Raw genomic sequence first — 131,238 nt, forward strand, 5'->3', positions numbered from 1 at the left:
GTTTCAACTCCAGACCCAGAGAAGCAGCAAGGCCCTGGCTGACATGAGGACCAGCTGCAATGATTAATGTCCTCTGAAAGGACACACCTGGAAAGCTGATGAATATTCTACTGAGATCCACCCTGAGACCTCCAGATCAAAGATCAAGACCAAGGACTCAGCTCGAGTTCTCGCCATTCTCTCTCTCTCTCTCTCTCTCTCTCTCTCTCTCTCTCTCTCTTTCTCTCTCCCTCCTCTCTCTCTCATGCCTTTTCTCCTCCTTTCTTCCCTTTCTTTTGCCTCTGTAACTGGTTTCTTCTACCTCTGTGACTTTCTAAATAAACTTTTGCTTGTATTTGAGTCTTGGCTCTGAATTCTTTCTTAGCCAAACTCAAGGACAGGGGTCTAACATCTGGTGCCAGTTCACCTTTAACAATCCTGCAACAAAAGAAGGAGAGACTAACCTTAGTCTAACTGTAGACATTCTGTTGACAATCTCCTGATGAGCAAAATCTTGGCAATGGCGACGAGCTTCACTAAAGTCCTGAGGTCTGGCTCCATCTGCCCTTAGCCAAGAGGAGAGACTGAGAGAGAGAAAGCAGCCCTGACAGCCCGAAGCTGGCCTGCTGCTGTCATCGAGGCCTTGGTGTTGATGGGAACTGGTATGACACTTGCAGCTGGACTGTTTTTCCTTTTGATGAACACATTTTTGCAGACCACCAACATCCAGAGACAAGGCTACGCTATGACTGTGAGGGATTAAGATAAAAATATGACCACTCTGTCATCATGTCTGAACACAGACAAAAGAACGTTCTCCCAACAACAGAAATGACCAACTACCCCCATCCTGGTAACTTAATTCACTTCTGCTTCTTTATCAATTGTAGCTTTAGTCTTGCTCCTTCCTTCCCACTTTTAGATAAATATTTCTAAGATATTAAATCATAGAACTCTCCTGACTTCCTCACAACATCAAAACCAGAGCAAAGCCCCTTTTCTTGAATTCTTCCCAGAAACCTAACACAAGCTCAAGTCCTGTAAGAAGCCATTTCTTTATTTAAAACATATTTTTATTGATTTCAGAGAGGAAGGGGAGAGAGAGAGAGAGAGAAACATCAATGATGAGAGGGAATCATTGATCGGCTGCCTTCTGCACACCCCCCACTGGGGATTGAGCCCACTACCTGGGCATGTGCTCTGACTGGGAATCAAAACGTGACGTCCTGGTTCATAGGTGGATACTCAAACACTGAGCTATGCCGGCTGGGTAAGAAGTCATTTATAAAATTCTCTTACTGAGATGCCCCCCAGTTTCCCATAATGTGTGGTCACCTTTATTGCAATGAGTCAATAAGCCCAGCTTTGTTCAATTATTGCTGTGTTCTTGGTAGCCTTTTATGGGAGGGCATTAACACTGGAAATTGGATTTTTTTTTTCACTGAAAGATACTGATTTTTTTAAAGTTGACTCCAAACAAGTTTTAAACACTCTGAAATGATATAAAACAGGCCCACAGGTTTGATTTGGCCTGAGAGCTGCCAGTGTGCAGCCTTTTGGTCGGATGAGTTCCCTGTTAGATGAAAAGGTTACTTCTGTTATGAATGGTTAACTGTTAAGTATCTAAACTGAACCAAGGATTAGAACACATTCTCACATGTATTGTTTTATTTAATGTCCTTTGCTACTTAAGTCATTCGGAACCCTAAACGCTATTCATGCTGTGCCATTCGCCAGGTTGCCTGCTGCATGTTTGTCTATAAGGTCAAAGTCCTATGGCAGGATGCTGCTGATGTATACCCATTTCCTTCTCACTGTGAGTCTGTAGCCATGGGAACTGTGATAAGTACACAATAACACCTTCAGAAACAAGTCCTCAGGGGTCAAAGTTTATTTTAATGAAGCTGGCCTGATCACAGAGGAGTCTGGGGGACTCTGGCTCCTCAGCACTGTGCTGCCTCTGACTTGAAGCTGGCGCTGGAGGGGCGGTCAGTGGAGCTGTCTCAGGTACCGGGTTTTACTGGGAGCCGGGGCTCGGTCTCTGAGCGCTTTGTGAGTTCTGCCAGTGTGTGGATTGAGCCTAGCGTAGTAAGGACTCTAGCATTACCCAGGATGTTGGCTCGGATACCTTTCAGAACCCTCTGGCTCTGGAATCATAGGAGCTAAGGCCCCCATTCTCTGACAGCTGCCTTGGCCTGTGACGATGGGAGAGAAGAGGAAAAGCTTTAGGTTAAGTGATGGCACTTATACCTCACCAATTCCCTTCCCTTCCTGCATCCCTGCCATTTCCCACACGATGGCCTTCGCTCAAAAAGCCCAGACATCTTTGCCTCTGATGGCCTGAGGTGATCCCTGGGAACCCTTATGCCCACCAAGCCCCTTTCCTCTGCTCTTCGGGCCAAGGTTTCCTTTCTTCCTCCCTCCCTCCATCCCCTCCCCCTCACCTGAGAATATTTTTCCCATTGCTTTTCAGAGAGAGTGGAAGGGAGGGTGGAGGGGGGGACAGAAGAGGAGAGAGAGAGAGAGAGATCGATGTGAGAGCGAAATATCATCTGGTTGCCTCTCACACGCACCCCAACCAGGGGTGGCGAGCAAACCGAAACCCGGGTACGTGCCCTTGACCAGGAACCAAACCTGGGACCCTTTGGTGCTCAGACCGACGCTCTCACCATTGAGCCACACCAGCCAGGGCAGGCCAAGGTTTCTTCCTCAGTTTCCCTGCATGATGAAACAGTTTCCCTAGGACTGGAGCTATCCCTGACCCTTTGGCATCCCAGACTCCCCTGGCCAATGCGGCCCTTGGAATCTAAACAGTCTTCCTATGCTCATGTCAGGCTGGGCCTTGCTGGAGAAGAAACTGATTCCTCAGAACCCCCATTCCGAATATAGCCTCTATAGGGAATCTCTGACTGCTTCTCATGTACTCTGTGGATCTTACGTAACAGCCTGAATCAACATGCTTTGGACACAGTCTAGTGGGCCACAGCCACATCGGTCAAGGAATTGCTCTGTGGCAAGATCAGGTTCCCATTCCAGGTTTCTAGTCCCGGTCTTGTCCCCTTTCTCACCTGACCATACTCCTGAGTTCCCAGGATGCCTCTCTGACCAAGCCACTCATTTTAAAAGAGGTGGTCAAAAAAGATAGATGAGAGAGAAAGAGAGACAGAGAAAGACAGACAGAGAGAAACACAGAGACAGAGAGAAATTGAGGACAGAGGTCCTAAAAAAGATCTGACATTACCCTGGCCCATGTTGCTCGGTGGTTAGAGTATTGGCCCACGCACCAGAGTCCAGGGTTCGATTCCTGGTCAAGGGCAACTACCTAGGTTGCAGGTTCCATCCCATGCTCCATCGGGATGTATGTGGAAGACAACCAGTCGATGTTTCTCTCTCTCTCCTCTCTCTCTCTCTTTCTCTCTTTTTCCCTCCCTCCCTTCCTCTCTTTCTAAAAAATAAAAATAAAATTAATAAATATATCCTCAGGTGAGGAATAAAAAATTAATAAAGTGACCTGTCTCTTATTCCCTACATCTTCATATTCATTTCCTCCATATCCATTGCAAAGTTATTTGTCTACATTTCTCATTACAATGGAAGCTCTATGAGGTATGGAACATTCTCCATTATAATCCCAGCATCCAAGCGCACAGAGTTGCTCTGTGAATATTTGTTGAATGAATACAGGTGGAAAAGGAGAGAAGGATGATTGAGGAAGCACTGAGGAGATAAGAGGGGGTCTGAAGCGCAGTGAAAGAATTGGCCATGAGCTGGAGGAGGGACATGTGGCAAGGAGGAAAGTTTGGATATGTGTATGAAATGTGTCCGTGAGGTGCAGGGTGTGTGGCAAGGGCAGGAATTGAAAGGATTTCATGGGTGATGGACTCTTTCTGGTGAGGTCATCTGCTGACAGTTCAGATGGAAGTGTCAGAGGTTGGGTAAAGGATTTGAGGAGAATGGCAGAGACTTAGAACAGTTGCTGAGGGGAATGGGAGAAGAAACTCGCCGACATTTTGACACTACCACGTGCCAGGTACCTTGTTGAGTGTTGAGGTTATAGAGATGAGGAGGATGTGACACAGTCTTTGCCTTTCAGGAATTCACAATCCAAAGAAGAGAGACTTTCTACAAGAAAGTTAAAATGCAGGGTGCTCTGTACTGAAATGGATGGAGTGTTGCAAAGACATGATGGGGGAGGAGGTTCAATTCTGAGAGTGGGGGAAAACATAAGAGGCTGTGACCTTTGAGGTTGGTCTTGAAGAAAGACAAAGTGTGCACAGGTAGAAGTCAGTAAGTGAGTCTCACAAAGAGGAGAGTACTACCTAAAAATATGGTGGTGTTGCCCAGCTGGCGGGCTTCAGTGGTCGACCTATGAACCAGGAGGTCACATGCTGGGTTGTGGGCTCAGTCCCCAAAAGGGGGTGTGCCAGAGGCAGCCGATCAATGATTCTCTCTCATCATTGATGTTTCTCTCTCTCTCTCTCTCTCTCTCTCTCTCTCTCTCTCTCTCTCTCCCTCCCTCTCCTCTCTCTCTCTCTCTCTCCCTCCCCCCTCCCTTCTTCTCTGAAATCAATAAAAAATATATTAAAAAAAATAAAATATGGTGGTGTGGAATAGCTAGAATTGAAAGACATTTATGTGGCTGGAGTGAAAAATGATGCTGGAAAGGAGGATTGAGGCTAGGTTGTAAGGCTCTAATATGTACCAGAAATTAGGACTTTCTCCCAAAGTTAACAGAAGTCTTTAGTAGAACAGCAGAATCTTGAGAGCAGTCTTTCAGGAGGCTACCTCAGGAGGCAACGTGGATGATGAGCTGAAGGGAAGAGAAACTGGAGTCAGTGAGAAGGGTCAGGAGACAGCTGCAATCGCCCTGGTGAGAGATGAGAGCCTGAGGCCATCAGAAGCGGCAGGCAAGGGAGGAGAGAAAGGCTTCCAAAGACAGTGCTGATGTTGGATGGGATGTGGCTGGGAAGGGAGAGGGTGGAGCCCAGGCTGACAGGGTTCCTGCTTGGGAGACTGGTTGGATGGTGATACTGTTACCTGAGGTGAAGATACTTTAACAGGAGTATATATTAAGGAAAAGTAATAAACTCATTTTTAAAAATTATGGTAAAAATAAATAAATAAAAATTGTGGTAAATTACATATAACATATAATTTACCATTTAAAATAGTATAATTTAATGGCATTAGGTACATTTAGAATGTTGTGCAATCATCACCTCTATCTATTTCCATTATATACAAATCCTCACCTGAGGATATGCTTACTGATTTTGGAGAGGGTGGGGGGAGGAGGAGGAGAGAGAGAGAGAAATTAGTCATCTTCCGCATGTGCCCCAACCAGGAATTAAACCCACAACCTAGGTATGGGCCCTGACCAGGATTGGAATCTATGGGGCACATGCAGGAGGCAACCAGTTGATGTGTCTCTCTCACATCGATGTTCTCTCTCTCTCTCTCTCTCTCTCTCTCTCTCTCTCTCTCTCTCTCTCTCCTTCCTTTTGTCCCTTCCACTCTCCCTAAAAAACTCAATGGTAACGATATCCTTGGGTGAGAATTAACCAAAAAAAAAAAAATCTATTTTTCAATTATAGTTGGCATACAATATTATTAGTTGCAGGCCTATAACATAGTGATTAAACATTTATATACCTAATATCTAACTATTATTAAAGAACTGTTTTTTCCTCTCTTCAACTTTTTTCTATTTTTGCTTCATATATTTTGGGGCTCTATCGTTAGGTATGTATAATGCTTATAATTTTAATATTTTCATGATGAATTGACCCTTTCATCAATATATAATTCCTTCTTTGTCTCTTGGAACAATTTTTGACTCAAAGTTTATTTTGTCTGTTATTAGCACAACCACCCCTCTTCTCTTTTGGTTACTATTTGCATAGAATATCTTTTTTTCTATCCTTTTACTTTCAACCTCTCTGTGCCTTTGGATCTAAAATGAATCTCTTGTGAACAGCATATAGATGTTTCCTTTTTCAAATCCATTTCACCACACTCTGCCTTTTAATTGGAGAGTTTAATCCATTTACATTTGAAGTAATTACTGATATGGAAGGACTTACTTCTGCTATTTGTTTTTGGTTTTTTCTATCTGTCATATCCTCATTCCTCCATTATTATGTTTTTTGTGTTTGTTTGTTTTTTATTAATATATTTTATTGATTTTTCACAGAGAGGAAGGGAGAGGGATAGAGAGTTAGAAACATCGATGAGAGAGAAACATCAATCAGCTGCCTCCTTCACACCCCTTACTAGGGATGTGCCCACAACCAAGGTACATGCTCTTGACTGGAATCGAACCTGGGACCCTTGAGTCCACAGGCTGACGCTCTATCCACTAAGCCAAACCGGTTAGGGCTATTTTTAATGTTTATTTGATTTTTTTAGAAATGTACCATTAAAAAATATTTTGTTAATCCTCACCTGAGGATATTGTTTCATTAATTTTTAGAGAGTGGAGGGGGAGAAACAGAGAGAGAGAAACATTGATGTGAGAGAGACACATCTATTGGTTGCCTCCCACACAGAGGATTGAACCTGCAACTGAGGTATGTGTCCTGGATCAGAATCGAACCTGGACCCTTCAGTCCATGGGCCAACGCTCTATCCACTGAGCCAAACTGGCTAGGGCAATAATGTACCATTTTGATTCCCTTTTCATTTTTCTGCATATTTTATCATTATTTTCTGATTGGTTACCTTCAGAAATATAATTATCACCTCAAAATAATAACAATCTATTTTTAATTAACATCAACTTGGCTTCAATACTATACAAAAACTCTGTTCCTATACAGCACTGTCCCTCCCCTTTTATATTGTTATTGTCACAAATTATATCTTTATACATTGTGTGTTGATTAAAACAGATCTATAATTATTTTTTTATGCATTTGTCTTTTAAATCCTATAGAAAAAACAAGAGTTACAAAATCTAAAATACAATACTGACTTTTATATTTTACCTATGTAGTTACCTTTATAAGTATTCTTCATTTCTTCATAAATTTCAAGTAAAAGTGCCCCTTTACTTAAGCCTGAAGGACTCCCTTTAGCATTTCTTGTAGGGCAAGTCTACTGGTAATTAAACTCTCTCAGCTTTTGTTTATGTGGGAATCTCAATTTCTCCTTTATTATTGGACAATTTTGCGAGCTATAGAATTCTTGGTTGACAGAGTTTTCTTTCTGCACTTATGTTATCCCACTGACTTCTGACCACCGTGACTTCTGATGAAATATTGGCATTTTTCTTATTTAAAAATCCCTTGTACATTACAAGTTACTTCTCTTTTGCTGCTTTCCAGGTTTTCTGTTTAGTTTTGGGTTCTGACAGTTTGTTTATAATGTGTCAGTGTGGGTCTCTGAATTTATCCTACTTGGAGTTTATACTATTTGAAGTTTGTTGAGCTTCTTGTACCTTTACTCCTTTTTTTTTTTTAATTGATTCAGAGAGGAAGGGAGAGGAAGAGAGAGACATCAAAGATGAGAGAGAATCATCAATTGGCTGTTGTGCCCTTTGATGCACAGAAGTTTTAAATTTTGATGTAGTGCAATTTATCTATTTTATCCTTTTGTTGCCTGTGTTTTTGGTGTCATATCCAAGAAATCATTGCCAGATCCAATGTCATAGAGGTTTCCCCCTACGTTTTCTTCTAAAAGTTTGATAGTTTCAGCTCTTACATTTAATTCTTGCATGAATTTTGAATTAACTTTTGTATATGTTGTAAAGGTAAGGGTTAAACTTCATTCTTTTGTACACGGATATGCAGTTTTCCCAACACCATTTGTTGAGTAAGACTGCTTTTTCCCCACAGAATGGCACCCTTGTCAAATGTCACTTGACCATATATGCGAGGACGAGGATAAACTCAGTCCCCAGAAGGGCCTGGTTTGTGCAGCGGCAAACAGTCAGGGTTTGAATACAGGTTCCCGGCTCTCTGCGCCCTGTTATTTCACCTAAGACGGACCTCGGCAGTTCTTAACTCTAAACTGTGGGCAGAACTGAGATGAGATGGTATCTATGGCAGCTTGTAGGACCCATACATGAAGGGGTCACTAAAAGCCAGGGCCGACCAGACGTGAGGAGGGCAAATATAATTATTAGGCTGCAGAGAAGGGACCCCGCCCGCCCGGAAGGCCAGCGTCCTGGGCTGGCCCCTCCCCGGGGCGGACCCGAGTCCTCACCGGAGCCTGGGCGTGGCTGGGCTGTGCCACTGGCGCGGGGGGGGAGCCGGGCGGCGGGAAAACGCAGGCGACCAGAACCGCGATGGAGCGCCCTCACGGCCTCCGCGGAGCGGGGTTCACCGTCCTAGCAATGCCTTCAGGCTTCGTTCCCCGGCCGCCTTCCTGTCGCTCACCTCCCGCGGGGCTCATTCCTCCCCTTCGCCCCTTCATTGCATTTCCTCTTGGTACATCCCTACCCGGATTTGAGGCGAGGCGGCTGCCCGCGTGGGCTCTGCGCATGCGAATCCCCGCCGCGGGGGTTGGGGGGAGCGCGGACCCCGCCCTTTCACGGCTCCACGCGTGACGTCGCGGGGGGCCCGGGCCTCCGCCGGCTCGGAGCGGTGAGAGCGGGCGGCGGGCGACCCGGCGCTGCTAGACCCGGAAGGGATGCGCGTGTCGAGTTCCTGCAGGGGCGCTGGGGAAGGGGAGGCCCGGGGCACGGTCAGCCCGACCCGCAGGCTCTGCCCTCTCCCTTCCTGCTTCCCCCCTTTCCCAGCGAGCCGGGCGGGAGGCCGGGCAGGGGCTGAGCCCTGACACCTGCGGTTTCCTGGCGCGCTCCTCCGCCCACAGCCCCTTTGCAGATGCTCCTGTGCACCAGGCGGTCGCTTCTCGCCTGGGAAGGAGCACTCCGCTTGGAAGCGGGAGTCGGGCTTCCGACCTTGGCCCTGCCGTTCCTATGTGAAAGTCCACAAGCCCCAGTGTCTGCCTTGCCTCACCTTTTCTGAAGATAAATAGGACACAGAAAAAAATAGGAAAGAAATGGACATTTGTTGAGTTCCTGCATGGCCAAGTATTACGCGCAAACCGCTTTATCTGCCACGTTTAGTCCTGGTTACATGGGTCAGAACTCCCATTTCACATATCCTTAACCTCCCCAAGTTAGGCTGATTTTTCTCACACAGCCACGGAAGGGCAGAGGAGGATTCAAGCTGGGCAGTTGAACTTCAAAGTGGGTTTCTTTTCGTCAGACACTTCCTTTGGGCTATTGGCTGTTCTGCAGCCAAACCCTAGGCCCAGAGCAGCTGTTTCCTGAATTTCCACTTTTAAGAATTCTCCTTCTCGAGTTCCCTTTTCCAGTACAGTATGCTCTCCACTTCCGCCCTGATTATTTCAGAGGTGGAAATGCAGCAGACATTTGTTGAGTGGTGCAGGGAGGTGGACACTTGGCGTCAAGAGCCTTGGATTGTTGCCCTGGCTCTGCCTCTGTCTGTGGTCGCGGGCACGGCCCTTGTCTTCTTGGTGCTTTAGCTTCCCTTTGAGTAAAAATGGGTAAGTGCCTTCTGACTGGCAGGCTCTTGTCCAGTTCTCCCTTCCTGTCCTCCAGCAGGTTTTCCGTGGAGGCCCAGACCCCTCTGCTCCCCATGGGCAGCTGTCAGGCAGGGCACAACCTGCATCTCTGTCTGGCCCACCACCCGCCTCTGGTCTGTGCCACTTTGATCCTGCTGCTTCTTGGCCTTTCTGGCCTGGGCCTTGGTGGCTTCCTCCTCACTCACAGGACTGGTCTGCGCAGCCCTGACATCCCTCAGGTGAGTACCCTCCTGCTCACCTGCCCCACGTAGGCCTGCTCTTGCTGCCAACCTCTCACCTCTCTCCCACCTTCCTTTTGCACACAGGACTGGGTCTCCTTCTTGAGGTCTTTTGGCCAGCTGACCCTGTGCCCTACGACTGCGACAGTCACAGGGACGTGGCATGGGTCCCACGTTGTGGGCTTGCTGACCACCTTGAACTTCGGAGATGGTCCAGACAGGAACAAGACCCAGACATTTCAAGCCACGGTTCGGGGTAGTCAGATGGGATTGAAAGGTGAGATGGAGGACTGTGGGGGTTGGACGTCAGAACACTCAGGGTGGGGCCTGCCTCTGAACTCACCAACCCGGTGACTTCGGCACATCCCTCAGTCACTTCTGCTGTCGTAAGGACTAGGTACTTCCAGTGAAAACGATGCCCACTGGGTAGGTTCTCTATAAATGTTCTCTCTCCTCTTCTAGCTCTGGGATTCTTTGATTCTATCCTTGGAGGTGTGATGAGATGGGCTCGATTTGGCCTAATGTTCTTTGTCATCCCTCTTCATGCCTCCAGCCTTCTCATAGAGGCAGCTTTTTCCTCAGGGACGTCTAAGAAGCATGTTCTGTTCAGTTAAACTAATGTCTTTAGTGCCTGCTATGTGTGTAACACAGCTCTGTGTGCTGTGGAGGATACAGAAAAAAATTAGACATCATCCAGAGCACTTAAAGTCTGCTGGGAAAATAGTGAGTGAGAGTGAGTCGGTGGGTTCCATTCATTCCTGTGTGAGATTTGGCCTCAGGTTCCTTATCTAAAAAATTGGGAGATGGCCCGACTGGTGTGGCTCAGTGGTTGAGTGTCGACCTATGAGCCAGGAGGTCACAGTTCATCACACCGCACAGTTCAATTCCCCGTCTGGGTCAGGGCACATGCAGGTTGCTGGCTTGATCCCCAGTAGCGGGCATGCAGGAGGCAGCCGATCAATGATTCTCTCTCATCCTTGACATTTCTATTTCTCTCTTTCCCATCCTCTCTGAAATCAATAAAAATATATTAAAAAATAAATAAATAAAATAGAAAATTGGTCGATGTGTTTCTCTCACATCGATATTTCTCTCTGTCTTTCCCTCTTCCACTCTCTAAAATTCAATTGGGGGAAAAATATCCTCGGGTGAGGATTAAAATAAATAAATAAATAAATGGGAGTGACTTCTGAGGTCCTTTTCAACACTGTTATTCTAAGATTCTCCTATGAATAACATATGTGTGTATATATGTGGGGTAGGTCTTTGTATGTCTCCATATACATCCGTGTGATCAAAGAGCAAGAATAAAGGAATGTATCTGACACATAATAGTATTATTGAGAAATGAATTCGCATGCCATAAAATTCATTTCAAATGTTCAATTAAATGATTTTTCACATATTCACAAAAGTGTGCAGCCATCATCACAATTTTAGAACATTTTCATTACCAGATAAATTTTGTACCCATTAGCAGTCATTCTCCTTTTTCTCCTAACCTCCCAACTCTAGGCAACCACTAATCTACTTACTGTCTCTGTAGATTTGCTTATTCTGGACATTTCATATAATAATGGTCTTTTGTGACTGGCTTCTTTCACTTAGCATTATGTTGTAGTATATAGCAGTACTTAGTTCGCTTAACAGTATTCACTATGACTATTACACATTTTATTTGTGCATTCATCATTTAATTGACATTTGGGTTGTTTCCACTTTTTGACTTATGAACAATGCTGCTGTGACAGCCGTGTGCAAGTTTCTGTGTGATCGTATATTTTTATTTCTCTTGAGTATATAATCAGGAGTGGAATTGCTGGGTCATATGGTAACTGTTTAATCTTTTGAGGAACTGCCAGAGTATTTTCAAAGTGGCTCTGCCATTTTATACTCCATCAGCAGAGTATGATGGTTCCATTTCTCCACATCTTTTCCAACACTTGCTATTATCTGTCTTTTTTATTATAGCTCTCCTAATCAATGTGAAGTAGTGTCTCACTGTAATTGTGATTTGCATTTTCCTGGTGGCTAATGATATTGAGAATTTTTTCATGTGTTTATTGGCCATTGGCATATTTTTGGAGAAATATATATTCAGAGTCTGTGCTCATTTTTAAAATTGGGTAATTTGTCTTTTAATTTAGTTGTAAGCATTCTTTATATTTTCTAGATACAAGTCTCTTATCTGATGTGTGATTTGCAAATATTTTCTCCCTTTCTCTGTTTTTTTTTTTTCACTTTGTTGATGGTATTCTTTGAAGCACAAACATTTTTGACTTAGATGAATTCCAGCTTATCTTTTTTTTTCTATTGTTGCTTGTGGTAGTAGCATATCTAAGAAGAATTTGCTTAACCCAAGTTCCCTAAGGTTTACTTCTATTTTTTTCTTCTAAGAATTTTATAGTTTTAGCTTTTATATTTATATCTACGATCCTTTTTAAAAATTGTTATTTTTCCTTTTTTAAAAAATTTTGTTTTGTTTTTTGGATCCTTTATTTTTTTAAATTCTCACCTGAGGATATGCTCATTGATCCTAGGGAGAGGGGAAGGGAGAGAGAGAAACATCAATGTGAGAGAGAACATCAACCAGTTGCCCTCCGAACGTGCCCCAATGGGGGATTAAACCCAGGTATGTGCCCTGACTGGGAATCAAACCCACAACCTTTTGATATATAGGACGACACTCCAACCAATTGAGCTACACCAGTCAGTGTTCTATGATCCACTTAGAGTTAATTTTTGTGTATGGTGTGAGGATGGGTCCAATTTCATTCTTTTGCAGGTGGTCTCATCATGTTTTATTGAAAAGACTATTATTTCCCTATTGAGTAGTCGTAGTACCCTTTCTTGACCATATGCCCTGGCCAGGTGGCTCAGTTGGTTGGAGCATTCTTCTGTACACGAAAAGGGTTGCAGGATTGATTCCAGGTCAAAACACATACATAGGTTATGGGTTCAATCCTGGTCAGGGTGCATACAGGAGGCGACCAATCGATGTTTCTCTCTCTCTCCCTTCCTCTCTCTAAAAATCAATAAAAACTTCTTCTTGGGTGAGGATTAAAAAAAAATCAGTTGACCATAGATGTATGAGTTTATTTCTGGACTCTCAGTTCTATTCCATGATCTATATGTCTATCCTTATGTTAGTACCACACTGTTTTGATCATTATAGCTTTGTAGTAAGTTTTGAAATCAGAAAATATGAGTCCTCCAACTTTGTTCTTTTTAAAGATTGTTTTGGCTATTCTGGGTCCTTTGAATTTCCATATGAAATTTTGGATCAGCTTGTCAATTTTTGTTTCTGCAAAGAAGCCTATTAAAAAAAATAATGGCTAGAAACAAAGTAATAATATTAAAGATTACTTTGGACAAATTTTTTTTTTTTAATTATAAAAACAGCTCTGTACGCCCCGGCTGGTGGTTCAGTGGTCAGCGTGCCGCCCTCGGACGGAAACAAATTTTAAAATGAATACCTACTGGAAATCAATAAAAACATTTAATGAATGAATAAATAAGTAAATAAATAAGTAAAATGAACACTTACTATGTACCAAGCATGGGAAATACAGAGATTTGTAAGACATGGACCCTCGTTTTAAGTTGTTCACCATCTAGCAAGGATACAGATGTGAACATCTATATATATAAAAGCCTAACATGCTAAGTGTCTGACCATTCGACCCTTCGACCGGTCACTATGACACGCACTGACCACCAGGGGGCAGAAGCTGCGACCAGTAGATTAGCTTGCTGCTGGAGTCCGGCTTATCGGGACTGGGTGAGATGGGCCAGACATGCCCTGGAGCCCTCCTACAGTCCCTCCTTGACCTCTAAAATATTTCTTCTAATTAATTTCCTTTCAGTGTGCACAAATCCATGCACCGGGCCTCTAGTAAATAAATAACTTTCAATGTGTGAAGTAGAACACAAGGTACAGTGGGAGTACTCAGAGTCTATCAAGCCTGGATGGTGAAGGCAGGCTTTTCCAAGGATACAGTGCCTGAGCTGAGGTTTGTGGCAGGCCTATAAGGATGTCCTTCCAGCCAGAGAGAAGAGCATATGCAGAGACATACAGTTGGGGACCATGATGGCATGTTCAGAAGCTTCCAAGGGTTCAGTTTGGCTGGTACAGGGGAAGGATTACTGAGTGTGTGGCAGGTAATGAGCCTGAAGAAGCATTCAGAATCCCATGGAGGGGCTCATGTGCCAAGCCAAGGCAGTTCGTCTTTAGTACATTGGGCAAACTCAAAGATTTTAATCAGGAAAATGAGATTTTGTTTTTGTGTTCTTTTAAAAAGATAACACTTTTTGGCTGACTGCCAAGAAGGAATGTGTCCAGATTCAGGAAGACCAGTTGGGAGGTGATTGCAATAAAAAGATGATGAGAAAAACTGAGCTAAGACAGTGCTGTGAAAGAAGGGGACTGATTTGAGAGAGATGTTAGAAGTGTGAGATTGACAGGACTGGGTGACTGATTTGATCTGGGGAACACAGAAGAAAGGGGAGTTCCCTTATAGAATTTATATGTACATTTCTCAATTGTAATTACGATGTATATACTGGTTTGTATTTCTCTTTTTTCACTTATGACATTGTGTTTTTTGTATTAGTGCAAAAAACAAAAGCATTATTATTTTAATGGTGTAAAGTGATTCATTTAGTGGTAAGGCCATCACTTGTTAATGCTTTCCCTATTGTTAAACATCTCTGTTGTTTCCTATTTTTTGGCATTTTAAAAATGAAATCACAATAAATATTTGGTATGTATTTTTCTTTTGAATCTGTCCTTAGGAATAATTTCTACAAGTGGTATTACTGAGTCAAGGAATATGGACCCTCCTCCCTTTTTTACCTTGAATACTCTCTTCAATAGAAGTATACAAAGCAGATGTAAAAGTCATCCTAACTCCCCTGTAAAGTTAACAGTTTGGTAGGCATCTTCTTAGTCCCTCCCTGTACCATTTAAAATTGTGACAGATATAGCCAAATTGTCTCCTAAAAGATGTCACAAATTGAGAGTGGCCATTTTTCCAAATCTTCAATAACTCTTATCCTTCTTTTTCATTTTTACCAATTTTTAAAAATATATATTTTATTGATTTTTTACAGAGAAGGGAGAGGGATAGAGAGTTAGAAAATTCCATGAGAGAGAAACATCGATCAGCTGCCTCCTGCACACCTCCTACTGAGAATGTGCCCGCAACCAAGGTACATGCCCTTGACTGGAATCAAACCCGGGACCTTTCAGTCCACAGGCTGACGCTCTATCCACTGAGCCAAACCGGTTAGGGCATCCTTTTTACCAATTTAATGGGCAAAGAAATTACTTGTTTTAATTTACTTTGTCCTGATTACTAGTGAGGTTGCACATCTTCTTTCAAGTTTATTTACCATTTTCATGTTTTCTCTGAACTTCCTATTTACTTTCTTTGCTTATTTTTCGTTGTCTTTATCTTCTTGATTTTTAGGTCTTTACGTATTCTGGATAGTAAACCTTTGGCCAATTAAATCTACTATAGGTATTTTTAACCAGTCTGTTTCTTGTGTGTGTTTTTTAAAAAATATTTTTTATTGATTTCAGAGAGGAAGAGAGAGGGGGAGAGAGAGAGAAACATCAATGAGAGAGAATCGTTGACTGGCTGCCTCCTGCACACCCCCTACAGGGGATGGAGCTCACAACCTGGGCATATGCCCTTGACTGGAATTGAACCCGGCCCGGGACCCTTCAGTCTGCAGGCTGATGCTCTATCTACTGAGCCAAACCAGCTAGGGCTCGTGTGTGTGTGTGTGTGTGTGTGTGTGTGTGTGTGTGTGTGTTTTAATATGGAACACTTCACGAATTTGCGTGTCATCCTTACCCAGGGGCCATGCTAATCTTCTCTGTATCGTTCTAATTTTAGTATATGTGCTGCCAAGTGAGCACTCTTGTGTTTTTTTAAAAACTTATCATTCATTATATAGAAGTCTTCAATTTGTTATGAGGTTAAGTTTATTGCTTTTGTTTTTTACTCAGGCTTTTAGATTTTGTGACATTTTTAGCAAGGGTTTCCCAACTTTAATATATATTTTTTTTTATTGATTTTTTTACAGAGAGGAAGGGAGAGGGATAGAGAGCTAGAAACGTCGATGAGAGAGAAACATTGACCAGCTGCCTCCTGCACACCCCCTACCGGGGATGGGCCGCAACCAAGGTACATGCCCTTGACCGGAATCGAACCTGGGACCTTCCAGTCCGCAGACCGACGCTCTATCCACTGAGCCAAACCGGTTTCGGCGGTTTCCCAACTTTAAAATTAGAAAATATTCTTCCATATTTTCTTTTAATACTTACTTAGGTTTTTGTTTTGTTTTAATTAGTTTGTTTGTATAGGTATTTAATATATCTGGACTTAATTTTATAGTGTGAGATAAGAGTCTAACCTTTTTCACAAATGGAATTGTCCCAAGGCCATTGACTGAATAGGCTATTTTCCCACTAATTTGAAATGGGATGTGAACCTTTTCTGTTGTGTTGTTAGTCTTTACCTGAGGATATTTTTTCCAATGATTTTTAGAACGATTGGAATTGGGGGGGGGGGGGCGGGGAGAAACATCAATGTGAGAGAGACACATGGATTGGTTGCCTCCTGCACATACCCCAACCGGGGCCGGGGAATCAAACCTGCAGCCCAAGTATGTACCCTTGACTGGGAATCGATCCCATGACTCTTGTATGTGGTATGACGCTCTAACCACTGAGAAACACAAGCCAGGGCCGGATGTAAACCTTTTAATGGATTTTCATACCTAGTGGAAAATTGCTTTCTTAAAAAAGGATGAACTAGTTTATACAAACTGACATTGACAATGTGTATCTATCCCAGGTTCACTGCAACCTTGTAAATATTGATGTGTTTGTTTTGTTGGTTATAAGCTAATTTCAGTTAATTTTTGTTTATATTAGTACCTAGTTATTTTCATTTTTAAATGATGTAAATGATGGTGTATAGAGTACTTTATTGTATAGAACCAGTGCTAAAACACCTGGAACTGTAGGAAGCCTTTGAAATGAACAGAAGTCTGAAAAGGGATGGTTCCCACCTGACCCTTCATTTTCTTCCATCTCCTCTCCCACGCTTCTCATAGGATCTTCTGCAGGAGAGCTGGTCCTCATTACAGCCAGGGTGACCACTGAAAGGACCCCAGGAATCTGCCTGTATTTTAGTGCTGTCCCAGGACTCCTGCCCTCCAGCCAGCCACCCATATCCTGCTCAGAGGAAGGAGTAGGAAATGCCACCCTGAGCCCTAGGATGGCTGAGGACTGTGTCGGGGTCTGGAGCCAGGAAGGCCTTGTGCTCACCAAACTGCTCACCTCGGTAAGAGCTTCAGGTTGTCAGGGTTTCATAGACTTCCATGCTGCGCGCTGTATCTTGAAGGCAATTTTTTTTTAGAGAGAGGAAGGGTGAGAGAGAGACACAGCGATTGGTTGCCTCCTCTATGGGTCCCAGTCAGGATCAAACTTGAACCTGCGATCTTCTGGTGCAAGGGAGGATGCTCCAACTAACTGAGCCACACCAGCCAGGGCTGGAAGGCGATTTTACCTGGTAGATAAAACATAGGCCTTGTAATACTGACTGGGAGGCTGTGCCCTTGAACAAGCACCCAAGTCTCTCTGAGCCTCAGCTTCCTCGTCTGTAAAATGGAAAGCATGATACCGTCGCCTAATTCCAACAAATAAATGAGAATGAATGTAAAGTACTTAGTACAATGTCTGGTACATAATAGAAATTTGATAAATGACAGCTATTACTATTAACTATGTCTTTAAATAACAATAAAACATGACCTCTACCTCAGAGGAATACAGAAACTGGACAAGAGGCAGAATAAATTAATTGTTAGCCTAGAGAGATGAGCAAAGCATTATTCAAACAGCTTAAGGAGCAATTGACTCTAACTTGAACATTTTTAGAGAGTGTTAAGAAAGGGAATTGCGTACACTAGTTTATAACATACAGAGTGCCTTCGGATTCATTATCTCATTTAAAATACCCTTTTGAGGTAGCTGTTATCCCATTTTACAGATGAGGAAACAGGTTCAGGGAGAGGGAATGAATTGCCCAAGGCCACACAACTACTTACGCAGCAGATGCAGGATTTCAACCTAGGCTTTCCGACTCTAAGTCCCAGGCTTGTTCTGCCCTGTCAGAGTGATTGATCCCTGAAGAATGAGGAATATTTGGGCAGATAATGCACTAGAGGGGGTTCAAGAAAAAGAAATACATTCCAGGCATAAGGGACCAGCATGAGCACAGGCCTAAAGATTGAAAAGTGACGAGGACTGAGGAATGACTTGGGGGAAGAGGCAGGAGAGATGCAGGAGCCTGACCACGAGGCACTGCAATGCCAGGCTAAGATGCTATGACCTGACACTGCAGGCCATGGGGCCACTGGTGCTGGATGGAAGAGACTGGCCGAGTGGAGGAGAGAGAACAGTGAGGAGGCTGCTGCATACTCTTCCCTCACATTTGCAAACACCCTGGTGAGGAGCATCACCTGGGAGCTTGGAATCAGAGATCTTGGTTTCCAGACCTGGCCCTGCTTGCATGTTTTTAAAATGTGCATAATAGTGAAATCTCATAGAGTCATTATTAGGGGGTTCAGTGTTGGGCAAGAAAGCAGTTTGTAGACCATGGAGACAACTAGCTTGTATAGAAATAAGTTTCCCTTTTAGTTGCTCCCTGGATGTGGAGGGCCCTTTCCTCCATGGAGGCTTCTCTCCATAGCCTTGGGCTGGGGGTAAGATGTCTTCCTAAGGGAAGATTTCTCTGTCTTCCCTCTGTCTCATTCATTTCTCCTTCCCTCCCTGTGCCCACCCCTAGGAGGAGCTGGCTCTGTGTGGCTCCAGGCTGCTTGTTTTGGGCTCCTTCCTGCTTCTCTTCTGTGGCCTTCTTTGCTTTTTTACTGCTGTGTGTTTCCACCCTCGTCGGGAGTCCTACTGGTCTAGAACCCGGCTCTGAGAGCACCAGTCTGGTTCCTGTCTTGTTCTCAGGTAAGGTTCTTTGCCCCAGTCCCGTGAGACTAGGGGATGGGGTGGGAGTGGGAATTGTAACTGAGACAGAGTCATTCCTAAACAATATGATTTGGTTTTACTTATTTTTGAACTTTATATAGATGGAATCATACATATTCTTTTGTGACTTCTTTCCATTAACAGTTCGATATTAAGATTTACCCATAGATCTGGTTCACATCCAAGAAGCTTTTTGGTAACAATGGTGAATTAAGAGGGTTCAGATTTGATGATGTGTCCTGGATACGAATAATGTTAGTCTTGATTTTGTGCTGAAATTCTGATATCCAGTTTTATGACTCAAATTTTGTACAAGTCGTCTTGAACAGCTCAAAGAATTGATTGATGATGTCTGTTACTAGGCACATACCATGTGCCCATGCACTTTCTCTTTTCCGTTAGCCATCATTGCCTTTAGAGAAAGTTGATTCTGCTAACAGAAACTTTCGAGGGACACAGCCTCACAAAAGTAGCAGTGAATGGGAAACATATTGGCTAACTAGTTTGTGTATCAGCTCATTGAGGAAAAAAATATTTCTGTAAAATATTCTCACCCTGTTAGGTGGTTCTCATACAATTTGAGAGTCATATATTCTGCATCCAGTTCTTAAACTGTTCTCAGCTTCAGCTGGCTGCTGTGCCTTAGGACATAACCGTGGAACTAGTAGAAACAGTGTAAGCCCAGGGAAGGGCCAGAGGAACTGAACATTCCAGCTCAACTTTGCTTACTTTGCTTAGGGCTGTGCCTGACTGCTTCAGCCACCTACTTGAGACAGGAATGAGGCACCCGCGATGCCAGGCTAAGACGCTCTGACTTGACACTTGCAGGCCATGGGGCCACTGGTGCTGAGTGGAAGAGACTGGCTGAGTGGAGGAGAGAGACCAGGCCTTTCTGAGATCTGAGCAGCCTGGAAAAGGGATACTTCCTGGGGTCCGCAGGCCATCCCCATTGGGAGGAGTGCTTGTACCTATCTCTAGTTGTCACTTACTCAGTTCTTTCCTCAATTTCTGCAGCAATTCCAGAGCTTCCCCCAAGGGCTCTCTCACCTGCTCTGTTTTTTTTATTTTCTTTCTCTCCAGGTGTGAATCAACTTCTTGGGCCTTGGTTCTGAGTTGGAAGAGATATTACAGAAAGTGGAGAGCAAAAATGTGGGGGGAAATAAAAGGATTTTTTAAAATTTATTTTTTTGCTCAATGCTGCCCAGTGTGTTTATTGGGAATTAGATGAGGTGGGAATTTTAAGAGTTGGTTTGGGAGGTTTAGGGGGTTTTTCCTTGTTGATTCTTAGTTTAGGATACAGGTTGTCATAGGGCCTGGGTTACTGCAGCTATTCCCAGGGTTGTACCTTGGCTTTGGAAAACACCTGGTTTTGATCCCAGCTCTGCCACCTTGTGCCTATGAAATAATTTCAGCTAGTTGAGAGAGTCAGGCGGGTTTAATCATGTAAAAGGCCTGTTTGCTGAAAGGATTTGACAGACTACCCACCAAAGACTCCTCGAACTTGGTAGCCCCTGGCCAGGCTGTCTGGTTACTAACCTGAGCAGCCCATATTCCCGCCTTTTCCGCGCCGCACACCAACCTTCCTTTACTCCTCCCAGGATCTAGCCTGCACGCAGGCGCCGATCACGGCTTTTTCCTTCCGCCCGCGCCCCCTCAAAGCTTCCCCTAGCAACAAGCTCGGGCTCACCGCTAAGGTGGGGCGAACGCATGCGCCGCAGCCCGCTCCACCGCCAGTTGTCGGAAAGCGCGCTGGACTCCACCCTCTCCGAGTCTAACCCTTCTCCCCGCCTCCCACCCGGGTCCGCGTGGCGGGGCGCGTGCGCACTCTGGCTCCAGAGCTGCCTATCTTCCAGGCCGCGGCGGTCAGGAGAGAGGGGCGGGGCCCCAAAGGAAACGGCCCCGCCCTCTTTGGCCGGGCGTCCCTACGGCGCCTGCGCGCTCCCGCCCGGTCTCCATCTTGGAATTGGGAGGAAGAGGGAGAGGGAGACCGGGACGAGACCTGGGTTGTGGTGCGGCGAGAAGCTGAGACAGAAGAGGAGAGGGAGAGAGGGTGCCGGGAGTGCCCCTAGCTACAGTCTTTCGGCTACCCTCAGGAGAGAGGAGGAGAAGGGGAGGAGGCCGGGGCGGGAGTGGGGCTGTCACCCTCCGACCCTGACGTGAGAGGGGCCATTTGGCCGGACGTCCTAGGGGTGGGCGCCCTGTCGGCGGCCGGAGACCTGGGGCTCTGGTGCTTCAGTCCTGAATTTCCGGGCTTGACCCCTCGTTTCTCAAATACCCGGGTATTAGCCCCACAGATTGCAGATATCCGCGACTTGGGTCCCAACCTCTCTAAACCTGGGTTCTTATTTTACAGGGTTTCATATATCTGGGGTTCAGGGCCCTGCGTGCACCAGTATCCGGGGTTTATTCCCCACGCGTTGGTATATCAGGTTAGCTTCCCCCGTTCAGATATCTGGGGTTCAGACCCCACAATCAGAAATCCGGGACTCCGCAGCTGTCGCCCTCGAGGAGGAGGACTGGACCGCGAGGTCAGATCAGGCTGTCACCCCTTCCCCTCCAGGGGAGGCTTCCCGGGCCCGCCCCTCGGGGAGGGAGAAAGCCGAGGAAGAGGTGGCAAGGGGAAAGGCCTCCTTGCCCCTCTCCCAGCTTGGCAGAGCCGCTGGAGGACCCCAGGAGGAGTCGGAAGCGCTGGGGCACCATAGTGACCCCTACCAGGTGAGACACGGGGTGCAGGGACGCGGGTCCCTGTGTCTAGTATTGAGAAGAAAGGGTGCTCCTTTCTCAGCAGCTGGGCCTGGGTAGGCCCTCACCTCAGGATGGGGGAGCCCAGCTGGGCCAGTGGTCAGCCTCTGACTAGCCTTGCCTTCTGCTGCCACCCTCTTCCCCTTTCTGGTCCCTTCATTATGTCTGTTTGATGGGGGACCTCAGGTGACAGGGTCTCTGATGTCACCAGGCTTCACGCCCTAGGTGTGGGAGCTAATCAGATGGGTTTGCACCCTTCTGATCTCCCCCGTTAACTTTGCTCCTCACAAATACCTCTTCTCCATTATTATAACCCTTTTAACTGGTTGATCGGGGGCGTTGATCCCCATGGTAGGTCTGCTTTTCCGTTTTTTAGGCATGGCCTGGTTGGGTCTCTTGTCCTTTCAAGGAAGTGTGTGTGTGTGTGTGCATTTGTGTTTGGCGGTGCCTGGCAGTATTTCTCCAAGCTATATCGTATAAATCTCATACATTTGTCAGCGATCTATCATTAACAAAGTGTTTTACACCCATTCTCTCATGTGACCCCCCCTTCGCCCTTTTAAAAAATATTTATGTTTTTATTGATTTTGAGAGAGAGAGAAAGGGAGAAGGAGAGAGAAAAACACCGATGTGAGAGCAAAGCACATGAGAGGGAAGCATCTATAGGCTGCCTCCTGTATGCCCCCCCCCCGCCCCTCCACAGGGTATTGAGCCACAACCAGGGCATGTGCCCTGTCCAGGAGTTAAACCGGCAACCTTTCGTTTCCACACTGGCTGGGGCCCCCTTTGTCCTTTTATTGCTATCTCCCCATTTTACAGTTGAGAATATTAAGGCCCAGAGAGGTTGCCCAAGGTCACTCAGTGGCAGAATCAGGATTTGAGTTGTGGTAAGATTTAAGAATGGGAGGAAGGAGAGTTTCCTTTTATAGGAGGGCTATCCTCGGAAGCTTTTCCAGACGGGAGGCTCTGGCTCCTGCCTTCTGCCTCATGGGTTTTTCTCTCCACTCTGACCTTCATCTTTACTGTGATCCCAGCCTTTGGCCTACGTTCCTGAGAAATGATAGCTACAGTGGTGTCTCTTAATAGTTAAAGCCAGGCTGCTGGGGTAGGATGTCCCCAAAGTATTAAAACCTTGTGGTGACCCTGGAGGCATGAAAGGAAAAATCCATATGCCAAATGTCTGCATAGTGTTCCTAAGTATGGGACCTCCTTAAAAATTTCACAACAGCCCTATGCTATAATTCATTTTGCTGAAAAGACCAAGTATAAGGAACTTACCAAAGCCCTGTTGCTGTACATTGAGGATGAAATGTACCACTGGTAGTGTAGGGATAGACATTCTTGGATTTCCTCATCTGCAGAATGGGGCTCATTTAGAAGGTGGTTATGATTTAGCACAGATCTTGGTAGTCGTTCGAATGTTCGGTGTTATTTGAGGAAGAGGCCCCATGTCATGTGGCCTAGGGTTCTGTGTTGGCATTCTTGGTTGAGAGCTGGTAAAGAGGTCAAGAAGATTCCTTTGGCAAGTTTTGAGCTCCTGCCTTTGTGTGTGGTTATGCGGTTGGGGTGAGGGGTGCTTGGCAGGAGAATGGAGAAAGGGCCTGCTTTGAGCAGCCTGGGAGCTGCTGAGGGCAATCAGTCAGTCAGTCTCCCAGGCTATTCTGAACCCTCTGCACCCTGGGGACCCTCTAGAGTGAGCTGGGCTTGCTCCTTGCCCACCAGCTTCCAGTTGAGCTGAGGAGACAAAATTAACAACACAATAGGAAACAATGCACGACGATATAATTACATGCTAGATTGGTAGGCTCTTTACGGAGCTAGAACTCTGCCCTGGGAGTCCAGCTCTTCTGAAGGCTCCTTTGTGCCTGAATTCCAACAAGTGCTTAGTCAGGAGTTTGGCCTGGAATCCCCTTGTGGGTGTGGGGGGTCTTGGCTTTGATGCTGGAGTTTCTCTGGATGTTTGGCTGGGTGCTCTAGCAGTTCTCCCTAAGCACCCAGTGATCAAGGAAAGCTTCCTGTAGGAGGGGGCTGAGCTTGTACTGAGTTGCTGAGAGAGTAATGGGCACACATGCCTGACTGGAGAGGAGAAGGTCCTGTTCTCTGACCTTGGAGAAGTCCTCTTTCCTTCCTATGCCTCAGTGACCTCATCTGTGAAATGGTGATCATGATCCTGCCCTGCTTATTTCACAGTGCTGTTTTGAAAGCACAGTGGTAGAAGACCAATTTTGGGAGTCATTTAACCTTCCTGAGCCTGTTTCCTCATCTGCAAAATGAGGGTACTAGTAATAGCCTCATAAGGTTGCGTGTGGTGAGGATTGAAAGAGGTAATGCATGTAAGGTGTTGCTACACATGCTTAATAAATGTTATTTGTACACCGTAAATGCCCTGTATCTTGTGTGTGATGCTTATGCAGTTGGGCTGGACAAAAAAGGCAGCCCAGATCACAGAGAGGCCCCCAAAGCCAGATGCCATTTCTCTCCCTGTCCTTCCTACCTTAGATCTCCCTGCCAGAGTCCCTAGCCCTTTTGAGAATGAGTCTTCTGGCCCCTCTGGGCCAGTACCCACTTCTAACAATGGCCGGATTTCCACTGCCTCCGGCCTGGCCATTTCCTGCTCTCTTTCAGAGTGTGAGAGGTTGAGGGAGGAGGGGGCCTCTAAGAGGAATGGGAAGGTGCCTGGAAATTTGGATTGTGGGACTTGTGGGACAGGACACTTGGGGATTTGGGGATCTGGCTGGGAGGCAGAATCTTTTATTCTTGAAGGAGGAAGTAGGGGTTATAGGGAAATGGAACTTGTTGAGGTCTGAGGAGGGTGGGAAGAATGCTTAGCTCCCAGTCTTCCTAGCTGTTTTAGGGACTCTGGCCCTGTGGCCCATGCTTTGATTCCCAGGGCAAGTTCTTGTTTTTTGTTTTTTTTTATTTTGAGCTTTGATGTTGTTCCTAATCTCCCCATACCCTTCCTCACCAGTGCCTCCCCCTCAACAGGGAACTAGGGAAGGAGAAGGCAGAAACTTGAGGGGCCCCTTCCTTCTCTGAGAGCCCCACCCTTGGTCCCATTTCCATTCTCCAGGACAGGCCCCACTCTCAGGGCCCTCAGGGGCCACCATGCCAGCTGGGAGCCGGGCTGGGAGCCTGAAGGACCCTGATGTGGCTGAGCTCTTTTTCAAGGATGACCCTGAAAAGCTCTTCTCTGACCTTCGGGAAATTGGCCACGGCAGCTTTGGAGCTGTGTACTTTGTGAGTTGGGGCTTGGGAGGGTAGGGCAGGGATGGGGACTGCATTCTCCCCCCCCTGTGGACCTCCACCTTCTGGTCTGATCCTCTAGGCCCGGGATGTCCGGAATAATGAGGTGGTGGCCATCAAGAAGATGTCCTACAGTGGGAAGCAGTCTAATGAGGTGGGTCAGACTTAACAAGAACGGGTCGGGGGTAGGAGACCCATATCAAGATGCAGACTGAGTAAGTCTCTCCTCCCCCTGACGCCTCCCAGAAGTGGCAGGACATCATCAAGGAGGTTCGGTTCCTACAGAAGCTGCGGCATCCCAATACCATTCAGTACCGGGGCTGTTACCTGAGGGAACACACAGCTTGGGTGAGCTGGCCCCCTGTCTCTGGCCTGATCTTTGCCCCCTCTCAGACCCATCCTTATCTTGGTCTAGTCTCTTAGGTGGGCTCTATTCGGAGTGCTGGTGTGGGGATCTTGGGAAGGAGTGAGTCTCTCCCAACCTTTTTATTTCTCAGACAAAGCCATGAGCAGCAGAGTCTGCCCAGAAGGAGAGGCTGGTTTGAAGGGTGACATAGACTATTAGCAGTTGGAACAAGGGCACATGGGTTGGAAGAGCTGGAGATTGGAGCTTTGAAGGGATCGAGGTGGGAGAGGCTCTGACTCTAGGGACTCTTCCACCACCCCCTCATTTTCTCAGTTGTCCTTCCTCCCTGTCATTACCCTCGGGGCATTGCCTGAGTGGAGGATAGAGCAAGGAAGCTCTCTATTTTGGATCTCTGCCCAAGAGAGATGGGCCAGGGGTGGCCAGTTCTGCTGATCTCTGACCCTTGACCCTTCCTTAGCTGGTGATGGAGTATTGCCTGGGCTCAGCTTCTGACCTTCTAGAAGGTAAGTAACTGTCCAACAAGTGGAAGAAGGGAGAAGAGCAGAGAAGCTGTAGGGGAAGGGTTAAGGGAAACTTGTTCCAGTCCCACCCTTGGGCTCCCTCAGCTTGATGTTTTTCCTCACTCCCTAGTGCATAAGAAGCCCCTTCAGGAGGTGGAGATTGCAGCTGTGACCCACGGGGCCCTTCAGGGCCTGGCTTACCTGCATTCCCACAACATGATCCATAGGTACAAGCAGCACTGATGATGGCTGGGAGGGTGGCGGAGTGCTCGCTACACCGCTCTGCATTTAGCTGGGCTACAGCCTTCTTGGAACTTGGTGCTGTAGCCCCCACTCAGCCTTCCTAAGAGGCATGTCTTGTTCCTGTGCTTTGCTTCTTTGGCAGGGATGTGAAGGCTGGAAACATCCTGCTATCAGAGCCGGGCTTGGTGAAGCTGGGGGACTTCGGCTCCGCATCCATCATGGCACCTGCCAACTCCTTTGTGGGCACCCCGTACTGGTGAGTGGGAGTGGTGGTGATTGGAGAGAGCTGCCAGAAAGTTGGGAGCAGGAGTTGGCAGGGTCTGGGCAGGTAATTAGCCTCTTTCGTCTGAACTCCCAGGATGGCTCCGGAGGTGATCCTGGCAATGGATGAAGGGCAGTATGATGGCAAGGTGGATGTCTGGTCATTGGGGATAACGTGCATCGAGCTGGGTAAGGACAACCTCCACTCTGCCCCCTCCATCCTCTTTTCCCTTCATTTCCTTCTCCTTCTCTTATTATCCCCACACCATACCATCCTTTGAGGTTTCCAGGCTTCTGTTCATTTTGACTCTACCCTTGATCTCCAATATAGGCAGCTGTCAAATTCTGCCAATTTTTTATTTGTTTTATTTTTGTTAATCCTCACCCAAGGATATTTTTCCATTGATTTTTATTTTTGTTTTTTTAATTTTTATTATTTTTTTAATCAGAGAGGAAGGGAGAGGGAGAGAGAAATAGAAACATCAATGATGAGAGAATCATTGATCAGCTGCCTCCTGCACGTCCCCCACTGGGGATCGAACCCACAACCTGGGCATGTGCCCTTGACCGGAATCGAACCCATGACCTTTCAGTCCGCAGGCCGATGTTCTATCCACTGAGCCAAACCGGCAAGTGCTCCATGGATTTTTAGAGCGTGGAAGGGAGAGGGAGAGACAGAGAAACGTCGATTTGAGAGAGACACATCAATTGGTTGCCTCCTGCACACACCTCAACCTGGGCCAGGGAACCTGCAACCGCTATACATGCCCTTGACCAGATCGAATCTGGGACCCTTCAGTCCGTGAGCTGATACTCTGTCCACTGAGCAAAACTGGCTCAGGCAAATTCTGCCAGTTTTTATACCTAAAGATTTCATAGCATTCATCTCTTCCTGTCTAATACTCTAGTTCTAAACTTTTTTTTTTAGCACAGACTGTGGACCATGTGTGTGCTAGTAGGTTCTTGGGGGTATAGCAGTGAATAAGTCTCCTGCCTTCATGGAATTTATATTCAAGTTGGGGCAACAGGCATATTTTCTTTCAATGTAATAAGAGCTGAATTGGGGGAGTTAAAGGAATAGTACAACTCTAAAACAAGGGATGTGACCTAGTTCAGAGGCTGAGGAAGGTCTTCCTGTAGCAGAAATATATCAATGGCGTCACAAGGCAAATAATAGTTAGCTGTTTGAAGACTGTAGGGAAGAGCATTCCAGACAGGTGAGAGCAGGCATGGGAAGCTGACACTAGTTTCAGTTATCCTATATAATAAAAGGGTAATGTGCAAATGGACCCTAACGGCCGAATGACTGGTCGCTATGACGCACACTGACCACCAGGAGGCAGATGCTCAATACAGGAGCTGCCCTCACAGGGGGAACACTGCTCAACCAGAAGCTGGCTCATGGCTGGCCAGCGCAGTGGTGGTGGCGGGAGCCTCTCCTGCCTCCGTGGCAGTGCTAAGGATGTCTGACTAACGGCAGGTGGACATCCCCCGAGGGCTCCCGGACTGTGAGAGGGATGTCTGACTACCAGCTTAGGCCCGATCCTGCAGGGAGTGGGCCTAAGCCGGCAGGTGGACATTCCCCAAGGGCTCCTGGACTGCAAGAGGGTGCAGGCCAGGCTGAGGGACCCCCTAGTTTGGAATAATGCAGTAAAGAGCAGTAAGTGATATGGATAGAGAGTTAGGCTCAAGTGAGTTCATAAGGTCTTGAAGCCATGTCAAGGTTCTCATCTTTGTCAGCCTGCACTATTGAAACAACTATTTAATGAGATAATGTTTTGTAAGACCTCCAACAGGGTGACAAACATGGACTAGTCCCAAGAAAGAGATGCTGTTGCCCTAGCAGGTTTGGCTCAGTGGATAGAGCATCGGCCCATGGACTGAAGGGTCGTGGCTTTGATTCCAGTCAAGGGCACGTACCTGGGTTGCAGGCTCAATCCCCGGCTCTGGTAGGGACCCATGTGGGAGGCAACCAATCAATATGTCTCTCTCATATTGATGTTTCTCTCTCTCTGTCTCTCCCCTCCCTTCCACTGTAAAAATCAGTGGGAAAATATCCTTCGGTGAGGATTAACAAACAGAAAAAAGAAAGAAAGATGCTGTTAGTAACTCTTACAAGCAACTTCTTGCAGTGATCTTTCCTACTGCCATTCTCTCCTACTACAGTCTCTCTTATGTCACAGAGATCTGCTTAAGCTCTGCTGTTTCACTTTCTTTCTCAGAGCCAGCAGTGGCTCTCTGTTGCTTTCAAGACCGAAGTCATATCCATCTTTTCTTACACCAAGCTAAATACTGCTTCCTAAAGCCTGGCTTTCGTCTTCAGGAGCTCCACCCCTGTGTGCCATGAACTTTTCCACTTTCTTGCCTTGATTTCTTTTGTGTCCCCTGCCCAAGGGCAGAAATTTGTACATGTCCATCTCTGCATGTCTACATTTACCATTTGAGGCCGCAACCAGACAGGTTATACAAATATTTGAAGCAGGCCGGGAATAAGAAAAATATAGAGCTGTCCATTTTATTCCTAGTTTTGGTAGAGACATAGGTACAGAGAAATACTTCTCTACGATTAAAAAAAAAATTACAAACACACATCAATCTTGATGATAAATGGCAACTGATAATCAGGATCAGAAAAGCAAACTGGAAGTTTGGCAAACTGGAGATTGCTATTGCTTTTCTCCAGCCCATTGTTATGCAAGAATATAGGTTCTAATTCACCAGATCTAAGTTTTTAAGATAAACTGGAGATTTAGATTATTATTATTTGTTATGTGGAATTTAATTTAAAAATCACTATGTGAGCCAAAAGCATAAACAACATAAGACATTTGACTGAGCTACTTGGAGCTCCTGGCTTGCAATTTCTCATCTAAGGTCTGCTCCAATATCCCCTTTTCCAAAAGACCTTCCCTGAATCCCCTGCAGATATACCAGTGGGAAGGCCCACCTCACACCAGCTTCCCAGCCATTTGCCTATCTTCCTCTTGTGCCAGTTAACAGTTTGAACTTGATATTATTTGTCCAGCCCTATTTAGTCTTGCTGTCAGACTGAAGTTCGTTGAGGACAGGACCTATTTCTTGTTTTCCTTTACCTTCCCCATAACACTTAGCGAGGTTTTTGCTCTCATTTGGCACCTAATAAATATTAATTTGGCTGATAACTTTCTTCTGCCTTCTTTGGTGCTTTTGCATATGTTATTTTTTTTATGTCTACTTCACCTTGTGCAGGTGAAAAGACGGTGTTGCATTTCCCAGAGGGAATACATTGAGATTATGTGAATTGCTCAGAGTCATGCAGCCAAGAAGTAAGGGAGCTGGAATGTGAACCCAAATCTTCGGATTTCCGTTCCAGTCTCCTCTACCCACTGCCATCTCTCACTTTCTCCCACTTGACCTTTCTTTGTAGCGGAACGGAAACCACCACTGTTTAACATGAATGCGATGAGTGCCTTATACCACATTGCACAGAATGAGTCCCCTGTGCTCCAGTCAGGACACTGGTAAGGGCTTGGATCCCTGGGCCCAGGGGTTAGGCCATAGGGTAAGGCTGCCTGACTCATCCCTTTCCCACCCCTCCCTCACCCTCCTGTGACTACTAGGTCTGAGTACTTCCGGAATTTTGTCGATTCCTGTCTTCAGAAAATCCCTCAAGACAGACCAACCTCAGAGGTTCTTCTGAAGGTGAGGACTCACTGGCCTAGGATTCTTCTAGAACTGTAGCTTGTTTAAGCTACAAGAAACCCCTCAATGAAATTAGTGATTCCCACCAAAAACTTCATTTATGAATTCCCACCCCCTCCCTGTTAGATTTTGTCTACCAGACTGCCTTTATTAAGTAATAATTTGTTTTCCCATCTTTTATTAATCAAAGATGTATATAATTGTGAGCCAGGACTTCTGGTCAGCATGCAATAACCAGGGTTACCACACTGATCTGATGTAAATCAAGCCAAAAGCCTGTGTAGCCTTGTCATGGGTAAATGTATGATTTCCCTTAGGTGTTTTTTGACTTAGCAAAAGTAGAGGGGCCCCTATTCCCTTCACAGACCCATGGGGGCCTAAGGAGCCCTAGTTGGGAACTGACATAGATTGTCTAGTTTGACAGTTGTTTTGTAATTGTGGGATACCTTATGAGGCCCAGAGAGGCCTCATGACATGTCCACGGACATGCAGCACTTTGATAGAGGACCTGGACTGGAATCCAGATGTGACTGGTCTTGCCCGTCGGCCATTGGTGAAGGAATAAGAGACTGGGGAGATTGGGTGGTGAAAATTAATGTGGGAGAAAGTGTTGGGACAAGGCCAGCATCCACCCATGAGGACATGGGTCCCAGGGGACTGCCTCAGGCTAGAGGGAATGCCAGCACTCATAGGATATTGAGGGTCGTAGGGGTGCTTGGCAGCAAGCCTCAGTGCTCTCTTTCCCCAGCACCGCTTTGTGCTCCGGGAGCGGCCACCCACAGTCATTATGGACCTAATTCAGAGGACCAAGGACGCTGTGCGGGAGCTGGACAACCTGCAGTACCGCAAGATGAAGAAGATTCTATTCCAAGAGGCACCCAATGGCCCTGGTGCTGAAGCCCCAGAGGAGGAGGAGGTGACCCAGCTTGCCCTGCCACCCTTTACCACCATGTTGTACTTGCCTCCTAGCAGCTGCTTGGCCCCCTTACCCATCCCTCCTCACACCCACTGTCTCCTTGTGCTACCTTCATGTACACACCCCTTGTTCTTCCCCCTTCCCTGCCCAACAGCCTACGCCCTGTCTACAGGAGGCGGAGCCCTACATGCACCGAGCTGGGACGCTGACCAGTCTAGAGAGTAGCCACTCAGTGCCCAGCATGTCCATCAGCGCCTCTAGTCAGAGCAGCTCAGTCAACAGCCTAGCAGATGCTTCAGACAATGAGGAGGAAGAAGAGGAAGAGGAGGAGGAGGAGGAAGAGGAGGAAGGCCCTGAAGCCCGGGAGATGGCCATGATGCAGGAAGGGGAACACACAGTCACCTCCCACAGTTCCATCATCCACCGGCTGCCGGTATGCAGCTCGCCCTGAGTAGGCCTGACAGTGGAAAGGCCCAGCCCCAGCTCTTCTGCTCAGGCATCGTCTGGGCTCCCTTCTCTCCCTCCCAAGCATGACTGCCTCCTCTCTAAATCTGACTGGGTCTCCAAGGAACTCCCTTTGGGCCCAGTGGCCTCTGAGCCTGTATATCCTTTCCACCTTCCCTCTAGGGCTCTGACAACCTATATGATGACCCCTACCAGCCAGAGCTGACCCAGGGCCCTCTCCAGCAGCCTGCAGCCCCAGCTCCCACTTCTACCACTTCTTCTGCCCGCCGCCGGGCCTACTGCCGCAACCGGGACCACTTTGCCACCATCCGTACTGCTTCCCTGGTAAGTGCATCCATTCTCCCTTGGGCCACAGGTCCCAATCATCTAAGTCCAGAAATGATTTCCTCCTTGTGGCACATGGTTAAGTTCAAATTCTACCCTCACTTTTGGTAGCTGTCTCTTGCCTTTTCTTCACTTCAACCTCCAGGGGATTGGCCACATTGGGTATTCCTAGCTTGGCAAACTCTTATTCCATTTTTGTGGCTGGACTTAAATTGTGTTTCCTCGGGTGCCTTGCCAGGACCCTGGCCAATTGGGTGCTCCTGAACAGCATTATGACAGATGTGCTGGATTCTGTGTTTGTGGAGGGCTAGGGTAGTGTTCAGGTATCTGCCTCATACCAGTGATTGGTTCTCAGGTTCACGTACATGCCTATATTTAATCCAGCTCCTCTGGGAGGGAGCCAGTGTGATCCCATTTGAGAGGTGAGGCAGCCATGACTCAGGGCCTGCTTGCCTAAGGCACTTATCCTAGCATTGTTGGTGGTTGTCAAATTCTGTAAGCAGCATTGGTCCTTTTCTAACATTAACTCATAGCAGTGGTTTTCTCAGTTGACAGGGAAAAGTGGGTAGACATTTAGATTACATACCTGCTTAGCTGCAAGCACCAACAACCCCCTTACTTGGTCTAGTGGTCTCTGCATGTGGTTGGTTCTGTTAGGTCAACTCTTCAAATCCTGTGATGCTTGGTTCTTTGTGATACCGTGCAGAGAAATCTGTGACTTCCAGGGTATTGGCCACCTGGACAATGGACCTGAGCTCAAACCTCAGTTGAGGACATCCAGTCCCAAGTGTTCTTGTTATTCCAACATCTCATGGCCCAGATCCAGTTCTGAACTTGGGCTATAATGATCCTCAGTGTTTGCTGAAGGAGAACAAAGCCAATACTTAGTGATTCACAGTGTTCTAGACACTAGTACATACTAGTATGTATCAAAGTTAATCTCCACAGCCCTCTATGAGGAGGTATTATGGCCCCATTTAATAGACGAGGAAACCAAGGTTTAGCAACCTTAACTTGCATGAGGTCACATGGTTAGTAAGTGGCAGAGCTGGGACATGGACCCAGGTCTCTATGATTACTCTCTTTTTGTTGTTATTAATCCTCACCCTGAGGATATTTTTCCATTTATTTTTAGAGAGAGTGGAAGGGAGGGGAAGAGACAGAGAGAGAAAAACATTGATGTGAGAGAGACACATCAATTGGTTGCCTCCTGCACTCACCCTGAGCAAGGCCAGGGATCGAGCCCGCAACCTAGGAATGCATCCTTGATCAGAATCGAACCCAGGACCCTTCAGTTCACAGGCCAACGCTCTGTCTACTGAGCCAAACTTGCCTGGGCTGTATGATTACTCTTTTGAACTAATTTGAATTGTCCTACTTTTACACCTCTTATTATCTCATCAACCTGTGAAGTTAATTATATTTTCATTATCCAGTTGAGGTGGCAGGCTCAGAGAGGTTATGTGTGAGGAAGGTACCAAATGTGAGAATTAAACCCACGTGTCTAAAGCCCATGTTCTTTCTTCATAGAGCATGAAGACTGTGTGTGCTAATAAAATGGGGGCCAAGGCTGAGCCTTGCTTCTCATCCTCTCTCCCGCCCCAGGTCAGCCGTCAGATCCAGGAGCATGAGCAGGACTCAGCTCTGAGGGAGCAGCTAAGTGGCTATAAGCGGATGCGACGGCAGCACCAGAAACAGCTGTTGGCCCTGGAGTCACGGCTGAGGGGTGAACGCGAGGAGCATAGTGCACGGCTGCAGCGAGAGCTTGAGGCACAGCGAGCTGGCTTCGGGGCTGAGGCAGAAAAGCTGTCACGGCGGCACCAGGCCATCGGTGAGAAGGAGGCACGAGCTGCCCAGGCTGAGGAACGAAAGTTTCAGCAGCACATCCTTGGGCAGCAGAAGAAGGAGCTGGCTGCCCTGCTGGAGGCGCAGAAGCGAACCTACAAACTTCGGAAGGAGCAACTAAAGGAGGTGGGATAGGCTCCAGCAGTGGAGTGGATAGGGCCTGGTGGTAAGCGAGGCAGTCCCTAACTGCCCTGCTCTCCCCACTGCCCAGGAGCTTCAGGAGAACCCCAGCACACCCAAGCGGGAGAAGGCTGAGTGGCTTCTGCGGCAGAAGGAGCAGCTACAGCAGTGCCAGGCGGAAGAGGAGGCAGGGCTGCTACGGAGGCAGCGCCAGTACTTTGAGTTGCAGTGTCGCCAGTATAAGCGCAAAATGCTGCTGGCTCGTCATAGCCTGGACCAGGATCTGCTGCGAGAGGTGGGTCACCCCATTCCCCTCCCAGATCCCAGACATCCTTTAAAAAAAAAATATATATAGATATAGATAGATTGATTTCAGAGAGGAAGGGAAGGGGAGAGAAAAATAGAAACATCAATGATGAATCATTGATTGGCTGCCTCCTGCATGCCTCATACTGGGAATGGAGCCCACAACCCAGGCATGTGCCATGACTGGGAATCGAACCTCAACCTCCTGGTTCACAGGTCAGTGCTCAACCACTGAGCCATGCTGGCCCGGCCCAGACATCCTTTTTCACTTGCCTCACTTGTAGTTGTCTTTCCCCTCAGCCCACCTTCATGTTATGGTTCTGCTTCTCTTGAACACCCCTTTTGCTTCTCATGCCCACCAGAAAGACCCTGCTAGAGTTCCCTTAGAATTCTATTCCCAGACCAGCCAGGAGTTTGGCTCCCTTATATCCCACCCTCAGCTCCTTCTGCCAAAGAGTTTTGGGGCTCTCACACCAACTAGGTTTCCTAACTGGACTCGGCCCTGCCTCTCTTCTGCTTCAGGACTTGAACAAGAAACAAACACAGAAGGACTTGGAGTGTGCATTGCTGCTGCGGCAGCACGAGGCCACACGGGAGCTTGAGCTAAGACAGCTCCAGGCTGTACAGCGCACAAGGGCAGAGCTCACCCGCCTGCAGCACCAGACAGAGCTGGGCAACCAGCTGGAGTACAACAAGCGGCGTGAGCAAGAGTTGCGGCAGAAGCATGCAGCCCAGGTTCGCCAGCAGCCCAAGAGCCTCAAAGTACGTGCAGGCCAGCGTCCCCCGGCCCTCCCGCTCCCCATTCCTGGGGCTCTGGGACCACCCAGCACAGGCACCCCTAGAGAAGAGCATCCCTGCTCATCTGGCCAGGAGGCAGTCTTTGACCAAAGAATTCTGGGAGAGGAGGAGCAAGCAATTCCAGAGAGAAGGATTCTGGGAGAGGAAGGGGCCACCTTGGAACCAGAGGAGCAGAGGATTTTGGGGGAAGAATCAGGAACCCCTAGTCCCAGTCCACAAAAACATAGGTGTTTGGTTGATGAGGAAGTTTGGGGTCTTACTGAGGAGGAGATAGAGGAGCTAGGAGTCCCATCCCTGACACCTCAGGAGAGGAACATTGTGGGCCAGGAGTTGGCTGAGGCATGGAGGTTGTGGGAGAAGGAGGATAGGAGCCTCCTGGATGAGGAATTTGAGCTTGGCTGGGTCCAGGGCCCAGCTCTGACCCCAGTCCCTGAGGAGGAGGAAGAGGAAGAAGAGGAGGAGGGGGCTCCAATTAGGACTCCGAGGGATCCTGGAGATGGCTGTCCCTCACCAGACATCCCCCCTGAACCCCCTCCAACATATCTGAGACCTGGCCCTGCTAGCCAGTTCCCTGGACTCCTGTCCCATGGCCTCCTGGCCGGCCTCTCTTTTGCAGTGGGGTCCTCCTCTGGCCTCCTGCCCCTACTACTTCTGCTGCTGCTCCCACTGCTGGCGGCCCAGGGTGGGGGTGGCCTGCAGGCCTCGCTGCTAGCCCTTGAGGTGGGGCTGGTGGGCCTGGGGGCCTCCTACCTACTTCTTTGTACAGCTCTGCATCTGCCCCCCAGTCTGTTCTTACTCCTTGCCCAGGCCACTGCACTGGGGGCTATCCTGGGTCTGAGCTGGTGCCGGGGCCTTATAGGTGTCCCTCTGGGCCTTGTGGCCGCCTGGCTGCTAGCCTGGCCAGGCCTGGTTCTACCACTGGCAGCTATGGCAGCTGGGGGCAAATGGGTGCGGCAGCAGGGACCTCAGATTCGCCGGGGCATCTCTCGGCTCTGGTTACGGGCTCTGCTGCGCCTATCCCCCATGGCCTTTAGGGCCCTACAGGGCTGTGGGGCTGTGGGGGACCGGGGTCTGTTTGCCCTCTACCCCAAGACCAACAAGGATGGCTTCCGCAGTCGACTGCCTGTCCCTGGGCCTCGGCGGAGTAATTCCCGGGCTTCCCGACACCCACTAGCCCTATTGGCAAGGTTTTGGGCCCTGTGTAAGGGCTGGAACTGGCACCTGGCACGGGCCAGCCAGGGTTTGGCCTCCCGCTTACCTCCCTGGGCTATCCACACACTGGCCAGCTGGGGCCTCCTTCGGGTTGAACGGCCCAGCCGTATTCCCCGACTGCTACCACGCAGCCAGCGCAGGCTAGGGCCCCCTGCCTCCCACCAACCACCACCAGGGACTCTAGCTGGGCGGAAATCCCGAACCCGTCAGTCCCGGGCCCTGCCTCCCTGGAGGTGACCAACTCTGGTGTTTCATCAGCCCGAATCTAGAGCATTGAGCACTTTATCTCCCACTACTCAGCGAAGATTCTGCAGTCCCAGTCCTCCCTTTCACCCCTCCTTCCTCGGTGTGCTCCCCCCACCCCCAACCCTTGGACCTCTAGACAGGCAGCCCCCTCCACTAGAGCTCAGAAGTTACACTTTGTGTTCTCCTGAAGCTCCTCCCCGCCCTAAGTTATTGCTGTTCTCCGGCTGTGTGTGTGCTCATCCTCACCCTCATCGACTCAGGCCTGGGGCCAGGTGTGGTGGTGGGTGGAAAGAGTCATGTGTTTTTTTTTCTCTCTTTGATTTTGTTTTTCTGTCTCCCTTCCAACCTATCCCCTTTCCCCATCAAAAAAAGAAAAAGACAAACACAAATAAAATATCTAAGCGGAACTATACCTTTGGCCCAGGCTGCCTCTGTCTGCTTTGTCCTGCCGCCTAGCCTCCCTGGTATGCCCCAATCCAGACCCTTGGCCCCCAGTCCCATGACCTCTTCACCTCCATCTACGTTATCTCAACCCCTTTCATTCCTCAGCCTCATCCTCTCTGCCGTCATAACTTTATTGCATCATGACCACCACCAGCTTGGGGGTCTGGACCTCTTTGAGCTTTGACATATCTTATGCCCACAGTTCCCATTTGTGGATTCCTTACGAGACTCCTTAGGTTCTGGGTCCTTTTGTCCTCATCCCCTGCTTTGTCTCCCAACCTGTTCCCTTTCTGGGAGCTGAATTTCTCTCCTGACATCAGGCATTATCCTAGAGGGCTGGGGGATGGAACTGGAAGCCTTGAATAGTAGGGGATGGTGAGTTTGGGGGCCAAGCAAGAGAGTATGGGGGCCGTGGAAATGGGATTGGTTGTGGGCGTGGAATGGGAGCTGAGTGCGTAAGGGGCTGTCTGGAATGTGGGCATCTGGCCAGGGTGGCAGCTGTTGGCCCATTGAACTTGTCAGGCCCTTTCTGGCCACTTCTTTGCCCCTTTGCCTTATGTGGCCTGAGATGGGGCCACCTCTTCTCCATTTCTCAGCTCGGTGGCTGTCCTTCCCTCCTTCCCACCCAGAGGCACTGAACCTGGGCCTTCCTCTGTCTTTAGCTGTGTTGCTCTGTTCCATGGGTGTGTTGTGTGATTTGGTTTTCTCACTCTTGTGTACATTCTGTATCTGCTCACATGCTTCTATCTCTAGGTCATGTTTTCTCTCTGCATGGTCAAAGCTTCTTGTATGCCCTCAGTACTCTAAAGATTCTCAGTTCCCTGTCCATGAACTCTCCTGCTGTTTCTCGTGAGTTTTCCACCCAACTCTGTGAACATGCTCTTGGAACCTTGTTTTCTTTGCATCTCTTGCCCATTGAGAATCTTCCTGATCTCTCTCAACACAATCCCATCTCTCCGTGTCTGTCTGTATACAGTTCCCCCCGCCCCCTCTGTCTAACATGTTTTCTGTTTCTCTCCCTCTCCCTGTCTCTGTTTCTGTCTCTTCCTCTCTCTTTCCCCCTTCTCCCCTGATTGTTCCTCCTCCTCCTGTTCCTCTTCCTCCTGTTCTTCCTCTTCCTCCTCTCCCTCTTCCTCTCCCCTGCCCCCATTTCCCCTCGGTCCATCCACTGCATAGTCTAAGGAGCTGCAGATCAAGAAGCAGTTCCAGGAGACGTGTAAGATCCAGACTCGGCAGTACAAGGCTCTGCGGGCACACTTGCTGGAGACTACGCCTAAAGCTCAGCACAAGAGCCTCCTTAAGCGGCTCAAAGAAGAACAGACCCGAAAGCTGGCAATCCTAGCCGAGCAATACGACCAGTCCATCTCAGAGATGCTCAGCTCACAGGCGGTGAGGCCTGGGGTCCAGAGAGGGAGCATGGTGGAGATTGGCCATGGTTTCCCACTTGGTTATGGGCAGTGAAAGCAGGGGAGGGGGTGGATAGAGAAGGGGCTTTTTGTTCCTGGGAAACCTCAGTTACCTCCCACTGTTAGTATTCTCTGCAATTGTTTTATTCTTTCGCTTGAGTATTTTCTTAAGGTCTTAACAAAGCCAGCCTGCCTATTCTACCAAGAACTACCAAGGAAAGTGTGGCTGTAATTTTTCCTTGAGCCTGAGTTAGTTTAATGTATGAATAGCAAATCAAAATGTTTGTAGCCCTCAGGCCAATTTTCTGACTTCTGGAGGATTTTGAAGGTTGCTGTCTAAAAGTGATCACACATAAGTAACATGGAATGGGTCACTTAAAATATACACATGGTGTAAAAAGTAACACTATTCATTGCCATTTTTTCACCCAATCCCACTTCTCAGAATTATTAATAATTCATTGTATTAGATTATTTCCTATGCATATTGGAAAGTTACATAAAATTTTGAAACAAGAATGGAATCATACTTTACATACTATTCTTTAACTTCTTTTTCCACCTAATATTTCTTGGACCTCTTCCCATGTCAGTACACATATCTCATTTTTTTAACAGCATAGAATTTTCCATGGTATAAATATACCATAATTTATTTAACCCATCCCTTATTGGTGGACATTTAGGTTGTTTCCAGTATATTGCTATTACAACGCTTCAGTGAACACCTTCGAGCACATGTGCAAGTATACCTTGGGGATAAATTCCTGGAAGTGTAATTGCTGTGTCACAGGGTATGACGACCTTTCATTTTGGTAGATGTTGACACTGGCTGCTTCTTGAAACCTTAGGGCCCAGGCCTACCTGGGGCAGGGGAGGATTGTGGGGGTTGGGGAGGAGGCCCCTAAAATTAGTTCTTCCTATTTTCCAGCTGCGGCTTGATGAGACCCAAGAGGCAGAGTTCCAAGCCCTTCGGCAGCAGCTTCAACAGGAACTGGAGCTACTCAATGCTTATCAGAGTAAGATCAAGATTCGCACGGAGAGTCAACACGAGAGGGAGTTGCGAGAGCTGGAACAGAGAGTAGCTCTGAGGCGGGCACTGCTAGAGCAGCGGGTAAGAGGGCTTGGCCTCCAGGATGGGGTGGGCAGCCCCCCCCCCCCTGCCCCGAACCCTCACTGGACTCTCTAATCTCTTCTGGGTGTTCCAGGTGGAAGAGGAGCTGCTAGCCCTGCAAACAGGGCGTTCTGAACGAATCCGGAGTTTGCTTGAGCGGCAGGCCCGTGAGATCGAGGCTTTCGATGCTGAGAGCATGAGGCTGGGTTTCTCCAGTATGGCTCTGGGGGGCATCCCAGCCGAGGCTGCTGCCCAGGGCTATCCCGCTCCACCCCCTGCCCCTGCCTGGCCCTCCCGCCCTGTTCCCCGTTCAGGGGCACACTGGAGCCATGGCCCTCCTCCACCTGGCATGCCCCCCCCAGCCTGGCGTCAGCCTTCTCTGCTGGCTCCCCCAGGTCCCCCAAACTGGCTGGGGCCCCCAGCACAGAGTGGGACACCCCGTGGTGGAGCCCTGCTACTGCTAAGAAACAGCCCCCAGCCCCTGCGACGGGCAGCCTCGGGGGGCAGTGGCAGTGACAATGTGGGCCCACCTGCTGCCGCAGTGCCTGGGCCTCTGAGCCGCAGCACCAGTGTCGCTTCCCACATCCTCAATGGCTCCTCCCACTTCTATTCCTGAAGTGCAAGGTGGATAAGCAGATGGAGGGGCAGGGGCAAGGGTGGGTGGAGCCTGATTCTGGAGGGCTTATAAGCTTGAGGCCCACCCAAGGGTGGGGGACAGGATGATAGTTCCAGCTCTCCTCAAACCTCCTCATCTCATGAGCTTCTTGGGCTGGCCAGTGGCCCAGGGTCAGCTTGGGCATAGGTTCCTCAAGGCTGACTAGGAGCCCCTGCCTCCCCACCATGGTGCCAGGGTCTCTCTCCACCACCGCCTTGGAAAAGGAGGGAGATGTGTGTGTCAAATATTCATCTAGTCCCCTGGGGGAGGGGAAGGGTGGGTCTAGATATATTCAGAGAACTAAACTCCCTGCATTGGGGCCATGGATTGGGGACGCCAGGCCCCCGCAGACCTGGGATGTGACAGAGCAAGTCTGGGGGTCTGGGGTGGGGAGTACGGGAGGAAAGGGCCTTCTTAGTAAGAAGGATAAGGATGGGGTCTTGGGGTCAGGATGCCTGGGTCTCTCCATTCCCCTGTTGCCGTCTGAAGTCCTGTGCCGTCTTGTCTTTTTTTTTTTTTTTTTTAATTGAGATCAGAGCTGGGGCAGGGGAACAAGGGAAGGACCTTGGAAGGGGCTGCTCCCAGGTCTGGGGGCAGTCATGGGAGCCCCTCCCAGCTACGGGGCTGGCACAGAGCCCCAGGGCAAGCTTTTAATAAACTGTTGGTTATTCTAACAGACGCCAGGACTCCTGCTTCCTAAGCTGTGTACTAAGGACTGTTCAGTGGCAGGCGATAATGTTACTTGTGTTTAAAAAGAGGATTTACTGGGCTGTAGACCTAAAAATGCAGTGTTTTTAATGACTTCGGCCATCACTAGATCCAGAGCCTTAGATGGGTCATTAGACTCTGACCTCTGCTTCCCTTTGCTTTGGCTCCAAAGATTTTTAGAAGGTTCACTTCCTGCTCAAGCTCCTAGCAGCTCCAGGCTTACATCTGACCAGCAGCTTCAACAGCAGGAATCCCAGCAAATCTCTGAAGTGGCCTCACTGGCTCCATCTACAGCCAGAGGCCTGGCATGGCGCTCTGACTGGTAAGGTGTAGGTCCGATACCCCCTGCCCCTAGAATGCTGAGTTGGCCCATAGACCAAGGGGCTGTTTTTATAAAGGGGAAGGAAGACATAAACACCAGCTGTCTCCAAGTTATTTCATTTTGTGCTTCACACTCTTAAAGCCAGTTTTTCAGAGTCCTTCCACCAAGACCCGAGGATCAGAGGCACACTAGTCAGACTGGAGGAAGGAGATTAGGAGCCACACTCTGCTAATAGAGCCTGGTGGCAGACTGGATGGCAGGGTCTAAAAGCTGGGACTTCTTTGGAGAACCTGAGGGAAATTAAAGGGAACTAGACGGGGTGGGTGGGAGGACAGTGGCCACTTCTCAACCTCCTGGCCCAAAGTAGAGGGGGGCTGAGTGTGGGGGACTAGTTTTGATGAGGTGATTCAAACACTCCTTTATTGAGTCTTAAAAAATAAACTGTAAGCACTTTAAACTGAGAACATGAACCAGAAATAGGATCCCAGCAATTGTACCTGGGGGTTTCAAGTCTGAAGAAAGGTGCTTCTCTTTGGGCACAGAGTTTGGGTTGGCCGGGGGTGCTATATACGTGTGCTTTCTACAAGTGTATAAAGTTCCTCCTGGTAGATGGGGGAGCCTAGTTACTCTCGCCGTCGCTGCTGATGATGCCACGCATATGAGACCAGTCTGGGCGTGGGGGACAGTGGCGCTCTTCCTCCGAGTCCAGGGTCCGGCGGTATAGCTCCCCGGGGGCGGCTGACTCTGAAGGGTTCCAGGCCGTGCGTCTCCGTGGCCGACCTGGAGGAAGACGTAGCTGAGTTGTCTGAGGAAGACCAAACCCCATCTGTTCCTGGGCAGGGGAAGAAGCCCCTCACCTGAACAGCTGATGATGTTAGTAACGTCCAAGGATGCCACCTCGGCTGCCTCCTCACGCTGCTCCTTCAGAGCCCGACACTTCTCTAAAGAAGGGTTACCTGGGGCAGAAGAGGCTTGTGATCCTCTCTCCCCAGCAGCCAAGGACCTCTCCTGCAGCCCCAGGGCACACCCGGCCTAACCCTTCATGCCCAGAGCTTCCAGCTCTGCCCGGAGGACACACAGGCGCTCCTTGCGCGAGCGGCAGGAGCCCAGCAGCTTCTTGTAGTTGCGATGGGCACCACAGGCCCGGATGTAGCGCTTTAGTCTCATCACTGCAGGGTGGTCCTCATCACGATGACCAGCCTGGCAAGAAAAGACAACAGCTGAAGGTCAGGTCTTCTGGGTCTGACTCTAGGTCTCCCTCTTAATTGTGGCCTCCCACTCCATCTTCACCCTCACCTTCCTGCCTTTGGGTTCCGGGCTGCCATTTGCAGAAGAGGAGGAAGAGCTTCGTGGCCTGCTTTTCTGGGAGCTCTTCCTGTACGAGCGGTTCTTCCTCTCCCCCTTGAGGGTCCCCCCTGCCTCACTGTCACTCACCTCCCTCTCTGAGTCACTTGCCTCACCGTTGGTTGTCTTTCTACTTTCTACTTCGGCTGACTTTCCCATGCCTTTAGTAGCTGGTTTCGACTTCCTCCAGCTGTCTTCCCCATCCTCCTCGCTGCTGCCACTCTGCCTTTGGCCACCATCCCACTGGGTCCTGTCCTTGCCCTTCCTCTGCACTAGGGGCTCTTCATCTTCCCCACTGTTCTCTCCACTGCCTGCTACTGCCCTTTCCTTCTCCTCCTCTCTGGCCCCCCCGTCTCCCAGCACTTTTGCTGCCAGGTTTTTCTGCTTACTGCTCCTGTCCTCCCAAGCTGACTTTTTCCCTCCACTGTTTGGAGCTCTGGGTTTCCAATCCTCCTCTCTGCTCTCTTTCTTGTCTAGGGTCTCCTCCCCCTCGCTCTCTGTTTCACTTTCCTGGTGTCTTTTAGCTCTTTTGTTTTCCATCCTGTGGGCAAGTTCTTCCTCACTGTCCTCACTCTCCTCCATGGCCTGCTTCCTACTGGCTAAAATCTTGCCTGGTACCTGCCTGTTCTTAATTGTGGCCTCCCACCCCATCTTCACCCTCACCTTCCTGCCTTTGGGTTCCGGGCTGCCATTTGCAGAAGAGGAGGAAGAGCTTCGTGGCCTGCTTTTCTGGGAGCTCTTCCTGTACGAGCGGTTCTTCCTCTCCCCCTTGAGGGTCCCCCCTGCCTCACTGTCACTCACCTCCCTCTCTGAGTCACTTGCCTCACCGTTGGTTGTCTTTCTACTTTCTACTTCGGCTGACTTTCCCATGCCTTTAGTAGCTGGTTTCAACTTCCTCCAGCTGTCTTCCCCATCCTCCTCGCTGCTGCCACTCTGCCTTTTGCCACCATCCCACTGGGTCCTGTCTTTTGTCACACGTTTCTTCCTAGGCCTGCCTTTGGACTCCTTCTCCTTATTCCCTTCCTCACTGCTCTCTTCTTTCCAGACCTTACTTGTTCTAGCAGAGCTCTCCTCCTCCTCCCAGCTCTCCTTCACGGCCTCCTTCTCTAATCCAGTCTTGTATGCAGCAAGGTCCCTCTGCTGTTCTTCCTCATCGCTGCTCTCAATTGCTCTTTTTGAGGCCCGCTTTGGACTCTCCTCTGTGGGACTGACTACTGCCCCCATCCCATTCTTTGCTGGGTGGCTGAAGCAGTCTGGACTGGAGGCTGCAGCACTGGGCTCTGGAATGTGGAGAGAAGAGAAGGTTGGGACAGGTTCCTCCTGCCCCTTTTCCCTCCACTTGGGATAGGTTGTCTCAAACCCTGCTTTGACAGATGAATGGAGAGACAGCAGGAAACAGCCATCAGTCCACCCTGTTCCTGGTTCCCGACTCACTGGCCTTACGACCTCATCCAATGCCTTGGGACATAGTACATGCACAGTAAATACTTTCTGAATGAACCAACTATGCAGAAGGCACTAACCTGAATCCGAATTCAAACGGAACCTTTTTCTCTCTGGGTCACTGCAGGAGGTAGGGGGCCTCTTTGCCTTCTTGGCAAGGTCTAGTCCTCTGGCACCCGCTTCATCCACCTGTTTGTGCATCAAGAGGGCAAAACGTGTATCAAGGTGATGCTCTGCCACACCCCTTCTCTGGCCCCTATTCCTCGGCAACAAGCCCTCCTCCCGCGGCGGGGGTTCGCCCACACCTGCATCTTCAGTAGTTCCTCCTCCACGAGCCGCTTCAGTGCCTGCTTCTCCTTGGGATCCAGGTGGTCGCTGCCGGTGTGAGCCAAGAACCTTCGCCGCACGATGGAGTGGGTGAGCGTGCTGCGGAGAGAGATGTCAAGGGGGAGTCCCCGGCCCGGCCCTGCCCTTTTCAACCCCAACCCCAACCTCCAGTGCACCTGAGGTCCGGACGGCCCCGGAAGAAGCTACGGGTAAACTCCCGCATCTCGTTCTCCCGCGCCATTTTGCTCGATTGGGATTGGTGGCCCCCGCCTTTTTTCTTCTCGGCCTCCGTTAGCGCGTTTGACAGGAACGTGCGCACGCGCAGTGTAGTGGCGTTGTAAGGCGAGGGACCGTTGGGTGTCGGTTGTAGGACGCCTGGACCGAGGGCTTTGCCAGACAAAACTTGATTTCCCGGCAGTTGGAGGGTCTCGCGGCTCCTCCCTTGTTTTAGAACCGATCGTTTTTTAAAAATTCTCAATAGAAACTGTTTCGGCGCGGCAACCTTTGCGTGTACGTAATCAATCCGCGACGCCTCCGTCCGTGGTCTCGGGCCAGCTAGGCCGCTGTGACTTCGAAAGACAGAAGAAAAGGGACATCTCTCCTGAAAACTAGGACTCCCCGGGGGAAGAGTCTTGTGCCTTCCAATCTCTGAGCACGTATAGAATCAATAAGGGCGAACCTCCGGCGTCCGCCATCTTTGTGACATCATCAAGTTGCGGCGACACCATCTTTAGCGTAGTCCCTGGAAGCAAAGTTCCTTTCCGGGTATTCCCTGAGAGGGCAACTGGGGTGGTAACGAAAACTGGGCGCGGGGTACGCCGGGAATTGTAGTCCCAGCAGGCACTACAATTACTTAGTCTCCGGAAGTGGAGGTTTGAGGCGGGGCTGAGCGCTGTTAGGGTAGCGGGACTTCAGTGCTGGGGCGCCGCTCCCGGGGCCGGTCATGAACGGGCCGGCGGACGGCGAAGTGGACTACAAGAAGAAATACCGAAACCTGAAACGGAAGCTCAAGTTCCTCATCTACGTGAGTGATGGGTGAGGAGGTGGGGGGTGAGGCCTGTCGCTGGTAGGACCGCAGTTTACCCACGAGTAAAGGGAGTGGGGTGAGCTGTCGCCAGGTTCCGGGCCCCTTTCCGGGCCACCGTTGGCTCAGCGCGCACCTTGACTGTGATACAGGAACACGAGTGCTTTCAGGAGGAACTGAGGAAGGCACAGAGGAAATTGCTGAAGGTGTCCCGGGACAAGAGGTGAGACACGCTGGGTGGGAGAAGGGAGCCCTGCGGGTGCTGAGGTCCCTGTGGATGTACACATTCGGACCCTGTTACAGGAATAGGGCCACACGTGCATGGTGCCTGCCTTGGGGCTGTTGCTAGGTTCCAGCGGACCAGCTAGAGGGGACAAGGGCCAGGACAACATTGCTGAGGTAGCAATCAACACTCTTGTTCTCCCCGCCTCTTTCCTCAGTTTCCTCCTAGACCGACTCCTGCAGTACGAGAACGTGGATGAAGACTCGTCGGGTGAGCATGAATGACGGGTGGAGGACATGGTTCCTGGCGCTTCAGCAGGCTAACTGGGCCCCTGCTTTTAGGCTGGGGAGGCGATACGGCTGCCAGTGGTTCTAAGCCTAGTTGCTTGCCCTCCACCTCTACTGTTCTTCCACCCGAGCATTTACTGAACATCTGTGTTTTAGGCACTGTGCTTTGGAGATACTGTGGTGACCAAGATGGATGAAGTCTCTTGGAATTTTTATTCTAGTTGGGGATAATAAGTAAGCAAGAAATTAAAATGTTAGATTTGAAAGGAATAAAATCAGGCTAGAGCAGGGATGATAAACTTTTTCTGTAAAGGACCAATTAAATATTTTAGGCTTTGCAGAACATACAGTCTTTGTCACAGCTTCTTAGTTCTGCTGTTGTAGTGCAAAAGCAGCCAAAGGTGATATATAAATAAATGAGCATGGCTGTGTTTCAGTAAAACTTTATTTATGGACAATGAAATTTGAATTTCATATCATAAAATATTTTTTGTCCCTTCACCCCCAACCATTTAAAAATATAAAAGCCATTCTTGGTTTGCAGACCATATAAAAGCAGATGGCAGGCGATGTCTCAACAGTGTGTCCAAGAAAGGCCCTTTTTAGGAAGTAGTGTTGGAGCTAGGACCTAAGTAAGAAGAAAAAAAAACAACAATCTTAGAAGGTATGAATGAGAGGTTTCCAGGCAGAGAGAATAACAAAATGCAAATACTCTGAGGTAACAGAAGAGTCTGAAGAGCAGAAAGGCTAAAGCATATAAAGCCGTGTTTTCAAACTTTATTTATTTTTATTTATTTTTATTAATTTCAGAGAGGAAGGAAGAGGGAGAGAGATGGAAATGTCCACGATGAGAGAGAATCATGGATTGGCTGCCTCCTGCAAATCCCCCACTGGGGTTCGAGCTCACAACCCGGGCATGTGCCCTTGATCGGAATTGAACCTGGAACCTTTCATTTCGCAGGCCAACGCTCTGTCTACTGAGCCAAACCAGTTAGGCCTGTTTTCAAACTTTTTAAAGCACTATTTACAATCAATAATATATTTTACATCATGAACAAGTCTCTACTTAAACACTTATAAAACAAAATCTAGTGAAACAGTGTTAAGATCACTATACACATTTTTTCTGACACTTTTTAGATTTTTTTTTTCATTGAATGCTGATTGCAAACAAATAAAATGACTTCATGACCTATTAATGAGTTGAGACCCACAGTTTGAAAAGCCCTAGAGTGGCATTTGTGCCTCTGTTCCAGGATGGGACCCTCAGAAGCCATGTCACATACAATCACCTCTCTCTGTGGTCCCTTTAAACATTGATCTAGAGCAGGGTCAGCAGATGACATTCAGCCAGACTGCTTGTTTTTGTAAAAACTTTATTGAAACACAGAGCACCATTCATCTACATATTATGGGAGGACAGTAGATGATAAATGAGGTCAGAGAAGTAGGTAGAAGCCAGCTCATCTAGGTCATGGCAAAAACATTTGGCTTTTATTCTGGCTTTGCCTGCTGTTCCTTCCCTCAGGTATTCCAATTAACTTCCTGATCAAGAGGAGTTTCAGGGTAGGAAGCAAGAAAGCATGTTCATGGTCAGAGTGTGATAAATCTGAAGGGCATGAGCTGCACACACATAAGCCCCACTTGTATCCTGGAGAATTCCACAGTCTGGTCAGGGAAATATCCACACGTGATACATTTTAGCACAGTGTAAGGAGAACCATGACATGTGAGAGGAGAATTTTGGAACAGCCAGTGATGAACTGGGCCTGAAGGATTTTGGAAGACTTCTCAGAGAGGTGTCATTAAATCACACTTATTTTTTTTTTTCAGTTACAATTGACATACAATATTATATTAGTTTCAGGAGTACAATAGTAATTAGACATGTATATTAATTTGCTTCTTAAAGGATATATCTCGGCCGAGAAATTGAGAAAGGCACATATCATATGTTAGCAGTTATTTGTCAAAGAGTGATGGACCTTGTAGGTAGAGGCACAGACTGGGAAGTAAGTGGTTTTTTATTAAATTGGCTGGCATGATGTGAAGAGTATAGTTTGGTTGGGAGCTCAGAAAGGTGGGTTGAGGCCACAGTAAGCATTTCAGATATGATCTGGTTTTAGGTCGCTCTGGAGTTGGAGTGGCCAGTGTGCTGCAGGAGAGGTGAGACTGCTTAGGTGGTTTTGACACCACAGGGCAGTGGCTTGGTCTTGAGGCAGTTAGAATGGGGGGCAGTGGATGAAGATAGAAATTTGAGAGATGGGTTAACAGGACCCTGGATCATAGGGAGTGGAGCAGAGGCGGGAGCTGAAAGCAGCTGAGAGGTGAATAAGGAGAGGGTGGCGTGAGTTGGCCAGGGAGTCAGAGACCTGGGTTCAAGTTCAGCCCCACACCTTACTCTTAACCTCAGTAACCTCATCCAAAAAATGGAGGTGAGGCCCTCACCTTCCTTCTTGGATGGTTTGAAGACAAGGAGGGGCGGTGAATGCAAGGTGCCTGGTCAGAGTCTGGCAGGTAGGAAGTGCTTGACAAAAGTGTTACCGTGGAGGAGCCCGGCAGGACGTGTTTGTGGAAGTCAGTTGTAAAGGACCTTTTAAAAAGTTGGAGAGTCTGTGGGCTCCCCAGAATAGCACATGCGCACCAGCTGAAGAGTCAGCTTCCCTGAAGCCCTTCCACAGAGTCGAGATTATACCCTCTGGGGTGGACAGGAACCCTCCCCGCTGACCAGCTCTCCCCGTCACAGACTCAGATGCCACTGCGTCTTCAGATAACAGTGAGACAGAGGGGACACCCAAGTTGTCAGACACGCCAGCCCCCAAGAGGTGAGAAGAAGCCATCATTCTCTGGGGGTGAGGGGTGGAGGGTGGGGGAGCACCTGGGCCTCCTAGCTTCCTCTGACCCCTCCCCTATCCTTTCTCCAGGAAAAGAAGCCCTCCGATGGGGGGTGCCCCCTCTCCCTCCAGCCTCTCTCTGCCTCCTTCAACAGGGTTTCCCCTTCAGGCCTCCGGGGCCCCTTCCCCGTACCTGAGCTCGGTGAGTTGGGGCTCAGGGATGGGAAATGGTAACTAAGATGCCTGGGAAGAAGGTGGGCATCATTTGGGTAGAGGGGCCGGGCCTCGGGGTGAAACTGGTCCAGCTCTGGGGACATCACTCTGGGTGTGGCCAGCAAGCATCCCTTGGAGGGGTGTGAGTCCTGGCTGCCTGGTTCTCTGGTGTCGGAGTGGGGACAGATGTGACTGAGGAGAGCAGACCCCAGGACGAAGTCCTGCTGCTGTCCCATCCCCTTCTGTTCTCAGAAGCCACACTCATCATCATCTCTTGTTTTTCCATTCTTCTTCCTGTTTACATTTTTCCCCTTCACCCCCCACCCATCCATTCCATTTCCCATCTCCATCCCCCCACTCCCACCTGCAGCTGGCTTCCCCCCCCTACCCCCCATTCCCTTCTGACTACCTGGCCCTGCAGCTGCCCGAGCCCAGCCCCCTGAGGCCCAAGCGGGAGAAACGGCCCCGCCTGCCCCGGAAACTCAAGGTACCCAGTTCGGGGGATGTTAGGGAGGGGCCAGAATGGCAGGAGGATAGCCGTTAGAGGGAGGCTCAAGACAGAGGCTGGGGGCCCGTTCAAGAATTTTGAAGGATTGATTTGGGGCTGCTAGGGGCCCAGCCCAGGGCTCAGTACTGAGGGATATGGGTCAGAGAAACACTGGCTCACAGGCTCGATGTGGAGGTAAATCAGGGTAGGACCAGCCTGGGGGACTCAGAGTAAAGAGTCCTGCCCTTAGACTGCTGCAGTGGGGCTGGGGCCAGGCTCATCTTCACAGCTGCTCTGTGGTGCCCGGCAGCCCCAGAGGGAGGGAGGGAGTTGTGGGATCTAGAATCCAGTCAAGGCTGCACCAATTGAAACCATGGGACCTTGAGCAGGGGTCTTTCACCCTCCGAGTCTCAGATTCTGTGTCTGTAAAGTGAGCAATCAAAATACATGTAATCAACAAGTGTTTACTGAGTGGCTGCTATGCACCAGGCACTGTTCTAGGTGCTGCTGCTGAAGTGGTGAACAAAACACAAAACTCTGCCTGCAGGAGCTCGTATTTTAGCAAAATAGGCAGAAAATAAAATAAATAAGTATCAGTGCAGGAAGATGGAGTCAGGTAAAGCGGATGGGAAGCAGCAGAGTAGATAGGCACTGATATTTATGGTTATTTGGCAGAGACTTCACCGAAATGAGAGCAAGCGATGTGGCTCTCTGGCAAAGTGTTTCAATCAGGAAGACTAACCAGTGCAAAGGCCCTGGGGTAGGAGTGTGTGTGTGCATATTTGGCTGTTCAAGGACCAGGAAGGAGTCAGTGTGATCGGATGAAAGTAAGAGGGAGAGAATGATCAGAGAGCAGGTCAGAGAAATGACGGGTAAAATTGTGTAAGGCCTTGTAGGTGTGTAAAGACTTTGGCTTGTACTATGAATGAATAGGGAGTCTTTGGAGAGATTGGGCAGAGGGAGAATCTGATCCGATTTACATGTTAACAAGATGGCTGGCACTGCTGTGTGGAGAATAGACTGGAGAGGGGAGGAGAGAAGGAGGGGATCTGGTCAGGATGGAAATGGGGAGACCAGTGAGGAGGCCGCTGTAGTAAACCAGATAGCAGTGGAGAGGGTCTATTGCAAAGAAAGAGCCACAGGAAGACCAGTGTGGGCTGTGGGAGAGACGAGGAGTTTGGTTTTGGACATGTTGAGATACTGTCTGGAAATGCCAACAGGACAGCTGGGTGATGAGCCTGGGGCTCATGGGGTATGTACGGGAAGTCGTCAGCACGGAAGTGGATGCGATCAGCAAGGGAGCGTGTGGGTGGAGAAGAGGAGAGGTCTGCGCACTTAGCTCCAGGAGACGAGGACACGGGAGGCACAGTGCCGCCCAGCTCTGAGTCAAAGTGGAATAGGCACCAGGCTGGACAGCTCTCAAGTCGGGTGGACTTTTGACTCAAGGTTCTGGAACCAGAAGTGAAATGGGATGACGTGCTTGTGGTGCTGGGTGTGCGTTCTAGAGTTCACACCCAGGAGTAAGTGGCAGAGTTCTCCCAGCTCTGCCACTTGCTCCTTGTGTAACCTCAGCCCTTAAGCCTGAAAAATGGGTAGTAATGGGTGATACCCTGACCCTCCACCCTACTTAGCAAGGATTTTGTTTCTGGCCTGTAGGGCAGGATGGTAGAGATGGTAAGGGTCAGCAAAGCCGGGGGCCCATGGGCAGAGGTGTGGTGTGGCATGGGCTTGGTAGTGTGAGGCTCTCTGAGGTGTTGGTCCTAAAGTAGAGAAGTTTTGGGGAGCTGAGGTGTAGACACTCAGGAGAGAAAATATTGGTTGGGAGAGAGGCCCAAATCCGTGGCTGTGCTTGGGGAAGGGGTAATCAGGGAAGGCCTCAAAGAAGAGGTGACACTTGAGCCCAGGGTGAGAGAGATTTGGGTCTTACAGGCTGAGGCGGTGGTGGAAGGAAGACAGAGGACATGGCCGAGTGTTGTTTGGGCAAGAGCAGGAGGGATGAGAAGGAACAAGTTGAAAAGAAAAGTAGGATTGGGGGGCGTGGGGGAAGAAGGCCTTGACGCCCAGAGTCTGGCGGGTCTGTGAAGGGAGTGGGGGTCGTTGAGGCTTCTGAGTGACGTGGCGTGAGGAGGGAACGCTGTGAAGACAAGCAGGTCAGTTGAGAGCCTGGGCTTCAGTCAGGCTCGGCTGGGTTTGGATCCCAGCTCCTCCATGTGACCTTGGGCATGTCCTTTCGCTCTCCGAGCTTCAGCTTGCTTCTCATGGGGTCATTGGGTCGCTGTCACGTTAACATGAGTTAAGGGAAAGAAAGCTTAGCCCGGTGCCTGGTCCATAGTAGCCACAGGTAAACGTTAGCGGCTGTTGGTCACCTGAGGAGGCCGTTGAGTGAGTCTAAGCAGGTGAGGAAGTGGGAACTGGAGTGGGGATCAGAGGAGGGGGACAGTCCTCAGGTCGCTGTTTTTTTCAGCCATTTATGTGTCTGCTCCTGTGTGTGCACATGGGCGCCTGGTACTGGATACGAGGGTGCTATTCAGTGCTTGGCCTCCTGTCATCAGTCCTGGCAGGCACCTGTGCCCTGAGGTGCTGACCCCGATTAAAAACCCACTCTGGCCCTCCACGCCACCGGGAGCAGCTGTGAGGGTAGGCCATGCGGCTGAATGGGTTAAAACAATTAGAAGGGCCACCGTGAAGACCACACGTAAGCATTTGCTGCCACCCCCAACCCAGGGCCAGATTGGCCCCTGCCCAGTGGGGACCTGGCAGCCTGTTTTCTCCTCTGGGCCGTGACCTCTCCTCCCTTCCGGGAGATCAGAATGGTCAGAGAGCATTCATGGGACTCACTATCAGCATGCGCTCAGCATGCGCTCAGGCAGGGCGTGAAGCCCACGGAGCTCTCTGGGGGGAAGATTGTAAGGACCTGGCAGGAATGGGGCTGGAGGGTTGGGCAGGACAGAGGCCACTTCCCAGCCTCAGAGGACACAGCAGGACTTTTGACAAATAGAAAAGGACACTGCAGGTGGAAGGACCGCCCGCCCGTCTCAGGCATGCAGCACTGCCTGTCCTGAGGGCAGCAAGGAGCCTGAGGCCGTCAAGTGGAGGAGTGACACGCTCAGGTTTGTGTTTTAGAGAGCTCACTCTGGCTGCAGTGTGGAGGAGGAGCTGGAGCTGGAGCTGGGAGAGGCTGAAGGCAGGGAGTCCAGTTAGGAGGCTGGTACCGTAGTCCAGGTGAGCTGAGAGGAGGGCTTGGCCTAGGCCAGTGACTGCGGGGATCCCAAGGAGGGGCCATCCCAGATATAAGAGGCCTCACATAGCAGGGGTGAAGACCTAGGACACCCCCCTCCCCCCCCACCGAACCAGTGAGTCCCACCATAGGAGGAGAGAGAGAAGGCCAGTGGTGGCCAGTGGTATCAGGTACCTAGAGGCAGGCAGGCAGGTCCAGGCTGGCTCTGACTGCTGTGCCATCACAGGGGCTGCCGAGGTGCCTCCCTGGTGAGGCAGGGCCCAGCCTTTCCCTCCTGGTTTCCTGTAAGCCCCACCCGCCCTCATCACTGCCTCCATCACTACTACCCCTTACCCCCGGGCATTTGCTAGTTTGAGACTCTGAAGTGGCTACCGGTAGGGTAGGCCCCTGATTCCAGCATGGCTGGCCTGGCTGTGTCCAATACCCCTTGAATGAGCCTTTGCCCCTCCCCACCCCCCAGAACTGCCTTAAGGGGCAGTGCCAGCCTCCTGGAGGTCCCATTCCTTCCTGACAGCCCCTCCCTGTGTTTCTTCCCCCCCTGCTGCAGATGGCGGTGGGACCCCCTGACTGCCCTGTGGGAGGGCCGCTGACCTTTCCCAGCCGGGGTTCTGGGGCTGGGGTGGGGGCAGCCCTGGCCCCACTGCCTCCCCCTAAGATGCCCCCCCCTACGATCCTGAGTGCAGTCCCTCGGCAGATGTTCAGCGATGCAGGCAGCGGGGATGATGCCCTGGATGGAGATGATGACCTGGTGATCGACATCCCGGAGTGACCCCCTCTGCCCGAGCCCCTGTCCAGCCCCCTGTGCCAGCACATGAGCCCCAGCTTCCACAGAGACATTTATTGACGCCCAGTTGCCATGCTGCGGCCACTGACACAATCAGAACAGGCGTAAACATGCACAAAATGTCCCCTGGAAAGAGGGCCCTCACCAGGGAGGGCAGGAGGCTGCCCTCACATCCCGGCCCCATCCTGGGGACAGTGATTTGAATGAGTGGCTGGGAACATCTGCCACCCCTCGGAGAGGCCGAGACCCTGCGGTGCCTCCCCCTTCCGTTTAAAAGGGCAGCTGTACAGGGCTAGATGTTTTGTTTTTAAACGAAGATTCTGTATTAAAGGAGTGGCTCTTTTTTGCTTTTTGTCCTTTTCTTTTTTGGAAACTTCTCTTTCGAACCCCCCCTAATCCGACCTCCTCCCTGTGGTGGAGGGGACGGGCAGCCTGGAGAGGCCAGAGAGAAGCAGCGGCTGGGCCTGGGGCAGGGGCCCTGCAGGACGCCCCCTGCAGGTGTGCACAGGATGGTGGTTTGCATATTTGCATGTAGTAGCGAGTCAGGCAGGAGGAAGTTTGCATATGTGAATACACATCTCCACAGTCCCTCACAGAAGACAGACCCACAGTCACAGAGAGAGATTCTCACGAAATAAGACAGGTAGTGCGGGGCGGGGCGGGACATCCACCCCGTGTAAACGTGCAACACACTCGTGCGAAGGTTGGGTACTGGACCCAGCCCTGAGGGCCCTGTGCTGGCAGCTGCTCGCCTAGCTCAGGCTGAGGGCAGAGCCCCGGCGGCAGGGGGCAGCTCGCTGGTCAAGGTGTGCCAGCGCTCCAGGGCTGTGTCTGGCTGCTGCAGACAGTCATTCCAGTGCTTTCGGGCCTCTCCCCGGGCACCAGGGCCCAGGGACACGCCACCTGGGGAGCAGGAGAGGCAAAATCAGGGCCCTGCTCGCTGCCAGTCTGCCCTCCTGCACCACCCAGCGGGCTCCTCCCTCACCAATGAAGTCGTTGGATTTGCCAATGTCATAGTCCCAGACGGTGACTTCCAGAGTCTTGGTGGCCAGAGCTGAGAGTTCCATCTCATAGAAAAACTCCTGGGACAGGGCGAGCCACACCTTCCATGAGGCATTGCCCGCCCCCCTGCCCCCCCCCCCCTGCCCCTTGTGATCTCTGGTCCCTTCCCCATTTACCTCATTAAATTCCGGGTTGAGAGTCTTCTTCTTCACGCCTGTTTTGTGCTTGGATTTCTTATCCACGTCTGGCCTCAGGTACCTGCCAAGGAGGGGGGGCAGGGGCGGAGGAGGAGGGTGGTCAGGGATAGGCCAGAGAAGGACGGGGCAGAGGTCAGGCTCCCTGGGGAGGGGGGCGAAGGGAGGGCAGGGTGGGCCTCGGCAGGGGGAGGGCTCACGTCTTGACATAGGGGTCAGAGTAGCCATTGACGTCCATGGCAGCCAGGTGGGCACAGCGTAAGATGCCCACCAGGAGCCCCCGGCGTGGAGAGCTATAGCTGAGGCTCAGCAGGATGCGCCCTCGTTCTTCCAGCAGCCCCGGGCCCTGCTCCGCCGGCTCCAGCTTCGGGGCAGACACAGAGGTCAGCCTGCACCCTCCCACCTCCCACCCGACGTCCCCGTGAGGTGCCTTACCTCCTTCAAGTAACAGGATATGCCCCTCAGCGCTGCCGACATGGAAGAGGGTGACGCCAGCTGAGAGGGCAAAGAGAAGGTTCTGGAAACCTGGCCTCCCCAGGACCCCCTCCCCTTAGCGCCCTACAGCCCCATACCGACCGGGACCTGGCGCTCAAGGCAGATATTAAAATGCTTCTTCTGTGAAGGCTTGAGGCGGCGGAGGGGTACTCGGATCTCTCCGATGAACTCGTTGTGGCTCAGCTTGTCCTCATCACACACGGAGATCCTGCAGGGAAACCAAGGTCAGTGCCCCTGGGGTCCCTGGGCCCCACTCCAGTGAGCAAGTGCCTCCGAGGGAGCCATGGGCACCTGAGCTGGTCCCGCTCTGCCTTCAGTACTCCACCCCTCGTCTGTGAAATGGGCTGGCACCTGAGGAGGGTGTATTGCTTTGCCCTGTTCCTCTCCCCTCCCTCTACATTGCCCAGACTGTCCCTGGTCCATCGGGGTCTGCTCAGCGACTTCCGGAGCCTTCACAAATCTTGGGGACCCGCCCTATCCCTGCTTCTGGGCCTGTGGGCAGGATCCTGCTGAATGTGCGTAGGGTGTGCATTGGTGGGTGTGGTCACCAACTCCGGATGTAAGGAGCCTTGGGCAGTTGGACAGGCATCCCCTCCCTCAGAGCTCCTGTCCTGTTCCGCATGGAGCAGGGAGCCGGCCTGGGAGAGACTTGTGAGACAGAGATAATCAGTGTGTTTATTTCTGTCATCAGCCCCTGCACTTCCTCCTGCTGTGACACTCTTGGGTAGCTGTCATGTAGGAATGTTCAATTCCCAGCTCTGCCACTTACTAGCAACCGCGTGAGCTTGGGCAAGTCAACCTCCTGACGCCTCAGTTCTCATCTATAAAACGAAGCTTACACTCACCCACCTCCGAAAGCTACTATAGGATCAAGTGAAACGAAGAAATGTAAACATGCGTAGCCCAGGGCTGGCTACCACGGAGCACCCGAGAGCGATGCAGTCCTCGTTCTCTGGCATCTGAAATAGGGGCCAGCCTTTCTGGTTTCTGCCTCTGCCCTCCCTCCAGTCCACCTCATGCACAACAAGGTGCTCTCTCCCAAACACAGCCCTGCCTGGCCAGCGTCGCTCAGTGGTTGAGCGTCAACCTATGAACCAGGAGGTCACAGTTCAATTCCTGGTCAGGGCGCATGCCCGGGTTGTGGGCTTCATCCCCAGTAGGGGGCGTGCAGGAGGCAGCCGATCAATGATTCTCTCGCTCATTGATATTTCCATCTCTCCCTCTCTTTTCTCTCTGAAGTCAATAAAAATAATAAATTGATAAATAAACATCTAAAATTTTAAAAAATAAAACACAGCCCTTGACTATGCCCCTGCCCTGATGCAAACTCTGCCATGACTCCCTATTGCCCAAGAATAAAGGAACGTTCTAGAAACCTAGGTTTTGCTGCCCTTCATTCCCTGTCAGGGACTGCTCTCCGCGTAACACCTCAGAGATGACAGGGCAAGTTTCCTATCCCTTAAGGCTTCGTTCCTTAGAGATGTTCGGGGGACAGAGACGACAGACTGGGCAGACCTCCGCTGCACGGGTCTGACGGGAAAGGGCTGTCGGGGACCAGGGAGCGCTTTCAGGGGGAGGCAGGGCCTCAAACAATGCGTGGAGGTTAGGGTGGCGGGAAGAGAAGCAGGGAGCGCTTTCCTGGTAGAAGAGACGATAGGCAAAGGATGAGAGTAATGAACGGGCGGTCAGAAGAGGGCAGTCTGCTGGAGGCAGCAGGAGATACTTGGGGTAGGAATGCCAGGGAGAGTTTTGGCCTGCTGCCAAAGGGGATGGGGTGCCACTGGTTGTACGTGAGCATCTGAAGGGGCTTCATGGGAAGTAAATCAACCAAGGAAGGTTCCAATGACAGCTGCCCCGGGGGGGGGGGGGGTGCTGAGCTGGAACCCTCACCTGAGCACCTTGTGGCTGATGTCATCATCCGTGATTCCACTGTACGTCAGGTCCTCATTCCACACGGGATTCAGAGTGTTCCTCTGAGTCTTCGTTTTTAGCTTATTGGCCTGCGGTGAGGGGGCGAAGGGTTCTCAGTACATGTTCCCTAGACCCACAGAGGCTGAAAGCAAGGGGAGGCTGGGGACAGACCCAGAGGCTGCGTCACACTGGGGGCGGGAGGGCGCTATTACCTTGCAGGCTCCAGGCAGCAGGTGCACCTTGACGTAGGGGTCGGCCAGGCCATTGAAATCCATGGGCTTGAGGCCCTGGCGAGGGGGGGAGGAAAGAGCGGTGAGCTCCCAGCCCTCCCTCAGCAGACTGGGTCCTTGGGGTGTGGAGAGCCAAGGAGAAGGGGACTTGGGTGGGGGCGTGGAGAAGGGAAGGAGGGATGGAAACCCATCCCTCCCAGGTGGGAGGCAAACAGGGTTGAGGCTTGGGCGGGAGGGAGTGCCCACCTTGGCCCTGAGGATGCTACAGTGCAAAGAGCAGGAGGCCTGGTCATAGAGAAGGTCAAACTCCAGCGTGCCCAGGGTGGCTGGAGGAGAGAAGCAGCGTGAGTCCGTGTGTAAGACAGGTGTGCGAGCGCGGTGGCGGGCCGGCCGGCGTGCTGGCTGTGAAGGTGTGTGCATGTCGGCCTGCCAGCCTGTGTGTTGGGTTCCTGGTTCGGCTGCAACTGGGCTGTGTGGGAGGTTGTCTCAGGAGAAATATTGAATATTGAGCCTTGCTAAAGCTGTAATCTCCACACTGACTGCAGCTGTTGTGGCTGTGCCCATTGCCTCCCCCACACACCCAGCGTTGCCCCATCCCTTCCCACAAGCCTGGGGGCCCCCAGTACCACCCTGGGCCCTTTGAGCCCCCAGACTCACTGGCGTCATCCGAGTCATAGCTGTCCACCTCAGCTCCATCCTCGGGCGTGGTGGCCCCAAGGAGGGCTGCAGGGGGGGCCAGGGCCAGGGGGGCCAGCCGAGCAGGGGCCTCCCCAAAGCCCCCTCCACCACCGCCCCCTTCAGGTCCTGGTCCCCGGCGGGGGAAGTAGTCGGAGATTTGGCGGATGGGCCGGATGGGCCCGGGGCACACGTTGATGGCCATGTGCTCCTGGATGTTGATGGTCATGCGATCGCCCCTGCGGCCCCTCATGCAGCGCCCGTGTCTGGGGGAGGGAGGTTCCGGCGTGAGCCACTCCTCATACCTGTGGGCTGCTGGCTGCAGGCAGCACCCTCCCAGCCTGTGGCTCCCTGTCTCGGTGTGGAGGGAGGTCAGCCTGTGCCAGCTGATGGCCGGGGTCCTTGCTCCACAGGCTGGCCTGCTAACTCCCTCCCCCAGAAGTCCTGGCCCCACCTCAGCCTTGCCCACTTACCGCTGTCCCTTTGTCATCTTCCCAGCTCCTGCCCCTCATTCTGGGCTTCCGTCTGCCCCTGGGCCTGCCTACTCCCCGAAGCCACCCCTAGGTCTCCTCTGTCTCCCCGGGGCTCTGTCCATCCTTCTGCAGCAGGCGCTTGTCTAGTCCGGGTGTCACCCACTCCTCGAGCCCGGGGTCAGCCTGCCTGCCGGTCCCGCCCTGCAGCCCAAGCTGGGCCCCTTCCTCAGATGCCTCCTCCTCACATTGGCGCTCCAGGGGCGCCAGCAATTGCAGCCTCGAGCGGGCTGCCCCCCACCCCCACCCCGTAGGCACCCGCAGGCAAACGCACACACCCTCACCCTCACCGGCCCCCCGCGACCCAGCCCCCGGCACCTGTCTCTGCGCCTCCAACAGGTGCCCGAGCACCGGGGGGACGGCGGGTGGAGGCCGGGCGGCGGCGGTTCCCAGGGTGGCAGCAGGAAGAGCGCGGAGTCCGGCTGTGCGCGCCGAGCGGGAGGAGAGCCGGGGAAGTGCGGGAGGAGGGGGTGAGCGCCGGGGAGGCGGGAGGCTGCGGGCGCCGGCGCCGGGGGCGGGGAGGGGCGGACGGGGCTGGGAGGCAGCGGGACGCTCCCGCCGCCAGCCGCGCACACTTGGGGAGGCACCCGAGTGCACACAGTCACGAGCGCGCAGGCTGGCCCGCATCTTGCACAGGCACTGCCGCCCACACGCTCGTGCCCACGTGCGCACTTACACAAGCACCGACCGGCCGCGCGCCGACACACTCACCGGGAAACTTCGCGCGCGCGCACCCGCAAACACACGGGCTCCTGGCGCCGCCGGGACCAACTGTGAGGCGGCCCGGCGCTCCCAACTCCTCCCGACACCCGCTCCCGCCCGCGGCCCGCGCGGAGCCCACGGCGCCCACTCCCTCGCTTTCTCCTTCCTTCCCTCCGGAGTCTCCCGGACCCGCCACCCGCCTAGTTGCCATGGCGACGCGGGCTCTCTCCCCGGGTCCGCGGAGCACCCTCACGCCCCTCCCCCGCAGAGGTGCGGCGGAGGGAGAAGGCCCTCCGCTCCCGCATCCTTGGGGGCGGGGCCTGAGGGATGGGGCCTGGAGGTCCGCAGTGACCCAGGGTCCCGCCGGGCGAGGAGGTCTGATCGGCCGGCGGTCGCTGGCCTGGGATCTGGGGGTCCGGAGCCCCGCTGGGGAGTTCCAGTCCGAGGGAGGAGTCGGGGTCTGAGGCTGTGGTCTCCCACGCCGCCTCGCCTGGGCTGCTCGGGTGTCTCTGCTGTGACCCCCTCCACCCCCCGGGGCGCGTCCCTCTCTCAGGGAAGGCGTCCCCTTTGGAAATGCACCGCCCGCGCCGGCCCTCTACCCGCGCCAGTTCCGTGCGCAGGGGCCTGGGGTTCGCTGCGAACCCCCGGAGCGGAGCGCTGCAGTCTCTCCTCAGCCGCTGCCTCTCTCACCTGAACCCTGCCACCTGCCGGCCTCACTCCAGCTTTCATCTTTGCCCCAAACTTGCCATCCCCCCAAGTCAAAGTCCTCCCAGTGGCTTCCACGGCCCTTCAGTCCAAGACCCCGACTCCTGGGATCTCACCGCGGGCTCCTCTCGGGGCTCGGGAATGTTGCGTGCAGTTTCTAGAACCCACCTGGCTCTCTCCGGCCACCGGACCTGGCCCGTGGGAGCCCTCTGCTGGGGGGCTGCCCCTCCCTCCAGGGGCCATTCTGACCCACCGCTTCCTGGGAGCCTTCGGGGACATCCCCTCTGCCCAGCGGCCTGTGCCAGCCCAGGCTCGGTTCGGCTCTGGGACACGGCGTGTCCTGCCTGCTTACATCCCCTCCCCCCCCCCACACACACACACACTAAGCTGCTGGGCCGGCCACTAAGTTGGCATCACTAAATGTTGTGATTTAAAAGAGAAATGTGGCTGCACAACAGTGTGAACTGTCTGCTTGAAAATGGTTAAGATCCCCTGTGATGTGGCCTTTGTCGGTTTGGCTCAGTGGCTAGCGCTTTGCCCTGTGGGCCAAAGGGTCCCGGGTTCGATTCCAATCAAGGGCCCATACCTTGGTTTCAGGCTTCTCCCTGGCCGGCATGCAGGAGGCAGCCAATCAATGTGTTTCTCTCACACCGATCTCTCTCCCACTCTCCCCAAAAACCAATGGAAAAGTATCCTCAGGTGAGGATTAACAACAAAAGATCTATGTGATGTGTGTGTTTTAAACACGCAATTTTTAAAAAGAGAGAAAAACAGTCAAACTAGAGAGACAGCACTTGTCATCTATCAAATCACGAAAGTCAAAGCACCGGCTAACAGAGTGTTGATGAGGCCGTGGGTGGAGGCCAGTCGGAGGGTGGCACCAAAAGGACACATACATAGACTATTTGACCCAGAAATGCCACTTCTAGGATTTTGTCATATATATACATGCTGGTCCCATGAGCAAAATAATAGAAACTCAAGGTTATTTGCAACGGCAAAGGATTCGGAACAACCTAAATGTCCATGAGTAGGGGCCGGTTCAGTCCGCTATGACACAGTTTCACACAATGAAATAGAATGCAGCCATGGCAAAGAAAGAGGCCCTTTCTGTGCTTGTACAGAATCACCTTCACAGTCTCAGGTTAACTGGGAAGAGTAAGGTACAGGAGAGCACGTGTGGGATGCTTCCATTTGAGGGGGGTTGTATGTGTTTGTTTATTTGTGCATAAATTATCTCTAGGAGGCGGCACAAGAAAGGGGTAACTGTAGTGCCCTCTGAGGAGGAAGCTGCGAGGCAGGGTAAGGCAAGAATAGGAGTTATTTCCAACGTATATCCTGTTATGGCTTTCGAGTTCTGTACCATGTGCATATGCTTCCTATTCAAATGCATTAAAAGAATATATTTCCAAGTAAAGGCAACCATTAGGTTTCCTCAGGGCTCTCCAGGGTAAGGAAGGAGACGGGGCTAAGGGAGATGCCACCATCCAGCCCGAGCTGGTGGGCTGGGCTCGGGGCAGACCTGGGCCTGCAGTGAGGGGAGGGGCCCTGCATCCATCCGCCACTGCGGTCTTCTCAAGGGGTTAGTGCAGGCCCAGCAGAGAGCCTTGTTGAAGGACTGAGCCCTGATTTGTCAAGAGGTGGGAAGGCTTTTCATCTATCCATTAAGTGAATAAATACTTATCGAATAGCTACTATTTATTGTGGTGCTGTGACTATGACCAGGATCAATCGCCTCTGGCCTCACAGCCTGGTGGAGAGGCAGACAGTACGCAGACAAGGCCCTGCCGCGAGACCGATGCGGTGACTGGGGCCGGTCACACGGTGTGGGAGCCCAGGTGCACTCCCCCGGGAAGTGTTGTCTCAGCCACGGCCGGCCGGGAAGATGAGAAGGAGTTAGCCCGGCCAAGCGTGGAGCAAGAGTGCCCCAGGCAGAGGTTCGTGCCGAGGCTGCAGGGTGCCAAGGAAGGGAGAGCCTGGAAAGATCCAGGGCTGGGCACGTCTCGAAGGCCAGGTAAGTTCAGAGTTCACACAGGAGCCCCGGAAGCCCCCGGAGGGCTTTAAGTAGAGGATGTGTGTTTCCCGGTTGGTTCTCCCTGGGGAAGAGTGAACAGAGGGAGATCGACCGGTGCACAGGCTGTTGCCACAAGCTGGGTGAGACGTGGGGTTGGCTTCAATGAGGGGGGCAGGGCTTCAGGGGGGAGGAAGTGGGTGGGTTGAGATTTATCTTGGAAATCAAGCCAACAGGTCTTGAGCATGGGTTTGTCAGAAGAGAGGCAAGGAGGGATCTGAGATGACCCCTGGGCTTTTGTGTTGAGCAGAGGAACCCTGGGACGCTGGCCGCAGTGGAGAGGAGGAGCAGGTTTGGGGTAGGAGAATCAAGAGCTCCACTTGAGACCCATTGAATCGGAGGTGTTTGGGGGCCTACAGAGGCAGGAAGCAGGAAATCGGGTAGAGGAATCTGGAGCTCCGAGGAGAGGGCTGGGCTGGAAATATACATTTGTGAGTCATCTGCATATAGATGGTATTTAAAGCCGTGAGGCTGGATGAGATCACCTAGGGGACAGAGTATAGATAGCAAAGAGAAGGTCCAAGACTGAGTGGGTTAGAGAACAAGGAGTCCCGGAAATCAGTGAGCGTGGCCGGAGCTTGGAGGCAGGTTCTCGATGCTGAGAGGCAGGCAGGACGGATTAGAGAAGTAACCATTAGGTGTGGCAAGTTATGAGGTCATTGGTGGACCTGGCAAAAGTGGTTTCAGTGGAGTGGTGGGGACAAAGAAAGGCTGGAAGGCGTTGAAAAATACATTCAACGTGAAGGAGTAGAGACAGCAAGGATAGCCAGCCCCTTAGGGGTTGTCTGTGCTCTAATGATGTGCACCCCTGAGTTCCTCCCCTGTGCGCCCTGAAGGCAGGCAGCGAGGCCTGTCGGTTTTATCTAAGCCACAAATGGAGCCCAGCACATAGAGGAGCTGATACATGTATTTAATCATTGGATGGGTGAATGGATGGATAATTCACTGCTTGGGTCGAAAGGGCCTTTTCGGGGAGAGAGGGCAGCTGTATTCTTCTGAGGCAATTGAGGAAACTGCAAAATCCACTGCAAAAGCTGAAGGCTCTGAGCCCCTTTTCTCCCCGCTAAACCCCAGGAGCAGCTGCACATGGGGCCCAGCGCCAGGAACCAGGTTGAGTCCCTGCTGCCCCTTACATGCCTGTGACTGGGTAACTCACTTCCTCTTTCTTAGAAGAGATAAGTGTGGGGAGAAGAGGCCCCTACAGGAGGCCCCCAAGGTGTTAGTTTCCCTCCTCTTCCCCCCTTTTCTCTCTGGGCTTTTTTTTTTTTTTTTTTTTTTCTTATTTAGGAAGCAGAACATGGCAAGTGCCTCCTAGTGTTGCTGTGAGGAGAATGAGTGGGCAGTCCATGAGGGCAGGAGAGATGAGGGTGGGGACCCAGTGGAGGAGGGAGCAGACCTCACACATGAACAGGCATCTGTGTAATAAAACCAAGGAGACTCTGAAGTGTCCTTGGGCTTGGGTAGGGCGGGACATATCTGTGACAGACAGTCCCTACCTGCCAATCAGAGGGGAGCTAACTCTTTGAAGCCGACTAGGGCCTAACAGCGTGAAGGTGGCTGTTGGGAAGTAACAAATAAAAGAAGGTTGGGGACAAGAAAGGGAAAATGGGATGGCCCTTGAGGGAGACCGCCCAGAGAGGGGAGCCCCCAAAAGCTCTGTGCATGACGGAGAGAGCTGCCTCGGGAGATGGTCCAAGGGACCGACAACCCCATGCCTGCCATTCCCCCTGCAATGCTTTCTCCTGAAGCGTCTGAGGCAACCTGTGGGAAGAGGGTGGTGACGGGCCTGGAGTCGGGGAGGTGTGTCTTCCGGGAGAAGAGGGAAAACTGGCAGGCAGGCGTGGACAATGCTGCCACCTAGTGGGGATCTCCTATGATTTCTCCTGGTTCCTCGGCTGAGCGCTAAGTGACAGGGTTTGGATGGGGGACATGCCTGTGCTCCTGAATTTGGGGATGCAAGGCCAGGGGAGGCCTCGGGAAGGAAAACGCACACCCCTGGGAAGTGTGCGCTGCCCACATTACTTTGCCCATCTGTGCCTTGGCTCCCTCCTCTGTGTAGTGAAGACAGTAGTACCTACTTCGTAGGGCTGTGATGGTGAGAGGAGTCCATCTATGGAAAGTGCTTGGCGTGGTAATAAATGCCCAGTAAGTGGTGGCTGATCCAAGGGGAACTGAACGTGGGTAGCCTTGCCCCCTTCTTTACAGAAAAACCTGCTCCTTCTCTACAAACACGGTGTCCTTAGCCCCACCAAGGCACTCCCGTTTCCACATTCTGGGGCTGCCACTGTTTACCCCAAGGGATGGGGGGCTCCTTGGGTCCCAACCTCTCCCCTGCTGATTCCAGGGTGGTTGGGGAAGGGTTCCAAGCCCCAGCACTTTCTCTCTCCCCTCACCCCAGAGTGTGTGGTCATAAGGGCTCCGGGCTGTGACATCATAGAGCCCCCGTTACAGGAGTGGAGAGGCCATGAGCCTGTGGCAGTGGGCGAGGGTGTGGGTGTGGCTGGTTGGGCTGGGGGCCATTGAAACAGGTGGGGAGTGGTGCTGGGAGCTGTGGGAAGGAGGAAAGCTTGGGGGGAGGGGGTCCATGCCCCCTCAGGGGCTGGGAGGCCAAGCTTCGGCCTTTCTCTCTGCTCTCCACACTTCTCTCCCATCCACCCCCTCCAGCGTGGGCCTTCTTGTGGAGAGGTCAGCTGATCTGTGCGAAGTTCCGGGAACAAAATTGAGCCCCTCCACAGCCACTCGAAGGCTGTGTGGCCTGGCAGCCCTGGGTCTGCCTCTGCCGCTTGGGGTGGGCGGGGTCTGCTTGGCTCTTGTCACAGACGTTGCCGTGGCCCGCAGCACCCAGCCCGGGCAGCGCCGAGACCTGGGCCCCGGGAGCAGAGGCTCCGCTCTTCCTAGACAGACCTGACTTCTTCGATTACCCAGACTCCGACCAAGCCAGGCACCTGGCCGTGGCCCGGTTTATCGGAGAGAAACCTGTCATCTTTGTTAAGTCAGGTAGGAAGAGCCGGGGAAGGGGCCGCCTCCTTGCCAGAGCCTGGAGAGCTGGCTCGGAGATGAGCCCGGACCGCCTCCCCTGCCTCGTCTCGCAGGTTCCAACCCCAAGCTCTTCCATCACATCCTGGTGGGCATCCTGGCAGCGGCCTTCTTCTTCCTCCTTTTCAAGTTCTGCACACACATGTAAGGCTGCCCCTCACTCCAGCCCCCCCCCCCCCCCGCCGGCTTCCTTGGGGAGGCCTCCCACCTCTGACCTCCATGCCTCCTAGGAGCTGCCAGAAAGGGGCCTGAAGAGCCAGCCGGGGCCCTGGACGCCGGGCTGAGTGCTCAGACCCACCCTCCTCCCCTGCTGAGGAATAAACGTTTTGCTTTTTTCTTCTGACTGCTCAGTGACCAGCCGGGGGCCTGCCCTGTCCTGTGGTCATTCTTGCTGTCTGTCCCCAGCCTCCCACCCCACCCGCCCCCCACCTCAAAAACTGGGCCAGGAGGCCGGCGGCGTTCACGCAGATCGTCTTTATTAGCGGTCTGTAAAGCACCTCCCAGGGTCCCCGACCCCAGACTGGAGGAAGCCTTGAGGGGTCTGTAGCACCAGGGACATGCCAGGGCCTGAGGGCAAGTGTGCAGCCTAAGGGGGGAGGAACGCCCCTCACCTGCCCGGGATGCTCAGCGCTGGGAAGGCTGGGGGATAGCAGCCACCCGCCCCCAACAGACTAGTTAGAATTTGGGTGAATAAATAAGATCCCTCAGGCTGGCCTCCCTGGAGGGGAGCTGGGGGCCACCAGCCCTGAGCAGAGCCGCCCAGAGCCGGGAGCTGGGAGGAGCTGCAGCTGGGGTGGGGTGGCCTTGGCAGCAGGGCCTCCCCCACATTCTGATTCCTGGTCCCCTCGAGTCTCCATCAGCCTCCCCACAGCCCTCAAGCCTTAAAAGGAGGGGAAGTGGTGCCCCTTCCTGTGCCCTTCGCTCTTCAGGGCCCAGCGTTGTGGTCAGAGAGGGGGCTCTGCAGGGGGGGCCAGGCCCTCTCCCTGCCCCTGAGCCCTGCGGGTCTGCGCCCACCCTTCGGAGTCCGCCGTCAGTCCTGGGCTGCCGGGCTCCTGGCTCCACACCCCTCGCAGCAGCCCCAGAGCCCCGTCCCCGGGGGCAGGGGTGGGGCTGGCGAAGGGGCGGGCGGGGTCCTCTGGCCCCACCTCACTCGCGGGCCGGCGAGGGCGAGGGCGACGGGGAGCTGCGGGGCCAGAAGAGGCGGAAAGCCCCGCGGCAGATGAGGAAGAACCAGTAGAGCTGCGGGGCGAGCAGCAGCGCGGCGCCCAGGTTGACGTGCGCCGGGAGGGCGCGGGGCACGGCGAGCAGCGGCAGGCCGGCGTGCCGCCCGTAGGCCCAGTACAGGTAGGGGAAGAGCAGCACCCGGCAGCACAGGAAGCTGAGCAGCATCAGGGCCCCGTTCACCTTGTGCAGCAGCGTGTGCTGCCGCTTGTACTGCGGGCGGGAGGCCGGGTGAGGGCGGGCTGTCTCCGCCCACAGCCCCGCCCCTGGCCCGCCGGCCCCGCCCTCTGCCCACCCGGCCCCGCCCCTGGCCCACCGGCCCCGCCCTCTGCCCGCCCGGCCCCGCCCCTGGCCCGCCGGGCCCCGCCCTCTGCCCGCCCGGCCCCGCCCTCTGCCGGCCCGGCTCCGCCCCTGGCCCGCCCGGCCCCGCCCTCTGCCCGCGTCCGGACTCCGCGCCGGTCCTTTAACGACCCCCTGCGGGTCCGTGCAGGCGCCCGCCCTCCCCGCGCCCTCCCCGCGGCTCGCACAGCCTCAGGCGTCCTCTCACCTGGATGAGGATCTTGCCAAGGCAGACGAAGGGTGTGCTGACCTCGGCCATGAGCAGGCAGCCCAGGAAGTAGTCCCCCTTGCCCTGGCGCCACACCTGAGAGGAGAGGAAGGAAGCACGGCCTCGCCCTGGGCGCGTGGGCAGCGCCTGCTCCCCCTCCACCGCCTTTCAGAAGCTTCCTGCCGAGAGCCTGCACCCGCCCTCACCGCATCCGCAGTCTTGTAGGTGAGACGGTGCGCGGTGGGTTACACATGAGGAAACTGAGGCTCAGACACCGGCAGCCGCAGCAGCTCCAAGCCCCACCGCGGGGCGGGGCCCCGCCAGGCCGGCTGACCCAGGCCCTCTTGCTGCCGGGGGCCGGGCCGGAGCTCAGTACTCCCGCCTGGGGCCCTCCACCCTGGGCCTGCCCGCGCTGGAACCGGGCCCGGGCCCCAGGCTCCCCGCAGTGCGGCGTGCCCCGGACCGGACTCACCACGGAGAGCGGGAAGCACACCAGCACCATGACGGCGTGGTGCAGCACCATGAGGAACTCCTTGTGCAGGTAGCCGCGCGCCACGGCCCAGGTGCTGCTGCCTGCGGCGCGGGCCTCGCCTTCGTCCCCTCCGTGCCCCTTGACCTGGTGCTTGTGCCAGTGGCAGAGAAACATGGCGTAGATGTCGTAGATGAAGTAGGGCACTGCGAACTGTGTGTAGGCAGAGGAAAGCCAGTGTCTGCGGGGCAGAGAGAGGAGGAGGTGTCGGGAGGAAAGGGCACGGCCGCCGCCGGCCGCCGGGGCTGATGCTGGATGCAGCCTGTGAGCCAGACCTCCAGTGCTCGTCACACCCCGAGGCGGGCGTGGGCGCTCAGACTGCACGACGGAACCAGGTCAGAGGGCGGAAACTGCTGGAAGCCATGCCGTCCCGGCTGGAAAGCAGCAGTGATGAGATTCAAACCCAGACTGACTTCAAAACGCATCAATTTTTCATATTCATTCATTCATTCATTCATTCATTCATTCGTTCATTCATCTCTCTCTGCAATATGGTGGGAGAAGAAGGGCAAGAGAGAAAGAGCAGAGGCAGAGAGAAAACAAGCTCAGGCAAGATGTGAAAGGCACCGGCGGTGAGGGCAATAGCGGGCGAGAGCGATGGGAGACCATCTTGGCTGGCACTGGCTAGGTGACCTGCAGGCACCATCCTAATGTTCTAAGCCTTTACGTGCACAACTTACTCCCCCACAAAAGTCCTCTCAAAGGGTGTGAGGTTATCCCCTCCATTTTACCAGGGAAACTGAGCGGCTAGGTGACCTGGCCGAGGAACAAACTTAAGTCTGGCTCCACAGGCCTCCCTCGCAGCCCGCTGTGGCCTGGAAGACTCGAAGCAAGCCTGGCAGACAGGCCCCGGGCACTGTCTCTGCTCCCTGCCCTCCTGAGTGTGGCCTGAGGTCCTGTTTTCTCAGGGACAGCTGGGCACCATGGAGAGAACGCTGAGCAAAAGGAGCGAGAGCAGAGCAAGTTCTATGCACTCTGAGAGTAAACAAAAATGAAAAGTGCATAATATGCAACTCTGCATTTTTCTGCTGGAGTCAGTGCACTGAGCCTTTCTCTTGGGCCCTACAGAACCGTGACAGGCCCGAGGCGGGGGTGGGAGGTCAGGGGGAACTGGCCCAGCTCAGTGGAGGGACAAAGCCAAGTCAGCCAAGAAAAGACACAGAACAGGGCTGAGACCAACTGTGAGGAGCTGCTGCAGGGGAGGGAGGGAGACCTGGAAGTAGACTGGGAGGTCGGTGGGGGTGGGCTCGAGCTGGAGGCAGAATGTAAGCCCTGGGGGAGCGAGATCTGGGGGAGGCCGGCCGGAAGGGAACAGGCGGCCCATGCCAGCAGCGTGATTTCAGGAAAAGAGAGGCTGAGACCCTTGTGGGAGCGTGACCAGGAGGGAGAGAGAAGGAGCAGCTTAGTGACGGAAGGCAGAACGTGGAAAGGAGTCCAGCAGCTGAGAGAAGTTAGAGCCGGAACGGCCAGGAGAACCGGCTGCAGCGGACATGGTAGGGGGCGGGACCACTGGCTTTTAGGGGAACTAAGACCACCCCCCAGTCCCTGGGCAGCAGCGTGAAGCTTTACACCCAGAACCACCCTCTAAGCAATTAGGTGCCAGAATAGGAACAGCTGTGGCCCCTAGATTAGCCCTGATCCTCCTCTTCTACCTGAGGATTAAAAGGGGCGGGAGGAGAGGGAAGCGGAAGGTGACCTCTGCTGGGAGGCGAGAGGAGGAAGTGTGTGGGGCTCCAGGCTCATTTTGGACTTAGGGATGGAGAAGAGGGGGCGAGGGCAAGAAGAAGCTCAGTCACCTGGGTGGAGTCTGAAGAAAGAGTTTGGTATCCAGTGTATGTGAGCCAGAACTGCGCTAGGCACTTACACACACAACTCAACTCCTCCCAGCTGCCTTTCTACGCCGGGATGTACCTCCATCCACAGATGAGGAAACTCATCTGCTGGGAAAGATGGGGCACCCCTAATTCAGGCTCAAACAGACAATGTCCTTGGGGCTCGACAGCCACCACAGAAAGGAGGCAGGGCCCGAAGTGAAGCTGGGACGTCGTCAGCACCCTTCCAGGCAACTCTAGCGCAGCCCGTGGGTCACCCAGCGCTGGCCCGTCAGCACCATGGACAGGGGCCCTCTCCTTCCCACTCAGCCCCACCTCTCAGGCCTGGGCTTTGGCAAGCACCAGGCACTGCAGCAGCTGACAGTGCCAAATTTTGACCTACACACACACACACACACACACACACACACACACACACACACACACACACACACACCACTAGTGGCCTTGTTTTTGTCATCTCTCTTCTCTCCCTCATGCATGAAGCTGGGGCTGGATCCCTGGCTTCTGGGAGGAGGTGAGGTGTGAGCCCAGCATGAAGAAGGCACCCCAGTTAGCTGCTGGTTGGAGACAGGGTCTGAAGGGTGTAGGGTGGGAGGAGGTAGGGGGGAACCTATGATAGAGAGGCTGGGAAGCCCAGGAGCTGCTTCTGGAATCCTGTTTGATCCCGATTCCTTCTCCGGCTGGTTCTGACCTTTAAGGACAGGACGTGGATAAATTTATCCCTGGGTGTTGAGTTGCAGCTGTTGCAGTTAACTTGCTCAGGCCCAGCGAGGGCTTGGGGACCACTGAAGGAGCCCCCTATCAGATCTCAGGGGTCACACACACACACAGGATGCTGGAACTTGGGCAAAGGGGCCCCGGGCACTTACTGGTCATCAATGATGTGCTTGCAGGAGGTGGAGACGATGTAGCCAGCGGTGGAGGCCATGACAGCTTGGACAGAGGACACCAGCCTGGGGAGGGAGAAGCGGCAGCGGTAGCGGGAGCGGACACACCCCTGGGCTTCTCCCCTTTACTGTCCAGTTACGACGCCTTGGACGTGGTTACCTCTCAGGTCCCTCCCTGCCCACCTTCTCCCAGAGCTGCCTGTCCCAGGGCTCAGCGCCACCACCTCAGCTCCTGCCTTTGCCCAGCTGCCACTCCTCGGTTCCTCCCATTCCTGGCTGCCAGCTTCCTTCCCTGGGCTGTGAACACAGAGTTGTCTTCCTCCCAGGACACCAGGGAGGTCAACCCTGGGGTGAGGCAATGCTGAGAATGTGTGGCTGACAACAATGCCCCTTCCTGGGTGGGCGGGGGGGGGGGGAGAGGAGGGACTGCACAGGGTGGCAAGGGGAAGCCCTGGGCCTGTACTTGCACCATCAGCTGCCCCGTCATCATACTGGTCATCAACTAGTCCCTCAGTGACCCCAGATTCCCCCGGCCACTTTCCTACTGTACCCTTAACTGCCACCATGCTCCCCCCCCAGCTCTGGCCCTTAGTCCAGGGCTGTATAGAGTTCTACCTTTCATTTGTCTGTCCCTTGTCCCCCCATGTGTTACACATGCCCCGAGTAACACACAGCTCTGTGGCCCTGGCCTCAGTCCCTAATATCCTGTAGATGTTATAGTCACATGCCAATCCTGTTGAGGAGCTTGGGAGGGTGAGTGAGGAAAGGAAGCAAAGCAGTCTGAATGCGAGTAGACCAGATGGCTGGGTTTGGATGAGGTCTCCTGGGACAGAGAGTAAGGTAGTGAGGAGGGAAGGAAGCTTGGAGGTACAGCCCACTGACCCCTCCGGGAGCCCCCAGATCCCACCAGGCCAAGGGTCCAAGGAAGGACGGGTTCATTCATCCTCACGAAGCCTGAGGAGGGGAGAGGGGCTGAGGGGGCGGGATGCGGTTTACCTGGCTGAGACAATGACCGCGTCGGCCTCCTCCCAGCGCAGCTGGGGCAACCGCTGGAGCGTGTTCTTGGAGAGGAGGAAGAGTCCGGGGAACACCACCCCCCCAGCCACCAGGGTCAGCATGGTGGCTCGGGCCTCGGGCAGGGAGAAGAGCAGTGGGGAAGGGATGGGGAGATGGAGCTGAAGGGAGTTAGAGGTGGAGAAAAGACAAAAAGCCAGAGGGGGGAGAGAGAGGGAGAGGGGCACAAAGGGGCAGGGCAGGAAGGGATGGGGCAGGGGAGTCAGGCCGAGGCAGGAGGAAGGGAGTCAGGTTAGATGGGGAAAGGGGTGAGACCGGGAGAGGGAGGATCCCAGAAAGGGAGCAGGAGAAAGCCAGCCAGAGGGAGGGAGGGAGATGAGGGAGGACTTGGTAAGAGGACAGAGAGGGAGAGGTAGTGGAGGAGCAGGAAGATGCGGGTGGGGGAGGGGAGGGAGAGACAAGGCAGGTGGGAGGGGGGGCTTACGTGGAGAGGCTGGGAGGGCCCGAGGAGGCGGGGTGGGGGGTGAGGGGTGGGACCGTGGGGCCAGCCCTGAAAGGCAGGGCGGGAGGGTGGGAGGGAAGAGAGACAGAGGAGCGGCGGGGCAAGTGGTCAGCGGTCAGCACGGCTCTCCCGCCTCTCGCTGCCGCCACAGTCCCCCGCTGCCCCGCACTGACGCTGCATGGGGCATAACAGAGTGTCCATGCCCAGCCCCCTGCCCCCTCGGTGGGAGGGGGAGGGGGAGGGTAAGTCACCAGCTGGGGGAGGGCGGGGGAGGGGTGGGGAAATGATGGCACCGACCAGACACCAAGAAACCGGACCTGCAGTGGCGTCTCCCCATGCAGCTCTGAGCCACAGCCGCGGCTGCGACAGAGATGGGGGGAGCAAAGAACAAGGGAGGGGGAGGCCCTTAAAGAGACAGCAGCTGCGGGCACAGGGGGCTGCCGCGGACTAGGGCCAGGGGAGGAGAGGCTCTCCTCTTGGGGGAAGAGGTGGCCCAGGGCTTCCTTGGCCAGCTGGGCTGGGGGGGCTCTGAGCCCCCAGATGGGCCTGACCGTGCTTCCCACCAGCATTTTGCAAATGCCACCCAACACGTGTTCCTCAATGGCTGTTGGGGGCCCAGCTTAGGGGGCCCACTCCGGGAGGGGACAGAGGATGCCCTGGGGGAGGGAGCAGGAGAAAGTGGTGCGTCTTGCTGTCCCTGGAGCATTATTCTAAGGAACGGATAGGAATAAAAACACTCCACACAGGTCAAGAAATGGTCCCTAGGCCATCGGTGATCCTCCCCAGACACACAGGAAGGAAAGAGGCAGGAACCCTTTCCTACGAGGTGTCAGAGGCTGCAGGTGTGAAGAGGGAGGAGAAATGCTGCCTCTCAGAAAACCCACCTGAAGCCCTAGGATGCTCCGCCCTCTAATCACTGGTCACTCTTTTTCTCTAGGTTTATTCTGCCTCTTCCTCTGCGACTTCACAGAACAGCCACGCTGCCGAGTCGGAAAGGACCTGGGATTGGCTGATTCAAGCCCCTCACTCAACCATAAGGAACCCGGGGCCTAGTGACTTGGCCAAGGTCAGGCCGCAGGTCAGAAGCCCAGCCAGAACCAGACCGCTTTCTGCCTTCTGCCTTCCCACCACACACCCAACAGTCCTGTGGACTTCTGCATGACGTGGGACCTGCTACCCGAACCTTTGCTCTCCAGGCCTGCCCTGTAAGGTACACCTCAATAAGCAACCCTACAATTTGCCTTTTGCCTGTCCAAAGCCCGTTCCACCCCGCCCTCCCACCCAAGAGTCAAAGAGCTGGGATTTGCTATTGCACGCTGCCCCCTAGTGGCGAGCTGCAGGAACAGACCCTAAGAGGTGTCTGGCCTTGGCAGGAACCAGGGACAATTTTACAAACAACAGTGGTCGCAGCTTCCTGACCTCAGGGCTTCGCTTAAGGGGACCCAACTTGGAGAACGTTTACTGTGTGCTCAGCACTCGGCAAGGTGATCTACGGCATTCTTACTCCATCTTCCCGGATGGTAGTACCCTTGTTTTACAGACAAGAAACTAGGTTTAGAGATTTAAAAACAAAAAACAAAAACACACACACACACAAAAAAAAAAAGAAAAACTTGCCCAAGACAAAACAGAATTGGCAAAGCTGGATTTCAAACCTGTGTTTACACAACTCCAAAGGGAAAGAATGGCAAAGCTACACACAGGTGCAGAGCTGGGGGAGGGTGGGCAATGGCCAGCAGCCGAGGACCACAAGCCTGGTCACGGAGGCGCGGCTTCACGCGCGCTGGTGTGGGGTAAAGAGGGCAGCGACGGTTTTCTGTCTTCCAGGAACTCACCTAGACGCCAGGTCAGTTCCGCCCTGCTGCCCCCTCTCCCTCCAACCTCAGGTTTGATGACAGCTCGCGTGTATATTACGCTTTGTCAAACAGGCCACAAATTCACAGCACAAGGGCCCAACCCAGCCTGCAGACGTGTTCTGTTTGGCCAGTATGGTATTGCCGACACAGTAATTTCTGAAGTTCTAAGTTATTTGTCAGTGTTTGAAAATTAGGAGATTTCACCTAAACATTCAACTTCTTTTAAGAAAGAATCAGAAGATCAGACAACGTTGGGCCCACATTTTAACTCCATAATGTTTGGTTGGAGCCGAGCAGCTGCTGCCCCCCTTTAATAAATGAACACGCGTCCTCCCTCCAACTCCGGAAGTCCCAACGAAAGTCCCTCTGTTACTTGCAGGAGGCTGCAACCCTTCCTTTAGACACATGATTCATCTGACCCTCCATGTCTCCATGAAGAATGGAAGGTGGTTATTTTTTTAAAATATGTTTTTATTGATTTCAGAGAGGAAGGGAGAGGGAGAGAGAGATAGAAACATCAATGATGAGAGGGAATCATCTATTGGCTGCCTCCTGCACGCCCCCGATTGCGGATCAAGCCCAGGACCCTGGCATGTGTCCTGTCAGGGAATCGAACCTGTGACCTCCTGGTTCATAGGTCGATGCTCACCAGCTGGGCGAAGGTGGGTATTCTTATTAAACCCATTTACAAATGAGGACTCCAAAGTTCAGAGATGCTGAGTGACTTGCAAAATCTTCCCCAGCCAGTGTCTTTTGACTGTTGAATCTCCCCACCCCTCCACACACACACACACACACACACACACACACACACACACGCACACTCTGCTTCTGCTCTCACCACTGACCCTTCCTGGACGCAGGAGGCCAGCTGCAGGAGCCCTGGCCCCCGGAAGGATGCCCTCACCCTGTCCTCTTACTTGGATGCCACCAAAACGGCCTCTGGTCTGGGCATCTGCAGGTCGGAGTGGTTCTGCAGGCCCCAGCAGAGGAGGGCGAAGACCAGCGGGAAGAAGATGCAGCCCACCACGAAGAGCAGGGGCATGCCTGTCTGCGGGGAGAAGGCGAGAAAAGCTGCCATGAGAACGCCGCAGCATCGTGTCCGCAGGCTCAGCGCTCCCCGGCACCTCAGGAGCTCTAACGGCCATGGACTCCCTGCCTCGGTGACCATCAGAAGCCACCGGCATAGCTCCTCCCTAACCTCTGGGATCCACATTGTCCTTTAAAGACCTCTCACTCAAGGCAACTGGACATGCTATTTTTGGTTATCAACCCAATCCCAACAATGTCATTTTTCCTATAAACCCTGAAGCTGATCTGTACCTCCTAGTCCATCTCACACCGTAAATGTCTCGTCTCTTTCTCCTTCGACCCTGACGATGTGGGTCGTCTCCCTCAGCTCCACCCAGGCCATCCCAGCCTCTGCCCCCTCCAAGCTCTCCATGCACCTCACCCTTCTCCTAGGGCTAGGCCCTCCCTGCTGAGGGGCGAGGTGGAAGCTAGAGAGGGAGGCTGTCTCTCATCAGCACCCAGAACTCGAACAAAAGAGGGGTGGTGGTGTTCAAATTATAAAGATATTTGAAATTTAAAAGTAACAGAAAAAAAAAAAAAACCCAAAGCATTATCCCACTAAAAACAATAACCCTGAAAACATATATATTTACATATATGTGATTTTTGTCTGGAAAAGCTTCCTCTCCCATCCACTCCAGGGAGAGGAGGAGTGGGGAAGTCCCAAAGGGGATGCAAGCAGTCAGGGCCTGCCACCCTGCACCCCTTCAGCGTCTTTGAGGGGACTCCTCAGGATGCAAGGAAGTGTCAAAACTGCAAAGGCCGGAGGGAGAGACCGCTCTGCTGAGGCCGTTGGAGAGGGCGGGAGCGTCCTGCTCCCATCAGTGGGCTAGTGCACCTGATACCTGCGTGCGCCCTATGATAGCTTCCTAGAGGGGGGCCTGCTCTGGCGGGAGTGGGGGAGAGGAGGGGAGAGCTTTCTCTGGCAGAATTGGCCAGCTGCATCTCAGGGGCGGAGCTGAAAGCGGAGAAAGGAAGAGGAAGGAGGGCAAAATAAGAACAGCGAAAGGAGCAAAACAGAACCAGAGGCGTGGATACTTAGAACAGACTGGCCGCGGTGGGGGGAGGGGGTGGATGAAAGGAGGGGAAGAACATATATGCAGAGTCCATGTTCACCGACAGCAGTGTGGTGAGGGCCAGAGGGGGGTGCTGGATGGAGTGGGGGGAGGGAGGGGGGATGTCTGTAACAGTGTCAACAATTTAAAAAAAAGGATAGCATAAGTAGTTGTTGCTTTAAAGGATAGTATAGGGCGCTCTGGCTGGGTAGCTCAGTTGGTTAGAGCATCGTCCCGATTTGCCAAGGTTTCGGGTTCGATCCCGGACCCGGAATAAAAGGCAGAAGAGGACCATAGTTGATTTAGCTGCAGTGTCTGGTGGGGGACCACCTGACCTTCAGGTTCGGAGTCCACAGCAATAGCAGAAACATTCTGTACGGCTCCATTTGGACGAAGTTCAAAACAGGCAAAACACCTCCATGAAAAATCAGAAGCGATTGAAGTTGGAGGAAGTTGTTGACTGAGAGGAGACTCAGGGGAGCCTTCTGAGCCCCAAATAAAAGAATGTCCTTATATTGATCACTGGTGTATACGCATGTAAACGTTCTCAAGAAATACTCTTTCTTAAAATATATATTTTTTTATTGATTTCAGAGAGGAAGGGAGAGAGAGAGCTAGAAACATCAGCTGCCTCCTGCACGCCCCTACTGGGGATCAAGCCCACAACCCAGGCATGTGCCCTTGACCGGAATCGAACCTGGGACCCTTCAGTCCGCAGGCTGACACTCCATCCACTGAGCCAAACCGGGTAGGGCAGACTCTTATAATTTGTGCGCTTTATTTAAATGAAGCTAGAATTTTAAAAATGGTAAACAAACATAGGTTCTTCCTTTCCCGGAATGTTGGTGGGCCCATCTCTGTGAGCCTCAATTCTTCCTGTGAAGCTGGGAAAGTAAAAATACCAGCTCCCTAAATGCTACCTATGTAACATTTACTAGGGGCCAGACACTGCTCTAGGGGGCCAGACATTGTCATTTCCTCAAAACAGCATTGAGGGTAAGGATTATTATTGTGCCCATTTTACAGATGAGAAAACAGAGGCATGGAGAGGTTTGGTACCTTATTTCGGTTAAACTATCAGGAAGTGAATGAGGTAGGTTTTTTTCCCCCCGTTCCACCAATACATAGAGAACGTATTAGTCTCTATAATGTTAAGCAGATATAGAACACTCATAAATTCATTTTTCTATAGGGTCTGAACATTTAAATAAAAAGAAACAAAACACCATTGAATGTAATTTGGACATATCAGTCACATTTTCATAGCTCATTTCTGTTAATAGTTCTTGCTTCCTTAGCTATTCCATTTTTCTTTTTCTGGATAGTCTTCTGAAAATTAAAGGTTAAAATAAGATTGTTGAAGATGAGGCCCCTGGTTGCCTAACAAGTATCCATTCTCATCGTCTTTCTTATTTTGTTGGGGAATAAATGTGCCTATTTAAAAAAAAACAAACTATATTTCCCAGCTTCCTTTGCAGTTAGAGGTCTGGCCAATATGATGTAAGCAAAAGTCATTATGTGGGATTATGAGGAGAGCTTTCTGAGAGGGAGTCAATGCAGTCACAAAGAACTATGGGTAGTGCTTAAACTGAGGTTTGAAACCAGGCATGGTCTGGCGTCGGTCTGGAGTTATCTTCCCAGCTCCTGTGCAGGCTCACTGCGAGGATTAAATAGAAATAGTGTATAAAGCCCTAGGCGGTTTGGCTTAGTGGATAGAGCGTCAGCCTGGGGACTGAAGGGTCCCAGGTTCAATTCCAGTCAAGGGCACATGCCCGGGGTTTCGGGCTCGATCCCCAGTAGGGGGCGTGCAGGAGGCAGTCAATCAATGGTTCTCTCTCATCATTGATGTTTCTCTCTCCCTTCTCTCTGAAATCAATAAAAATATATTTTCAAAAAATAGTGTGTATAAACTACTTTGCACAGGTCTGTTAGCTACTATTATTATGAGCACTTGCAGTACACAAGGCACTGAAATACTAATATGCTTTGCAGACATTCTCTCATTTTTAAAAAATAATATTTTTTACTGATTTCGGAGAGGAAGAGAGAGAGATAGAAACATCAATAATGAGAGAGAATCATTGACCAAGCTCCCTCCTGCACGCCCCCTACTGGGGATTGAGCCCGGAACCTGGCATGTGCCCTGACCGGGAATTGAACCGTGACCCCTGGTTCATAGGTGGATGCTTAACCACTGAGCCACTCGGGCTGGGTGAGTTTCTCTCATTTAAGGATCATTACAATCTTACAAATACTCTCCCCATTTTAAAGCTGAGAAAACTGAGGCTCAGGGAAGTGAAATGACTTGCCCCCGGCTGCATCGTAAGCCGCAGAGCTAGGACTCTGGGTCAACATGACTGCTGCCTTCTGAGTTGGGAGAAGAGAGGAGAGGAAGACGGGGGGAAGCAGAGGAAGGGGTGAAGAGCAGCAAGTGGGAGACATTGCCCCTCTGGTGCTGAGGGACAGCCATGCTCCTCTGGCCTGTAGCTTACCCTGGAAGAGAGAACGAGAAAGGGAAGGGTCCTGGGCCAGGAGCTGGTGAAGGTCAGGCCCCAGTGTCATTAGAATCTGGACTCTCCTACGTGTCCTTCCTTCGTTAGTAATTTCTTCTAACAGTCCAGGGCTGCATGGCTTGTCTAAGAGATAAAGGATCGGGGAGAAAAAGGAAGTTGCTTAGAGCACTGGCCTTTAACTTTTTTAACAGTAACCACCAAGAGATACGTTTTACTTCTTTTTTTTATATATATATATATATTATATTTTTTTTTATTGATTTCAGAGAGGAAGGGAGAGGGAGAGGGAGAGAAACAGCCACGATGAGAGAGAATCACTGATTGGCTGCCTCCTGCACGCCCCCCACTGGGGATCGAGCCCACAACCCGGGCATGTGCCCTTGACCGGGAATCGAACCCGGGACCCTTCAGTCCACAGGCTGATGCTCTATCCACTGAGCCACACCAGCCAGGGCACGTTTTACTTCTTGACTCAGCACGTGCACACACACGCGAACTGAACCCAAACTCCCTCCCCTGCTCATTGGTCCTGTGCAGGGCACTGTGGCATTTTCTGCATCGGTTTAATCTCCCCAAATTCTGGCCATGCCCCGGGATGCCAATTTCACAAACCATTGTGAGTAATGACCCAAGTTGGGAAAACCTTGGTTTCTCAGCTTTTTTTCATTAGTGCTCTCCTAAGGAGCCTGTTTTAGATATTTTGTTTCCTAATCGCCACTCTTTGTGAAATTCTGATAACAGATATGCTGCATATCTGTGCTTTAATATAAAAAAGTAAGATTTTTTTTTTTGCCCTCCAATTTTTGCCCCCTTGGGGGCAATGTTATTACCCCTGTTGAGAATGCATTAGAGACATCATAACAACTCATTTTCTGAGCTTTTACACACCATCCCAACATCCAATGAGATTGTGTTAATCCCATTCTACAGATGAATAAGCCAAGGCCGAGAGGTCACATGAATGATTGCGGGTGGAAATGGCTGATAAGTGGACTGGGAATGCAGAGACCCCCTGAGATCCTAGTGTTTTCTGTGTGTTGTGGTTTTCTTCCCTGTTTGACCTAATAATAACGAACATTTATACAGCACTTACTAATGTCAGTCATACATCAACGCCCTTTACGTATATGAACTAATGTAACCTCACTAGGTAAGGGGGAGATGCCATTATTACTTCCCTTTACAGGTGAGGGAGTTGAGGCACAGAGAGGCTGTGTGATGCCCAGTCACACAGGTAGTACATGGCAGAGCTGGGATTGTACTTGCTTTCAAGCATGTACTTTTTTTTTTATTATTTAAGAGAGGAAGGGAGAGGGAGATAGAAACATCAATGATGAGAGGATCATTGATTGGCTGCCTCCTGCACGCCCCCCACTGGGAATCAAGCCCACAACCCGGGCCTGTGCCCCCGACCGGAATCAAACCCGGGACCCTTCAGTCCGCAGGCAGTCGCTCTATCCACTGAGCCACACCAGCCGGGGCTTATCCATGTACTTAAAAGGAAACCTTTATCACTATAGAAACTAGAAAGCCATTATCACTCGTTCTAAACAGACCGCAACAAAACATCAATGAGGTGAAAAAACTGCTCTAACATCCCAGCTCGATGCTATCGCCTGCTCCGATCTGAGCTGGAGGCCGGCTCGCTCTGAAAGGACAGGCGAGATCCGCCTGGACGGAGAGGTGCGGAGGCTCCTGGCAGCGCCGCGGCCTCCTCCCGGAACAGGCGGAGGTGCTGGGCAAGAGCCACTTCCTCGTGTGCATGTGTGCGGCCTGCGGCTCCGAGTTCCCCTCAAATAAACCCAAGACGGTGTGCACGCCACACACCGCGACCCCTGATCTGGGCGGTCCAGGCGAGTCCCAGCACCCCCGGGGGAGGGCCCAGGGGTGCAGCCACCTGCTTCCGAAGGCAGCACCCTCAGGGGGCAGCGTGGGTGGCCCTCACCGCCCCGGGCCATGCTGGTGCCGCTCGCCTGGCGGAGGCCCACCTTCCCGCGCGGCCGCTCCCGGGCGGGGCTCTGACCCCCACGCTGTCCTGTCCGCACAGACCTGCTCACGGCCCCGCCACACCACCCGCCTGGGCCCAGGCTCACCGTCTGCTGCCGCTTCAGGCTCCTCCGCCGCAGGCTGCCTGCTCCATCCTCTCTGAGGTGTGAGGAGTGACATCGCAGGCTGTGAATAAGTAACAACCAGCAGTCCGAGTGACCTGTTTCCCACCTGATACCCAGCGAAGGGTCCAGTTGCCCGGGCTCTGGGGAGCGTCCTGGGCCGCGCCGGCACATTTATTATTTACTGCTTTACTGGACCGGCCCCGGGTCGGTGCCGCGCCACCCTTTGGCTGCACCACGGACAAGCTGAGGGGCACAGCAGGTCAGCTGGAGTCAGAAAACTACGTGTCCAGGCCCGTTTTTTGTCTCATTGATTGTGTGGCCTTGGTCAAGCGTCAGACCTCTCTGAGCCTCCGCTGTGCACACACACGGCCCCACCGCCCGGGCTCAAACACCACCGCCGCCACCCGCTGGCCCGGAGAACGTGTGCACGTGATTTAACGCCTCTGCGCCTGGGGTTCTCACCTACAAAATGGGGCAAGAGCAATACCTCCACATCCGGCTGCTGGGATGACTGAGGGTGATGTTAAGAACTGTCATTGTTGCCGAAACCGGTTTGGCTCAGTGGATAGAGCGTCGGCCTGCGTACTGAGGGGTCCCAGGTTCCATTCCGGTCAAGGGCATGTACCTTGGTTGCGGGCACATCCCCGGTAGGGAGTGTGCAGAAGGCAGCTGGTCGATGTTTCTCTCTCATCGATATTTCTAACTCTCTATCTCTCTCCCTTCCTCTCTGTAAAAAAATCGATAAAATATATTAAAAAAAAAAAAAAGAGTTGTCATTGTGCCAGGCCAGCGTGGCTCAGTGGTTGAGCATCGACCTACGAACCAGGAGGTCACAGATCCATTTGTGGTCAGGGCACATGCCCAGGTTGCAGGCTCGATCCCAGTGGGGTGCGTGCAGGAGGCAGCCAATCAATGATTCTCTCTCACCATTAATGTTTCTCTCTCTCTCTCCCTCTCCTTTCCTCTCTGAAATCAATAAAAAAATATTTTTAAAAAGAGTTGTTATCATTATATTTTTAAACGAGCCCTTGTTCTATGCCAGATATTCTGCCCACCTTTCCTTCATGGCCACAATGAGGCCTGGCAGCCTCCATGTAATCCCTGCTGAGGAAGACTGAGGCTTAGTGACCTCCGTGGCTAGTGACCTCCGTGGACTTGCCCAATGTCACACAGATGCGTAGTGGCAGAACTAGAATTCAAATCTACATCTTCCCACTTTTAAAATCCCGTCTCAACTGGGTCAGAATGCTTTTCCATCCAGAAAATGAAAAAAAAAAAAAGAAAAAAAAAGGTGTCTGCCACTCGGGTGTGCTGTCAGGATTAAATAAAATCAAGTCTGTGGAGAGGCCTGTGCTGCCGCTTGCTCAGCTCAGCTCAGCTCAGCTTCTTATTCCCACAGGGTCATTTCCTAAGCACAGGGCTTTCGTTTTCATAATGAGGAGGCTGCTGAACCTCCTCTTCAACTCCAGGAGGCAATGCTGTCTGAGGCCCACAGAGGGGAGGCAATGCTGTCTGAGGCCCACAGAGGGGAGGCAATGCTGTCTGAGGCCCACAGAGGGGAGGCAATGCTGTCTGAGGCCCACAGAGGGGAGGCAATGCTGTCTGAGGCCCACAGAGGGGCTGGAAGTGTGAGATCCAATCAGAGCTGCCGGGTACCCTTCGCACAACCAAGCCCAGGCCTGCCAAGGCTTCTTTCCTCGCTGGCTTCCTTTGCGTCTGGGGTCTCCCACTCACCCCTCCTCTTTCCCAGGGGCAGGCAAAGCCCCCCGTGCTGAGAGCTGACAGCTCCAGCTTTGCACGGTAGGTACAGGGAGAACACATGGTTAGCCAGCTATTGTGAGGCCAGTGTCTTCTGGCCGCCAGCAAATGGTGTGATGTGGGAAGAGTGGAGCCCTGGCAGAGTGGGGTGCCCACATCACTCCTCCTATTGGCTTGGCACCGTCCACCCTCCTGCATAATGGATGAGCCCATGGTAGGAACAGAATACCGTCAGCGTGAGCCCGGCCACTGCGGGCCGTACAAGTGTCCGGAGGCCCTGCCAAGGCTCACGTCTCTGGGTTGGCAGGAGCTGAAGAGGAGAAGGGAGCATGTGTCACCTGAGGCCTTTCTGGGGCTGGCCTCGACTTGGGCCTCGGGATTCTGCAAAGAAGGTGGGGGCCGACCAGAAGACAGCCTCCAGAAGGCAACCTGGCCAGGCCCGCATGGCTCAGTGGTTGAGCGTCGGCCTATGAACCAAGAGATCACGGTTCGATTTCAGGTCAGGGCATATGCTTGGATTGCAGGCTCAGTCCCCAAGTGTGGGGCATGCAGGGGACAGCCAATCAATGATTCTCTCTCATCATTGATGATTCTATCTCTTTCTCCCTCTCCCTTCCTCTCTGAAACCAATTAAAAATGCACGCCGAAACCGGTTTGGCTCAGTGGATAGAGCATCGGCCTGCGGACTCAAGGGTCCCAGGTTCGATTCCGGTCAAGGGCATGTACGTTGGTTGCGGGCACATCCCCAGTAGGGGGTGTGCAAGAGGCAGCTGATCGATGTTTCTAACTCTCTATCCCTCTCTCTTCCTCTCTGTAAAAAATCAATAAAATATATTTTTTAAAAAATTGCACACACACACACACACACACACACACATATATATATACTAGAGGCTTGATGCACGAAATTCATGCATGGGTAGGGTCCCTAGGCCTGGCCGGCGATCAGGGCCAATCTGTGGGGGTGATCGGGGGTCCCCGGCTGGCACCTGCCTTGGCCAGGCTAGTGCTGCCTGCTCCAGTGGGGCGGTCGGGGGCCGGCGCTGGCCTGCTCGCCAGCCAGTGCTGCTCTCCCCCCACCCATCACCCTGCCGCCACTGCTGCTGATCGCCTCCCTCTGTGGGTCAACTGGCAGGGTGATTGGGGGCCCCCCCCCCCCCCCCCCCGCTGGCACCTGCCTTGGCTGGCCTGGGGCCTGCGGGCTGGAGGCAGCTCCTGCATTGAGCGTCTGCCCCCTGGTGGTCAGTGCGTGTCATAGCGACCGGTTGTTCCACTGTTCGGTGGATTTGCATATTAAGCTTTTATTATAAAGGATATTTTAAAAGAAGGCAATCTGACTCTGCCTTAGAATCAATGATGATGACGTTGGGACAGCTAGACTCCAGTTTTCTGAGCTTGAAGCCCCTTCTAAGGGGCTCAGGGTGGCATCAAGGAGCACCTCATGTGGTTGAAGATGAGATTTGGGGCTGAGGGCCAGGAACCCTGGCAATTTCTGTGGCTGCCTCATGGTGTAGGCAAGCCCCAGGGGCAGCAGCTGGGATGAGGTGCACCTGGATGGAGAACATGGGCACAAGCAGGCATTTGGCAACATGCTTTCAGGGGAAATGGCAAGCCTGGGCGTAGAACCGAAAAGGTCAGGGATGACAGCAGGAGGTCTGCGTGCCTCGGCTCCCTGACGGCCACGGAACTAGGGCAGCTGGGTAACAACACTTCGTGGGTGGATACAGTTGGATTCCATTCATTCACAGAATCAGGCATTTTCACTGGAGACCCCCAAGACCAGGCCAAGTGCTAGGGCTTGGGACACGGAGACAAATCAGACCCAGGTACTCACAGTGTAACTGGGGAGCCAGGCACCGGGGTGGAGGACTCAAATACCTTGTGGTAAAGTGATAGGCAGGTATATGGTGCCCAAAGCGGCCACCTCTGCTGAGGTTGGCAGGAAGACCTCCCTGGGGCAAAATTGAACTGAGGCTTGAAGGACGAAGACGGAGTTCAGCAGAAGGGGAACGCGGAGGGTGCGGTTCTAGCAGAGGGAACAGCATCTGCAAAGGCGTGGAGCTGTGAGACCCTGAGCACGGGCTCAGGAACCCTGACAGACCCTATGATGGAACCTTGAAGGAACTGATGGGGCACAAAACAGTCTTATTTGTTTCCATATTATCTGACCCCCCCCCCTCCCCCAGGAGGAGGGATGTAAGCAACACAAGGGGAGGGAGTTGTCTGCCTCCCCGCGGCTGGAGGCCCAGAGCCCAGCGCAGTGCTTGTCCCAGTGGCGTGTGCTTGAGAATGAGTCAGCCAGAGACGGCAGGACCCAGCCTGGAAGGGGTTGACAGTCAGCAAAAGCATTTGGGCTTTATCCTGGAGTCAGTCGGGAGCCTTCCCAGGTTTAAAAATAGAAAAGGAACAAGATCTGCTGCGGTGGAAGGAAATCACTTTGACAATGATGTGACGGTTCAAGAAATCAGATTATGAAGTCTTTTTTTTAAAAAAAAACCATATACTTTTATTGATTTCAGAGAGGAAGGGAGAGGGAGAGAGACAGAAACATCAATGATGAGAGAGAATCATGGATCGGCTGCCTCCTGCACGCCCCACACTGGGGATCGAGCCTGCAACCCCGGGCCTGTGCCCCTACAGGGAATCGAACTGTGACCTCCTGGTTCATAGGTCGATGCTCAACCCCTGAGCCACGCCACCTGAGCAGATTGTGAAGTCTTCAATTAGGGGACTGTCGATAAAGACGGTGGGGTCCGGTTGAAAAAGTATTGAGAGTAATTCCAGACAATGAACAAGTAGCTTTGATTTTACAGTGTCCCTGTGAGGTAGGTGGCTCCCCTTGTACAGAGGAGGAAATGGACTCGGCGAGGCCCAGCGACTTGACCAAAGTCACACAGCAAGTTGGTGTTGTAGCCGAGGGGACCCAGCATATGAAATATGAAGGGGATGTGTCCTGGAGGTCAGGGCGCAGGCAAGAACCAAACAATAAATAATAAATGGAACAAGAAATCTCTCTCTCTCTCTGTCTCTCTCTCTCTCTCTCTCTCTCTCTCTCTCTCTCTCTCTCTCTCTCTCTCTCTCTCTCTCTCTCTCTCTCTCTCTCTCTCTCTCTCTCTCTCTCTCTCTCTCATCAATTAAAAAAAAAGCTGCTAACCTCAGAAAATCAGCGGCAGAAGCGAAGCGGGAAGAAGAAAGTTTGGGTCTCGGCAGCCGCCGTAGAAGCAGCGCGCTGTTTCCATGGCAACAGTAGGAAGCCCGGGAGGTTTGTGGACTGTGCGGGCCCCGCGGCCCATTGTACCCATCGCGGCGCGGAACCCGTGAACGGTCCGCGGCGCCGAGGGTGCAGGTGAAGCCGGTGGTGGATGGAGGGGCCTGGGGTGTGGGGACAGCAGAGGGGTGTGGCCTGGGTCGGGGTGGGGCCTGCGAGGGACGTGCCGCCCCGAATCCCGGGGTCCCATCTCCACTGTGCGGACCGGGGCCATCGCTGGGCCTGTTTCCCGAACGGGAAGCGGGAGGAAGGGAGTGGGCACCCAGTCCCGTGGCCCCGCTCGGCCTCTGAGGGGGACGCTCTCTCCTTTGCAGCTCCTGAGCCGACGCGCTGTCCTGCCCCATGGACGTGAGTCCCAGGCCCCTGACCCCCTCAGCGCCCCAAACTCCTCCAGACGTTGCCGGCCTTCTGGCCGGACTGGAGAGGAGGCTCTCTACTCTACATAAACCCTTCCAGCTCAGGACCAGAGCTCTGAGCAAGAATGCCAGGGAGGGGGGCTTCCCCTGGAGGGCAACATGAAGTTTGCCGAGTAACCACGGAGAAAAGGCATCGCCGGCGGAGGGAACAGTAGGGGTAGAGACCCGGGGGTGAGAGAGGACAGGGCTTTGGGGGACTGCTGGGACTTAAGTACGGCTGGAGAGTAGAGAGGGAAGGCGGGGTGGATGGGGCTAGACCCGGGCTTTTGTCTCAGATAAGTTTGGACTCGGTCACTGAGGGCCGTGAATGGATGGTAAGGAGGATGGAACACACCCACACACCGGGACAACTGCTGTGGGAGGGGCAACATGGCAGCCTGGAGGACAGCTACGGGCAGTAATGTTGGCTGAGGGCTGGTAAAGGATCCGGGACAGCAGGTCCATCAGGGGAGACCTTCTGAAAGGGAGTTCAGTCAGTCTTGGCGAAGTCTAGAATGACCAACAAGCCCCGTGTGGTGCTGAAATGGGGACGACAGGGGAAAAGGAGGTTTGGGGGACAAGAATGTGTGTCCTATCGACTCACCCCACCATCTGGTGGCTGTTCCTCCCCCGTTCCCGGCCACCTCCGTGTCCCTCCTGGTATTTCTGTGTCCCTGCAGCCTCTCCTACCTCCTTGTCACCCCTTCCTCCTGTACTCATCCAGGCCTCCTCTAGCCCTTGGAATCCCACCCCGGCTCCCGTCGGCAGTCCTTCCCTGCTGCTCCCCATCCCCGCCATCGTCTTCATCGCTGTGGGCGTCTATTTGTTGCTGCTAGGCCTAGTGCTGCTGACTAGGCACTGCCTGCTGGTGAGGAGCCTCGTGGGGGCTGCAGGGTGGGCTGTGGAAGAGGAACCCGGTTAACCTGTGCCCTCGTCTGCAGGCCCTTACTCGGAGACTCCTTCGCCACATGGTCCCCCCACCTATCCCTTCCCTGGGACCAGAGTTCCTCCTCTGCTGTCTCCTGCCGAACCTTCTCCTGCCCCTCTCCCCAAAACTGTATCTTGGCTGTCCCTCCCTGCCTCCTGGGCCAGATCCTGAGCCCTGCCATTTCCTAGGCCCAAGGCTGCTGCACCGATTGCAGCTCCCCCTGCAGGAAGCAAGGCGCCTCCAGGCCCCAGGACTGTTGCTGGACCTGTGCAGAAGCCTGCGACTTCCCTCTGCCTAGCCCAGCTCACTACCTGGATGCCTGCTGCCCCCAGCCCACCGAAGCTGTGAGTTCTCACACTGACCCCTCACCCCCTGAGCTGGATCTAGGCACCATCGGTACACTGATTTTTGTTGTTGTTGTTCAACATTTATTATTCAGCACAATTCCAGTACTGGGTCGGGTGGAAACAGCCAAAAACAACATAAACAACATATCAGATCATTTCTAGTGATGAAACCTGCTTGGAAAAAGGAAAGCAGGGTATCAGCTGGAGAAAGGTGATGTGTGTAACATGTAGAGCATACAGTCACCTCTGAAAATGGTAATGGAAAGAAAAAACATCCTCTCACAGAGCTCATCCTGTTCATTGAGTGAATACTACGTTCCATTATTATTTTCTCAACAACACTGGGAGCTGGGTATTTTATAAAACTGCATATATTTTTCTTCTGATCACAAAAAGCATTGATTATAAAGTGTGCATGTCAAAACACATAGAAAATATAAGGTACTTTATAAACCAGCTCTCTAACCAAGGTTGCTGTTTTGTATATGACCCTCATATATAGTACTAACATACAGTATTATCACTGCTGTATTTTGCTATTATTTGGTAAAAATGGGTCATAACACATATATCATCACAACTGCTACTTACTCTTTTTTAAAAATATATTTTTTAATTGATTTCAGAGAGGAAGGGAGAGGGAGAGAGATATAGAAACATCAATGTTGAGAGAGAATCATTTATTGGCTGCCTCCTGCATGCCCCCCACTGGGGACCCAGCCTGCAACCCTGGCATGTGCCCTGACCGGAATTGAACTGTGACTTCCTAGTTCATAGGTCAACGCTCAACCACTGAACCACACCGGCCGGGCAAAGTACCCTTTTTAACTAACGTCACACCTCGGTCACCTATCTGTGCCCGTGCACGTAGGCAGGTAAGTATTTGTATCCCCCCTTTGCAGGGGAAAATTGGCCTAGGGAAGTTTAGCCAGTTCTCCAATCTCCCACAGTAGAGTCTTGCATAGCAAGTTGTTCCATAGTGAGTGAGAGTCCTCAGGGCGAAGCCTGGCTTGCAGGGGACAGGCCATTTTGGCATTTGTGTAACTGACCACCTTCCAGGCAATAATTATTTGCGGCTCAGAGATTTAGACAATAAAGCTCCTGCCTTTGAAGAGGTGACCTTCCTTAGGAGGGACGAGTGAGGCTAGAAGACGGAGCAGATTCATAACTTGGACTGACTGTAGTTGGTGCATTGAAGTCTCGGTTCTTCCGTTTCCTTAGGAACAGTAACAATCACAAATATTACCAAGTTCTCGCCTACATCACAGCTGTTGAAACTGCAGCTTACAGAAGCTTGAGTGACTGAGCCAGGACAGAAACCTAGATTTCTGTTACCAAGTGTCTAATTCATTCATTATTTATTCACTTAACCAAAGATTTATGGAGTCATTGTTGAGGCCCTGAGCTGGGCCCTAAGGGCTCAGTGGAAACAGGGTAGACATGGTCCCAGCCCTCACAGGGCTTCATTCTGGTGAAGGCCAGAGAGAAGTAAGTAGGCAGCTAAACAGAGTGTGAGAAACGGTGACGCATGCAGGGGCTGGTTCTCAGCCCTGTCTGTGATCAGAAGCAGGCATCAGAAAGGTCTAGGATTGGATTGATTGGAGTTTGTGACTTTAAAAAAAAATACATATTTTATTGACTTAGAGAGGAAGGGAGAGGGAGAGAGATAGAAATATCAATGATGAGAGAAACTCATTGATCGGCTGCCTCCTGCATGCTCCCAACTTGGGATTGAGCCCACAACCTGGGTATGTGCCCTGTGACTGGGAATCGAACTATGATCTCCTGGTTCATAGGTCAACGCTCAACCACTGAGCAACACCAGCTGGGCAGAGTTTGTGAATTTTTAACAAGTTCTCGCATGATCCTGCCCCACCTACCAGGGTACAGAGCTGCTGTGACAAGAACAGCTCCCTTTACTGGGTGCTCACTGAGCATCAGGCGTTGTGCTTCGTTCTTTCCACCGATTCCTCACGATGATCTTAAGAAGTGGGCTCGGAGACGAGGAAGCTGAGGCTCAAAACATGAATTAGCCAAGCCTGGGCCTGAACTAGACTCAAGGCTGAGCCTGGGCTCTAACCAGTAAAGGTGGCTGGCCTTCTCTACATCAAAACAAATGAAATAGTGACAAACTCGGAGCCTAGAGAAACACAGGGTTAACAGTCTGTGGGGCTCTTGTTTAATGTACTTAAACAGCAGATTCTTTCCAGAAGCCACCTGGCTGCCTGTGAGAGCCGAGAAATGCATTAGCCAGTTTTTAATGACTAGACCCAATGGACAGAGCCAGAAATGCTTTTAATACCCTCTTCCCTGAAATGCGGACAGGGGAGCCTCTCTCGCCACCAATTTTGTGCACAGAATGACAGTGTGGTCCTCCAAAATCCCAGAGCTGACTTCATCCCTAGACTGGGACTCCCCAGATACACCCCAAACCACACCCTCACCACACACGGCGAAACCACTTTGCTCTCTGTCCCTTCCACCGGACACTTCTAGCCTCCTCCTTGGGAGCCAATTCTAGTGGCAGTAGCTCCAGCCCAATTCAGCCCCCTCTGCCTGGAGACACGAGGTCCCTTCTCACAGGCGCCCCTAGTGATACCTGATAGTACCAGCCATCCGGCACCGCACCCCAAAACCTCAGCTGTTCAAAAGGTCATTCTCCTATTCCTGGCTTGGCCCAGTGTCTGATCGGTGCAACTGTGACTGTCACTAGCTCTGCCTTAGGACTCAAGATGCCAATTTCTGTCACACAACCTGTGCGTGTCCTACCCCAGCCACTTGGCCTGACTCCACTCAGTGCCCGAAGCAGTCTCAGATCCTCTCTGCCCCAGGACAGGAGAGGAGTCGGCTGTCCTCCCTTGCTGTCTCTAGGACATGCTGTTCCTATTCCCCTAGAGACAGACCTTCTGTTTCCCTGGGAACTGGGAAGCTCTTCTCCTTTGCCTACAGAGGGAGAAAGCATGTGCTTTGGTTTACCCATTCATCCCAGTCATCGTGAGCGTGAGTCCCCGTGCCAGCTCCACGGAGACAGGAGGTGACAGTCCCTGTCCTTGCAAACCCAGAGAGAAGCTGATATTCCCGACCCTGGGAGGCAGTGGGTCTGGGGGGATCTAAGGACAGGAAGCAGGCAGGCAGGTGTATCCCAGCAGCATTCCCTAGATGTATTCCTTTGGGCAACCACTCCACTCTCGGAGCCTCCATTTCCTCTTTTGTAAAGAGGCTCCCCTACTCAAGGTTCTGATGATTAGGAGATATAACTTTTTGAGACATTAAAAATTTCAAATATGCAAATTACCATTATTAAAGAACACTAGATTTTAAAACTCATTCATGAATGCAGTCTGTGCCTTGCACAGAGTAGGTGCTCAGAAACGATGAATGAGATCCTGCAGTTTGGTCTCATGCCAGGGAAGAAATCCACAAAAGCAACAAGTCATTTCCATCATGGACAGAAAATGCGCGTGTGCTTTCCCTGTCTACTGACTCAATTGCACTGGGCCACAAAAATGTAGTAGAACCATCACTGAGCTGAACATTGGGACACCGGAATTCTAGCATGGGACCAGGCCAGTAGCTCTCTGGTCCTCAGTCTCCTCGCCTATAAAATGGGGAGAGAGAGAGAACCCCCCGAATAATTTCTTCCAGCTCCTGAACTCAGTTGTTTGGAACATTGCCTCCTTGCTGATTTCTCAACAGCACGGATTTGGTTCGTCCCCAGGAATGGTGGATGGTACTCTGTTCCACTGGGCAAGTGGACTTCCCAGGCCTCTGCTTCCTTCTCCCCTGAGAGGGAGACAGCCGCAGGCTCTGGTCCCCTTGCTCCTGCCCGCCTCCTTCACCCCTTCCTCCTCTCCCTCAGGGTTGGGCCCCTCGCTGCCCTCGTTGCTGCCCACTCTGCGACTGTGCCTGTGCGTGCCAACTTCCTGACTGCCAGAGCCTCAACTGCCTCTGCTTTGAGATCAAGCTCCGATGAGGACCCAAGTCCCTGCCCTTTGGGGAGTGGCCAGCCCCCAGGGCCCACATGCCCTCTTCCCTGAGGGGCCTCAGGCCACTGGAACCACGGATGGACTGCCTGGCTCACTGGCCTGGGAACCAGCAGTGGAGAACTTGGCTCTCAACAGAGCAAGACTTGGGGAGCCACTGGCCGGCTAGACTGCAGTTCCTTCGCAGGGACAACGGAAAGAGGGGCTGGTGCCCTGGCAGGTGCCCCACCCTCCTCTTTCCCTCCCCAGTAAACGCATGCTAACCATGGGTGGAACTTGGACCTAAGTATCAGGATACAGGGTACCCCAGCATGCTCAGTCCATGGGCTCTTGGTTATTTTGGGGTGTGGGGATAGCACCTGCACCTGCACACCCTCTAAAGAAATGGGCTCCAGAGAATCCTAGCAGCTCCCATCGGAGCCCAGCGGGGGGAGAGGGGTCAGAGGAGGAGGCAGGGAAGGCCACATGATCTGAGTCCCCTTTCCCCTCTTCCCCACAGATCCCTGCCCAAAGATTTATTTCCCCTTTGAGGGCCTGAGTCCGGATTTCCAAGGAAGAAATTTCCTCTGAAGTAGGGTGAGTGGGCAGGGGCCCTCCCCACGGCCTTAAAATAGGGCAGGCCCACAGCTCACTCCCCGCTTCTCACACTTGGGGCCCCACGCTGGCCTGAATGTCAGGAGCTTCAGGTTTCCCTAAATATAGGTCCCTGCCCGTGGGGAGGAAAGGGCAGGGGTCATTGGAGAAGGTTGGGGACATGGGCGGGGGAGGGCAGGAGCTGCTTTATAACCCAGCCCCATGCCGCCTGGCTCACTCGCTGCTGACCAGGCTCTGCCCGCTTCTCCGGCCTCCTCCAGGTGGGCGCCAGCAGGAAGGAGCTGGGGTGGGGGAGGGCTGGAGGCGTCCGAATTAGGGAAGACCTAGGATGGGGGCGCGGAATGTATCTGGGAGGCCGATCGCGTGGGACAGATTTTATTCTGACGTCAGTCCGCGGGACAAGTGTCGCAGGGGCTCAGACTTGCGTGGGCCGGAGTGCAGCCGGCCCCTGTGCTCGTGGTCCTGCTTGGCGCGGTGCCCGGGGCTTCGGGCGGGTCGGCGCCGGCGCTGGCCGGCGTGAGGGCGAGGCTGGCCCCGCGGCCTCGGGAGCCTGCGTGCACCATGGGGCGTGTCGCCCAGAACCGCTGCCTCCTCGCCTCGCCCCCTGGCAGCCCGCTGCCTCCTCGCGTCCGCTTGCCACCCTTTCCGCCGCCGCTGCCGCTTACACTCGGGCCAGCGACACCGGGAGGGGCGGCCCGCTGCCTCGGAGCCATCGGGCAGGCGTGGCCGCCAGACCCCGCCTGAGCTGGGGACTCGGTGACGGTGTGCCGCCCGTGCCCCGCGCAGGCCGGAAGCTGGGGCTGGGCCGGGCCTGGGAGGGAAGCGGAGCTCCGGGCTTCTCGGGCTCCTCCACCCGCGCCCCGCCACCCCCACCCCCAGCCACATCCCCCCGGTGCCCCAAACCAGCTGAGTCACGGCGCCCGGGGCGCGCCAGGCGGGAGGAAAGGGGGAGGGAGGGACGGGACCGCGGGATGTGGCCCGAGTCACGTCCGAGGAGGAGGGGGGAGGGGTCGTGCTCTCGCTGCCGCGTCGCCGCCCGAGAGCCGCCCCTGGGCTTTGCCTTTGGGGCGGCCGCTGCCACAGTCACTCGCCTGCCATTGGCCGCCCGGGCGCCTGCCGCCCCGGCAAAGGGAACGAACCGCGCGGAGGGTGGAGCGGTGCCCTTATAAGGCCGGCACCGCCCGCTCCCTCCGGTGCCGCCCACTCGGGAGCTAAGCAGACGGCGTTCCTCTTGGAATGCGCCGCAGAACCCGCCGGTAGTGACGGCCTCCGCGTTCGCTCCTTCTGCCCGCCCGCCCGCCGCCCGCCGCCGCCGCCCCGCCAAACCCGGCCCTCCTGTGCCAGGTGAGCGCGCCTCGCCACGTGCGAAGGCCTGAGAGCACGGAGAGGGGGCCTGGGGTCCGGCGGAGCCCGCCGCCCCGGGTCCTGGCATCTCCTCCATCACCACCACCGCACCCGCCAGCCCCCAGCCCCGGCTCCCAGCCCTCTCCGTGGCGCTCGCCCGGTTACTGCGCAATGCGGCGGCTCCGCGCGCTGAGTCATGGCGGGGGAGGAAGCAGGCCAGATGAAGGGCCATTCCCCCTCCCTTTTCTTGCCCGGACCCCTAGTGCAAAGGCTTATGGCCCCTTTGCCTCTGCAGGGGGCCCAAGAGGCAGCGAGGGTTAGGGGCCGGGTCGTAGACGGCGTCAGGGTTCCCTAAGGCGGGCGGTGGGCCCTGCCCGGGAGACAGGCGCCCCTGGCGAGGAGGGGCAGCCCCTGGCAGCACCTCTTGCCCTATTAACGCCTTCCCTATCTTTTCTTATCGGGTGACCTTGATTCTGAGCCTGGAACAGCTGCAGCCCGGCGAGCAGACGGGAGCCTTTTTCAGGGGCAGGGGTGGGGCGCTTGCCTCTCCACGCGCTTACCCTGCATGAGCAGTGAGATCGGCAAAACTCTCCCTTTCCTCCGCCTCGGCCCGGGCTTCCTCTGCCGCCCTTTCCTGGCCTCCTGATTCCCTCCTCCACCCTTCTCAATACCCTTTTCCGAATGCCCCCCCACCCCCACCCTGGGGGGAGAAGCCTGACCTTGGGATGTCCTTGAGGCCTTGGTGCCTGTCCCAGCGCTGGGATCTCGGATGGATCGGAAGGAACACCCCGTGGCGGTCAGATCTGGGCTCTGATCTCAGATCTGCCCCTGGGGTTGCTGAGTGACTTGAATACAGACCTTTCCTTTCTCTGGGTCCTTTCACAGGAGGGGGTCGGGCCCTCGGCCTTATGCACAACCTCTAAATTCTAAAACACTGCGGTTCGATTTTGCTTCTAGGCAAGGTGACCCCATGGCAAAGCGCAAGCCAGAAGGGTCCAGCTACTACACGAGCCATCTGTCCATGGCTCTGGCCTATTCCTTTGCCCCAGATGCCAGTATGCAACCCCACCCTCAGCTGGGCAACACCCAGCAACACAGGGAGTTAGGAAAGGTACAGGAGGCAGGTCTAGTACAGGGAAGTCGGGTGTAGGGGAGAGCTGGGGAAGTACCCCAAGACCCGCTGGGTGTGGGGAAGGGGAGGTAGGGAACTTTGCTCTGGCGAGGGGCTCTGCTCATTGGGAGACCACTGGAAGACCCAGCTAACCCCTGCTCCCCCATCTGTCTCCTCTGCCCAGGCACTGACTGGCACCATGCCCTACCAATACCCAGCGCTGACCACAGAGCAAAAGAAGGAGCTGAGTGACATTGCTCACCGCATTGTGGCTCCGGGCAAGGGCATCCTGGCTGCAGATGAGTCCACTGGTGCGATCAGGACACAGTGGGAGGAGGGCCCAGGCTTGGGGGTGACAGGCTGACCCCCCATGACCATGGGCTATTGCTTTCCAGGGAGCATTGCCAAGCGGCTGCAGTCCATCGGCACTGAGAACACCGAGGAGAACCGGCGCTTCTACCGCCAGCTGCTGCTGACGGCCGATGACCGAGTGAATCCCTGCATTGGGGGCGTCATCCTCTTCCATGAGACGCTCTATCAGAAGGCCGATGATGGGCGTCCCTTCCCCCAAGTTATCAAATCCAAGGGTGGTGTTGTGGGCATCAAGGTGAGGAGGCTGGGCCTCAGAATGGGAGATCTGAAATGAGTCCGGGGAAGAGAAATCCAAAGTAATTGACTGGAGGGGTGAACACTGGACCGGGAGCCTGGAGACTTGGGTGGAGTCTACCCCAGACCAGATGTAAGGAAAGCTGGAAACTGCCCGGCTTGGTATTTTTAAGCCTTGAGGTTCTAAGAGCAAGGCATTACCCATTATACGGATGAAAACCAGAAGCTCAAGGCAGTGGCGTGTTTTGCTCACAGAGTTAGGAACTCGGAGGTTCCCAGGCTGTCTGTCAAATAATAACCCCATGTATCCTGCCTCAGAGGCGCAGGCACTGTCACTAAGTGAAGACACTTGCAGACCAGGAGATACACTGAGATTAGGTGAAGGTGGGGCAGAGGAGGGCTCTAGAGGAGGAAGTAGAGATTGCTCACTTGCCTTATATTGTCCTGCCCAACAGGTAGACAAGGGCGTGGTACCCCTGGCAGGAACAAATGGCGAGACTACTACCCAAGGTGAGAACTGTGTGGCTCCCTGCCTTGCCGACCAACCCACCCGGGTTGGTGCCCCTCTAAGTGCCCAGGATGAGTGGGAGCCACTTGCCCCCTCCTCTGCCACGCTTTGACTTCTCATCCCCTTTCCAGGGCTGGATGGGCTGTCTGAGCGCTGTGCCCAGTACAAGAAGGACGGAGCTGACTTTGCCAAGTGGCGCTGTGTGCTGAAGATTGGGGAACACACCCCCTCAGCCCTTGCCATCATGGAAAATGCCAACGTTCTGGCCCGTTATGCCAGCATCTGCCAGCAGGTGGGCCTGCACACCCCCAACAGGCCAGCTCCCATCTCATTTCGTTCCAGAGTGTCAGCTAGCCTGCCACCCATCTGCCAGGATATCTTCCTCCCCCAAGGCAGCTGTTCCGGATCCTCACCAATCATCAGGCTTGAGCCTGGGGGGACACTGGAGGGCTTGTGTGGGTTGATCTGAGGAGATCCTGTCTCCTACACCCTGCAAAGCTGAGGGCTTTGAAGCCATGAGTCTCTGTCTTCATGGAGCTAAGACCTTGGCCAGTGGTTGTGGAGAGCTGGAGGAGGAGCTGCAGGTAGAGTAGAGGCCTCCAGGGGCCTCATAGCAACTCTGTCCCTCACCCCACAGAACGGCATCGTGCCCATCGTGGAGCCTGAGATCCTCCCCGATGGGGACCATGACTTGAAGCGCTGTCAGTATGTAACTGAGAAGGTAGGTTGCTTCCTGCCTGGGCAGGGTGGTGGGCCTTGGGGCTGACTCCTGTCCCCCCACTCCACCCCACCCCACTTGGGTCCTGCCCTACTCTAGGTGCTGGCTGCTGTCTACAAGGCTCTGAGTGACCACCACATCTACCTGGAAGGCACCTTGCTGAAGCCCAATATGGTCACCCCAGGCCATGCCTGTACCCAGAAATTTTCTAACGAGGAGATTGCCATGGCAACTGTCACTGCGCTGCGCCGCACAGTGCCCCCCGCTGTCCCTGGTGAGACCCATACTCTCATCTTGCCCTCTGGGAGGTAGACAAACTGTATCCACAGTCTTTATGCCTATTGGTCTGATTTCCAGGTCAGCTACTAGGAATCCCTACCAGTCCCCTGGATCTCGGACTACAACCCCTCTCCCCATTTCACCTTTGTTTTACAGGGATCACCTTCCTATCTGGAGGTCAGAGTGAGGAGGAGGCATCCATCAACCTCAATGCAATCAACAAGTGCCCTCTGCAAAAGCCATGGGCCTTGACCTTCTCCTATGGCCGAGCCCTGCAGGCCTCTGCTCTGAAGGCCTGGGGTGGGAAGAAGGAGAACCTGAAGGCTGCCCAGGAGGAATACGTCAAGCGAGCACTGGTGAGGATGGAGCAGGAGGTGGGCAGAGGGCCGGGGTGGATGGGATTCTGAACACAAACCTTACTCTGGCTCCTCTCCCCTCTTAGGCCAACAGCCTCGCCTGCCAAGGAAAGTACACCCCAAGCGGCCAGGCTGGGGCTGCAGCCAGCCAGTCCCTCTTCATCTCTAACCATGCCTACTAAGCAGAGGTGATCTAAGGCTGCCCGTGAACACTCCAGGCCCCGCCCCCGCCCACATTCACTCTTGAAGAGGCCTCATCCCAGGCTCCAGGCTGCTCTTTCCCAGCACTCCTGCCTCCCTTGTGACGTTGGTTGCGTGGTGTTGTCTGTGTATGCCAACTCCAATGCCCTTTCCAGCCCACTGCCAATAAACAACTATTTAAGGGGGCGTTTCTTGTCCGTGTCTGTAGTGTCTGGGTCTGGGGAGGTGGCCGAGTCCAGAGGAAAGAGCTCTTGTTTGATGTTCTTCCTTCCTGGGTAGGGAAATGGTGAAGGGGTCGGGTAGGACTTCCCTGTTTTGTTTTATAATTGCCCAGGGTTTCAAGAGGAGAGCTTGTGAAATTTTCTTCAACCACCAGAGGCTCTTAACCCCTTCTACTAGCAGCATCAGATAAGGCTCATAGTTGGGGAGTGTGTGTAACTGCTAGTTGTAGGAGGCTGCAGGCTCAGCCTCTTAGGCCTAGACCTCAAGGGTGCAGAAGGCCCTTGTGACAAAAACAGCCACAGACAACAGCTGAGATTCCCTGAGTCTCTGAGCCAGGCAACATGAAAATGTTCTGTATGAGTAGGTGTTGTTTTTCCCATTTAAGCTTCAGACTTTATTGCTGGAGATCACACTCTTTCTTGGTGGAAACAAGAATATTAATGCAGCCTGGCGGGTGTGGTTCAGTGGTTGTGGGTCGATTCATGAACCAAGAGGTCCTCGGTTTGATTCCTGCACAGGGCACTTGCCTGGGTTGGGAGTTCGATCCCCGGTGGGGGATATGCAGGAGGCAGCCGGTTGATGATGTTTTTCTCCTGATGTTTCTGTCTCTAAAAAAATCGATAAAACATACTTTCTTTTTTTTTAAGAATATTAATGCAGCCCTGCAGGTGTGGGCCCTGCTAGGCTTCAGAGGTGGAGTGTCGATTTAGGAACCAGGAGGTCATGTTTCCATTGCAGGCTCAAACCCCCTAGGAGCATGCGAGAGGCAGTGGATCAATGTTTCTCATCATTGGTGTTTCTAACTCTCTCCCTGTCCCTCTTTGAAATCAATAAAAAGATATTTAAAAAAAAAGTATTAATGCATAGCTCCTTAATCTACACTGTTGAGCTTGTCAGTCTTCCCATTTTAATAGGAAATGGGATTAGAACTGGCTACTTAGTCTTCTTGGGCTGTGGAACCCCTTGAAGAATCTGGAATCCTCTCCAACACCTCAACAATGCACACACAGACAGAACTCAGGTTCTAGGTTAAGAACTGAGCCTCTAGCTGCTGCATTCCATGGAGGCAGAATGAGGGCCCTGCACTTACCCTGTCATGCCTCGAACCCTTCTCCAATCACTCAGTCTGGGTGCAGCAGCAAATATACCAGATATTCTCAACTGTTGAAGATCCTAGTCATAACCAGGGACCTAATATTCCTGCCACTTCTCAAATTTCCTGATATGGGCCCTTTCCTGTCTGAGCACCTTTCTAGAGAGAAAAAAAAAAATCGATCTCTCTGGACCTACTAAATCCATGTCGTGATATAGAACTGATTAACCCTAGGACCTTCTGGGAGTTTAAGAACTCGGTCCTTTCCTTCTCTGTCTATGATGCCTAGATAGAAAATCAACACTCTCCTAGTGCCCCTGCAGATTCTGGCCCTCACTCTGTGCCTACCGTCAACTCTGAAACGTCTGAAATAAAGCAAATGAGAACTGAAGGTCAATAGAAGACAGTGAAAAGGACATTCCAAAAGGGAGCAACTTGTACAAGACCAGTTCAAGGACTAGCTGCTTCCTCGGCCTGCAGCAAAAGCGACCAGGGAAGCAGAGGAACTCAAATACCACCTTAGGGAGCTGTGGACTTCTGACGGTGAATTCTGGAAAGCTAAGTGGTAGGTGGAGGCTAAATTAGAACACAGCTTTCCTGGGTTCCAATTTTAACCTTGATTCAAACCCCAAATTCTTAGCGATGCAAATGTGAACAAGTTACTTAACCTCTCTGAGCTAGTTTCCTCCTTTAAAAAAAAAATAAAATAAAATTTGAAGACAGAAAGCAACTGAGGGGTGTCAAGGGGACCACTGGAATCAGAGGCCATGTCGGCCGGCATGGCTGGTGGACTTTGTGCCTTTAGCTTCGAGGTCCTCCCCTGCAGAGTCCTCCGTGGCCGTGGAAAGAGGTGGGGCTGAGACTGCTTCGCCCCGTGGAGAGCATTCAGGGGTGCCCTGAGCCCGGCTGTGAGCACGGGCTGCCGGGTGAGCGAGGCGAGTGCCAGCCTCAGGGTGTACTGGGGGAGGGGGGCGACCAACACAGGCCAACAAGGCGTGTAACAGTCCCCGGCGGAGCCGGCCGGGCTCCAGCCTCCTCAACGGAGCCGGGGTGACTCGGCCCCGAGAGCGCACCCCGCGGCCACAGTAACTTCCGGCCGAGGCTGACATCCGGGTCCCGCTCCCCTCCGCCCCGGCCGGGAGGCGGCGGCGAGGGCGCGGCGCGGGGGCAGGGTGTGTATGACGCCACATCCGACGCGCGGCGGAACTCGCCTCCTTTGCTTCCGCGGAGGGGCCGGAAGTAGAAGCGGCGGCGGCGGCGGCGGCCCGGAGCGGAGGGAAGGAGGAAGGCGGGGAGCCCCGGAGCCGGAGCCGAAGTCGCAGCGGCGGTAAGGGCCGGGGACCCCCTAGACCACCGACCCCAGCGGGGGCAGCCGGGGCGGTGGGACGTGAGGGGGGCGGGCCAACCTTGGAATCGAGCTGCTCCCCCCCCCCACACACACACCCTGGCACCCCCGAGGGACCTTCTCACCGACTCGCTTCGCCTCTCCCAGGAGGGCCCTGTGCGGCGCGGAGGGGCGGCGGCCCCGGCTCGGACCCGCCGGGGTGGGCCATGGCGGAGATCAGCGACCTGGACCGGCAGATCGAGCAGCTGCGGCGCTGCGAGCTCATCAAGGAGAGCGAAGTCAAGGCCCTGTGCGCCAAGGCCCGGTGAGCACCGGCGCGGGAGGGGGCCCCGGCGCGGGAGGGGGCGGCGGCCAGGGCCCGGCGAGCAGCCCGGCCGAGAACTTCGGCCTGGCTCGTCCGGGAAACACTCCCAGAGGAGAGCCGACAGGGGCCTCTTCCCGCGGGGAGCAGCCAGGGGGGAAGGCAGACCTGGACAGAGACACCCAAGTGTGGGGTGATGTGTTCAGTGAGGCGGCGAGTGACAGCAAGTACGGAAGACGCGCAGGGAAACACCCCTACTATGTGCTGGGGGAACTGACCTTTGCGGGTAGGCCTTGCAGAGGGAGATGACAAACAGGAACGTCAGCACGAACAGAAGTGCAAGGCAGGAAAGCTGAAGACTCTGGATTATAAAATACTTTAAATTCCAGCAACAGCCCTTAAAGTTGGGTAGTATTGCCCCCGTTTTACAGATGAGGACTCCTGTTCAGAGTCAGCCAAGTGAGGGAGGGAGCCTGAAGCCAGTTCTCCGTGTCCTGTGCTTTTCAGGCGCAGAGGGGTCCCCTCGTGTGCAGTTGGGAGCCTAAGACATGGTAGCAAATAGGCCAGAGGAGAATTGAGCACGGCCTGAAGGGAGGCCCAGCTTCGAGTTCTGTGGGAGCAGGATGACCAGGGATTAAAATCCCCGGCTTTGGAATGGCACGGCTGTAGGTTGGAATCTGAGCTTTGCCACGTACTGTCCGTGTTGGTGGTCCCTGAGGTCTCTGAAACGCATTTTTTTTTTTTTCCATCTGTAAATTGGGAAGAATAGTACTTAGTAAGATGGCTGTGAAGAGTCAGTAAGTGGGTGCTGGGGATGAAGTTAGCATAGTGCTTTGGGACAGTGTGAGTGCTCAACAACCCTGAGGTGTCACTGTTATTACTACGTAGGACGATGGCAATGCTGATATGGACTGAAGTGGTCAGGGAACGTCTAAGAGAAAGTGGCCTTGAAAGATGAAAATAATTAGGGTAGCTGATGGGAGCAGGGCCAGGGAGGGAGGCATTCCAAGCAGGATGAGAGTAAGATTGGAGGCCCTGAGGTGTGTGGGCAAGTGAGGAGACCAGTTACCTGCCTCCTCTGAGGTGCTATTTGACTGTGGCTTCCACCAAGCTGGAGACTTGTGAGAACAGAGCCAGCCTGGCCGGTGTGGCTCAGTGGTTGAGCACTGGCCTATGAACCAGGAGGTCACGTTTTGTTGCCTGGGTGGGGAACATGCCTGGGTTGAGGACTTGATCCCCAGAAGGGGACGTGCAGCAGGCAGCCAGTCAATGATTCTTTCTCTTCATTGACGTTTCTATCTCCCTCTCCCTCCCTCTCTGAAATGAATAAAAATCTATTTAAAAAGGACAGAGAAAAGAGCCAGCAGAATTACCCTACATTTACTGAATAACAGAAGCACGATTAGCCGGGCTTTGTACTGGCAAAGAATTATATCCACTTCCTCCCCACAGCAATCTTGTGAGGCTGGAATTGTTTGCTCCGTTTTACAGAACGGCGGCTGTGACTCCTGGAGGCACAGTGACTTGACTAAGATCCCCCAGAGAGAGAGTGGCAGAGCTGGGTTCCGAGCCTGTGGCCGACAGGCTCTTTGCCTGGCTCCCTCCCACCCCAGACACTCTAGCCCCCAGACAGGGCCTGTGTGGGTTTGGTGAACAGGCAAGGCCCCTTTTTAAATGCTTGTTTGTGGCTCTTCCATGTTTTGTCCGCTTCCTCTGTCTTGATGGCATTTTTAGGAATTTAAACCAATTGCTGCCTGGCACCATTCTTTTTCCCATATGTCTTCTCTGCCCCCGTAGGACCTGGATCATTTTGGTGGTGGTGATAGCTAAAGCTTGGGAAGCATGGTGGAGTTTGCGGACTAACAGAGAAGTTATATATTCAGTCACCGTTGTGTTTTGCAGCAGCCCTACGGAATAGGCAGGGCAGGAGCGGGTATTTCACCGAAGAGAAATCTGAGTCCTAGAGAAGATAATGTCTTGCCCACATTCTGACAGATGGTGGGAGGGGAGGTTGGTTTTGCATCCAGGTCTTTTACTGCGCTCCATGCTCATGGACAGCCAGGCAGAGACAGACTGTGAGAGGCAGCAGAGCTCAGAGGACTGAGGGGTGGCAAGGTCATGTGCAGCTGAAACTGAGACAGAGCTAGGAGGTATTAGGCTTGAGTTGGCCAGTATTATCCCAGGCCCAGTCTGAAGGAGGGCCAGTTCTGGCACCGTGGCCTCCTGGGACCCACCAGAGACCCAGGCCAAGGCTGGTAGTGTTGACAGCTTGGGCTTGCTCAGAGTATACAGACTCGAACTCCGGGAATTACAGAGGCCTGAAGTGTGTGAGCTGAACTTGCTCTTATTAAAAAGTCAGCATATTCGAAGAGCAGGGGATTTTGAATCAGGTGGTCTTCAGTACGAATTCCATTGCTGAACAGTATGACCCTGGTCAAGTCACTTGACCTCTCCAAGTCTTTGAAATCATCATGAAACTCAAATGAGATTCTTCATATCCAGAGGCAGGCCCTGGCATTTTGGTGAGCGCTTATAAAGGCAGCGTTAGCTGGGAAGTAAAGGTGAGCAGGTGCGATCCCTGAGAGGGCTGGTGATGTGCTGCTGGTGAAGAGACGGGGTCAGAGGCCGGATCTCGATTCCAGACCATGCTGGGGTCCTCCTGGCACTGAGGTGACGTTTTGACCCGGAGTCTGGGAGAGGCTGGCATAAATTCTCAGGAAGTTGGGCTCCTCGATTCCAGTTCAGACACTCTCCAGCTTTGTGACCTTGGTCCTGCCCCTTTTTTCTGAGCCTCGGTTGTTTACCTGCCAGATGGGGATGAAAAGAAGCTCCCCCAGTCAGTTGGAAAGGCCATTATAAGCAGTTGATGAGGAACGATTTTCAACACGAGATGCAATACAGGTTGGAGATCCTGGTTGCTGCAGGGCCCCCAGACTACAGCCAGTGCCTCTCCCTCCCATTCCTAGAAAGCAAAGCACACCTCCTTGGAGCTGCCTTTGTCATGCAGCGTGCCCTGAGGGACCTATAGGAAACCCGGAGTCGGGAGACTGTCAGTCAGGGCTGAGCAAGTCCTGGGCCACTTCGGAGTGGCTTGATGAAAGCACTCAGACCCTGGAGCCAGGTTGCTTTGGTTCAAGTCCCACCTGTATGACTTCAACCATTTTCTTCATCTGAGAAGTGGGAGCCATCACAGTGCCTGCCTTTGAGGGCAGTGCTTTGATTGCATGCGGCATCCATGCAAAGCTCATACTAGAGACCTGGCGTGTGGTGTGAACTGGAATGTTCACCGCTGCTATTATCATCAAGGATGAAATCTGGAAATCTGGTTCTAAAATTGGGTGTCTGAGCCTGACAGTGGTTTCATGTCATGTTCACTCACTTATGTCAGACTGCATTGCAAGGAAAGAAGAAAGAATGAAGTCCTCACTTTCTCTAACTAAATAATGAAAAAAAGCAACAACACATCACTTTGAAGATCACTTTGGTGACTGGCCTGCCCAGGGCAAGCCCCGGGTGCCCTTAGACAGCCTGGGAGAAGGCCCCTGTGAGGGGTGGAGAGGGCTGTAGGAGCTCCGCCAAGGGCACAGCCTTGCAGCAAGCGCTCCAGGCTGAGCGAGCAGTGCAGGGAGCAGAGGGCTCTGTGCAGAGATCTGTTTTCTGGGAGTGCGGGATGCATGAGAGGAAGCGGTGGAGGGTGAGGGTTGGGAGGTCAAGGCTGGGACAGGCACAGCCGAGCGGGGAAGGCTTTGAAAGCTAGAACAAGAGTTCAGGCTTTGGCTTGTGGGCAGTGAGGGAACCACGGAGGGTATTGAGCAGTGAGGGCTGTGGTCAGCCTTTCCTGGGGAAATTGCACACCTCACTCCTGCCCTGTAGAGGTTCAAGGACTGCCGCATATCCTCCCCTCCCCCCCAAAAAAAGATCAGGAATTGGGCTGGGCTGGCCTGGCTGTGGTGACCCTGTTCTTCTGTCTCCAGAGAGATCCTGGTAGAGGAGAGCAACGTGCAGAGGGTGGACTCGCCAGTCACAGTGAGTACCCTCTGTCCCTCCGAAGCCTAGCGTGGTTTTTTAGGCATATAGACATTCGCTGTGGTCTTGTGGGCTCCCTCATCCCTGGGAGCCCCATCTTCAAGGCCCCCCGCTATAAGAAATGGAAGTTCCAGGAAGGGTCTTTTGATTTGTTGGAGAGATGCTCTTGGCCAGGGCAGAAGGACCCTTAATTTGGTAAGTGATTCTATTCCACATGTTTCTATATGTTCTTTGTTGTCAGGAACTTCATTCTGGGTACCTTGAGGGGAGCAGGGAAAGCAGGGGCCAGGTCCTGCAGGAGCCGCACGTCTGAAAAGACGTGGCTCTAGCTCTTGCCCAGAGAATAGTTGGCATTCACTGTGGGATGGAGGTTGATTCCAGACCAGGCTAACTTGGGGGGGGGAGAGGAGGTTTGGGCCCTGAGAAGCAGAGAGTGGTAATTTGAAGATATCCCCTGGGAGCAGAGGCTTTTAGATGGTGAGTCCCACACACCTTCTCCCTTCCCAGGTATGCGGTGACATTCACGGACAATTCTATGACCTCAAGGAGCTGTTCAGAGTGAGTGTGGGTCAGCACTGGGGAAGGTGACCTGGAGGGGACTGGAAGGCCCCTTTGAGAGGGAAAGCTTTGAATGTGGTGAGTGGAGTGGGGGCGAGAGGCCTCTGGTTAGGTGGGCCCTTTGTGAAAGAAGGGCTTCCACTTGACTGAGTAGGGGACAGTTTAGGACCTTCTCCCTCCCCCCAGGTGGGTGGCGACGTCCCTGAGACCAACTACCTCTTCATGGGGGACTTTGTGGATCGTGGTTTCTACAGCGTTGAAACGTTCCTCCTGCTGCTGGCACTTAAGGTGGGACTGCTGTCTTCTGGAGCCCAAACCTGGGCCACCTCAGGCCTGACCTGTCTGCATCCTTTCCGCCCTCCTCTCCTGCTCCATCCACCCCCAACTCTGAGCTGTGCTGCTGGTGATGACAGATTCTGCTTGGCAAGGGTGGTCACAGAAGCTTTCCTTGACTTGGGGGCACCTGATTGGGCCCCTGGAGGATGAGGTCAGAGGGGTGGCATTGTAGGGGAGGGAATAGAGGTTCAGTCTGTTCAGAAAGTGACAAGGAGTTGAGTTCAACAGGATACAACATCCACTGGTGGGAGAGAGGTTGTAAGGGGCCAGATGACAAAGCACCTTGGATGCCTGGCTAAGGTCTTGGTCTCTATCTGGTAGGTGAAAGAGGAGCCTTTAGGTGTGTAGTTGATGCCCCGGGGAAGGGGGGGGGAGCGCTTGGTATTTTCTGAAGGAGGGCTGGGAGCCTATGAGGTGGGTGCAACACCATTCAGGCAAGGGATGGCATGAATCTGGGCCAGGGTGGCGATGAGGATGGAGTGGGGCTGACAGATGTCAGGAGATGTAGGAGGGAGAGAGAGAGCCTGGACCCCAGTCCTAGCGTGGTGGTTACTTTCAGGTTCGCTATCCTGATCGAATCACCCTGATCCGGGGCAACCATGAGAGCCGTCAGATCACACAGGTCTACGGCTTCTATGACGAGTGCCTGCGTAAATATGGCTCGGTGACCGTGTGGCGCTACTGCACCGAGATCTTTGACTACCTCAGCTTGTCAGCCATCATTGATGGCAAGGTAGGCTGCCCAGGGCTCCGTGGGGGTGGGAGAGGTGGGAGAGGCGCGGGGCCTCAGCCTCCCTTCCCTCCTGCCTTGCTCTCCCCTGTAGATCTTCTGCGTGCACGGGGGCCTCTCCCCCTCCATCCAGACCCTTGACCAGATCCGGACGATTGACCGAAAGCAGGAGGTGCCTCATGATGGGCCCATGTGTGACCTGCTCTGGTCTGACCCTGAAGGTGAGGGCAGGTGGGGCAGGGCAGCCAGGCTTTATCCTTAGTTTGCTGAGACACTGAGTCCTTTGGTTAAAGCAGGTACCTCGAAGGGACACTCAGACCAGGTGTGTTTGGGGAAGAGTAAAGGGGGCTGGTCTTCACTGGCGTCTGTCCGTGACCTGCACTGGCTGGCACTCTCAGAGCAGGGGCATGGGTGGCTGGGTGCTTTGAGCTCGGGTGGAATTAGGGCCTGTGTGTCAGAGGCTTGTTTAGGACAAAATCATTGGCTCCCTGCATGCGAAGGGGCTTTTGCAGAGGTCAGATGCTTATAAGGATCGGCCCCTGAGAACCCCTCATTTTGGGGAGGACTGAGCTAGTATGGAGCAGGGCTGAGGTTGAAAGCCAAGGTACCAGTCCAGGGCTCCTTCTGCCATAAGACAGTCCCCACTCGCCCCCTGCCATGCCCAGTGCCCTGTTAGTGCTCCCCGCCCAGCTGTGGCAGCCCCTGCTCACACCTGTTATGTGGCGTGGCTCTTAGAAGCGGCTCCCTTCATTCACCCGTGTACCTATTTGGACAGTAACTTGCATGGCCACTCAGATTGAGGGGACTCCAACTGTCAGGAAAGTCTCCTCATTGGAGCTTACCTGCTTCAACATTTGCAGCCCTGTCCCCCAGAAACCCCCGGAACACCATCAGGCCCTGTCCTCTTGCCCCACAGGCCTGATGGGGGGCGGGTGGGGGTGGGGTGGGGTGGGAACAGGATATTCTCCTTGGAAGGGCAGTGGGCGGTCAGATGCCTTGAGGCCACCTCTCCCCATCTCTGCCTTCTTCTGCCTCAGACACAACAGGCTGGGGTGTGAGCCCCCGTGGGGCTGGCTACCTGTTTGGCAGTGACGTGGTGGCTCAGTTCAATGCAGCCAACGACATTGACATGATCTGCCGTGCCCACCAGCTGGTGATGGAAGGTTACAAGTGGCACTTCAACGAGACTGTGCTCACTGTGTGGTCGGCACCCAACTACTGCTACCGGTGAGCTGCCTGGGCCAGGAGGTCACGGTGGGGGGTGGGATCCAGGCTGACACACTCTAACTGCCGCCCTCGCCCTCCCGACTTGCAGCTGTGGGAATGTGGCCGCCATCTTGGAGCTGGATGAGCATCTCCAGAAAGATTTTATCATCTTTGAGGCTGCTCCCCAAGAGACGCGGGGCATCCCCTCCAAGAAGCCCGTGGCGGACTACTTCCTGTGACCCCTTTGGCCTCTGCCCCCCGCCCCCCAGTCTCTCTGGCCCTTGGACCACTGTGACTCTACCCTCTTCTCCAGATGGAGGCTGGGCATGGGGGGCTGTCCCCAGCTCTGCTCTCCCTCAGAGAGGGCACTTTGAGGGTGAGGACTGTCTCTGGAGAGGCTCGGAGCCTGAGCTCCACGCTCCTCTCCTTTCTCCCCACCTGAACCATGAAGTTTCCAATAATTTTTGTTTTTCTTTTTTTCATTTTTTTTGGTTTGTTTTTAGATAAAAATTTTGAGAAAAAGAAAAAAATCTAATAGAAGAACTACGGTCTTTGGATTTGTGTCAGACTTGATTGGGGATGAGTAGTGCTGCTGCCTGGGACCTGGGATGGACCCCACCAGGAAGGTGAGGCGCAGGCCAGCTCACTTGCCCAGAGCCTCCTGATCCATCCACTGACAGTGACCGCTCCTGAGCGCGAGGTAGAGGGCCAGGCTCTCAGAGACGGCCTGATTAATTCTCAGAACAGTGAGTGTCAGGATGTTGCTTCCCCTGTTTTCTTGAAGAGGAACCAGGCCCAGAGCAAGTGGATTTACACACACAAAATCAAGCAGCTGGAAATGGCAAGTCTAGATCAGGGGCCGGGGTCTCCCCACAGAACCTTTGCTCACCCAGTCCCTCCCAGGGCCAAACACCATTAGCCCAATGTTTCCAGAGCACTGATGTCTTTTGAGTTTTATTAACAAAAATACTCTGGTGTGGCTCGCACTGGGGCAAGGAAATCATGACTAGCTGAGCCCAAGGGTGAAGCCAGGAGTTGGTGGTGCTGGTCCAAGGCCCCATTTGGCCAGGCAGAACCTCCCTCTCTTCACACGGAGGTGAGAGCCTGGGAGGGGAAGCTGGCCCCAGCTGGACTCCCAGCAGCTTAGCCAGAGCTTTGAAGCCAGAGGGGGGTGGGAATGAAGTCAAAGTGTGAAGTGGGGTGGAGGAGGCCCAAGGCAGCCATTTGGTGTGGGGGATGGGGTCAATGGAAGTGAGGGGGCTACAGCCTGGGGGAAGGGAGCTGGAAGTTTGTGATGGAAGACTGAGGGAGGCAGAGGGGCCTGGCAGTGGCTCAGTACATTGGTTTGGAGCCCATATCCAGATAGGCCCCAGGGTAAGGTAAGGGCAAGGGGCCCCCTTGGAGGAAATGCGAGGCAAAGGGTGCTGGGGGTGCAGCTGCTGGGTATCCTGAGCTTCCGGGCCCAGACTGCAGCTCTAGGAATGCAGCTGAGTAGGGGGCTGGGCGCCCCGAGTCTGGAGCCTGAGGGAAGCTGGGGTTCCTGAAGTGGAAAAAGGTGTCAGAACATTGGAGAGGGACCCCCAGACTGGAACAGCCCAGCCCTTTCCCACTCACCTGGTTGGAAGGTGACTGGGGGCCCCATGGAAAGCTGCAGGGTGCAGAAGGTAGGCCTCAGCACTCGAGCCACCACACAGAGGAGCTGGGGCAGGGGCAGCTTCCCTGGGCGCCGGGGCCTGCTCTGGATCTGACTCACGAACATCCCCGCCCAGTGTGGAGTCACAGGGACCACCTGGTGCATCTTGGGAGACAAAAGAACCAGGTTGGGCTAAGGAGGATCAGCATCTCAGGCCTGGCCCCATCACCATTGGGACTAGACTCACCTCCACTCCCATAGGCCTCTGTGGCTGTTGGCTCTGGGCCCCGCAGTTTCCTCTTAACACGGGCATCTCGCTCCCTGGGAGATACAGTGATGATAGTGATGATAATATCACCAGGTGCCAGACATTCACCCTACCAGGTGTCATTATTATACCCATTTTTCAGATGAAGGAACTAAAGGCCAGAGAATTAAATAACTAGAAAGTAGTAAAGCTGGGACTTATTCCCCACTTAGAACTTTCCAGTGGTTTCCTATTGCATTTAGAATAAATGGAAACTTCCCAAGCTACGAGGCTCATCCCACCTTGCTCTGCCCATCTTCACTAGCTGCCTTTCAGTCTCCTCTTCTGTCCCCTGTTCACCTGCTTAACTCATCCTTGTCTCAGTTCAGGCATAACTTCCTCCAGGAGGTCCTCTGACCTCCCACAGCACAACATGCCCTCCCAGGTGACATTTATATATAATAGTCACACTGTTAACATTTGTTAGGGTGATCTTGATTAATGTCTGTCTCTTCTGCCTTCAAGGCAAGGACCAGCTCAGGGCTGTACTCGGAATAAAAGCCAAAGTCCTAACTAAACCTTTGCTGTTGAACATAATCTGTCTCCACCTCCCCCTCCAATCACGGGTATGTTCCCACCTCGGGGCCCTTGCACATGCTGGTTCCACACTCGGCATGCTTTTCCCAAATAGCCACATGGTTCCCTCCCACAGTCTGTCCAGTCTTTTCTCAAAGGTCTCTTCTCAGTGAGGCCTTTCCAGGCCTCTTATCTGATAAATACTTCAATTCTTCCTTCCTTGCTTTCTTCTGTCTTTAGAACTTATCCCTAACATATATTATTTCTCTTGTTTAGTTGTCCACTTTGCCCGCCAGAGTATTAGTTCCATGAGGACAGGGCTTTCATTTGTCCCGTTTACTGATGCTTCTCCAGTGCCTAGAACTGTGCCTGGTACATAGGTGCTAAATAAGTATTTGTTGAATCGATGAATGAATAAATGTTTTTATTTACCATTAAATGTGTATTAATCACCCACTATGTGCACATAGAGGGGAATTAATAAACATTTGTTGAATGAATGAACGGTGCCCACCTCTTACAGTTTCTGCCATTCTCCCGGAAACCTTTGGCAAAAGGGTTGGCTGCAATCTTCAGTTGTGTGATCTGGGGGCACATATCCAGAGTCAAAAGCTCCTGCAGCTGAGGCAGGGTACCACCGCCCACCCCCCTCAAGCAGGGTCACTCACCCGTGGGTTCTGGTAGGCTGTCACAGAGATGAACATGGTCTCGGGGAAGCGAAAGGAGGCAACGCCCCCCCAATGTTGGCTGCAAAGCTGTGCGGCCCGCACTAGGTGTACGCGGGGCTGATACTTGTGCATGGAGTGCAAGATCAGCTGGGAGGGAAGAAACAGAAGTGACCCCTAGCCCTGGGTTCCAACCCCAACCCCCAGCCTGGGATCCCAGCCGGGGCCTCACGTGGCCATGAGGGTCCAGTGTGCTGTTGGTGAGCTTGACGCGATGGAAAGACACAGGCTGCCGCATCCAGTGGGCACCGGTAGCCGGGGAGTCGGGGTGAATGTAGACACGGTCAGGCAGGCGGGGCTCGGCTTTGCCGCTGGGCTCCCAGCGCCGTCCCTGCCAACGGTAGCGAGCTCCGTCCACTGGCACCACATCCAGAAGGAACAGGTAGCGGGCCTCAGGGTCCAGGCCAGTGACTGACACTCGACAAGCAGGGAACATGCGTCTGGATGGGGGAGAAGACAGGAGAGCCTTGAGCTACCCAACAGCCACAGCAGGCACAGGACTGACGGGAGCAGAGCCACCAGCTCACAGAGGTTTGTCAGGAAACATTCGAGCTGGAGTTAGAACGGAGGGTAGGGCTGGAAGCTTGTGTCATCCCATTTTCTAGATGGGCAACATGAGAGACAGCTTAGGTGATGTGATCTGATCAGGGTCACAGAGGTTGAAGCAGAGCTCGCAACCCTGACTCCGGGCCCTTCCAACTCATTTGCAGAAGCTGGGGTGTCACACTTTTCTCCTGGAAATCTTGCCAGGAGCCTCTCTGTTCTCCACCCTGATTTCCAGCACCAGAATCTACAGCCACTGGACAAACTTGCTTCAGGGAAGGAAAAAAAAAAGCCCTGGCCGGTGTGGGTCAGTGGTTGGAGTGTTGGCCCTCATACCAAAGGGTCTCAGGTTTGATTCCTGGTCAAGGGCATGTACTTGGGTGGCAGGTTTGATCCCCAGCCCTGATCTGGATGCGTGTCGGAGGCAGCAACCAGTTGTGTTTCTCACATTGATGTTTGTCCCTCTCCCTTCCACTCTAAAAATCAATGGAAAAAATGGCCTCTGGTGAGAATTAACAAAAAAACAAACAAACAAACAAAAAGCACATACACATACACACAAAATCCCAACCCTGCTTTCAATGGAGCAGAAGATACCATGCCAGGGCCCAAGTTCCTGGCCTAGATAAAGACTTCCACAAGGCCACACACTGACCAGATCGCTGCCTCCAAGGTGACCCTGGACCTAGTCATGTATGGACAAACCCCAATGCTAACCTGATCCTAACCAGACTTCCCTGATGCTGGCCACTGGCTGGCCCTTGACTCTAGTTATAGTCTGAAGCCCAACTCCAGCCATAGACTGACCCCTTGATCTAGGCCACATACTAAGCTATGATCCAGCCAGACTTTCTGGACATGGCCCAGACTGACCTCTTGCCTTAGGTTGGTCCCTAAACCAGCCACAGACCTTTGCCGCAACATGACCCCTGATCAGTCACTGAGTAACCCCTGGCCCAGACCACAATCACATTCTGAACTTAGGCAGAGCTCTAGCCCCCCTGGAAACCCTCAAACTAGCCCCATCACCAGGAATTCCGCCTTTCCCAAGAGACCCCCACCAGGAACACACTGGGTCCTCTGACCCTGGCCCAGCCCCCTCACCTCCCAGCTTTGGTGATGATCATCTCTGTTCCCACAGAATTGAACTCTTTCCACAGCTCCTGGTTCTCCAGGCTCAGGCTGACTCCAGGGAGTGAATGAAGGGCCTCTGGGGCCGGAGGAGACGGCTCAGTGCCCAGGGCTGGGGGCAGAGGGGGAAGAGGTGGGGGAGCCGCCAGGGTGCGGGGAGCAGCCTCAATCCCGGAGAGGAAGCAATCCAGTTTGGGAGTGTCCAAATCTGGAGATGGGGGGAGAATGAGGAGCCAGCCCAGGTCCACAGCAACCCTCAATCCCTGCGTAGGAGCTCCTCCCAAAGCTCACCAGGGTAGCGGTAACCCTCTGCCAGGGCAGGCGGGAAGCTGGACTCGGTCACTGGCTGGGGGGGCCCAAGACGGTAGCCGGTCCCCAGGGAGGGGTACAACTCTCTTGGATGATACATGGAGTAGTCCTGTCTGGCCTCAGGTCTGGCTGCCTAGAGTGCCCTGGTGCTGGGAGATGCCCCCTTTATAGCTCACAGCTCAGCCCCTTCCAGACCCAGGATCACAGCCCCTCCCTCTTTGGGGCCCTGGAGTTGGGCTGGGGTGGAGACCCCTGGGGCCTGGAAGGGGTACAAGAGGGGGCCGGATACCTGGCACCCTCCCCCGCAGGCTTCATTAGCCTCGACCCCCTGCCCCTCATTACATAATTAACTCCTCGGCCTGATTGATCCCCGGCACTTGGACAGGGACGCAGTTTGGCGCTTCCGGCCAGCTGGTCCCCGTTCCCACGGGGGGAGCCCCAGCTAGGGATAAGCTACTGAGGGGGCGGGGCCTGCACCCTGGGATGGAGCCTGGAGTCCTGGGGCAGACCTTGGCTGCTCAGACTTTCCTATCAGGTGACCCCACCACCCTCACTTGGAGGATGGGGCTTGGAGGGATGAAGCAGGAAGGGAGGGAACGAGCGGGCTGGAGGGCTGGAGCCTGAGCGTATCGTTACACTGGGCACTGGAGTCCGCAGCCGAGGGCCGAACCCTGGAGCCCTTCCTGGTTCGCATTCTCCACCCTCATTCAAGTCTCAAAAGTGTACAGATCTCCCCAGCTCTACAGCCTCCTTCTGGCTGGTGCCTGGGTTTTCCAGAAAGTCCCGTGCCGGGGAACCCTGGGAACTACACTTCCCAGCAGACACAGCGCCAACTTAGCCGCAGAGAAGATTGAGAGATGCCGTTGGGGCCGCCTAGTGGTGGCAAAACGCTAAAGTTGAGAAGATGATCAGCCGAGATCAAGGTCTAGGGAGCCAGAGTGGGCCCCGGAATCACGGGCAGTGAGACCCGTCCCAGGTCCCAGGAGCGGAGACTCCCACCTTTAGCCGCGGTGCCTCCCTACCTGCTGCCCCATTGGGGCTCAGAAGGGAACAGGTCTATAGAGGCAGGATTCTGCACTTGAGTTCCCCCTTCCCGATTCCACATAAGCCTGGGGCCGTCTCCGCTTCATTGTTTTATTATATACAAACGCTACAGACTAGGTAGGGGAGGGGACACGCGTGCGGTAAGAGGAGCCCAGTGGGAGGAGTTCACAGGGCAGATGCTGCACTGGGCTAAGAGAACAGCACACAGGCCATATCTATAGGGTAGGCGGGGCAGGAAGAGGTTAAAAAATGAGATCCAAGCCAGCCAGATCGCAGGGAGGTGGGGGTGGTGGTGTCGTCCACCTTCTGATCTCCACCCCCAAGGTCACAGTGCATGCAATAAAATATATGTACAGGAGCCGAATCCTTCCTCTGCAGGGGCTCTGCAGGTCCAGAGCTCCCTTCCGGCAGAGAAGGGAAGCCAGTGGCGCCCCCTGGCGGCCAGGCCGGGCTGGAGCCACATGCGGCAAGAGTGGGGGTCAGTCCCAGCCGTTGTCTTTGATCATGTGGTTGAGTTCAATGATGTACTTCCCCTCTTTGTACTTCTGGCTGCTCTCGAAGGCCTGTTCCTAAAAGGAGGGGAGAGGCCGTCATCCCTGGAGCAAGGGCCTTCCCAGCAGGGACAGAGGTTGGGGCATGGATATGATGGGCCCTATTTCATATCTGTGGAAACTGTCGCCCAGAGAAGCCAAGCCATCTGCCCACAGACACCGAGCTGGTAAGTGGCAGGGCCGAGTTCTCACTAATGGGGTCGACAGCTCCCTGAATAATGGGCACTTTCTAAAGGACTACTGTTGGCTCCGACAATGAGGATACGGAAGTGTCTACCGGACCCAGGGATTACAGACTGGTAGCCTGAGTGCCAGTTTTGGCCTACACGTGTTTCTCGGCCAACAGAGAGTTTAACAGAAATAACTGAAATACTACCACAGAGGCAGGCTGTGCTGACTCCGTATGGCACAGGCTGCCTCTTCCTTGGCCCACAATCCATGCTGCCCCCTTTGCAGAACCACAGTATCTGCTTGGCCCTGCAAGCACTTGAGTTTTTGACCTCTGAACTGGCCAGCTCTCTATTTTACAAAGTTCCAGGGAGGCCAAGCCGCCGGCACAGGTACACAGAGCCAGTCTGCGGCAGGGCCCGGGGTGAACTCTGGTCAGGGCTGCCTGCCTGTCTCTGCCTGGGGCATCCACATCACCAAGGCCCCACAGCTCCAAGCAACTGCCGTTTCCCAAGAGCATCTTCTTTTGCTGCATCTAATCTGATCTCCATAACAGTCTTGGGTGCCAAGTGGTGGCTTTATCCTCCATGCCAGGTAAGGAAATGAAACTCAGAGCAGTGAAATCAGACCCTGGGCAGCAGCCCTGGTAACCAGGGCAGTGGAAAAGGAGGCACATGGACCGAGGCTCTGTGTTGCTGTGGGGTCTAGGGCAACTTCTCTGATCCTCGGAGTGGTAACAGAAGCTGGGGTCAAGGGCTTGGAGTTAAAAACAAAACGAAGTCGGATTCTGGTCCCTATTATGTTACTGGCTGGATGTGTGACCTTGGGCAAGTTACCTAACCTCCCTGAGCCTTCCTTCTTCTGTGAAGATAAGTAGACTCTACCTACAGGATTGTGGTCATGACTGTTGTTATGCACATAACAATAAGGATTTAATAAATGGTAATTCTGATTATATCATCTCTAAAATGGGGCGCTTGTGCCTGTGAGGAGACAGATGGGTTAAGAGGGGGAAAAAACGCCTTTGTGGGATGTGAGAGATGAGAACATGGTCAGGGGAGGAAAAGACTGTTTGACTTGTGTGAGCTGGGCCCATACACTCTGAAAGATGATCAGATGACTGCTTGTGATGTGAGGTCATGTCAAAAGCTAGCTTGGGGTCAGAGGTCACTGACTCACATATTTCCAGCCCAAAGTGGTCTTGCAGTTCTCGCAGTGGATATCAGCGACAGCATGAAGGCCTGTCAGCAGCACCCGCTCCTCGGCTGGCCCGCAGCCCACGTTCACCCTGTGGGGACATGGGGGCAGTCCCAGGGAGGGTCCCGCCATCACAAAGCCCACCTCTAGCTTGTATCCAACTGTGCCTGTCCTTAGCTTCTTGCCTGAACCAGGGGGCTTTGAGAGTCTCAGCATGATGCCATGGGTCACAGGTCACAACAGAGGTCAGGAAAAGAAAGACAGGAGGACAAATACTCACACGGAATTGAAGAGGTAGGCACGCCCCTGACTGCCCTGGAAGGACTAAGGAAAGGGAGAGAAGAGGGGGTCAGGGTTATTGGCGGGGAGCTACCAAGCAGCCCTCAAGCCTCCCATTCCAGCCCCAACTGTGATCCGGTTACCTTGGAGATGAGGTCGTCGTGGTTGGCCAGGTGAGCACGGCAGTGGGCACAGCTATACCTTCGGTGACAATCATCCAAGTAGGCCTGAAACGTCTTGGGTTTTGAAATCCGCACCATGGCGGGGGCCAGGGGCAGTGGCCCCACGCGGGGAGCGGCCCACGGGGAGCAGAGGGAGCCCAGTGCCTGTTGGGGAGGGAGTGAGTGTATTGTCAGGACCCCAGCCACACACAAGCAGGCACGCCCAGGGCCACGGGGACTCTCTGTGTCACACTTGGCTGCTGTCTCCTCTCCCCAGAGCCAGCAGCCTCTCCAGGGGCCAGAACTGGCTCAGTTTTGACTCACTGAAGAGGCCTCAAGTTGCATCATTGGGGAAACTGAGGCTAGGAGGAGCCCAAAATGAGTCACCCACCTGCTTTCAGCCTCACCCCAGCTGACCTGGCAACTGAAACTGGAGGAAGGGGCTTTAGGGTGGGTGAGCTGTCAGTTCTGTTTAGGGAAGCAGGAGGGGGCTAGGAATTGGATGGTCGTTAGGACCTCATGTGAACTGCGGAGGGCGGAGCTGGGGGGCGGCTGCATGTACCGTGCAGGAAGCTCACCTGGGGAAAAGGTCCCGCACCCGGAGGAGGCTGGGGCCTCCCTGAAGTTGGAGGGTCACCGAGGGGGGAGGAGCTCTTACCTGGGGACGCCGAACCTCGTCTATGCCGAGGGGCTCTTACCTGCATCGCGGAGCCTTACCTGAGACCCGGGGCTCACCTGGGGCGCGGGGTGGGGGGCGGGCGCCGGGGAAGGGGACAGTCCTCGCTGGCGGGGCGGGGCTCGGGGCGACGCGCAGCCCTGAGGATGCGGGCCTCACCTCGCCTGGGCGCGCGGGAGCCCGGTCCGCCGGGGTGGCTGGCCTGGGAGTGGGGGGCCCTGGTGGGCGCCGTCCCCCACCCCGGCCCGGTTCACAGTCGCCGCGACTTGTTTACACCGAGAACAGCTGCTGCCGCCGCTGCGGCGGGAGGGGGAGGGGGCCAGCCCCTGGGCCCCGCGGCGCCGCGGCCAATCGGCGCACAGCATGCAAATGAGGGGGCGCGTCACACCGCGGCCAGCGCAGGCCGGGCTACCCCGCCCCCGCTCCGGCTCGGCCGCCCGGAAATGCGGCTGCCGCCCGCTGTCCACCCGCCGCCCGGCGGCCCGGCCCTGCCCGGCCCGGCCCGGCCCGGCCCGGCCGCCCCTCGGGCCTCCCGCGATTCTTGAAGGGGCACGTGTGTGAGGTACCTGACCTGCGCGGGGTTAGGAGGGGGACGGTGTCTGGATGCACGCCCCCGGGGACATAATAGTCATAATTCCCTGCGTTCCCCCCGCCCGGGCCCACCCTTCATCCCCGCTGCAGTCCCGAGGCAGCTGCTGCTGCTGCTCTCCTGCTGCCGGGGTTGTCCGCCTGCAGGAGGCAGAGCTGGCGTTCTCACCGGTCCGAGTCCACGGCCTTGGCCGTAGCACCAGGGACAGCCTCGGAATGGAGGAGCTAAAGGTGTGGTCGGTTAGACCCCGAGGCCAGAGCCTGGGAACAAGCCGAGCCCAGCTGAGCAGCACCCGCTCCAGGGGAGCCCCGTCCCTCCAGCTGCGTCGGTGTCTGCTGGGGGCTTCCCCTTCCCCTTTCTCACCTGAGTGTTTACACAGGCCGGCCCTGCTAACCTTGTCCTGTTCCCTGCACGGCCCCAGGGCCCGGCCTGGCCTCCAGTCGTCCCCAGGCTGGTGAAAGCCGGTTTCACAAATGAGTGACAGACATGCCGCTGAGAGGGCCGGGGAACTGGGAGCTTCTGGAGCAGGAAACCCGGGCGGGGAAGGTTGGAGTGGCGAGGCAGCAAGTGGGGCTGTGGGCCCGCCGCCCGCCATGCCCACCTCTGCAGCCAGGTGAGGAGGCGCAGGGCCAGCCAAGCCCCTCGCCGTGTGCCTGGCTCTCAGTGGCCTCAGAAGAATGGACCCATTATCTGTGGCTCTGAAGGGACATTCCTGAGGAGCGTGGCGGCCAGGCTGGCACAGGGTGTGGCATTACTCTGGGTCTGGAATGTGGTGGAACCAGTGGGCCAGGCTGGTTCGGGTCCCAGACTCCAGCCTTAGGCTGCCATCTTTAGGGTTTTCTAGGATCTCTGACACCCGGACACCCTCTACCCCCTGAAAAGAATGCAGAAAGTCTTGACTAAAAAAATATTTATTGGGAAAGAGAAACATTGTTGAGGGCATGGGCCCCCGGCTTAGGAGACTTGGGCCGCTGCTCGGTGGTTGTCCAGGTAGCGCCTCAGGGCCGTGGGGTAATCGGTCATGACGCCAGTGGCCCCCAGACTGTAGGCCACTTCAAAATCCGACTCTTCGTTAAGGCACCAAAATACCACCTGGGAGGGGAGAGGGGTCGTTTCCAAACAGCTTGACCTCGAACTGCCCATTGCACCCAGCTGGTCAGAGCTCTGCTCCGTGGAGGCCTCCCGGCCGAATGCTGGGGAGCCGTTGGCTCCATTTTCAGAAATTTTTCCAATTGGTTTGGAACACAGCCATTATTAAATATTAAGTTGTATAAACTTGCAATTCTGTAAACCGTATTAAAAACAAAGGCAATAAAATCTAGACACTCATCACTTCCTCCCTCATACTTCCCCTATGCCCTGGAGAAGATTTATGTCTGTCGAATGTGTCCGGTGGAAATACTCTGCAGCGATGTGCCACCTCCCATCTCTTCCCAGCTCCGCTCAGCGACGTCACGTTGGTAGCCCGAAACCGGCCCAGGCAGCATGTACCACGGAAGCCAGCTGTGGGCTGTTTACCAGCAGGCCGCCGCCGCCAGCCTGCCCGCGCCCGCTGCTGCCCTCCCTTCCCTGCCTGCCGAGTCCTCTCCGGTGGGCACTGACCTGGGGGGACCGGGATCTGTGCCCTGGGCAAGCCCCTGGGCCTCTGGGTTCCTAATGTGACAGCTGAGCGGTGAGGTCCGGCCTCCTAGAGTCCCGGTGAAGCCCCAGGGAGTGGGAGGGCTCATCCTCACTTGCCCTCATCCAGTCGGTGGCTTGTCTGTGAGTAAACTCTCTCATCCATCCCACTGTCACCACTTGAGCCCAAATCCTGTCAGTGACAGCATCCGCCTCCTCCTGAGACTCTGCTTCCACAGTGGCCCCCACAGTCCCTTCTGCACATGGCTGACCCTCCCTCAGCAAATCTCAATGGTCTCTTCCCTCAAAAGCTTCCCCTCCCTTTGGGCAGAAGCCCAGGCTCCTTCCGGAGGTCCTTGGGTTGCCTGTCGCAGCCTCTGCTGCCTTCTCCAGCCCCCCGGCGCCGCGTCCTCCAGGCTGCCGTGGTGGGAGCCGCTCTGTCTCAGACTGCCGGCCTCTAGCTCCTCTGGGCCTTCCCACGGGGGCCTCCCGCCTGCGCTCTCCTGGTGCGCCCCTGGAGCCAGCCCTCACTTCTCCCCGAGGCCTCTGACCCCCAGGCCACCGCACTTTCCCTCTCTGTCTTTCCTTTTCCTTTCCCTGTGACGGCGATGGCCTGCTTCCTTCCCCTCTGCCCCGGTCAACTCCCTACTCAGTGCCTCGTGCCCGGAATATATGCCCAGCAGAGGTTTGCTAGTAAATGACCTGGTCAGAGCGGGAGCCTGGGAGCGGAGGAGGTGGGCAGGCTGGTGTTTTCCTTCTGGTCTTTGCCCAGCCCCTCACAGGGGTCAGGACAGTTCAGTGCATCACCGGAACGGCTAGCGTTTGTCAAGCCCTTGCTAAGTACCAGTTGCATATCCAGAGGAGCTGCCTATGTCATTAGCCCCATTTACAGTGAAGACACCGAGGCTCTGAGGGGGACCTGCCCGAGGCGCCAGCTGGTCCGCGGCAGCGCGGTGACGGGACAGCTGTGCCAGCCCGCGCTGTGCACGGAGGTGGCGAAGCCTCACCTGCACTCCTCGCTGCTCCAGGTGCTGGATCAGACTTTTCCTCATGATGAGCCTGGTGGGGAGGCGGGTGGCAAAGGTCAAGATGAGGGGGACCGAGGAGAAGGGCAGAGGCAGGTCTCTATGGGGACACTCCACCCAGCCTTCTCGCCCACCTCACCATTTAGTAACCACGGCTGACAGCTGGTTCAGCCCCGAGCAGGAGAATGGGAAGTAGGTCCTGTGGAGGAGGGGTATCGTGGTCAGTCCATGGGTCTCTCTCCGTCACGGGGTGGAGAGGGGGTGGTCGTGATCCCTGACCAGTGAAACCTACTCCCTCTTAAAAGAACCTTTGCAGCCCTGGCCAATTTGGCTCAGTGGATAGAGTGTTGCTCTGTGGACTGAAGGGTCCCGGGTTCAATTCCGGTCAAGGGCACATTCCTCGGGTTATGGGCTCGATCCCCAGTAGGGGGCGTGCAGGAGGCAGCTGATCAGTGATTCTCTCTCATCATTGATGTTTCTATCTCTCCCTCCCTCTCCCTTCCTCTCTGAAATAAAAAATAAATTTTAAAAAAGAACCTTTGCAGTTGCCCAGACAAACAGTTCACCCTTTGTTCAGTGAGATCCTACTCCCACCTCCTGACTCCATGCTTTGAGGGTGTGCCCACCCCTCACTGTTTTTCTGAAGGGAAGCTGAGTCTTGGAGAGTTTCATTAACTTGCCCGAGGTCACATGCAAGTCTGTGGCGGGGCCAGGGCTGACACCTAGCCTGGTTCCCAAGCTGGACACAGCCTGGAGGCCCTCCCGGTTGGGCCTGACCAGCCTCCTGAGAACAGACAGCGTTTAATGGGTCGGCTGCTTGCCCCTGATTGTCCCACTCCAGGGGTGACTCTAGAGGCCCTTCCCAGGCTTTGGAGTCGGACCCAGGGCAAGGCAGGCTCTGGACTTCTAGCTGGATCACCTCGAGCAAGTTATGGGAGCTCTGAGCCTCAGATTCTCCATGTTCTGTGGGGTCATGACTCCTCTACGTCCCGGGGGTGCTGCAAAGTAAAGCTCAGCTAACTGAAGGAGGTGGAAACACTGTAAATCCTGTATAAAAATGCTACACACAGAGTTCTGTAGTATAAAGATGTCTTTGTAGCAAAGGATTGTGGGGGCTGGCTGGGAGCTTCCCATGACAACAGAGGGCAGCAGACAGCACGGGGCCACGGGAACGAAGGTCTCTGACAGCGGGGGAGGGCCCGGCCCCAGAGCTGGTGAAGTATCCCAACTCCTCACACTTGACCCAGATGTTACTTTGTTAATCCTTGTTTCCCCGGCAGGAAAACACTTGCTTTTCCTTTTGAGGATCAGAGGGATGCTGTCATTAACATGTGTCTCCCTAGCCAGACTGGAAGCTGAGGGCCTTGCCCCACCCACACTGCTTGATTATTAGTGTCGCTGCACCTGGAACAGAGGAGGCATTCGATAAATACTAGTTGGATGAATGGATGAGTAAATGAACGTTTTGTTCCCAAACTCGATCCACACCTACATACTAGTACATTTGCACTGAATGCCACAGGGTTCATGGTCCTCTTAGTATTCGCGAATGCTGCGTGAGAACCCCTGTCTTCAAAGGACTGTGGGGGTTATCCTGAAGGTGGCTGGGGACCCTACAAAACGGGGCTTGAGACGGGGGGTGTTTTTCTAAGGACAGAAGCAGCTGGAAGCCTGGGGGAGGATGGAGAAGGGAGATGGGGACCCTGCAGGCACCTGTTGATGATGGTGGGCAGGAAGCACAAGAGGAACTTCTCAGGGATAGAGACGAAGGGCAGCAGCCCCAGGTAATACAGCAGTAACAGCCGGATCACTCGGCATCTCGTGAAGGAGAGCGGCATCTCGGGGTTCTGGGAGGCAAGGGGGGCGGTGAGAGGGAAGCAGAGAGGCTTGGGCTGCAGGGGAAATAGCTTTGGAACATCAAGAAACCCTACTATCTGCGGGATCAAAGTCACTTCTTGGCCCAGCACTCGAGGCCTAAATGCACCCTCCCTGTTCCCAGCAGCATGACTTGACTTGGCTCACATACTTCCTCCACCGGCTCACCTCTCCAAATCCTCCGGAACCCCCCAGACCCGCCACTAGCCTAGGCCTCAGGTTGGGCGGGGCTCCAGCCCCTGGGAGGAGGGGCTGCAGGAGCTGGGGGAGAAAGGGACTCACGGCAGCCTTGCACTTCTTCATGATTGAGCTCTTCTCCGAGGCCCAGATGGTGATTTCATTGCGATCAAAGTGCCTCACCAGGCTGGCTATCTGGAAGGAGGAGGAAGGAGATGAAAGGGAGTTAGGCCTGGGGTCAAAGTGCCTCACCAGGCTGGCTATCTGGAAGGAGGAGGAAGGAGATGAAAGGGAGTTAGGCCTCTCCCCAGCCGGGCCCTCCCCACCCTGCCCACAGCACCACCTTGTGAATGAGCTGCTGGTTTTCCTCTTTGACCTCCACACTCATGGGCATCCGAGGGAACCTCTGGAAAACATCCTCCAGACGCACCATGTGCCGGTCTGACCCATGTGCAAAGTGGCCTGGGAGGATGGGAGGGGTCAGAGGAGGATTGGTGGGTGGGAGGGGGAACCCAGGGAAAGAGGGGCACGTGCCAGAGAAGAGAGGGCAGAGGTTGAGGCCATGACCCCGCTCAGCTGGCCCAGCCCGGGGCTCACAGCCCACGCTCTTACCTGGTGAGAAGTAAATCTCCAGCTCCTCCTTGTAGAGGGGCAGCTCCTGGGGAGGCAGGGGCGTGTCACCAGGAGGCTCATGGGGGCCTCTGGGTAAGGGGGGGCTAGGGCAAGGCCCACCTCAAACTCCAGGCTGCTCACATCCCTGTTCACGCCTGACTGGCGGGACAGGTTCTCGTCGTGGGACACCACCACCACACCGTCCCGGGTCAGCTGACAGTCCAGCTCCAGGAGGTCTGCGCGCTGGGCCATGGCGCTGAGGGAGCAAAGGTCAGTGGGCTGTGGGGCACAGGGTGGTGGGGAGGTTCAGGGGAGCGGGGGGCAATTGAAAGCGGGTAGGCAGGCTGTGCGATGCCTCCAGGGGCTCCAGTCACCCGGACTAGGAAGTGCATGGCACCCCTTGGCTTCATGCCGCGCACAGCTGGCACGGCCTCGCAGCTCGGCGGGGCAGGCGCACTCACTTCTCCATGGCCTCCATGGTGTTCTCCAGCCTCTCTCCAGATCCTGTGTGGGGCAGCGCGGTGGGTCCCTGGGGCTGGACCCCTTCCTCTCCCCTGGCCCCTGCCTCGTCACCCTGTCAGCCCAGGTGGGCAGCCTCTCTTTCCTCATTCACATCCTGCCCTGTCACCCGCTCTCCTCCTACCTCGGTCCGCCCTCTTCCTAACTTCTGGCCCCGTAGACCTGCCCCTCTCTGCTGTCCACCTTGGCACGTGTCTTGCTCTCCCTATTCCACCCTCAGTAGCCTGCACCCCCCTTCCCCCCGCAGCTCACCTCCCCGGTGGGCCCCCAGGCGGGGCCGGAAGGCTGGAACCCCGGGTGTGTGCAGCAGGCGAGGCCGGCGCAGGAAGAAGATGGAGAGCACGGCATAGCTGCCCAGGGCGGGCAGGGCATAGTACAGCACCGAGCTCATGGCCGCTGCCTCCCGGGCTCCGGCTGCCGCCAGCTCAGCTGTCGCCGGTGAATTGTGCTGCCTTGCCGACTGCCTGGCTAATGTAGGCTGATTCCACCGCTGGTCACCACCACGCCCCTGGGACTTGCTCAGCCTGCTGCTGGCCCAGCGCCAGGCTGCAGGGCTCAGCTGGGATGGAGTACAGGTGGGAGGCGAGGCCGAGCGGCTCCACAGATCCCAGCGCCCCTCTCTGCTTGACAACCCTGGGCAGTCAGGTTCCCCCCACACGTCTGCTATAACCTCCCCCCTGACCACCTGTGCATGTGGCCGGGGGATACCATCCCTTGCCATTCTAGAAAATCCAGGGGTGTGTAGGGTGCCGGAATCACCCCCGAATCGCCCCAGCCAGTTAGGAAGACGTCAGAGAGGGGAGAGGACGGTGGCTAAGGGGAAAATTGACCCCACTCTGTCCAGGAGGTGGAGCTTCTTACACTCCCATCTTCAACCCTGGCCAGCTGGGGAGCCAGAGGTGACAGGGCCAGGTAAAGCCACAGCTGGGAGGCAGCTGGGCTGGAGGGTCAGTCTTCAAAGCAGCAATGGCGAGGGGCACGGCATCGGCAAACACAGACAGAGCCAGGGCCATCATATACACATCTCTGTATTTATATATTAGACACAGGCACAGGTGGGCAGGGGCACCGGGCTCTCCGCGCCCCACCTCCACTTCTGCTCACCCACACACAGAAGCAGCAGGAGTTAGATGTGGCAGCGCAGGGGGAGGGGGCTTAGGCAGGGCCCTGCTCCTCAAGGATGCTAGCCCTTGAGCCTTAGGAATGTTCCTTGAGGGGAAATGGGTGGGGTTTGAATGAGGTGAGTGGGGCATGGCTGGCCCCGAGTCCCGACTCAGTGTGCCCTAACCCCCCCATCCCTCAGGAGGTCACAGGGCAGCCAGAGCCCTTCGATTCTGGAACCACCGGAGACTGGGAGAGCCCGGGGAGAGGAAGGCAGAGCCGCTGAGGGGAATTTGCTTTGGGGCCACCTGAGCCACAGATCCTAGGAGGGCGGGGAGGGGGCGGGAGGGAGCCTTGGCCTGCCTGAAGCAGGAGGCCTGAGCAAAGCGAGGGAAGATGGCCAGGCCCGCCCTGTGCCCCGACCTGGGCCGCCGGGGTCCGGGCTGGGCTCAGTGTCCATTTTCTAACAGTCCAGCAGGGGAGGGGCAGACAGGAGGCAGGGCCTAAACAAAAAGGCAGGCAGGAAAGGAACCATTAGCACCAGGAGAGCGCCTGCCGGAGCTCTGACCTCAACCCCTTTCATTTCATCCTTACAGCTGAGTGAGGTGTGCCTGTTTCCTCATCATGGGGAACATGATTACCTGTCTCATGGTACTGCTGTGAGGATGCAACGAGCTCCTACACAGAAACATCTAGAACAATGCGTAGTGCTCTGTGTTTGCTCTCATTATCGGGGCGGTCCCCAGGAAACGGAGCTGCAGAAGTGAGGTGTCTTGCACAATATCACACAGCTCTTACTACGTGTCCGAGCTGGGGTTTGAGCGCAGGTGTGTCTGCCCGCCCTCTCTCAGGCTCCAGCTGGCAGAAAGACCGGAGGTGACGAAGGAGGGAAGAGAGGTGTGGGTCGGAGTCCCCCAAAGGTGGGTGAACTGCTGACCTGGGCACCAGGTGTGAGAAAGCGTGGTATCTGGGTCAGGCTGAGAGCTGCTAGCTCCTCCCAAAGCAATTGCGGCCCCACCTGCCTCTCTGTCCATACTGGGAGGGGCAAAACCTGGCTCCGGGCCTCAGCTGGGTGAGAGGGGCCCTCAGTGACCTCTGGGGCTGGAGGCAGCAGGGTGTTGGCCGATGGGAGACATTTGGGGCTGGGGGAAAGGAGGGACATGAAGACTGGCAGGCCACAGGTCTACGGTCTGGGCAGTCTCTGGCCCTCCTGCTGCTCCCGTACACATGGGTCATGGGCATGAGCGAGCTTTTGACTGTACAGGATGTTTGGTAGGTACCCTGGTCTCAGAGTGAATCAGCGCGTGGGCGGTGGGGCGCACTCACCGAGCCCCGGGGAGCGGCGGCATCTGTTCAGGTTAGGTGGCCTCCAGCACCCCGGGCTGGAAGCGGGCTGTTTCCTGGAATATGAGCTCCTTCAGCCGCTCCTTGGGTAGATCATCCAGCTCCATGTCAAAGGTGAAAGGTTCCTCGGCCACTGGCTAGGGTGGCAAAGATGTGAGGCTCAGGCCAGATACTGAGGGATGCCTACCCACCCACTTACCCACCAGGCCTGCTGCTGGTGGCTGACCCACCTCATCTGTTGGGTCGTAGTACTGCTCCAAGTAGGGGTGAGCCAGGGCTTCTTCCACTGTGATCCGTTTGTTAGGGTTAAAGGTCAACATCCGGTCCAGCAGGTCAAGGGCTAAGGAAGGGCAGGAATCAGGGGTCGAAGGGAAGGCTAGGCGAGTTCCCAGAGGCACTGATTTGCTTCTCTGCTTCTCACGCACCCAGCCTTTACCCCACGTCAGCCCCTTGTCTCTCTCACCTTTGGAGTCTGACTTGGGGAACAGCTTGGCCCAGGCCACCTTGGTCTTGGAAGGCAGAGACTGCAGGTAGTTTCGGGCCTTCATGTTGATGATGCAGTTCAGGTCCTCTGGGGATGGGGAACCCAGGATGCCTATGGGTAGGGCAGGTGCCTTGGTGAGAGATCTTCTCTCCCCTCTGGGAGCAGAAGGAGCCAAGAACAGGAGCTGCCACCCACCCATTCCACGCCCTGACAGTTATTGCCAGCCAACGCTATGATGGAGCAAGGGGTCTGGACTCGGGCAGCCCTCGGTCCAAATCTCAGCTCCAGCACTTCCTACGTGTGGGCTGTAGCCTTGTTCTTCCCGTGTGCCAACGGGATAGTATCTGTATGTCACTGAAATCCTGTGAGATGCTGTAGAGGCTCCAAAGGTGGTGGTACTCCGGATCCGACTCCCACAGACTCCCCGACCCCGACCCTAAAGAAATCTCACTTCCAACAGGCTAATCTCCCTTCCACTGGGCTGGCCAGGCCCCCTCACCCAGAATGTGGTTGAGCTGGTCCAGGTAGTGCTTGCCAGGGAAGATGGGCCGGTTGGAGAGCATTTCAGCCAGAATGCAGCCCACAGACCAGATATCGATGGACTTGGTGTAGCCCTGGGGAGGGGAGAAGGTGGTGGGTCCCGGGCCAGCCTCAACAGGGCCCTGTTGTCTGGGCCAAGCCACCACCCCAACCTGGATGCACTGCTGCAGGAGGCAGAGAGCAGAGCCTGGGAGGAGCTAATGCTTAGCCTCTTTCCAGATCCCAAGGACCAGAGTAATGTGACCCAGCCCCGGGGGGTCACTGCCTGGCTCAGAGGTGGCTCCAGGGCTTTCTGGGACCTGGCCCCTTCCCTTTGGGGGTGGGTGGGCCCCTACCTTGGAGTTAAGCATGATCTCTGGGGCCCGGTACCAGCGCGTGGCCACGTATTCTGTCAGGAAGCCAGTGTGGTCATGCTCAGGATCGGCGATCCGGGCCAGGCCAAAATCGCAGATCTGGAATCCAACCCGGGCTGATAAGCTTGGTGCTCAAGGTCTCCACGCCCAAGCAATCATCCCGCCACGCCCCTGCCCATGCTGCTCCCTTTGCTTGGGGGCTATCAGTCAAACGGAAGCCCCAGACCCCGGCGGGAGGCGGGAACAGGCACCCAACCCCTGACCTTAAGGTCGCAGGTGGTGTTGATGAGCAGGTTGGAGGGCTTTAAATCCCGGTGCAGCACGTTAGCTGAGTGGATATACTTGAGGCCCCGCAGGATCTGGTAGAGGAAGTAGCAGACGTGGTCGTTGCTCAGCTGCTGGCTTTTGAGCAACTTGTACAGGTCTGTCTCCATCAGGTCCTGCACAATGTAGCTGAGGGTGGTATCGGAGACCCCATGGGTGGGGGCAGCGGGAGGCACTTGGTTAAGAAGAACGGGCTCTGGTGACTAGGCTTCGCATCCCCTCCAGCTGGCACCCCTAAGACTCAAGCGATCTGCCAACCCCTATCACAAGCTGGGCAGGGCCCAGGCTCAGCAGGTAGGCTCGGGGCCTCTGCTGCATCTCAGCTGTGACCCTGAGCAAAAGCACTTCAGTTCTGCAGGAGGCAGGAGAACTCCAGGTAAGAGCAGCAGCTCTGGCCCTGGCCAGTTTGGCTCCGTGGATAGAGTGTTGGCCTATGGACTGAAGGGTCCCGGGTTCAATTCCAGTCAAGGGCACATGCCCAGGTTGCAGGCTCGGTCCTTAGTGTGGGGCGTGTAGGAGGCGGCCAGTCAATGATCCTCTCTCATCATTGATGTTTCTATCTCTCTCTCCCTCTCCCTTCCTCTCTGAAATCAATAAAAATACATCTTTAAAAAAAAAAAAAAAAAGAGCAGCAGCTCTGGGGTTAACCTGCTGGGGTGTCAAATCCCCACCCCCCTGCTCATTGGTTTTACGACCTCAACCTGTCTGCACCTCTATTTCCTCACTGAGAAGCAGGAGAAAGAATGGTTCTTTCGAGAGTGGCTGTGACAATGAGATGAGATGACCCCTGTGAAGAAGCCAGCCCAGTGCTTGGCACACTGTAAGTGTTCAGCAAACATGGACTCGTGTTGCTATTATAAATGCCTGAGCCACATGGCTGTTGAGAGGGTTACATGAGATAATGTATGAATACCATCTGGCATGCAATAAATGTTTCTTAAAAAGAAATGCCTACCTTATGGGAATAGTTTGTGCAAGACCAATGAGGAGAAACCCAGCAGCACGCTCCTACTCAAAGAGTGCTTGGCCGTGCATCCGAAGACAGAGGAGTACATGTCCTTATATGTTTTAAGATTAAACTTGCATGCATGCATGCATGCACACATACATACATACATAAACGTCTCTTGGCTTGTCTCTACAAGAATAAGGACTATCTTTTAGAATCAGCCTCAAAGGGCCTCTGGGAACATATGGGCCAGCCCTGTTTTATAGGGGAAGATGCTGAAGGTCACACAGCGAGCTGGGGGCGAGTGTGGAGGTTTCCTGCCCGCAGTTTGTGGTGGGGGCCTGCAGACACGGCGGCACAAATCCCCGCGCTTGGGTGGAGAACTGGGACTGACTGGGGGTGGGTGGAGTGGGGGAGAGGTGATGGGTATTAGAAGCTGCTAACAACAGAGCCAGGCAGGAAGTGGACAACAAACCAGGAAGGTGATATGGGGGAGGGCAACAAAGGCCAGGTCGGGCCCTGGGCAAGGTGCAAGGCCACAGGTGACGGGGTGGGGCTCCCTCCAGCAGGAAGTCCTGGAGAAAGGACAGGGTTTCTTTGGGGGAGGGGCAGAGGCAGCAGCAGAAGGCTTTCTGAGCCTCAATTTCCTCATCCGCGAACGAAAGGGAGCTGAGAGCTATCTCATCGGGCAGTTGGGAGGTAGAATTAGAAATGTGAAAGCCCTGGGCATGCACTGCGCCTGACTCATAGTAGGCCCTCAAAAAGGGGCCACTTTCTTCTTGCCTGCTTGCCTCCCAGTCTGAGGACCCTGAGGGGAAAGACCCGTCTGTTCAACAAGAGCTGGCTGGGGGCAGAGGCTGGATCCTGTCACACACCTGGACGTACGTATCAGGAGACAAAGCCCCTTAGAGACCATCTTGCCCAGACCCCCCAGGGGCACAGCAGAGAGAGCGGACGTGCCCAGGGCCACACTGCCCGGCTGCAGCAGGCCAGGCTTCCCCTGAGGCCGTCCAGCCTCCTACCCCCTGTGGCCTCTTTTCCGCTAGGTTTCTCTCCCTGGGTTTGTTCTGGAGGGTGACAGGGAAGAAGGAAACAGAAAGAAACCCAGTGTTCTCCCAGCCCAGCTCTGAGGCCGTGCCTGGCCGGCCAGCGGGCCAAGGTGAAGGATACACATCCCTCATGGCATCCAGTGTAGGTGCCCGAAGAATGTCTCGGATGCCGATGACATTCTCATGGCGGAAGCGCAGCAAGATCTGGATTTCCCGCAGCGTGCGCTGGCAGTAGGTCTGATGCTCGAAGGGGCTGATTTTCTTGATGGCCACGCGTGTCTTGCGTACGTGGTCGTAAGCTGAGCTGAGAGGGCCAGAGAGGTGGTGTTGGTGTGGTCGTACAGAGGGGAGTCCAGGCCTGCCGGCCCCACCCAGGCCATGGCAGGGAAGGGCGGGAGCAGGAGAGGGCTCTGGCCAAGTCGTAAACAATGCTGGTTCCTTCCTGCTGAAGGCCTGGGATCTCCAGGGAGAAAGCTGGGGACCAGCCAGGCAGCCCTCCAGCGACTTCACAAAGAGAGGAAGAGACTGACCGCTCACAGACTTCCCCTCTCTGCAGCCCTGTCCATTCTAGTTGCCTTCCCCCTCCCCGCGATGGGCTCCCCAACCCAGGGCAGGGCCGGGGCTGGGAGACGAGTGGAGGACAGACAGTGAGGCCAAGACCGGGAGAAGGAGGGAGTCGCAGGAGGGGCTGGAGGGAAGGGATCAGGCAGGCACGGCTGTCAGGGCAAGGTACCCGACGGGCAAGGTGCCCACCCGGGCAGCAGAGCTGTTGGCAGATGAACAAAGGCCCAGCGCACACCGTGGGGAGGGGAGAGCCGCAGCCCCTCCTGAAAGTTGCAGGGAGGCGCTCCTGGGCCAGCCCCAGCTCTGCCCAGCCCCGAGCGCCGTCAGCTCTCCCCAACTCCGGGCAGGCCTCCCGGAATCCCGGGCACCCTCCCCGAGGAGGGTCCTCGCTCCCTCTGCACCAAGGGTAGGACCGTCCCAAGACCCTATTCTCCTCCCGCACCCACGCCCACAGGGTCCCCAGGTCCCCGCAGCTCCCCCGACACCCAGATCCCCTCCCTTCACTGTGGAAAGGCCGGTCAAGGCTCCAAGCCCCCTCCTCGGACGCACGCAGAAAGCACCCCAAGGCCCTCTCCCGGGGCGCTCCCAGCCCGGCCGCGCCCCCGCCTCTCGGGACGCTCGGATCTCCAGGCGCAGAGAGCACCCAGCACCCAGCACCCAGCACCCAGGCCCTCCTCGCCCGCAGCCCCCTCCCCGGCGGCCCTGCCCGGAACGCCCCTCACCTGACCATGCCGTACGCGCCCTCGCCGATGTACTGCAGCTGCGAGTAGCGCGGGCCCACGTCGAACGGCTGCCCCTTCACCACCTCCACGTCCCCCGCGACCCCCGGGCCGACCCCCTCGGCTCCCCGGGGCTCCCCGCCCCCGCCCCCCTGAGCCGCCGCCGCCGCCATCTCCACTCCTCCCTCCCGCGCCCGCCTCTCCCCGCGCCCCGCCCGGGCCCCGCCCCTTCCCGCCGCCTGGTCACCGCGGAGCCGCGCGCAGGCCTGTCCCCGCGCGTCCCCGCGGCCGTCACGTGGCCCCGCGGGCGCGCGCGGCGTTTCCACGGCTGGTGCCCGGGTCCTGGCGCCGCGGCTGCGGGGCTCCCCGCCCCACGCAGGGCAGCCCGTCCAGCCGCCTTTCCGTGGGCCCGGGGCTGCCTGCAGCCGTGGCTGGGTTTGCTTAATTCACACCGCGAGGCTTCTCGCAAACACTGCAAAACAGGCAACATTCCTGTTGTCCCTGGAGTTTGCAAAACTGAAGTCCTGTCAAGATGTCTTTTTTATTGAATTTATCGGGGCGACATTGGTTAAAATTATGTAGATTTCAGGGGTACAATTCTGTAATAGACATCAGCTGTATATAGTGTTGTGTTCACACCCCAAGTCTCCTTCCATCACCTTGTCTCCCCCATCCTCTCTTCTACCCCCATGCCCGCCTCTGCCTCCCCCAGCCCCTCTTAGGATCATCATCTTTGGATTCTGTTCTAGACTTTGTAGTTTGCGCTCTTCTTTGACCACTTCAGTTCCCTCGGACAACTCCTCGATCTAGGGGTCATCTCACTGTGTAGCTGGATGAGCGGGGCCGGGCCTGTCTTGTTCTCAGGTTTTGCAGACGGGGGACCTGGGAGCTGGGGAGCTGAGACTAACAGGATATCTTCTGACACAGAGGCAGGGGCTCTTTTTAATCCCATTCTGTCTCCCAGAGTCACAGACGGTTAACCCTGAAGAAAGGGCCCTCAGAGACGGTCAGTCCACCCCTTCACTTCGCAGTGAAGAAGTTGGTACACAGCACGTGTACCAACACTGGACCGATACAGAGAAGATTGGCATGGCCCCTGCACAAGGATGACATGCAAATTCGGGAAGTGTTCCATAAAAAAACCCCCAAAAACAGGTGGGCGCTGGAAGCTTTCGAAAAACACATTTGCTGGCCTTCAGTAAGTAACCACTTTGTTTTTTTCTTCCTTAAAAGCTGGGAGGAGGTCCTTATATGTATTATAGATCAAGAGACAAAGTGGAACAGTGATTCTGATTCTGAAATTGCTCGTAATTGGATCTATGCCCGGGCACTCTAATTCAGATTAATGAGACCAAGCTGCTGGCTCCCAGTAGCCCACAGTCAGGGAAGGTACGTGAGGTGCTCATTAGATCAGTGTTTCACAAAGGTGTTCGTTTGATACGCTGTGGAATGGCACTGGTGCAGAGGTCTGAGCGAGGCGCCCTGGCTGAGGAAAGGTTACGGTACAGCGTGAATTAGTGGTTAAGAGCCAGGGCTCTGGAGCCAGGGTGCCCAGGTTAGAACCCCATCTTTGCCATTTACTCACTGTGTCACCCTGGGTAGATGATCCACTGGCCTCTCAACTCGTGGAGTTTATATAATCTATTGAAAAGATGCACATACATAAATCAATTTAATACAAGATACGTGGATGGAATATAGGGTGTGTGAGCTGGGGGAGGGTGAGATCACTAGAGAAGTGAGGAGGGAGTCATGGAGGAGGTGGCATTTGCGTCATTGAAAAGGAAGCAGGGTTTCAGAAGGCCGGGGTAGAGGAAAGGCATCAAGACGAAGGAGCAGCATGAGTCGGGGCACAGAGGGGAGCACGGCTGTCCAGTGTGGTGCAGTGTAAAGGATTAAGGGGAGTTCGGGCTGGCAGGTGGGTTGAGGCCAGATTGAGGAAGGCCTTGGATTCTGGCAAGTTTAGATGTTACTCAGGAAGCAGTAAAAGCCTTCGAGGGACTTTTGCTAGACCATTTTGCAACTTCAGGAGGATATAGTGACTCAGAGAAACTCCGTGGAGTTCAGCAGGGAGCCATGTTTCCTGAATGGGAGTGGGTTTCCTGCCTTAGGAAAAGCTGGTCTATCCAGAGGGGTGCCTGCCACCTCATGCTGTGTCTTCCTCTCCCTCACAGGCGTGTGACTGAGACTCCTCCCCTCTAGTGGCCGAGGCTGGTACTTCCTTGGAGACTGGACTGGGGTTTCTCGATTTATAGATGCATATTCAACTTATATATGTATAGACTGAACATCTGTTCTGTGCGAGGCACTGTTATGTACTTTATCT

At 54.0% G+C, this 131,238-nt stretch overlaps 14 protein-coding genes, 1 long non-coding RNA gene, 1 other non-coding gene and 1 pseudogene across 39 annotated transcripts; 9 read left to right on the forward strand and 8 right to left on the reverse strand.

The window, feature by feature from the left end:
* The first annotated feature begins 8,443 nt into the window (after positions 1-8,443).
* Positions 8,444-19,986, forward strand: TMEM219 (transmembrane protein 219). 8 transcript variants are annotated; one of them, XM_008152849.3, is made up of 6 exons: positions 8,444-8,564; positions 9,548-9,749; positions 9,837-10,026; positions 16,878-17,107; positions 18,614-18,783; positions 19,885-19,986. In XM_008152849.3, the coding sequence occupies exons 2-5, from the start codon at positions 9,585-9,587 to the stop codon at positions 18,749-18,751; spliced, it is 723 nt and encodes a 240-aa protein (XP_008151071.1). In that variant the 5' UTR covers positions 8,444-8,564; positions 9,548-9,584; the 3' UTR covers positions 18,752-18,783; positions 19,885-19,986. The 8 variants fall into 8 exon arrangements, with proteins under 8 accessions (XP_008151071.1, XP_008151073.1, XP_054570479.1 ...); XM_008152851.3 differs by having other exon boundaries at positions 9,551-9,749; XM_054714504.1 differs by lacking the exon at positions 8,444-8,564 and adding an exon at positions 8,571-9,013.
* On the reverse strand, positions 15,570-15,675 carry LOC114226846 (U6 spliceosomal RNA). Its single transcript, XR_003612964.1, has one exon. It is a non-coding gene; the product is annotated as a U6 spliceosomal RNA (small nuclear RNA).
* A 921-nt stretch (positions 19,987-20,907) lies between the features above and the next one.
* Positions 20,908-40,370, forward strand: TAOK2 (TAO kinase 2). 4 transcript variants are annotated; one of them, XM_028127524.2, is made up of 19 exons: positions 20,908-21,519; positions 24,617-24,783; positions 24,872-24,943; positions 25,036-25,137; positions 25,614-25,659; positions 25,787-25,883; positions 26,042-26,155; positions 26,258-26,349; positions 29,567-29,660; positions 29,760-29,841; positions 30,590-30,757; positions 30,912-31,190; positions 31,385-31,546; positions 33,152-33,517; positions 33,603-33,806; positions 34,340-34,579; positions 37,694-37,906; positions 38,855-39,037; positions 39,132-40,370. In XM_028127524.2, the coding sequence occupies exons 2-19, from the start codon at positions 24,652-24,654 to the stop codon at positions 39,651-39,653; spliced, it is 3,168 nt and encodes a 1,055-aa protein (XP_027983325.1). In that variant the 5' UTR covers positions 20,908-21,519; positions 24,617-24,651; the 3' UTR covers positions 39,654-40,370. The 4 variants fall into 4 exon arrangements, with proteins under 4 accessions (XP_027983325.1, XP_008151077.1, XP_027983324.2 ...); XM_008152855.2 differs by having other exon boundaries at positions 30,930-31,190; XM_028127523.2 differs by lacking the exons at positions 37,694-37,906; positions 38,855-39,037; positions 39,132-40,370 and having other exon boundaries at positions 34,340-36,485.
* A 439-nt stretch (positions 40,371-40,809) lies between these two features.
* HIRIP3 (HIRA interacting protein 3) lies at positions 40,810-44,109 on the reverse strand. Its single transcript, XM_054714508.1, has 7 exons — positions 44,013-44,109; positions 43,815-43,935; positions 43,590-43,698; positions 42,019-43,346; positions 41,760-41,922; positions 41,580-41,678; positions 40,810-41,502 (listed from the first exon to the last, which is right to left on the reverse strand). The coding sequence occupies exons 1-7, from the start codon at positions 44,075-44,077 to the stop codon at positions 41,342-41,344; spliced, it is 2,046 nt and encodes a 681-aa protein (XP_054570483.1). The 5' UTR covers positions 44,078-44,109; the 3' UTR covers positions 40,810-41,341.
* A 171-nt stretch (positions 44,110-44,280) lies between these two features.
* INO80E (INO80 complex subunit E) lies at positions 44,281-53,271 on the forward strand. Of its 8 annotated transcripts, none has more exons than XM_028127535.2 (8): positions 44,281-44,860; positions 45,013-45,083; positions 45,301-45,353; positions 48,117-48,195; positions 48,295-48,406; positions 48,788-48,904; positions 52,028-52,126; positions 52,826-52,912. In XM_028127535.2, exons 1-7 carry the CDS (start codon positions 44,780-44,782, stop codon positions 52,103-52,105), a joined length of 591 nt encoding a protein of 196 aa, XP_027983336.1. In that variant the 5' UTR covers positions 44,281-44,779; the 3' UTR covers positions 52,106-52,126; positions 52,826-52,912. The 8 variants fall into 8 exon arrangements, with proteins under 8 accessions (XP_027983336.1, XP_027983338.1, XP_054570484.1 ...); XM_028127537.2 differs by having other exon boundaries at positions 52,837-52,907; XM_054714509.1 differs by lacking the exons at positions 52,028-52,126; positions 52,826-52,912 and adding exons at positions 51,903-52,014; positions 52,690-52,795.
* Positions 53,272-53,355: 84 nt separating this feature from the next.
* Positions 53,356-57,686, reverse strand: DOC2A (double C2 domain alpha). Its single transcript, XM_008152857.3, has 10 exons — positions 57,416-57,686; positions 57,005-57,084; positions 56,741-56,815; positions 56,508-56,617; positions 54,699-54,825; positions 54,558-54,617; positions 54,323-54,486; positions 54,105-54,186; positions 53,912-54,008; positions 53,356-53,829 (listed from the first exon to the last, which is right to left on the reverse strand). The coding sequence occupies exons 1-10, from the start codon at positions 57,684-57,686 to the stop codon at positions 53,684-53,686; spliced, it is 1,212 nt and encodes a 403-aa protein (XP_008151079.1). The 3' UTR covers positions 53,356-53,683.
* Positions 57,687-63,564: 5,878 nt separating this feature from the next.
* On the forward strand, positions 63,565-64,812 carry C4H16orf92 (chromosome 4 C16orf92 homolog). Of its 2 annotated transcripts, none has more exons than XM_054714200.1 (4): positions 63,565-63,586; positions 64,280-64,438; positions 64,534-64,621; positions 64,708-64,812. In XM_054714200.1, exons 1-4 carry the CDS (start codon positions 63,580-63,582, stop codon positions 64,727-64,729), a joined length of 276 nt encoding a protein of 91 aa, XP_054570175.1. In that variant the 5' UTR covers positions 63,565-63,579; the 3' UTR covers positions 64,730-64,812. The 2 variants fall into 2 exon arrangements, with proteins under 2 accessions (XP_054570175.1, XP_008151135.3); XM_008152913.3 differs by lacking the exon at positions 63,565-63,586 and adding an exon at positions 63,871-63,969.
* Positions 64,813-64,938: 126 nt separating this feature from the next.
* On the reverse strand, positions 64,939-70,634 carry TLCD3B (TLC domain containing 3B). Its single transcript, XM_008152914.3, has 5 exons — positions 70,493-70,634; positions 69,479-69,562; positions 66,718-66,955; positions 66,246-66,341; positions 64,939-65,911 (listed from the first exon to the last, which is right to left on the reverse strand). The coding sequence occupies exons 1-5, from the start codon at positions 70,612-70,614 to the stop codon at positions 65,624-65,626; spliced, it is 828 nt and encodes a 275-aa protein (XP_008151136.2). The 5' UTR covers positions 70,615-70,634; the 3' UTR covers positions 64,939-65,623.
* LOC129148785 (uncharacterized) lies at positions 66,155-74,190 on the forward strand. Its single transcript, XR_008555749.1, has 4 exons — positions 66,155-66,786; positions 69,503-69,846; positions 71,950-72,222; positions 73,732-74,190. It is a non-coding gene; the product is annotated as an uncharacterized LOC129148785 (long non-coding RNA).
* Positions 74,191-84,684: 10,494 nt separating this feature from the next.
* Positions 84,685-90,868, forward strand: LOC114226832 (keratin-associated protein 10-2). Its single transcript, XM_028127542.2, has 6 exons — positions 84,685-84,722; positions 84,959-84,992; positions 85,764-85,907; positions 86,156-86,311; positions 90,174-90,517; positions 90,797-90,868. The coding sequence occupies exons 2-5, from the start codon at positions 84,987-84,989 to the stop codon at positions 90,285-90,287; spliced, it is 420 nt and encodes a 139-aa protein (XP_027983343.1). The 5' UTR covers positions 84,685-84,722; positions 84,959-84,986; the 3' UTR covers positions 90,288-90,517; positions 90,797-90,868.
* A 222-nt stretch (positions 90,869-91,090) lies between these two features.
* On the forward strand, positions 91,091-96,200 carry ALDOA (aldolase, fructose-bisphosphate A). 3 transcript variants are annotated; one of them, XM_008152859.3, is made up of 10 exons: positions 92,085-92,235; positions 93,193-93,346; positions 93,531-93,657; positions 93,742-93,953; positions 94,408-94,462; positions 94,592-94,752; positions 95,098-95,181; positions 95,278-95,452; positions 95,614-95,813; positions 95,900-96,200. In XM_008152859.3, the coding sequence occupies exons 2-10, from the start codon at positions 93,206-93,208 to the stop codon at positions 95,993-95,995; spliced, it is 1,251 nt and encodes a 416-aa protein (XP_008151081.1). In that variant the 5' UTR covers positions 92,085-92,235; positions 93,193-93,205; the 3' UTR covers positions 95,996-96,200. The 3 variants fall into 3 exon arrangements, with proteins under 3 accessions (XP_027983341.1, XP_008151081.1, XP_008151083.1); XM_028127540.2 differs by lacking the exons at positions 92,085-92,235; positions 93,193-93,346 and adding an exon at positions 91,091-91,151; XM_008152861.3 differs by lacking the exon at positions 93,193-93,346 and having other exon boundaries at positions 92,091-92,235.
* A 2,339-nt stretch (positions 96,201-98,539) lies between these two features.
* PPP4C (protein phosphatase 4 catalytic subunit) lies at positions 98,540-106,374 on the forward strand. 2 transcript variants are annotated; one of them, XM_008152862.3, is made up of 9 exons: positions 98,540-98,656; positions 98,822-98,978; positions 102,950-103,001; positions 103,509-103,559; positions 103,746-103,847; positions 104,455-104,628; positions 104,720-104,846; positions 105,663-105,852; positions 105,941-106,374. In XM_008152862.3, the coding sequence occupies exons 2-9, from the start codon at positions 98,881-98,883 to the stop codon at positions 106,068-106,070; spliced, it is 924 nt and encodes a 307-aa protein (XP_008151084.1). In that variant the 5' UTR covers positions 98,540-98,656; positions 98,822-98,880; the 3' UTR covers positions 106,071-106,374. The 2 variants fall into 2 exon arrangements, with proteins under 2 accessions (XP_008151084.1, XP_027983347.1); XM_028127546.2 differs by lacking the exon at positions 103,746-103,847.
* Positions 106,375-106,757: 383 nt separating this feature from the next.
* Positions 106,758-111,095, reverse strand: TBX6 (T-box transcription factor 6). The gene is given in 8 exon segments (XM_028127544.2): positions 106,758-107,371; positions 107,446-107,629; positions 107,712-107,785; positions 108,802-108,872; positions 108,956-109,102; positions 109,185-109,452; positions 110,660-110,945; positions 110,948-111,095. Coding segments are annotated over 8 exon segments (1,386 nt in total). The 3' UTR covers positions 106,758-107,163.
* A 1,020-nt stretch (positions 111,096-112,115) lies between these two features.
* YPEL3 (yippee like 3) lies at positions 112,116-115,385 on the reverse strand. 2 transcript variants are annotated; one of them, XM_008152865.3, is made up of 5 exons: positions 115,231-115,385; positions 114,378-114,560; positions 114,236-114,279; positions 113,938-114,046; positions 112,116-112,608 (listed from the first exon to the last, which is right to left on the reverse strand). In XM_008152865.3, exons 2-5 carry the CDS (start codon positions 114,492-114,494, stop codon positions 112,519-112,521), a joined length of 360 nt encoding a protein of 119 aa, XP_008151087.1. In that variant the 5' UTR covers positions 114,495-114,560; positions 115,231-115,385; the 3' UTR covers positions 112,116-112,518. The 2 variants fall into 2 exon arrangements, with proteins under 2 accessions (XP_008151087.1, XP_008151088.1); XM_008152866.3 differs by lacking the exon at positions 115,231-115,385 and adding an exon at positions 115,131-115,199.
* Positions 115,386-116,553: 1,168 nt separating this feature from the next.
* On the reverse strand, positions 116,554-122,502 carry GDPD3 (glycerophosphodiester phosphodiesterase domain containing 3). 2 transcript variants are annotated; one of them, XM_008152916.3, is made up of 10 exons: positions 121,738-122,367; positions 121,428-121,470; positions 121,087-121,222; positions 120,967-121,012; positions 120,698-120,816; positions 120,460-120,549; positions 120,016-120,149; positions 118,442-118,501; positions 118,285-118,336; positions 116,554-116,752 (listed from the first exon to the last, which is right to left on the reverse strand). In XM_008152916.3, the coding sequence occupies exons 1-10, from the start codon at positions 122,204-122,206 to the stop codon at positions 116,615-116,617; spliced, it is 1,287 nt and encodes a 428-aa protein (XP_008151138.3). In that variant the 5' UTR covers positions 122,207-122,367; the 3' UTR covers positions 116,554-116,614. The 2 variants fall into 2 exon arrangements, with proteins under 2 accessions (XP_008151138.3, XP_054570486.1); XM_054714511.1 differs by lacking the exon at positions 118,442-118,501 and having other exon boundaries at positions 121,738-122,502.
* MAPK3 (mitogen-activated protein kinase 3) lies at positions 122,495-129,085 on the reverse strand. The gene is made up of 9 exons (XM_008152868.2): positions 128,916-129,085; positions 127,751-127,933; positions 125,571-125,760; positions 125,290-125,406; positions 124,914-125,028; positions 124,394-124,525; positions 124,161-124,270; positions 123,913-124,067; positions 122,495-123,089 (listed from the first exon to the last, which is right to left on the reverse strand). The coding sequence occupies exons 1-8, from the start codon at positions 129,083-129,085 to the stop codon at positions 123,945-123,947; spliced, it is 1,140 nt and encodes a 379-aa protein (XP_008151090.2). The 3' UTR covers positions 122,495-123,089; positions 123,913-123,944.
* Positions 129,086-129,954: 869 nt separating this feature from the next.
* LOC114226836 (U6 spliceosomal RNA) lies at positions 129,955-130,053 on the forward strand (annotated as a pseudogene).
* The last annotated feature ends 1,185 nt before the right edge of the window (positions 130,054-131,238 follow it).

The sequence above is a fragment of the Eptesicus fuscus genome, chromosome 4 (genome assembly GCF_027574615.1).
Source record: "Eptesicus fuscus isolate TK198812 chromosome 4, DD_ASM_mEF_20220401, whole genome shotgun sequence".
In the NCBI taxonomy this organism is placed as follows: Eukaryota; Metazoa; Chordata; class Mammalia; order Chiroptera; family Vespertilionidae; genus Eptesicus; species Eptesicus fuscus.

What these genes read in the sequence shown, in the direction of transcription:
- HIRIP3 (XM_054714508.1), bottom strand. Translation starts at nt 44,077, where the DNA reads ATGGCGCGGGAGAACGAGATGCGGGAGTTTACCCGTAGCTTCTTCCGG. An exon ending in CGGGGCCGTCCGGACCTCAG is followed by an intron (nt 43,936 to 44,012) that starts GTGCACTGGAGG and finishes CTCTCTCCGCAG; the next exon opens with CACGCTCACCCACTCCATCG. An exon ending in GGAAGCTCTGGGCATGAAGG is followed by an intron (nt 41,679 to 41,759) that starts GTTAGGCCGGGT and finishes CTTCTGCCCCAG; the next exon opens with GTAACCCTTCTTTAGAGAAG.
- LOC114226832 (XM_028127542.2), top strand. An exon ending in TGACTAGGCACTGCCTGCTG is followed by an intron (nt 85,908 to 86,155) that starts GTGAGGAGCCTC and finishes GCCATTTCCTAG; the next exon opens with GCCCAAGGCTGCTGCACCGA. An exon ending in GCCCCCAGCCCACCGAAGCT is followed by an intron (nt 86,312 to 90,173) that starts GTGAGTTCTCAC and finishes CCTCTCCCTCAG; the next exon opens with GGTTGGGCCCCTCGCTGCCC.
- ALDOA (XM_008152859.3), top strand. Translation starts at nt 93,206, where the DNA reads ATGGCAAAGCGCAAGCCAGAAGGGTCCAGCTACTACACGAGCCATCTG. An exon ending in GGCTGCAGATGAGTCCACTG is followed by an intron (nt 93,658 to 93,741) that starts GTGCGATCAGGA and finishes ATTGCTTTCCAG; the next exon opens with GGAGCATTGCCAAGCGGCTG. An exon ending in GTGGTGTTGTGGGCATCAAG is followed by an intron (nt 93,954 to 94,407) that starts GTGAGGAGGCTG and finishes CCTGCCCAACAG; the next exon opens with GTAGACAAGGGCGTGGTACC.
- C4H16orf92 (XM_008152913.3), top strand. Translation starts at nt 63,906, where the DNA reads ATGAGCCTGTGGCAGTGGGCGAGGGTGTGGGTGTGGCTGGTTGGGCTG. An exon ending in GCTGGGGGCCATTGAAACAG is followed by an intron (nt 63,970 to 64,279) that starts GTGGGGAGTGGT and finishes CGTGGCCCGCAG; the next exon opens with CACCCAGCCCGGGCAGCGCC. An exon ending in TTCAAGTTCTGCACACACAT is followed by an intron (nt 64,622 to 64,707) that starts GTAAGGCTGCCC and finishes CATGCCTCCTAG; the next exon opens with GAGCTGCCAGAAAGGGGCCT.
- INO80E (XM_008152856.3), top strand. Translation starts at nt 44,780, where the DNA reads ATGAACGGGCCGGCGGACGGCGAAGTGGACTACAAGAAGAAATACCGA. An exon ending in AGCTCAAGTTCCTCATCTAC is followed by an intron (nt 44,861 to 45,012) that starts GTGAGTGATGGG and finishes ACTGTGATACAG; the next exon opens with GAACACGAGTGCTTTCAGGA. An exon ending in GACACGCCAGCCCCCAAGAG is followed by an intron (nt 48,196 to 48,294) that starts GTGAGAAGAAGC and finishes TCCTTTCTCCAG; the next exon opens with GAAAAGAAGCCCTCCGATGG.
- DOC2A (XM_008152857.3), bottom strand. Translation starts at nt 57,686, where the DNA reads ATGAGGGGCCGCAGGGGCGATCGCATGACCATCAACATCCAGGAGCAC. An exon ending in CTATGACTCGGATGACGCCA is followed by an intron (nt 57,085 to 57,415) that starts GTGAGTCTGGGG and finishes TCTCTCCTCCAG; the next exon opens with CCACCCTGGGCACGCTGGAG. An exon ending in GCCTTGAGCGCCAGGTCCCG is followed by an intron (nt 54,618 to 54,698) that starts GTCGGTATGGGG and finishes TTGCCCTCTCAG; the next exon opens with CTGGCGTCACCCTCTTCCAT.
- TAOK2 (XM_028127523.2), top strand. Translation starts at nt 24,652, where the DNA reads ATGCCAGCTGGGAGCCGGGCTGGGAGCCTGAAGGACCCTGATGTGGCT. An exon ending in TTTGTGGGCACCCCGTACTG is followed by an intron (nt 26,156 to 26,257) that starts GTGAGTGGGAGT and finishes CTGAACTCCCAG; the next exon opens with GATGGCTCCGGAGGTGATCC. An exon ending in CCTCAGAGGTTCTTCTGAAG is followed by an intron (nt 29,842 to 30,589) that starts GTGAGGACTCAC and finishes CTCTTTCCCCAG; the next exon opens with CACCGCTTTGTGCTCCGGGA.
- YPEL3 (XM_008152865.3), bottom strand. Translation starts at nt 114,494, where the DNA reads ATGGTGCGGATTTCAAAACCCAAGACGTTTCAGGCCTACTTGGATGAT. An exon ending in ACGACGACCTCATCTCCAAG is followed by an intron (nt 114,280 to 114,377) that starts GTAACCGGATCA and finishes CCCTTTCCTTAG; the next exon opens with TCCTTCCAGGGCAGTCAGGG. An exon ending in CCACTTTGGGCTGGAAATAT is followed by an intron (nt 112,609 to 113,937) that starts GTGAGTCAGTGA and finishes CCCTCCTTTTAG; the next exon opens with GAACAGGCCTTCGAGAGCAG.
- TLCD3B (XM_008152914.3), bottom strand. Translation starts at nt 70,614, where the DNA reads ATGCTGACCCTGGTGGCTGGGGGGGTGGTGTTCCCCGGACTCTTCCTC. An exon ending in AAGCACATCATTGATGACCA is followed by an intron (nt 66,956 to 69,478) that starts GTAAGTGCCCGG and finishes TCTGCCCCGCAG; the next exon opens with ACACTGGCTTTCCTCTGCCT. An exon ending in TTGGCAAGATCCTCATCCAG is followed by an intron (nt 65,912 to 66,245) that starts GTGAGAGGACGC and finishes TCCCGCCCGCAG; the next exon opens with TACAAGCGGCAGCACACGCT.
- TMEM219 (XM_028127527.2), top strand. Translation starts at nt 9,489, where the DNA reads ATGGGTAAGTGCCTTCTGACTGGCAGGCTCTTGTCCAGTTCTCCCTTC. An exon ending in TAGTCAGATGGGATTGAAAG is followed by an intron (nt 10,027 to 16,877) that starts GTGAGATGGAGG and finishes CGCTTCTCATAG; the next exon opens with GATCTTCTGCAGGAGAGCTG. An exon ending in TCACCAAACTGCTCACCTCG is followed by an intron (nt 17,108 to 18,613) that starts GTAAGAGCTTCA and finishes GCCCACCCCTAG; the next exon opens with GAGGAGCTGGCTCTGTGTGG.
- PPP4C (XM_008152862.3), top strand. Translation starts at nt 98,881, where the DNA reads ATGGCGGAGATCAGCGACCTGGACCGGCAGATCGAGCAGCTGCGGCGC. An exon ending in CAGCCATCATTGATGGCAAG is followed by an intron (nt 104,629 to 104,719) that starts GTAGGCTGCCCA and finishes TCTCCCCTGTAG; the next exon opens with ATCTTCTGCGTGCACGGGGG. An exon ending in GCACCCAACTACTGCTACCG is followed by an intron (nt 105,853 to 105,940) that starts GTGAGCTGCCTG and finishes CCCGACTTGCAG; the next exon opens with CTGTGGGAATGTGGCCGCCA.
- MAPK3 (XM_008152868.2), bottom strand. Translation starts at nt 129,085, where the DNA reads ATGGCGGCGGCGGCGGCTCAGGGGGGCGGGGGCGGGGAGCCCCGGGGA. An exon ending in GGCGCGTACGGCATGGTCAG is followed by an intron (nt 127,934 to 128,915) that starts GTGAGGGGCGTT and finishes TGGCCCTCTCAG; the next exon opens with CTCAGCTTACGACCACGTAC. An exon ending in ACACCACCTGCGACCTTAAG is followed by an intron (nt 125,407 to 125,570) that starts GTCAGGGGTTGG and finishes GTTGGATTCCAG; the next exon opens with ATCTGCGATTTTGGCCTGGC.
- GDPD3 (XM_008152916.3), bottom strand. Translation starts at nt 122,206, where the DNA reads ATGGCAAGGGATGGTATCCCCCGGCCACATGCACAGGTGGTCAGGGGG. An exon ending in GGAGATTTACTTCTCACCAG is followed by an intron (nt 120,817 to 120,966) that starts GTAAGAGCGTGG and finishes CCATCCTCCCAG; the next exon opens with GCCACTTTGCACATGGGTCA. An exon ending in TCAGCCGTGGTTACTAAATG is followed by an intron (nt 118,337 to 118,441) that starts GTGAGGTGGGCG and finishes CCTCCCCACCAG; the next exon opens with GCTCATCATGAGGAAAAGTC.